Genomic DNA, 144,179 nt, shown 5'->3' on the forward strand with positions numbered 1-144,179 from the left:
TGTGATAGAGATATGTGATAAGCAAAAACTATCTAAAGAATTTCAGAGTGAAGAGGAAACTGCCCAGATGCTTTGTTCAGCTAAACTATTTTAAGGTGGAATTTTTATCCTGTCATGCTTTATTCAGTTGACTGCTTTTCTCTAAAAAATTTCAGTCCTTACCTGTCTACTTTGAAGTGGAATTACTCTTAAAATTTATCACAACCCAAGTAACACAGAGCTTTTCTTAAAACTTATCAATCAATACATTATATTGCAGTAGAAACTGTTAGGTGACTTCAGATACCACGGTGGTTAATACTGATTTCCGTGAAAGATGTTTATTCCCAAATTTGTATCTTTGAAGTTCCACAAAAAGTAGTAGAGGCTCCTAAAACACATAAATAAAATACTATTATTACACATATTTCCAATAAGGAAAAGCTTTGGACAGAAAAGTTTAAAGGATCTCAAAATAAATGACACAACAGATCCAGTGTAACATAGACTATTTTCAGAGTTGCTGAGCGTTTATAAAGCTGGTTTAATTCCTGGACATGCTGATACTCAGCAGCTCTGAAAAAGTCAGATCCATGTTTCTTGAACTAAAGAACTGAAAACAGTGATTCTAACAGACAGCCAAACTTTATCTAACAAATATATGTTATGAATGGAATGCTCACATTTAACTTCATACAATTCTCTGAAGCACGCTTACCTTCCTTTCCTGCAGCTTTTTTGTTCCCAAGTTTTCTATCTAAGTTTTTATTCCAAGATTTCTATCCTCAATCCTCTTTACTCCCACCCTTGGTACACTTGCTTTTTACCTTCCCTGTGCTCTCCTTCCTCTTTTATTTACTCAGCATTCATTTCAGAGAGGAGGGGGTGGGGTGAGGGTGGGGTGGAGAGGGGAAGAGACTTAATGGATTATACGGTACATGCAGGCTAGGATGTTTAATTTTACTTAGGAATAAGAAAGAAAAATGCTACAAAGAATTTTAAAATATCACATTCCATGCAAGGAGTTACATGTATTTTCACATTTCATACGTAATTTGATGTCTATTTGAGCATATTTGCTTTCAACCACAGAATTTATATATGGACTTGCATCACTAGGGTTTAACTTGGCATGTCCTTTCTTGCTTACCAAATAGGTCTATAATATCAACATTAACATTAGTTTCTGCCAATTACATTGCTATCAAATGAGATATGGTCATAGACAAACCAGCAAGATTTTTGATAAAGCAACAGGCAAATCAAACCTATGTTTTAGTTTAAAAATATTAGAAAGAGATTAAACAACTATCAATGCTTCTCTGATGCCAAAAATGCCAAAAGTCCCTCCTCACACAGGCTTACTGGGGTGTGCTGAACTCCCCATGTGGGACACAGACCTATCAGGAAGACACAAAGAGAATGCTCTCAAGAAATTACAAAAGTAAAGCAGGTGTTATTGATCACTCTGCACTTTTCTATTCTACTCTTTCAGACACATCTCAGATCACTGACCTTTCTGATATGAAGGCAATCCAGTCTATGCTTTCCAAAATATGGGTAAGGCCTTGGTGAATACTGTGGTCCTCCAAGCAAGGGTTCCATAGAACTGGATGTCTCATCAGTTACTAAGAGCAATATTTTACGTCAGTCTCACTTTTTACAGAGACAAATAATCAAAGTATGTTTAGCAAATATCTCAAATATTCTTCTTTGGTAGTTATATTTTTTTTTCCATTTCATAAGGTGGGAAATGAGTAACCATTTCTCAAAATCCGTAAAAAAGCAGGTAGTGGAATCAAAAGCAAGATAAATTAATCCAACTCTTTTTTATTCCAGGATGTTTTTCCCTTGTTTAAACATATTTCACTTTACTACAACCATTTCACTCAGCTCCAATAAGATTATCAGCATGCATCACCTAGTTCTGAACTATATTGCTTATTCATACAAAACCAAAAAAGCTCAAAGCAAACATCATCTTTAAGTACAATTAAGAAAAAGGAACAAAAGAATATATACAGTTTCATTGTCTCAAAAGTGAAAAGATATAGTATAATGTTATGGCTCCCTCTTTTGGATAGATCATATCTAGTATTCAATAATAATAAGAAAACATCATGTCCTTAACACCAAAAACATAACACAAGCCTCTGTTACTGCCCCAGATCCTGCTTAACAGTGATAATTACAGCTGATAAGCCAAGCTTTTTATAAGTTTCTTGTAAAATATACATATTGCAGATCTCTACATTCTATAAAAATAGACAGGCATTTCCCAGCTAGGACTGTAGCTAAGATATTTTTGAAATATGTTAAATATTAGTCTATCAAGTACCTATAAAAACTGGAACATAAAATTATCTCATGGATTGCTCTTTATCTTAGCAGTGCTGTGAATATATAATGAAGAAGAACAATAAACAGAAGATTGATGGAAAGCACTTAATCTAACTTACTGTCTGGACAAGTGATCAGAAAGGAAGAAATTTTCTTCCTACACTATTATTACTTCATTAGGGACTGTGAATGAAAAGTAAAAGAAACAGTCATTTGGGTTTCAGTTTTAAAATCTTCAGCATAGCTGTGACATAATTGAAAGCCCACAGACTTATTGGCTTCAGGAAAATTTTGAAAATACCCTTGAATAATTAAAAAACCATAACATTTTCAGAAAAAAAAAATCCTGTAAAATAAAAGCTGTTTTATTAGATGGGAAAGGTGAGGAAAAAGTAAAACTGTTAAAAGATATCAATCAACACAAAGAAGTGAATCTTGACAGATCCTAAACCCTTGCTGTTTAGGATTTTTTCCTCATGTAAGAGTAGTAATCAAACAATGTTGGCTTTATAGATATAGTTATATACTTCTGAGTTTGGATTTTTGCTTTCCCAAGTATTGGATGCATACCACCATCCTTCTACGTAAATATCTAGACACAATTTCACTTGACAAAAAAGGCTCAATTTTCTCCATGTCTCCATGTATGCTATTGTGAGACAACTAGAAATAAACTTTTTGGCAAAAAATGTTCATGAAAAATTTAATACCACTATTCGATAACTTCAGATGTGTCAGCTAGGAGACAGACTTCATTTCACTCAAAAAAATCCTTCTCATTGTTTTCTTATTACCATTATATGAAATATGTTAGGCAGGTATATATAAATCAATTGTTCTATGGGCTTTGTTTTGTACTTCCTAGGACTAGAAATAGCCACTCCTCAACATTCATGAAGATACTGGATTATACAATGAAAAGATTAATTGATTTATATCAACTAGCTTAAAATTTTTGTATCATGATGCCTTTCCTAATTATACCATTGCAGCACGTTTTCCTTTCACAGCATCTGAATTCCAATAGGACAATTGTACTTGACTATGCTGGGCCAATATTATTCACTTTATTTATGAGTAGCTGTTAATATAAAACGTTTATTTTAAAACCATAGCTGTAGTAATGACATTTAGATGAAGGTACATTCTTTTCCATTAAGATCTGCCTGTAGATAGTGTGCCTTATGACAGTTCTTCAGTCAGAGAAAAAAAGGCAATTTAGCATGCTTTATTGACAGTAGTAATGAAACTGTTTCACTAACTGATACTGTGTACACCCAGCTATACTACAAAAAGTGACATAAAAATTTCTGTAATAATGATTGCAGACTCATAAAGATAAAAAGAGGGAGGAAATTCACATGTATGAAGTGTATGTTTCATGTAAAATTCCTATTCTTACATATAAACCAATGGAAAATCAAAAAATAGTGACTGACATACACATCCCTATGTACGGATTAAGTATGCACTGTCTTTTTTCCTCCTATATGATCGAGTTAACTTGTTTTCTGTGAAACTGGATGTTTTATGCCTTGTTTTAGCAGTATCTCGCCCAAAAATAGCTATGGTCCCTCATATACTGTTTTCCCTCGTCCTTTAGGAATGCTAGAAGGAAGGTAGACAGTCACAGGCACTTGAGTTTATGCAAAAAAGTTTTAAAACTTAAGTATTCCCTGCCTTGCCCCAGGCAAAGCTAGATTGAAAAATACTGCAGCAGACAACACAAAGCAAATCTTTGTTACATCAACTTGTTTTCAGGTATGTTTCTACTCTTTTTTCACTCTGAAACTGGAACCATATACATGGTTTCATGCAGTTGTATCTTTTGCTTCTTACTGAGTTGTAATGGAAAGGGCAAGAAAATATAAGCAGTAGTTCTGGAATGCTATCTGACAGGTACTATGTGTGTTTTGAATTAATCCAAATAAATCACAGGAAAATCTGCATGCTCTAGGAATTCAGGAGATACAGATTATTAAACTCTCAAGTCTGTTTCCGATTTTACTAAAAGAAACATTATCACGTCATTTGAAAGCTAAGAGAAATAGTTATTTTTACCTCTGGTTGCTAGAAACAAAGGAACCAAATAGTAAAACAGTTGGTATCAGCAATAACAACTACAGTCTCACCAGAGCACAATTAAATGGTTAAAAGCATATGCAGGTGATATATTTCCTCATCTTTAGACTCAGTTTCATATGGGTCTGAAGTCTTCTGAAGTTGTGTTTCATGGTAGCAATAATAAACCACATATAAAGTCTGCACTAATGCCAAATTCAGGAAATACTATAGGAAATCTCAAAACCTCAGTGAGGGTGAAGGGAATATTTTTTAGAGGTTTTCTTTCCCCGTAGGGCTTTAAAACTCGAAGTAATCAACATTTCAATATGAAATTGAGCATGGAAGCCATACTCTGAGCTATTGATCAGAGTTCTTGGTGGGCTTCTCTGCAGGGCTGCCAAGCACTAGCTGGAGTTTGACCACATGTAGGCTACTAGCTCTTGGGAGAGAGCATAAACCCTTAGAAAACAAATAGCAGAAATGGGGTCCACTAGAACAGCCCATACAGCCAACATCCAGTGCCATGTATCTGTGCGATACTCTTTCATCAATTTCATCATTTCATCAAATGCTGGGGTAACATTTTGGTTTTAACATATTGTTATAATTAAACCCCAAAAACTTGTTTGGGAAGTTCCATGAAAAACTTTACCATCAGTACTATGCTTAGGCTTACCCAGTGTTCTGTGGTTCATGTCACAGTTTTCAGGAGAAAAAAGGAATTATAAACCCTTAAGGATAAAATGCTGGATTGTTTAGTTTTATTTTTGGTTGGTTGGTTGGTTGTGTGTTTGTTTGTTTTTCTCAATTTATTTAACCAAGGACTCCTCAGATTTAATTTCAGTACAGTGGGATTTCAAGTTACAGTAAATGTCAGTGACTTCAGGAATCTTAAAAATCTCAGTGATGAAACTGCTGAAATAATCATTTTCTTTAACTCTTCCCTTCAACTTCCTTGGTACTTGAAGGTTTCAAGGTATCAAATGTGATGCCAACTTTTTTCAAGGTATCACATGTGATGCCCCCACCAGTTCTACCATGGACAAGTTGCAGTAACAAAGTCTGAGGCCGAAACCAGTGAAACTGTTAGCAACTCTTGTAAAGAATACAATTGCTGGACACATGACATACTGGGAAAAAGTCAGCATAGTTTTTGGAAAGAGAAGTCCTGCCTCATACACCTATCCGAGTCCTCTGAAAGAGTTCTCAGTCATATGGATAGCTTTGACCTCTTTGATGTGATCTAGTTGTGCTTCTAGAAGGCTTTTGACAGGGTCACTCATCAAAGACTTTTAAGCAGCTATGAGCTAGAAGTGAAGGTCCCTGCATATATCAGTAATTGATTAAATGACAGGATCCAGCAGGAAGAAGTAAATAACAAGTTTTCACTTTGAAATAAGGTCTGTTGTAGTGTTCCACAGGGATCTGTACTAGGGCCAGCACTGTTCAACATGCTCATAAATAAACTGAAAACAGGTTTGATCATCAAGGTGAAAATCTTCGCAAGTGACATTCAGCATGTACTGGTTTTGGCTGGGGTAGAGTTAATTTTCTTCACAGTAGCTACTATGGGGCTACGATTTGGATTTGTTCTGAAAAGTGTTTTTGATTTTAATGAGAAATTACTCTGTGCTTTCATGCATATGGTATTCGGAGAATACGGTGTACTGATTTTGGCTGGGACAGAGTTCATTTTCTTCATAGGAACTCGTATGGGGCTATGTTTTGGATTTCTGCCGGAAACAGTGTTGCTAACACAGGGGTGTTTTAGTTATTGCTGAGCAGTGCTTACACAGAGTTAAGGCCTTTTGTGCTTCTCATCCCACCCAACCAGCCAGTAGACTGGGGGTGCACATGAATATGGAAGGGGGCACAGCTGGGACAGCTGACCCCAACTGACCAAAGAGATAGTCTATACCATAGAACATCATACTTTGCATATAAAGCTGGGGGAAGAAGAAGGAAAGGGGGATAATTTGTGGTGATGGCATTTGTCTTCTCAAGTAACCATGAATGTGTGATAGAGCCCTGCTTTCCTGGAGATGGCTGAACACCTGCCTGGCCCATGGGAAGTGGTGAATGAATTCCTTGTTTTGCTTTGTTTGCATGCGCAGCTTTTGCTTTACCTGTTAAACTGTCTTTATCTCAGCCCACAATTTTACTCACTATTACTCTTACGATTCTCTCTCTCATCCCACCAGGAGGGAGTGAGTGAGTGGCTGCGTGGTGCTTGGTTTCCAGCTGAGATTAAACCACAACACAGCATAATAAAGCCAAGAGGCCTTTGCAAAAGCTTGCAAAAGGATCTTATGGCTATGATTATACCAATATACTTCACCTGGCAAGGGAAATAGATTTTGCTATGTTGCTGACCATACTATTTTGCTGTTAATTCAGTCCCTAACATTAGTTTAACCTGTACCAACCAGCACTGTCCCTGAAAATTCCTGTCAGTGTTTGGGGACCAAGCCCAGGGTGATTTGATATAAATGATCTGGACATGGTAACCCTGCTTTGGAGTGAGGCAGGGGAGAGAAGAGGAGAGTTTAGCCATATGGATTTGAGCCTTGCCATGCCAACCACTGTCTACCTTACAAAGGTTTAATAACTATAGCAGTTTGCTATATATACTTTTGTAGCCTATGCAATACAGTGATTGGACATAAAAGTGATGGATGGTGAAATTGTTATGAAATTATGCAAAGCCACACACAGTAAACCCCATATTTTATGTTTAAAAGAATAAAGTCTGCCTATTGCCATTGGGGAATAACACCATTATGTAACGATTCATAATAACAGGAAAACATTAGCCCAGGGGTCTTCAGTGGTCAAAAAAAGCAAACAATGCCTTGTATCACAAGAAAATTAAGTAAAGAATATCATTAAGCTGCTGTTTATACATGCATGAAGCTCCTGAAGCTTGAATACTGCAACAAATTACGATTGCCAATCTCAAAATACACCAGAAGAGATTCAGAAGAGGGCTACAGGTCTGACCAAAAGTATGGCACAGCTTCCAGACAAGGAATGATTAAGCAGACTGTCCCAGAGCTTTTCATCTTGGAAAAGAGACAACTGAAGAAGTTTATTTAAGTCTATACTTTCAAGAGTGGTAAAGAAAAGGAAGACAGCATGACTATTTACTATGGCTTCTAATGACAGTACTAGTTGTCTAATGAAGCTGTCAGTTATAATGTTCAAAAACGAATGAAAAGAGTTGGTTCTTTTTACAGGACTGTTAAACTGTGAGTGTCCTTGCAGACTGTTACAGCTTCTAGAAACTTACACTTTTCAAAGTAAAAGTGGGAAAAGTCATGACAAAGAGAATCTATTGGGGATTACTAAATACCTAATATTTGGAGACTGATAAAACGTGCAGGAGAAAAATCAATATATGCTTCTCCATGCTTATACACTATAATGGATATCTGCTTGTTGAAGACATCCTCATCTTGGTCTATCAGGTTACTAAGAGAATAAACAATACTTTGTTACACTTCTTTTGAATTTGTTCATGTTTTGCACTTGTCTTTCACTAACAAAAACAAACGAGATGCTAGTGAAATGCTTTTGGGGGGGGGCGGGGATGATGGTGGTGGTGTTTTTTTGTTTTTAAGGAAGAGATTCAGACCTAGAAATAACAAAAAGGAAAGTCATTGTACTTTATATTTCTGAGTTCTATATTATTCCTGTAAGTGGTAGGTTTACCACTTATAGGTATTTCAGGGTGCTTATTATGGAAAAAAAGGATAAAGCCTCAGCTGTACCAGACTTCTTTGAGATTAACTGAGATAATAAATAGCCAAAAATTATGTTAAACCTAGGCACTATTTCTGTGCACAAATTGCTATGTTTGCAAGGGGCCTCCTCAGCTATGAGGATGAGGCTTTTATTGATTTTGGACCCCGTTGGAGACAGCAGAAGGGCCTAAAGGGTGTTGAGCGATGATAAATGACAACATGCAGCAGCTGCTCAGCTCCTTCAGGAAGGAAGCTGCAACAATGGTCTGCACTTACCAGTCCAAATCTGCTGGTAGATGCCTTTAATTGGTCAGCAACAGTTTTTCTAGTCCAGATAAGTGGATGTATATTCCTTTGCAAGTAGTAATTAAGTCTGATTTTCACAATCCTTCTCTACAGGAACAAGATTTCTAATGACTCAGATTTATATGAACAAATAAAGGAGTATGGGAGAGATTAATGGCTTTTAAAAATCTGGAAAATACTAGATTGAAGATGTCTTTATTCTGAGAAATTCTGGCTTGTAACAACCTCTTAGGCCATTATACCAGCTGTAGACTCAGAAAGTTTAGTAAGCTCTCATCATGGTACATACTACTATGCCCAGGAGATATGGAGATGTAGGAGGCACTTGATATAGAGTTTCAAACTGCTTTATTAGGATCTAGTTGTGTGACCAGAGCAGACTGCTGCATAATGAAGTGGTAAGAAAGAGGCATTTGGTGAAAGCACATAGTTCCATTTATACGGAGAACTTACAAGTATGTCCTCTGTCACACGTGAATCTTGTCTGCTTCATGCAGAAAACCTGGTGAGAATCAGTGCATCTGGAAAATAAAAGCATACACCTCCAGATACTCATTGGTTTTGTACCATGCAGATAGAGGGTTATGCTGTTTATTAAAGAAAGCAAACAAAAAAAAAAAACCCAAAAAAACCCCAAACAAAAATAAACCCACCAAAATACCCCACCACAAAACAAAACCAAAACCCAAACCTCACAAGAAAACCCAAACAAAAAATGTTTTAAGTATTGCAGGGTATCAATATCAAAGTACAGCCAACCAATTTATGAGTTGAACTTGAGACAATCTTAAAGGGGAAGCAAAGACAAGAATTCTGCTTGATGGCAACATTTATTCTTTCTCCTGTTTCCGAAGGCTATTTTTAAAAAAACACAAATGTGATGAGCGTGTTGCATTTGTAAATAAGGTGTGGTATAAAAAATTATAATGCAGCTTCATTATATGATAAGAGTGAAATGTATTCCCTGTGGAGAAATATGATACTAAAGATCAAAGGAGTATCTTCAAAAGGCCTTGTTTTAAGGGTTTACAAGTGCTGTATTTCCTAGCTCTCCTTGTGCTGATGAAAAGCAGATCCTGTAAAAAAGTTCATTATTGGGGAAAAAGGGTGTTCTTTCTTTTTCAAAAAAAATGTGAAAATAGACTTTTCATTTTTCTATTCTAGTGACCTGCTGCCATATCATTGCTAACAAGTGAGAGACCCTTATAGGGAATGGGTTGGAAGCACTGCAGGCTTCTTCACTAGTTGGCAGAAGGATGGTTAGGGGAGAAAGAGTTGAGAAATAGTTTCATCTGCACCTCAGAAGAGACTTGCTCCAGAGGAGGGCAGATGATATTTTCACTGCCCAGGGACAGTTGCTTTAAATCACAGCTGTGTCTGTGGCAAGTCTTTGCCAGCAAGGATTGTCCAAATATGAATCAACACATGCTTTTGCCAGATCCACCCACTTAGGGAACTGGCATTAGTCACTGTGAGTGCTGTAAAGAAGATGAATCAAGCCATGTTGAGTTGAATTTGGACTAGCATCTCCAATGTATGTGCCCAAGATACTCTCTTGTCACGGCAAGATAAAAATTTCTTATAATGTGCCTGCAAACCATAGATTTGTTTGCCTAAAGGTATTAATTCAACAGATTTTTTAATACAAATTGCTATTAGTTCACATTCCTTAAAATTTTGTTTATATTAGTGTCACTTCTTGACTTATGCAGCTAAGGGAACCTGCACTGGTGTTCCAGACATAAAGAACTGCATTCAGCTGCTTCCTGACAAAATGTTCAACTCAGCTTATCTCCACTGTATATATTGCTGAACAGATCAGTAACCCAAGGGGCAAAAGCAGTTCTGAAAATCTGTTCTGGAAGGTTTGCAGCTGGAACTGCTGAGTAGGGAAATGTTTCTTTTTCAGTATGGCCCGTATTTCTGTGCCTGAATGGGATCTGAGTACTTGTACTAAAAGAACGCGTGTTCATCAGTCAAAAACCTGTCCCTTAAGTTTTGAGGATGCCTCAAAAACTACTTCAGCTCTCATAGAAATAAATGAAAGCACTTTTCTCGATTCTCTCAGGTTCAGTATGGGAGGTCAATGAAGATGCACATCGACTGTTTTGTTTTCACCCTTTCAATATTACCACCAAACCCATCTTTGCCTATGAAGGGTAGGAAGGGAAGGAAAAAAAACTTTAGGAAGGTGAAAACAAAAGGAGCTTGCTTTTTGAAAGTCAGCCATTACTGATACATCCACAGTCTATATTCATGTTTGTAGGATATCTGCTCTCAGAGAATATTTGGGTGCTGTAGTCAGAGGGAAGCACGTGTATGCATACTTGGGCTATCTTTAAGTAGTTAGGGCAGTAATAAAAGTGAACCTATGGTGGCACAGATTTAGCCTCTACCTAAGTCTTGATATTATTGGTAGAAGTGTGCTGTTTACAGCACCGGTGTCTAGTTGTTACAGCTTTACTGTTCTTAGTATTCAGGCTAGGTAGATTAAAGCTACATTCAGATATTATTTTGTCAAAAGAAACACAGCCAAATGAGACCACTTCCATGCATACAGGCTACACAAGATCTATACTTGCTATATCTTGTTAAAATACATATTTTAGTTTTACAGTTTGTTTGGGTCATCCTGAACATCAGTTGCGTCTTTCCTATTTAAAGATCGGTGAGCGCAATATGAAGCACTGCTGCTGCAGTTAACTCTGCTATATTTAGCTATACAAGAGCACTACAGCCTTTTTCTTTTAGAACACAATTTTACCTCACTATTAAAAAATGAAATAAACTAATATGGAATACATTATCGAGTTGCCAAAGGTTAGCCTTTCTTCATGTCACACCTGTGAGTGACTGTGCTGCACTAATTAAAAACATTACCAAGGCAATTGCTATAGAAACATTTAAATTGGCATTATTGCTAACAAATCCCTACTATTGATCCCAGCAGGGCTTATTTCACACTACACATGAACAATCTAAATAGAATATTTAAAATTCAAAAGGAGTTTGAAAGATAATATTTTTTCCACTTGATAATGTCCTCAGGAGAATAATGTCTTTCAAACAGAGATAATTCATTTACCTGGAACTGTGTAGGATTCTGATATCATAGTCCTTACTGCGATGAGAGATGTTAATGGTCCTAGGCTACTATTGCATATCCCTCAAACTGTAAAAAATTAAAAACATGTATTGCTTCAAATCAGATCCTCTGATCTGCAAAGTAGGGAAAGAATGTAGGTTCTCCACAGTTTGGGACATTAAAGTGTTTAATATTAAAATATTAATATTAAAATTAAGTCCATCCCATCCAGACCAAGCACACATGAATACCATATCAATGCAACTAGGAAGAAAACCATTTCCATTGTTTGACAAAAACAATAAGATGGCCATTGTACTTATTAAATGGTGGAAGCAGAAGTGAAGCAAGATGATTTCATATATACTGTTGATCAGTTACTTAGAAAAAAAAACATTAAAATTATTCTCTCTGTTTTCATACCTAAGATCTTTGCTCCTCTTAGAAGAAATATCTCTTTATACCTAATAGGTGACAGTTACCTCCCTCACTTTTTTTTTTTTTTTTGGGGGGGGGGGGGAGGGGGGTGTCTGTGTCCAAAAACTGAGTTTTACTCTTGACATGAAGGATATTACTTTTCTGCTCAGCAGTAGTAAAGCCTTTCTGTTAATTAGTAACAAAATCAGTAGAGGGCAGCACTACACAGAAAACCACACATTTTAAGCAATCTCAGAAGTTCTGCCCTGGCTGGACAAAATAAGGGAACCTAGATTCCTCCTAGAAAAATAAAAAAAACCCAAAACAACAAAAACAAAAACAAAAAAACCAAACCACTCTTGAAAAAATGGTGTTTGTCCAGAAATAACTTCTTATAGCAGACTCAGAGCATCTGTGCATAGTGTATTGTGGTCCTTTGAACAGCTGGCTCTTCTTGCTTTTCAAGACTACACCAGAACCGTTTGTTTCAGTATTAAAGTACACCTTCTGTCTACTGAACATGACTTTTATTTGCAGACTGCAAAGTAAGATGGTCCTAGAGAGTCTTTCTCACTGTTTGTCAGCCAGTGGCATATCTCTTGGACTGGCATGGTTATGCTCTTTGTTATACTGCCAGGAGCAGATTCAGCTGTGGATTTATCTCAGTCTAATGTCTGCCACAAAGCTACTTTGGTCACCATTGTCCTTCTCTGATTATGAGTAGGTTAAACTCCTGACCCATTCAAACAGCTGACTATCAGACAAAATGCATAAGCCAATGACTACCTTGAAGTATATCTTTGAGTACCAAGAAAACAGTAGTATAAACAGCTTACCCATTTGAATTAGTGTAGCAAATAGTGTTAAGACAGAAAGGAATGAAGGCAATGTCAGAAAATTTAAATTGTGTAGTTTTGAAAAAGCAGAAGGGAAACATTTAAAATTTGAAAATTTATTTCCATTTGAAATTATCGCAAGACTGAACATGTAATCACACATTTTCAAATGGCGAAATGAAAATATATTGATGTCCCCTATCTGTCCCCTTGTTTCAAAACAAGGTAAAACTGAACCAGAATAAATCAACCGTTAGATTTGTCTAAGTTTTAAAATAATGTCATTTTAAGAGAAAATTTAAACTCTTTGACATTTTTGGATAACTTACTTTTCACAGCAGTCTTCCAAGTCTTAGAGAATTTGTACAATATATTTTTAGGATTTTCAAGTTTCATAAATCCATTATTTGTTATTTTTTTTCCAAATACATGTGTAGTTTTCAGGGATTTGTGGTTTGTTTTATTTTAATGTAGAAGAGCTGATGTGTTCCAAGAAATTAGATAAATAAGTCATAACCTTAAATATATGAAACCATAACATTTATCAGAATAGTTGAGTAGCAAAACATCACTCATATACAAAGCAAAAGCAACCAAATCCAAAATTTGATCAATATGAATATCTGAATATGTTATTATTCAGAATGTATATAAGATGAATTCTTGAATACAGTCCAACAAAAAGTGCTGTAATGCAGCTATGAAAGAGGACTGTTTGAAGACACATCAAGTAAGAGTATCTCAAGAAAAGAGACTTCAGAGCTACTGAACAAACTTGATAAGCTGCCTTTTGAGTAGAGTATTTTAAAAAGTACTTCCTGTTGCTGTTTACTTTCATTTTACAATATCTTAACCAGGTTCTAATTATAAATGTCTGAAAAGGTCCTGCAATCTGCCTCAGAGGGTACAGTAGGCTGGATTTGAGGATCTGGAATGATCATGTTTTATACACTACATTGATAAATAGTTTTATTTAGTGGTAAAAACTACTTCCATCTATATTGTACAGGGAACTAGAGTCATTAAATTTAAAGATGGATAAAAGGTTAGCTGAGATTTTTTTTTTTTCGTTTGATCTATATCCAGTAAATTTCAATCACAAGGCAAAATCATCATGTATGTGATGTATTTTCCAGTCGACATCAAAATTTACTGATATTAAATTAGACACAGGAGAGCTCCCCTTTGCCCCTCTGCACTTAGCTGGAACATACTGAGCATTACAAGGGAGAAAGCAAGAATTCAAAGTAAATATATCCATTAATTTATGTCAGGATCTATGTACATTTATTATTTGATGCAAATAGAATTAATTTACTTTGTGCTTTGATTCTTCAATTAAAATAAACTATAAGAAAACAAGAGTTTTCCAGCATTATATACATGATCTTCTGCATAAATTTGACACCTATGAAATTGTTTTCTTTTTGGTTTTGAACATGATGTTAGAAAGTGATAAATATTCCAAGCCTTCACGTCTTGCTCAGCTAAAACTCTGTTTGAAGTTGCTAAGATACTAAGACTTTGATCCTCCTTCAGGATTGCTAGCTAATATCCTGAGACCATACAGAATATCGTAATTTTAAGGAAAACTTCACACAAGAGCAATATTCTATTAGTTTAATCATTAAAGCTTTTAGAGTAGAATTCACACAATGTTTTCCGTTAAACAGTTTTGTTTCTCAAGTGACTAATAATTTTCACAAAAAACATCTTATTTAAAAAAAATATATCTTTCCATACAGAAAAAAGACTCCTTTCCCTTCCCCTAAAAAAACCCAAAGTGCAAGTAACTGCTAGTAATGATGGGTTGTGGCAGAAATGAGGATAGGTATGTATGTTTTTTTTTAAATTTCAATATTTCAGTACTCTAAAATGTCTGGGTGTTGTGACTTCATGCTACTGTCACTGCTCATAGGCTAGGATTCCTAAAATAAATAATACTTTTGATGATGAATTATTTTCCTATACTTTCTGTAATATACAAGGACAGCTCAGCTAAAGATAACCTAAAGTAAAAACAGGCTTGACAAGAAACCCAGGTCATGGCAAAGACTGGGACATAAGGCACCTCAGCTGTACTGCTAAATAGAGTATGAGGGGTTTTTTTTTAAAAAAAATATGATTAAATACTCTTTACAAACTTCTACACAAAACATCAGTACCAATATAAGAAAAATAATAGTAAGAATAAGAATCCATATCATGAAAATTTCCATTCATTCAGGAGGGGAAAAAATAAAAGACATTCCAAAGGCACAAGTCTGTCATAAATGCAGGATTTTGTTAACCCTAACAGGATTCCTATGAACCAAAACTTATTAGATAAGTACTTTCTCTTTCTTAAGGAATCTGTTGAAAGCATCTTTAAATTTCATCTTATATTATGATTTCCTTTGTGCAGAAACAGAAGCAGATCCTCTGGATAATTAGGGGCTAGCAAAGGGGAAAAAGAGGTTCCATTAATTATGAAGGAACAGAAAATTCAGGTTTGCAGGCAATTCCAAACAGATAGCAAGAGAGGCTGAGCTAGGAGTGATTAGGCTGAAGGTTTTTTACTATTTGGGTTGCTTCATTGTGTCAGGATGCTGCTGGTAGCTAAAGTTTTCAGATGAAAAAGTGTTTTACTTAGATTGTGTTTTAAATTAATGTCTATATAGAGTGTAAGAGAGTAAAATAGAAGAAGATAAGCAAGACAATAAAGAACTTGACTTAAAACTCTCTGAAATATTCTTATAGTTATGTGTAATTTCCGTGGGTCATTGTCATGATCACTAGGCTATTGGTATTCCTGTTTCCCTCAGACCGAGGCCTTAGGGAAACAAAATTATTGCAACTTAACTCAAATACTTTTCTCTATCCCCTAGGTCCTACTTACAAGAGGAATATAACATTTGACAAAATTGTTCTGGTGAATTTTAGAGGAGTGGAGACTAACAGCTTTTCTGTAAATGATGAGGACTTACTCCTTCTTGACAGTTTTGCTTTGGAGCTGTATGTTTCATGTGATTCATATGATGCCACCCCCAAAAAGGACTAACAAGCACTCATACAATGAAAGGATAACAGGATTGTCAAAGAATGATGGAAAAACACTGCACCGCACCAAGCGTGGTTGGATGTGGAATCAATTTTTCTTGCTGGAGGAGTACACAGGTCCAGACACTCAATATGTGGGTAAGGTAAGTCTTGTGTTTAGAGGTGATGTATCTGACACCCTCAGTATTTTCCCTCCTTCTATATAGTTGTTTTGCCTTTTATACAACAATTGTCCCAATTTCTCATTTAAGTCAAAAAAAGAATACCAGGGACCACCTGAGGCTTCCTTCCATGATTGTCCAAAGTTATGAGAGAAATGAAGTACTTTAGTGACAATAAATAGAAAAATGTTTAGACTAAAATGTTCAAATTTCCTATTACATATGCCCCTGCAAGTTTTATCACTAAATAATTTCCAATTTTCAACTGTTAAACACAAATATTAGATAAGGGAATAGAGAAGTTATGCTTTCATTCATGTACCTCATGGCATTTACCAGTATACTGGGATGTGTACCTCCTCAAGTGAAATACAGAATTCTATTTATTAATAAGAAAATTGCTCTCTATGCAAAATATACGTGTATAGATAGTGTTTGAAGAGGAAAAAACAAACCCTGGTTTTCATAATTTCTGCAATAAGCTGAGATCTTTACTTAATGGCTTGAAAGATTCCATTCTTTGAGACCTATCTGTATCAGTTATTGCTGACAACAGCATCTCTGAATTCCACCTGTCTGCAGTCCTATTTTTTTTCTGATAAGACACAACTCAAAGATTTCCAGATTTTTAGCCCTTTTTGGTGTCTCACCGTCCATAGCTCTGCCTTCTGCTCTGGTATAAATAAACAATCTTGATAGAGAACTAGGGTACACACAGCAACCACCCAGAATGACCTACAAACTAAGGAAAATTTTATCTTACTATCTTAAGTTAATAAATGTCCATTCCATATTCTGTCACTCACTACAATGCTGTCACTAGCTTGGATTGACAGATAGTTCTCTCACTTTCTGGCGCCTAACCACCAAATGGATTGAGACATTTTAAATTCAAAGACCTCAAAATGTTTTCAACATTTGGTAATATCTCTGGTCATTGGAGGCATAATCATCTAGCAAATATGGAAATCATCTTTGTCTATTAAGAAACAAACGTCAAAGAAGCCAACCATGGTAACTATGAACTTGATTTATTCTGACCTTGTTTATACCAATACTACACCCATAAAATTCTGTTTTCAGTGAAATTAATTCTGACTTGCAGTACTGGAAATAACATGAGAGGAAACAATCCTATTGCTAGATCTGTTTATCAGTGTGTAAATTAGGAAGGTTTGTTTCAGGCAAAGGGATCTTTAGAAAAGAGTGAACAAACTGCATAGACAGATTTCTAAAAAAAATTTGGTTAGAAGTATCTTTTAGGATTGATCAAGCTTGCAAGGAAAACATTTGATAAGGTACACAATACTATCTATCTCCATAGCGGTAAGTTCTACCTAGATGCACAGACTTTTTTTTTTTTTTTTGTAGTAATAGAAAGCTGTCATAAAAGGCAAGTGTCAAACATAAGAGTTGATTCCAGTTTCAATTCCACTATATATCCACTGCTAGAGATGAATGGACTCCAACCTACCTATGTCATTCTCAACCTCAAATAAATTAAGCTTACATCAAAACTGTCATCACCGTCTCTGTTTCACACAAGGAATGCCTATGCAGTACGTTGCAACAGATGCAAACTTACTCTGTACTTACTCCAAACTAACCAAAAGCCAATGAACCTTACTACCATAGAGCTAAGTCCAGGAAGGAAAACAAATTGCTGCACAGCAGCTGGATTTGAGATGATTCATTTCTCACAACTCAGATAACATGTTGAGATTTTTCACATTTGACTGCAAAATATCATACATCGGCCCTGAGGGAGAGGTTGGTGCTACTGATTCTCTAAACAGATGGAAATCACCCCAAATATACCCCATGTTCCAAAGACATGGAGTTGGATTGAGGTGATAAACTCCATGTGGTTGCGCTAACTTTAGAACAGTTTATAACATGTCAAAACGATCATAGTTCTTTCCTCAGTGGTATAAAAACACAGTAAATGTATTTGAGTTAGTTCAAATTATCCTGGGTACATGTGATACACCAAGAGGGAGCTGCTATAAGGATTTTTTTTCTTTTTTTTTTTTTTAATAATAATAAAAAAAACCCCATGCACAACTTTTTTGAACAATATTATTCTGAGAAATGCTTGCATCTCAGGTTTAGTATTCTCCTGCTCAAAGTGATGATAATTAGCAAACTGGTAGTGTGGAGAGAACATTTTTATTCCAACCCATGGGGACTAGTTCATAGCAAGTATTCTTATCCAATCCCTTTTTAATATGGATATGCACAGGCAGATGGATTACTGGGGTAGAATAATAAATGTTATACTAAAAACTAAATGAACCGAAATGAGAAACTTTATCAGTTAATCAGCTTCTGAAGGATCATAGCCATAATACTAAAAAGTAGATTTCCCAGTCTAGTTCAATTTGCAAACAACTTTAATCTGTTAGGTCATTCTTCATGTTTTGTTAGTGATGCTACTTTGTTGATGCTTTATTTTGTTATGATTGCATTCTGCTACTGGCAGTGGGCTAGGGCGACTCAGTATGACATAATGGGATAAAATTTATTTATTAAGAAGCATGGGCACATGGGATGGAGAACTATTCTGTGACATCCACACAGCTCTCACTCCCAGCGCTCAGTCCCCCAGCACAGTTCAGACCAGCAGCAGGGACCCGAGCCGGACGCTTGCTTTGACTGCTGGACTGCCCAAGTCCTGGCGGCAGTCTGGCCCCTGAGAGGGCATTTCTGCCTTGTGCTTAGGCACCACTTGTGTCACAGGTCCCTGGAGGGAGGAGTTTCTTCCTCATATCTGAGGTGTTCTCATCTCAAGTAGTGCTTTTCAAAATCAGATTGTCAGCAGTCAATGGCCTTACTAATTCCTTGATGATATCTTTCCCCATATCTAAAGCCAAGTAGCAGTTGTTACCCTTGCTACCAGCCTTACTCTTGCCCTCTGGTCTCCTTCCCAAATGTCTTCAAAGAAAGTGGTTAACAGCTCCATCATTCCTGCTTTTTTTGTTTCTTGCATGCACATACCAGACTAATCTAAACAGTTAGAGCTGGCAGATGCAATCACGGTCTCATTTATCTGTGAGGTGCTTGTGGGTAGGCTTCACCCTGCGACAAGAAGTAACTGAAAAAGAAAATTTGTGTACTGGTAAGGTAGATGAAAAACCCAGCTCCACACAAACCTGGTGCATGGCTCCCAAACTCCTTTACAGGGATAACGTGGTGTTAATCAACTCTGAACAGCTAGAACAGAGCTTATGTTCCTAATTGTAGATAGTTTTTAGACAAAGATAGTGGCAGTGATGATAGGCGACATAAAATGGAGACCAGTAAGTGCATCTAATGCACTTAGCAGAAATAGACAGTATTGTTTGATGAACAAAGGAATTTATATTAAAACAGTATCACAGAGCCTTGTTTGAAAATCTGGCCAAGAAAAAAAAAATATCTAAAACAAATGACCACATTCTTTCAAGATATTTGTTGCTTTGTATGAATGTTGAATATCTCAGTGAGATCGTTGATGTGAGGAACTTTCAGACTGGAGGAATTTTCAGAGGATGTAGGGAGGGGAACTGTAAAACTCATTCTGCCCACTAAAAATTCACAGGGAGGGGCAGGGAATAGATTACAATACAACATCCCAAGTCAAATGTATGAGAGAAGATTCTTTTTAAAGGAAAAGAAACAACTGGCAATTTTTTGTGGAACATAAAGTGTTTGAGAAAATACATGTAATACCTGACTGTATATGTCACTGTGGCATTCCTTGGTTTCTGGGATCTCCTTTTCTTTTGCTAGGGAGGGGCCATAGATCCAGCTTCTCAGCTGCGACTAACTGTAAGTCCCATGCAGAACCTAAGAAATAAAATCTAAACCACTGATCTTCTATGAGAAATTTCTAACAAATTTACTCATGTTCTAAACCAGCAATCCAAAGACATCAATATCAGCAACCGTTTTGGAAAATGCAGTCTTTTATGCTTTGCAACAATATACTTAAGTCATAAAAGACTGCATTTTCCAAAACGGTTGCTGATTTTGATCCCTCCTAGGGATATTTTGTAAGGACTGGAGTTAGGGGTGGGATATTTGGCATTTTGCACAAGTGATGCCCCTTCAGTGGGTATTGGATAAGTTATTTAGAAATGGGGACACACAAAAAAAAGAGGTTTTTCCCTCCTTTAAGTCACCCAATTAGATTTTTTACATAAAAGCTAGTCTCTCCCTATATCAAACAGGCACTTCGCTAACCAAAGGCTAATCTTGAATGGCAGATAATGTGTGAAGTTCCATGCAATGTATGTTAGATCCAATGCTAAACGGTGCAATCAAACACCTGTCATATCCCGGAATCCAAAAACAATAAACAAACAACAACAATTTTGTATGCTACCTGCAAACTTTTTTTATATTAAGGGGGGAAATACAAAATCAAATTAAAAAGAACTGGCACTGCTTAGAATTAGCTGCTCCATGAATAACTTTCTGTTTAATAACTTCCATAAAAATAAATGAACTAGGCTTTGCATGTCATAAGTATCATTTAAATTGGATGCAAACTGAAGAAAAATCTCGGTTCTACCTCCAGTTAAGCAGTGAGTTTGATTCATGACATTTGCCTCAGTGCCTTATTAAGATACATAAAGTGAAAATAAAAATATTCAGAGGGTGGGTTGTTTTGTTTGGGGGTTGGGGGGGGGGGGGGAATGTGTGCGTTTTGTTTTCTTTTTCAGGGGAGTGGGATACAACATATATTTAAATGTAACCATTATTTCTTGTAGTTTTCACTTACAAATATTCAGACATCTACAAGTGAGGTTGCCTTATAAGTGCAGTCTGGCTTAAAAGAAAAGAGAGATTCAAGACCAAAGAACTTCATGTAACGAGTCAAGAAGTCTCACTGAACTGCCAGCCTCACCAGACTTGCTGTCATTTAATACAAAACTTCACTCAACTGCCCCATTATACTGTCTGTGGTTTTTGGTTTGTTGTTGTTTTTCCTTGCTTAATGGACTTGGATAGTATTTCCTTGTAAATAGAGACTGAAAATGTATTAATGCCTGAAAATATTATTTCACATTACTTCATTTGCTGCCCTAGATACACCACAGAAGCCCAGAGTAGGCTTCCTTTCAATATGCAAAGCAGCAGGGAACTCAGAAAACGGGATCAGTGAAGCCCTTACTCTTACTTACTTAGTCTTATTCCGGTTCATCCATGTCCTCTCAATATGTTGCCAAGGCCTTGGCCATTCTCAGCCTCCACTCCGACCAGTTTGGGAGGCAGAAATTTAAGGCCAAAATGGGTGACCCACTGATGGGCCACACTCTGTAGTAACCTGAGTTTCTGCATCCTGAAGCATAATGTTTCACACCGCCAAAATATTTTTTTATTAATTACCTAGTATTTTTTTCTTTAGGTACTGAATTTTATCTTAATCCTGCCTTTAAAGTATGTGACAGAACTTACTTTTTCACTCATGCCTTAATCAAGCTATGCAATTAATCCATAAAGATACCTTTCCAGCATTTGTTATTTTCCCTCCAAAGAGTCAGTTTAAGAGCTGCCTGTTCTTAGAATGAGAGAACATACAGGTGCACTATTCTTTTGTGTTTCAAGTATGCTAACCACTTTGTTACAGATGCATCCCACTTGTCTTATTGGAAAAACTGTTGCATTCAGTACAACATCTAAATGCTGCTAAACCCAGCATGTTTCTATGACATTTTTTGACTTAGCAGTATGATACGTTTTGAAAAAAACAACAAAATCATAAACAATCATACGTTGTTGACATACAATCATTTAAAAGTGTGATTCAGCTGGGGGAAGATGTCATCACATTCTTAACGTATTCCATCTAGCATGCACTATACCCCAAAGCTATCTTTTAAAACACAGCTTTTGAAGAAGACTTAATAATATATTTTCTTTAGACTCTGTGCTCTTAAAGTAAAATAAGTATTTCACATTAAATAAAAGAAGAAAAATCAGTGGGGTCTCCTGAGTCTCCTCCTTTTGTCTTTCCTTTCTCAGACTCCAAGTTTTTGCTTGTCTTTGAATGAATACTGCAGAAATAATGATGTATCAAAACAAAAGGGAAAAAAGCTGTAAGGACAGAAAAGATCAAAGAAATAAGAAAAAAGAGTCTGACTAATATTTAAAAAAATCAGAAATGGAAAACCTATTTGATTCCAAAATTAATAAATTAACACATTCTCTCCATTTACATTGCATTTGTCAGCTAGCACATTTTTTTCAACAAACATTTCAAGCAGCCATATCTCTAGGCAGATGAATCCCCCAAAATAAAACTAAAATGGAAACAGGCAAACCTAGAAATAAAAGGTTAAAAAAAAGCTACAAGGCCCTGTCTCCAGTTATATTCATAACAACTACAAATACTAATGAAGATCCATAGCCTTACTTGTTCAAAAATAATTCATTTTATGAAGGTTTCAAAAATAAAACATATTGAAAAATTGTTGGAAGTACACCTTATTTTTGTCAAAAAATAGCAACCCCCAAAGTTTTCAATAAAATTTGATTGCTACTTTTAAAAGAAACCTGGAGAGCCAGGGAAGAAAACAGTGAAAGAAAAATCCTACATCTTCCAAAAATAATGGGACTGTTTTCCTTTGAAGAAAGGACAGAAGCTCATTTCTGACAACCTAAATACATTTTTAATTGCAGTTTCAAAAATAGTGAAGAGATCTAATCACATCATGCATAACCCAAGTATAAACAGTTTAAACACAAACTGTCCTGAATGTTACATTGCAATGATAGGCCTGAGTTAGAATTTTGCAAGCAAATTTGGATATCATATTTCACAGAGTAAGAATAATTTCTGAAAAAAACCTGCAATGATCAGAGACTTCAAATGCATGAATAACAAGAGTGAGTTGGCATTGTTTGGTACAGAAAGAGCAGCTGTCATGAGATCTGACAGCTTCTGTTTCTTCAACTACATAAAAAGACTGCTAAAGAAATATTTTCAAGTTCTTATGTTCAGGGCAAGAAGTTGGGTTCATACTGTCATAAGGCTGATTTGCATCCAATATTAGAAAAAAAACCTGATTTTAAATATAATCAACACACTGAAGTACTAGGTAAAGATCACTCAGAGAGACAGGATTATCTCAATACTGGAGGTTTTCATGGCAAACTAAAAAATCACGTGCCAGAAAGTCCACACTGATCCTACCTGGAGCCAGGATGATGGCAAAGATTATCCCTTTTAGTCTTTTTCTGTTCTGTTTTCAAGGATTCTGTGTGTGTTTTTCAAGTTCAAGTGCTAAATCAGCCAAATTGCTTGTGTAAAACAAAACTAAACCAAGAATAAACCCAAAGACATAAGAAACGAGGAAATCCTAACTGTTTATTCTAAACTCTTTCCTTTCCCTTTTTCCTTCCCCTCTCATCCAGTCCTCTCCCAGGACAGAACATCTAGTATGTAATGATTTTCAAGTTAAAAGAAAAAAGCAAAAGGCTGCCAACTATGTGCCTTTAGAAAGCCTTTGAGCATAATGTAAAAAGGAGAATTTGCAAGATAATTTTTGAGAATTTAGCAAAGCTAAGCAAAAACTTCATCCATAGCATAAATATAGGCATCTGAAAAATTACTAGCTACCTTTGATGCCAAAGCCAACATAAGACAATTCAATCATAATACCAAACAATAATAATTCCCCAATTCTTTCACCTCTCTCCCTCCATGCTTCGCCTGTCAGGTGTGGAAAAAGTATGTTCACCCGATACCCAACATAGCAGCAAAGGCTACTATGTGGAGTCTAGCTGACTGTTCACTACAACGTTTGCTCTTTGCTTACTAATAGGTCCACTTCTCCGGGCATCTCCCAAATGTGCTCAGGCCAGGACAACAGTAATGGGTGCCTGTGCCTGCACGGGAGAGGTCTCCACGGGAAGTCTGCTAGGATTGAGGGTGTTGACAAACTAATGAAAACCAAGGCTCAAAGTAAAACCACATAATTTAAAGACATGGTAGGCATGGAGAATGGAGTTCTCTTCTGTCTCCAGTTTTAATTTTCAGTCTCCATCTGAAATACCATTTTCATTTTAATAAAAACTGGCTTTTCTGAGTTTAAAAGCCTCTTGGTCTCAGTAAGTTTCTTATGCAAAAACATCTAAGTAGGTCTACCTCAAAGACCTGGCTGGCTCAAGAACCTGCCACAATAGGTAATTATTATTCATAGGATAGCCCAATCTTCTTATTACAACTTCATAAGGTGGTATTTGTCTGCCTTGCAGCTTTAAGCCTGTGAGAAGAGAAGATTAGAGTAGTGGCAATCTACAGACCTATCTTCATCTGTTATCAGGCAATTATTTATTGTGCATGAAAAGGTGGGAAGGTGAAGAAAATGTGTTTCACAAGATACTTTTCATGATGTTGTGTATTTACTGCATTGATTACATTATGGGAGTGATTCTGAAGAGGCGAAGTGTTTTGAGTCTATTGTGTTTTACTGGTACTTGCCAGCCTGGTGATAAAAAGAGTGCAAACCCCATCAGAGCAAATCAATATGCGACTGCTTAGAAAGGGCAATTTGACTGCATCAGAGGCTGGTATTGTGCAACATCTTGACTGTTGGAGAAAGGCTTATGAGTACTCACCTTGAAGACAAAGAGAGAAGCTGTCAACAAGCAACTGTCAAGAACAGCAAGTCTTTTCTTCCTGTATGTGTCTGATACATCAAATCCTGTCCATTGCAGGAATCATCACACATTTCAGCCTTCGAGAAACTGAGAAATATATTGGTCTAGACAATGCAGTCAATTTAACATTATGCTGAGTATCAATCAAAAGAGTAATCTGTGATCTCACATCAGTAATAGAAATACATAATTATGGTTAAATCCTTGCCGTAGCAACACAATCACACTGGCTAACTTCTGCTCTCTCTTATATCAATCTATGGTCAAGAAACTCTGCTGAAATCTTTCTTTTCTGTTTTTACACAGAAGTGTGTAATAAAAAAAGTTAGGTAGCATTCCAGCCTCCGTGAACATTTCAGAAGTTACAAATTCCCCCTATCTTGCATCACATTTCAGGAACAGGTATGCCTATTTCAGATGGAAGCCATTATACCAGTTTTGTCAAATTGTGAATGTGAGGAAACTACAAACAGGCTGATGATATTAAATTTGGTTTAGCCTTAATTGAAAATAAATTGCTTTTATGTATTCTCCATTTCCATAGAGGGAACCTAGGGATAAATGACATCAATTTATCTGTATTTAAGTTTATAACTCTTAACAAAATATCAGAGGTCTTTGGAATGGTTGATTCGTCTACAAGAACAAAATTTTGACCCAAACCCTGCCATAAATTGATGATGCTGGACATAATTATTAATAAAATTTGATTGGATGTTTGCTTTATGTGAATTTTGCTTTATTTTTTCCATCTGTAAAATGCAATTGCCAACACTTAACTAATTAAGCTTTTCCTCAGAAAATGTCTATGTGTCAGTTGTTCTCACATCGTATTACAAAAAAGCTCTGGAATATCATGAAATCATAGCCATGATTCAGCCATTAGACTGAAAGCATGGTTTGGAAGTATTTGGTTTAGTAAGTTACCAGGGCACACTATGAAAAGAAGGAAAAAAAACCCAAAACCTAAATATTTAATAGCTACCTCCCTGGTGAACAGTGCCTGAATTTGTGATATAAATGACTACTTTGACTTTTCCTAAGGCATAGAAATTACAAACACAGAAGTAATAAGCGGGATAATGTTATACTTCTAGTCAAGCATACATAAAATACATTCATGTAATTTAAAACTTGTGAATCTAGTTATCACCTGTAACCATTTCTGTCCCTGGAACTTTTAGCTGCTGCTAACTTATTTCTACTTAAAAGCTGAAATAGATTTAGTTTCTAAATACTGAGAACAAATTTGGCTTTTACAAAAAAGTTCTGTTTTACAACGTGTTATGCAACTTGCTATGCAGCTTATGTGGACTTAACACTACTATATTACACTGCTGCAACTACTGATGCAAGCTTTAAAAATGGTGTATTTCTGATAGTTCAGTCTTACAGGAATTGTAGAAGTAAGCACATTTTTCTTTTTAATAAGCATTTGTGATGAATAAATACTGTCAAATACCATGAGGTATCAGAGCATTAATTTTTCAAATATAACTGGGTCAGGTAGTTGACTAATAGGACTGAATTAAAAATTGAAAAATAAAATACAGAAAGTATTTGCTTACCTTGTCTCTCTACCACTGCAGCATCTACATTCAATTGTTGAGACTAAAGAACCTTTAGATCAATAATCTGAAAAAAAAAAAAGGCAAAGTTACTGAACGTTCTATGTAACACAAGTGACTAAAAGAAATAATAATGATAATTTTGAAACTATATTAATTAGATATAAACAAAAGGTGTGAACAATAAAATTAATGTAAAGAGCAGTTTGGCATGGAAGCAGGTATTTCTGTATATATTGTTGCTGAGGTAAATAGAAGAGACATTGTTGCAAGAAATCAAAATAAATCATTACAGTTTTTTTAACTGTCCCTCTGAGTTTCACAAAACATGGAAATACATTAATCTTTGTACAGGCTAGTAATTGCAAAGTGGAAAAGGTCACAGTCTGATTCTCACCCATTCCATATGAAATATTTAGAATCACATTCAGAAAGGCATGAAGCAAAGTGCAAAATGTGAACCTACCCCAGAAGAAAATCTTTAGTCCTTCAAAAATACTGCTAATGGAGGGAAACAGGAATGACCCATTCTGTTTTCATTCTATTAGCGGTACTGCAATTAATTGCCTTTGTACCTCAGGTGGCTAAATCTGGTCTAACTTCAAAGCGTGTATGAGAAAAAGAAACAACAAAAAACCCTCACAGTTTAAAATAATGTTGTGCTTCTAAAAAGCTGAGAATATGTATGTGTGTATTTATGTATATGTATAAAACTCATTGTTTTCTCTTCAGGATAAAGAAAAGATTTAAGTTGATCTTTTTGATGAGGATAAAAGAGAAAAGGATAAATAAACCTTATAATGATGATGCTATGATTAATAATAATAATCTCCACTTATGTAAGTACCATTCAATGAAATATATCAAAGTATTTTATATAAAGTTGACAGTACCTAATGTGAGGCAGGCAATGTCATAATATGTATTCTTCCGAGGAGAAAACTGCAGCAAAGTTGCTGAAACAGTGATTTGAGGTCACAGAGCCAGTCAATGACAACAGTTAGATGCAGCACTGCATAGCTATTGCACAGGGACAAATTCAGCGTAATGGTAAACCTTATCTATTTGAAAAGATCAGCGCAGAAAGGACAGCACACATCAAGAGTGAAAACCATTTGGAAAAAGAGCGGTCCTGATCCTTTATTTTTAAAATTAGCAAAATCTCAAGTTCTGTCATAAAACTTATCTCCAAATGGTCAACAAGACTGTGTTCAACATTGACTTCAGATGAAGTTATAGGATAATTAGCAAGATAATAAATTTTACTTTGTGTGCTTCTCCAAAGTACAGAGTAATTCTTTAGGCAAAAATGGATTTCAGCAAAGAATGAAGACTCCATTTTCTTCTAAAAAATTTTTATTTTTTTCATAAAATTAATACAAAATTAACATTGCTGCATTCAGATTTTTATCTGCTTTAACCAGACGCAAATGCTCTGACTATCCATGCTGTAAAACTAACATTAGTTTAACTCATCCTTTATGCACCTCCTGCTGTACTTCCCTTTTGTTAATATTTGCTCTGAGAATAAATAAATAAATAAAAAATCCCTCTTAAATTACTCCTGCATTGTCTGACATCTCCAGATTAATCTCACTCCATCTGATCAGCTTGCAGATTCAGCTATTAAATTAAACATACCTCAACGAAGCAACACTGTTGGTCTGCAGGGCTTTGTGCTTCTTTTGGGCCTTATGCTGTGGCTTCTCTAGGCACTACTTCTCTTTCATGGAGTTTTCATTTGAAGCCTCAGGCAGCCTTATCCTGGCTCTCCTCCAAGCCACAGTGTGCTTAATCAGACAGGTGCAATCGGCCTGTGGTTTATGCAGAACCTGAAGCCCATCTCAGGTCCCTTCCAAATGGCATTACACTTATCAAGTTCTGTTGTGCCAGGAAAGTAATGAAGTTGTTTTGATAACTCTTCCAGCCACCATCTTGTCTTTGCTATCATTACAGTGATTGCCTTTCACAGGTGGTATTTTGAAACAAGATTTAGAAAAAACATACAAGTAGGTAATGCAAATTTCAATAAATATAAAATCAGTGACAACTAAGAAGAAGCAAAACAATGACCCTAAATACTTCTTTCCTAACTGCTGGTTTTCAGCATACTCTTCTTGAAACAACAGCTTCACTCAGGAAGCTACATTATCGCAAGAAAGATTCAAGGCTTGGTGCTTATTATACCCCGATCTGATTTCAGACCTTATGCTTTGATATACCTACCTTTGAGAATCTCCTTCTCAGATTTTATCAAGTGTTGGGCATGCACCTATGTGTCTGGGAACAGGCACAGGACAGGGGGATTTCATTCAGACTGAAGAAAGTATGAGATAGATAATGCTACAGTATACTTCCACTGAGCACCCTTCAGTTATTAGGAGTTTACATTTCCAATACAGTCTGCAAAGTAGAGAAACAGCAATAATACTGTGTTTTTCCTTTTTGCTTGGGGAACTTTGCCAATAAATAAGCAGTAGCAAAAGACCTTGGTGATGCTTTAAGTCAAGCAATGATTTTACCTACTGTTCATTTGAAAGTTTTGTTTTAGATAAACAGGTAAGGTATTTAAAAAGTCACCATTTAATAACCATATACCAAAATGACTATTGGGGAATGGACAGATTATTTCTTGTGAGGAGTGTACAGTGTCCACAAAATATTTAGCTTATCATTTTGCAAACCAGGATCTTACGAAAAATATGCCTTTTAAAATTGTGATTTGAAGCTTTGTGGTAGGCATTATTGTGGATAAATAAGTATGGAACTCAGAATCATCATTTTGGGGTTTGAAATATATTCATGCACAAGTAAATATGATTTAGGATAATAAAAATATTTTTAATATTTCTAGAAACAACATATAGTTGAACGGTAAAGGAAAAATGCACATTTTGGGATCTGCTTCGAGTCAGCAAGCATACAGTCTGTTTTTGTTTGTTTGGTGCTACAAACCTGGAAGCCTGTTTACATATCTTAGGCCAAAAAAGACTCTTTGATCATATTGCCACACATCTTGACGTTTTATTCTATTACTCTTGAATTGTGCTGTATGACTTGCTGAAAAAATATTATCTTGATTTGTAGACACCTGTCTACAAGTACACATATATGTATACATATATACATATGTATATAGAGACAAAAAATTGTAATTAAAAGTAGTAAATTCTCCTGTTATTGATGTGTTCTTCAGATCATTGTGAGAGACTCAGAAATGGAAACAGTATAACATTGGTCAGTTCAGTATAACTTCAGTCAACGCAGTACTTATCTACAGTTGGTCAAGGGGTAACTAAATAAGTTCAGACATCAGATTCATAAACAGAACCAAATAAAAACAAAAAGACCCCCCTCCGTAGGTCCCTCTAGCATCCCTATTCTAATCTGACAGTTGCAGATGTTGGGGCTGGCAGGGAGGTGAGTGTAAAAGAAGCAAAAATCACAGTGGTCAGACCTGCACGCTCTCTCAAAACAGCATCTCCTATTGCCTCCGAGATAAAGTACTTGGGTAGACAAACTGTTGGTCTCCCCTGCTAGAATATTTCTTATATGCTTACTAGCCTAGAGCTGAGCCCAGATCAATTAGTTCTGTGGAGGGTAAGGGACAATTCATCCATATGACAAACTCATGTTTCCAGGGCCAGAGCTTTTATTCCTGCCTATCTCTGTGCAGATCTTTTGGAACTGCAGCACAGTTTGAGTGCCTCTGAAACAGCAAAAGATATCACACACAGAGACAGATTTCACTCAGAAGTTTCTGGTGAGAGAAAAACCAATTCTTATCGTGAGGCCTTTAAAATAATGATGGATTTACCAGTTGTTCCAGGGATTGATTAAAATGACAGTGCTTGAAGTTATGATGTGATAATTTCTGACCTGTGGATATAACTGATGACTTATAGTAACTTCCTGTAAACCTCTATCTCATTTTATGGAACAGCCAAATGACAGGGTATGGCAAACCATAAAAGAAGCGTTTGTTTCTTTTCATCGGGCTGAAAACCTGCAACTCAGCTGTTGATCTGGAGAACAGAGAGAGAAGAGCAAACAAAGAAATTCTATGTGCTCTGAAATCCAATTCTTTGTGCAGAAGAAAGATTGCAACCAGTTCTCCAGATTTGTCTACAACCTAGCATATAGGGCACAGGAAATGTAGAAAGTATGCATAGGAAGGAGGCACTTGAGCAAACAGCTCTGGTTTCCAGGACAACCTCCTAGGTATGGGGAGATGTAGGTGGAGGGAATTATTTTCCCTGTATTGTGTTTGTCTCAACAGAACCAAAAGACTAAGAATTCTGCTGAACCTTGCCTGAATTAAAACCAGATTTACCCTTACCTACTAAGTCAAAATCAGCACCTGCAGCTGATGTCAGCAGTGTTTTTCACAATGTCATTCTCTAGAGAATTTGTAACAATAGGCAGCTGAACACAAGAACCAGATGCTGGAAAACAGGAGATAAGAAAAGTAAATGTCATTTGCCTTGTTTAATATACAGTCACTTAGGTTACCATCACACACTGAGTTTGGTTGTTTAATTAAGTTTGTGCTGATGTCACAAATTCAAGTCAGGTAAACACATTGCCATTTAGCACATACATAAAACTTTTGATTAAACACACATAAATAGAAAATTAAAGCAATGCAGATAGTGCTACTGCAATCCACATTGAAGAACTACTGCAGTTATTAAGATATCTTTAGCGTTTTTAATTAGTTCAAATGCAAATCAAGGAGAATACTGGCGGAGCTGCTGGTGGTGCTCTATCCTAGCTGCTGTAAATCTCACAAAGGTCTGAAATCATACAGTGGGGACACCGGTTGATGTCTTACCTGCCACTAGCACTCAATGTGTTTTCTGTGAGATTTTAGGGATGGCTAGGATGCCACAAGCTCTTATTTCAAGCTCATTTCTTTCAATTTTTATATTAATTAATTTTGTTCTAGGTAATACTCATCCATCCTCCTTTGCAAATACTATCTTCTTTCCCATCTCTATATGCATAACCTTATTTACTTGGAGTAAGCTTAGAGTGATAATTACAGTCAAGTTTCCTGGGGTCAAATCAATTTATGATTTAATACATATTGGGCAGACTTGGAAAACTCAATCCTTTTCTATGCTACAGCTTCAGAATAAATAGCATAGTACAATCACCATATATGAAAAGAAATTTGATGTAAATAGGCACATGGATTTGTAAATGTGACATACACATGAACTTGTGTTTTCCTGTATTATGCATGTAAAGTTCCTAGGCTTTAGCTAGAAACTGTGATGAAAAGAAATTTGAGGAATCCTAAAAGTACAGAAATCACGTTCTCTCCTCTTACTTGGGAATAGCTCATGCTTTCCTGTTCCTTCCCAGTCCTTACTATTTATGCTTATTGCTTTTATATTTAGGAAGATATAAGCACATTTGAAAGAATCATACTAAATCTGACAGTTAATGACACTGTCAATGATCGTTTATGCCATGTACAGTCTATCACGGTTTCCTTGTACATTTCCCAGAGTCAGTAGGTTGGGATATATTACAGGTAAACCCCAACATTTTATAGCTGTCAAACTACTATTATAATGCTTCATTATGTTAAATTTATGAAAAGTTTTTTCAATCTGAAGTTATACATGGTTTGAGACTTTTGCCTTAAGCAATAAAGAAAGCAATGTTATGGAAGGTAAACTCAAGGAAAAGACTTCGTAGTGAAGGCAAAGTTGTGACTAGCATGTGGAAAACACCTTAACTGTACCACGACCTAAGAGGCTGAACATACAGCATTTGAGGGGGGTGGGGGGTGGGGGTGGGTGACAAAGTTTTCCATCTGAAGCATAAATTGCACATGAAACATAAAAAGAACATAGATGTGTTCGAATAGCTGCATTATGCTTCAGCAAAACCTTAAATAGAAATATATTTAGTGTAAAAAGACAGTCCCAATGTAACTCTTGGTTCAGCTTTCATTTTCACAGGGGATAAAAAATAATCTGTGTCTTTTGTAGCTTCCAGTTTCTCCTGCTGACTTATAATGCCTCAAACCAAAATAACTAGCACCATTTACACTTTATGTTTTAAAGTTATGCCCTCAGCAACTGGCAGAAAAAAATCCCAGCAAGCAAACCCTAATGTCCTCCTTCAAGAAAGACCTTTGAATTGCACATACTAAAACAAAACCCTATTCCAGCCAAAATTAGCAGAGATTTTGTAACAGGGTACTGCTCTAAACATCTAAAATACGTATACAGGCATCAACAAATGTAAGATTTACCATTAGCATTTTCAGTGTTTTCTGTAAATATAAACGCAATCTAACTTTAGTGGTGAAGATGGAAAGGAATAACAGAGAAGATTGCAGTAGCCACCTTAGAAATTGATTTATGCAACTATAATATGAAAGAGGAATTAAGATTAGCATAGCGAATTTACAGACACTATGAAAATACCTTCACAATACTACAGGATGAATTTTAAAAATACTGTAAGGACATTAAAATTCTCTAATGTAATTTGTAGGACTTTTGCTCAAAGAACTTCCTTTCTTCTACTTATACACAACAGTAACTAGCAAGTAAGGATGAACACCCAAGTGCAAGTACTGCACAATATAAAGGGCAATGTTTTTGACAGTGAACACAGGAAGAAAGGTATCACACCATAGCTATACCTGACCTGTGGGACCCAGAACCACTTCTCCATGCCAAGAAAAAACTCAGTTTTGCATCTTGCTCCCATTCTTCCCTGTCAAGGTTTGAGGAGAGCAAATAAAAATAGTTGAGACAGATTAAAACCTTTGTTCTTTATAATGTGTGACCAGGATTTTAGTGAGTTTAGAGTTTCAGGTGTTTGAGCCTGGGCCTGGGTATGCCCATGAATTCACTTGTTCTCCAGGTCATATATTAATAATGCCTATCTGATAAGTTTATGACACAACTTAAAAAAAAAATAAAAATATCTGACTATAGAAGTCTGTATTTGTGGCCTTTGTCCCCACCATGTGCATCTGCATTCTAACGGTGATTGCAGCTCCATACAATCCAGCACCCTGGACATACTCTTGAAGAGGCTTGCTTGTGTTCTGGCAGCAGTTTCACCACAACAATATGGAAATCAGCATCGTCTTCCTCTCCCACTAACATAAGTACCAATTTAGTGACACTGAAAAGAGATAATTTGACCCCACCCCAACATATCTTCACTTAAAAAGGAAGGAAAGAGCATTGTTCACACTTTATACAGGGTATTTACAGACAAATAGGGGCTAAGATAGGATGGCCATGGGATATCAGGATTCCTCCCTGGAAACAACTGTGTGGGTGGAGGCAGTGGAGGTAAGAAATCTCTAATAGCTCTTTTTCTATACTGTGATACAGAGGTATATTTTAAACCAAGTTGTAAGCATTAGTACAGTACCTACTACAAAGTAAACATCAATCTACCTTCTCCTTGACGTGTCTTCATCCTTCCTTCTCCCTTATCCCCCTCCACAAGAGACATCATACCTCTTTTCTGGATTTAGGTAACTAAATAAATGTTTTCACTGTATTTATTCCTAACAATCTTGCTAGTCTTAAGTAGCTCATCTTGCTCTTTTTCCCCCCTTTCTTCTGCAACAATAGTTGTATAGAAAGGAATTGCAAATAAAAGGAACTCTAAATGAAATCTGGCAATTTCTTGCTTCTAAATGGAGAAAATTCATTCATATGTCTATATAATTTTTTAACTGTGTCCATTGATTTTCCCTGCTTCTATTGATTATATGTCTGCTTAACCTGAAAAGAGTTACTCTTAATTACAAAGCGTGGAGAACCAGATCACCTGCACAGTTTTCAGGAAATTTAGTTAATTAAAGCTGAACTCAGAAGAAAAAGTCGAATACTTTTAAACATGGGCCTTAGAGGAACTGTTTTCTAAGGTAATTTTTTTCCAATTTTTCCTTCATATTTTGCATTCTATACCAATCCCTGAACTTGATAATTTATGAGATATATTTTCCCTCCAAAGAATGCTGATACCGTCTCCACTGTGTATAATAATAGCACTTTTGAGAGAAGTTATGGATTAGACTTGGACATACTAAGAATGCATATTCAAATAATACGATATATATTGAGTGCCACATGAGGGTGAAGCATAAGGTAAAGGAGCAGGGTACTTAATTTAGAGGAAATAGAATTATGCTGGAGAACTTTGAGATAATCTGTTGTTTGCCTACTCACTTACTTATTGGAAATTGCAGTAACAGGGACCCATGTAAATTTATGTCAAGATTTCTTTTCAGAACATCAAGGTCTCAATTATCACATCACATAAAAATTCAGTTTCACAGAACTGGATATAAAGGCTGATTAGAGATGCACACTTTTCCTATGTAAATACAGAAAAAAGATTGAGAGAGCATTTTATGAGTATGTCCATATTTATAAGGCATACATTGTTACAGAAATAGCTAATTATCACTCCCATAACCATTACCAATGTCTTCTCTGATGATCCTCAGGAAAAGTTGCGTTGTGAATGTGTATAGAAGACTATAGAAAAAGAAATGTGTTCAAAAGAATATTAAGAAATCAAGATACCAAGCAGTGCATCTTCTAAGTTATGTCTTCATTCCAACATGTTTCAGATGAATTGATACTAGGTATTGAATGGAATAAGGATGACATTCGTTATCAGTGTGGCCACTATATACTGAGTAACTTATTATCTGATATGGGAGGGAGGTTGGTTTGTTTGTTTGCTTACTTTTATCAAAGTATTTCATGACTGTCCTCTGACCTGCCAGCTCTTCACAGAAATTACAGAACAATTTTTGATATGAGAAAGGATACATTTGACAGGTTCATTTTCCACCCATATAGAGGTTTTGCTTGCTAACCTACCCCACCACAAATAGAGACAAAGGATCACGTAGAGTAAAACAAACCAAATATTTCAATAGGAATGACTTTCTGCTGACAGTAAATGGTGGCCCTCCCTGTACCTGTTGAATCTGTAAAATGTAGAGGGAAATCACAGCAGTCAAAGATTACCTTGGATCAAATGTATGAATACTATTTTTCCAGTTTGAATATCTGAGCCTCCTTCACACACGTGAAGTTTCCTAATTTAAACCAAAACAAAACAGTTTACTAATTAAAATTTCTAGGATGTAGAAAAAAATTGTACTCCTGTTCCTTGGTGTTTGTGAATAAAGGCCATGATATTTTGTAAACTCATAACACACCACATGTTTGGACGTGATTTTCTTTAGGTAATTTTCTGTAGGCTCTTTGTAGAACAATTAAAATTTCAAAAGATGAAATCATCGTTTACATTATAAATTCAAAATATCTAAGCAGTTTATGGAAGATTACCAGTCATAGAGAAACACAATATAGATTGATCAAAATTAAATTGCAGTTTCTTTATACAAATGTGTATGTTCCTATCTTCATCTGTTTTGCATAAACATCTACAATCTCATGGGGAGTTACTGTGTCTCATAAATTAAAAGCATTTTTCCTAATCATGTAACTCCAATATAGTGAGAGAATGGTTTGATTGTTCTTTTTTACACAACTAGTATGCTGTTTCTGTAAGATGCTGGATAATGTTTCGCTTTATTTATTTATTCTTGAATACGAAAAGGTCCCATTTTTTCACAAACTGTTGTTGCAAAATTACTTCCCAGATTAATGAAGATTCCTTGAATACAAAGTGCAAACCAAAACATACATAGGAATTAGAAATTGTTACAGTTCAAATAAGTGGTAGTTTGCAACTGTACTTCAAGTGATCTTCTTATAGTAAGTTGGCAATAGGAGGTGAAACTCTTCATATTTAGGAAATCACATTCTATTCCCATATTTATCATGCTTTAAAACTCTGTTTATCATTTGACAGAAACATGAGATAAGTAGGAAGCTTAAAATACCTGTAACAGTTTGAGTTACCTTACATCTTTGGAGATGGTTTGACCAAACAGATAGAATGAATTAACCTGTTGTTCAAGGATCTATGTATAGTTGAGGAGCAGGGTAAGGGAATGGCAACAGACAGATGTGATTTTTTTTCCAGAACCACCCATTAGCACAAAAAAGATCATTGCTCCTACTACTTGTTCGTCATCACCCCATTTCAAGACCCCATTATCAACCCTGGATTACCAGCAGAGCTGCTCTTATGAGCAATCAAAATAAGGTTGGCAAGCTAACATTTACATTCACAGCCCAGATCTCTGCTACACTTCTGCATCTGCCTTCTTTTAGTATATAGGACCTCTTTTCAGCAGATGACCAGCTCTCCAAATTTAGAAAGAGTTTGCAGGAATAAAAAATTTCAAATAGCAAAATTTGCAACCTTTGCAAGTAAAGGGCAAACTTTAATTCAGTTTAGTGTCTGACAGATTCTATAGGTAGCAGAACTGCCTGGGAAAAGAATTTAGCAGGTCTTCAAATATGAACTACATTACCACCGCACTTTCAACTAAAATTATATTAAAATAACATTCCAGATATAACTTCCAATAAATGCAAATTATCTACTTATTATTTCCGATAAAATTTCATGTATACAATATTTTCCTACTTAAACTAAGATATTTTTTTCTGTTCTAAATCAAGACAAACAATATAAAAATTTAATTCTACCCCTACCCCCTTCTTTTTATTATTTTCCATTTCAGAACTGTGTAGTATTTTGTTTCAGTAATGTCTACTTTTTTTTAAAGTGGGAAACTTCCAGTGTCTCTGGACATGTCCCATTCTTCCCATGCATAGCAGTCCTGATGATTAAAAACCAGGGCTCCTGTAAGTCTCTTCCTTTGCAGTCTGCCAGGCAGGTGGATGGAGATAATACCTTTAGGCCAGAGTCCAGTTTAATTCATATAATAATAAGTAAGTTAAATAAGTGTTGGAGTATATACACATGCAGGAAAAATACAAAAGCCCTAGGGAAACTGATGGAAATTACTTCAAAAATACAAGAACTTCATAAATACAGGCAGAATGTGCAGCTACTCAACATCTGAGAATTTACATTTCTAATGTAAGCAGTTACATGACTAATGTTGGTACTATAAACAGTTTAACAAATTACTGATTATTCAGTGACAACTTATTATGTGAGAATCGAGTACTTCCTTGTATTGTGTTGAGAATATTAGCTTCACGGAGCCTCCAACCTCCCTAATGCCTTATGTTAAGTGATTTCACTTCTCCTGACCCATGGGATTAATCCCTCACTGAGTTTCCAGACATGGCTCTTGCCCTGGCTACTCCCCCGGCTGGATGGCTGAGGATGTTAAGGGGGCAAGTAACAACACAGGACATTGTAACATGTATTTGACGTTTTAAAGACTCAAAAAGAAGCTGGCCTGTCTTCATGAGAAAACTGGGCTCAGGTGCTAGTCATTAGTCCTGAGATCTGATTCTTATTAAGCATATTTCAAAAACCTACTACCTCAAATGAAAAGGACAAAGCTATATTTATTTCACAAGATGAGGAATATTCTCCACAAGAATGAACGTGTGCTGATTTGTAGGGATAGGAAATTGTCCTGTGTGGCACAAGCCAGGATCATCTGACTAAAAGAAATACACTGTATTTTGTACTCAACATACAAAATAAGTCTGGTTTTTTTTTTCCTGAAACGAAGAATCAAATATGTAAACAAGATTCAAATATTTTGAATGAACTTTGTATACTGATTACACATTTCTCCGTATTCTGTGTCAAAATACCCATACAATATTTAAATTTATTTTCTCTGTATTACCTGTAGAGTTGGCAAGTTACAAGGATTTTTTTTGGGGTGCTGTGTGCATGTTGCATATAATTCTTTCAAACCATTGTATAGAATCCTTAAGAATTTTCACAGATATTACAGATATGCACTGAATATATTAGGTGCTAAAACTCTTTGGACAATTATCTAATCCAGTTAATCCTCTTCTAGAGTCAGAAGACTGTAACAATAATCAGATTGCATTGGGTGACTAGTGTTAGGCTACAGTGTTAAACTAGAGAAAAAATCAAAGTGAAGGAATTTAAGAAAATCCACCCCAACCCGGCTTCATACAAATGGAGTAATAAAAAGATGCAATGGCTCAGCTATGAAATATGGACATAAATACTGGAATACAGAAACAAGGAAACAAGGAAAGTGGCAGCATATAATAACTTGTCCGGCCATAGTGTCCATCTAGAGTAATACCTTTACTGATACTGAATAATATTTTCTCAGGTGGATGTCATACTATATTTTTCTACTCTGAGAAATAAAAAAAAAAAAAATGCTGGGATAAGATTATTTCTGTCCCCATTTAAAAACCACTCAGGTCACTGATCTGTGGCCAGATGTGACTGTAAGCATATATCTGAAGAATATATACTACAGATGCTCATAAAAAAGGTACTGTGGGTCCCTGTAAATGAAATTAGAGGAATAAACTTCTAAAAAAGAGTGCTATGTGAGAATTCCTAGTGGCTGGGTTAGCTTCAATGGCTTGCTTCGACTTTGGTATTAGGTTCTTTTTCATAATGGTGCTATAAGGCAAATTAATCAGTGCCTAAGTTCACAGGGACAGAGTTTTGAACACTCATGAAGAGATGTAGTAGGAAAAGGACTGTTAAACACCACGCAATGCTTTGAAAATTTACCTCCTGGTGTTCTTGAAAATTATTTCTCCTGTGTAAAGAGGACTAGAAGGAAGTAAGTAATTAACTGACTTAAGATGTTCCTGAAGAAATAAAATAAAAAGAGGGGAAAAAAAGAATATAACTAGAAACACAAATTGGTTAAATCAGAACATTTGTAGGTGAGTTTGGGAAGTTCAGAAGCTATAATCCTTAAAACCCATTTCTTCTACGTTTTTACAAGGTAACTTGTTACCTTACCATCAATCAATAAATGGGAAGACAAGTATTTTTTTGCAAATAGAAACTTGGGGATTCTAGACCCATCATCTTCAAAAAGGAGACTTCTGGTGATTTCTGGACAGGTTATTCAAAGAGATGTCTTTTCTTGGTTTAAGTTAGTCATTTTAAGCACTACTCCAATATTTTCTACCTTGCCCTGTGTCCTTATGAGTTTTATTAAAGCTATTTTTTGTATATCACTAAGTCTCAAACTTGCAATTTATTTTACCAACAGTGAAACAGAAGATAACCACAACTGACCTCAATGATAGTCAAGATTGTACAGACTTACTCATATATGCTGAATGATTTGGTCTGTAATTACAATGCATGTATTTATAAAATTCTTCTTTTCTACCTCCCTGAAGCTACACACTGACCAAGATAAAGGAGATGGAAATTTAAAATACATATTAACAGGAGATGGGGCTGGCAGTCTGTTCATTATAGATGAAAATACAGGAGATATTCATGCTGCAAAGAAATTGGACAGAGAAGAAAAGTCCCTGTATGTGCTACGTGCCAAGGCTATAGACAGAAAAACAGGAAGACAAGTGGAGCCAGAGTCTGAATTTATCATTAAAATCCACGATATCAATGACAATGAGCCAAAATTCACCAAGGACATGTACATCGCCAGTATTCCGGAGATGTCTGGAGTTGGTAGGTAAAAACTTATCCTTACATAAAATATAAAAGGGTTTGAGTTGATTTGAACATATTTTATTACTAGAGGCACTTAATACTAGCTTCTGTGAATATCCATGGAACAATTTTTCTTGCAAGTAATGTATCATAAATGATTGGTTTCTGCTTTTATTTATTTCTTTCATCTTCATCCACTTTTTAATCCTTTTTCCACACTATAAGCTACTCATTACTCTTTTAAGCCCACTGGAACCATCAAGGAATGTTGCATATATGCTTGTCTTACCAGTTACTACATAGTTTTGCCACAGCTAAGATTATCACTTGCATAAAATGTATCCTCTTTGTATGTGTAAAGTCTAATTTACCAAACATTTCTGTACCTTTAGAAACAAATTTAAGCACATAAGTATGTAAAACAATTAATGTATCAAAATGATGCAAAATATGTTCTTATAAATACCTAAATATTTACTTGATGTGGTGTTTGTTTTGATTTATTTTGGGTTTTTTAATTATGTTTTCTCTTTGGTATCAATATTAGTAGTTTTTGCTGTTGAGGTTTTTTTTTTTTTTTAAATATGGACTTGTGTGATTGTTTGGGTTTTTTTTTTTTTTTAAGATACCAAACATGTGAATTCCTTCTCCAAAGAAATAACTCCTTCTGTTTAAAAAATATTTTTCTTCATGGACAAAAACTTACAGCTAGTCACAAGTGCTGCACTGAAAAGTAAAAATGTCAAATGACAGTAGAAGACAGGTGAGAAATATAGCATCAAAGGAAATTAATTCTCTGACTTTTGTTCAAATAATATAATAAGATAGACAATATTCACCAGCACACATTCATCAGAAGTTGTCATGATTACCTAAGTGCTCCATTCTTTTACAGCAGAGACAGTCTCTCTAATGAGTAAGCATACAATACATAGGCTATGGGAAACAACTGACAGCTAAATTCTCAGAAGTTATTTACATTAGGAATTACTGTAATGGTTTGCAAAATCAGCTTTGGATGATGGAGAGACAATAAGACACCAATCAACATTTGTGATTAATCTGTATCTTTGCAAAATAATTTCCAGAAGCTAATAATTATCTCTGAGAGCACTGGCAGAGATACAGCAAAGGAAGACTATTTTATAACTCTCTTTTATAATCACAACAAGGGAATACCTACATGACTAGGTATAATGCAAAGAGTTCAAGAATTGTTCTTTTAAAGATACCTGGAAAATAGAGAAATCCTTTCCATTCCAAATTTACTTTGCTGGTAATCTGTGAAGGAGAAACGCTGGCAGTGCACATGTCGTATTTAATTTGAAATATATATTTTAAGGAAGGAACTCTGTAGGAATAGATAGGATAAAAAGTGTGATGTCCCTGTTTAACCTTATCACTTAGTCCAACTTCATTAGAGTCAATGGAGAAGTATGAACAGAAGAGAACAGAATAACATCCAGTCGTTTGGCACTGCTTGTGAAATTTTAAGTCTCTGAAATGTCTATATTTGATGAGGATAGTGTAAATACCTCTTTAAGCTGAAAAAGTGTCAATAAAAGACCCAAGTAAAGGGGAGGTTTACTGTGAAGAAAGAATTAGAGGAAAAGGATTTAAATAGTAAAAAAAGCCCCTTAACTACCAATATGAAGACAAAAAAAAAGGGATCTGAATTACTCTTTTCTCTGTTTAGTTGACATTTCTATGTGGGGATATAAAAACTATGCTGGAATGGCAATTCTTAGCATTGAATTTGAGTAAAAGTAGTTTCGTAATTACTTGAGGTAGCAGAGCATAAGAACCCAAATCCAAATCAGCCCATTCAAGAAGCAGAAATTCTGTATTTCTGAAGTGAGTAATAAGAATGTTAATTCAACACTCAGGATGTACAGATAGGCAAATAAGGGATAAACAAATATATTTTTTCTTGGAGTTCCTTTGTCCCATTCCTCAGATAAGGAAGCAGATGGCATAACTGGAGGAAGTAACTTAGGAGTGAAAAGGTGAGATACTTGCCATAAGTGGAATACAACTTACAGGTGAGCAAGTGGTACTTTTTTAAACATTCCCATACAGCACACAAGAGAACACATAAAACAAAAAATGAAGATAATATAGTTCTAGAAATATCTAGACAAAAGAAAGCTATACAAGCATAAGGCAGCAAATATGCACTAGGCAGCACGTATAAAAAAACGCAGAGAAAAGAGGAAAAGAGAGAGACTGACAAAACTTAAGCTCAAACAATGGGCTGTGGAAGTAGCTCCCGGTTCATACTTTCTACGGTGGCTAGGATATCCATTAAAAAAAATCTCCAATGCATTATAAAAATGGCATTTAAGCAGTTGTAATTATTATTCATTCAAGAGGTAAGATTTAATGAACAATTAGCTTTTCTTTTGTCTGGATATGCGGTCCAAATAATTCTTTCCTGAACATACTGTTTATTGCAGAACATCACAAATTTACAGAATTGTCAATTATGCAAGTAGGTTCATTACACCTCAACACTTAATCTCTTCAGTGGTTTTAGTATATATTGCTGTTTACAGATTAGAAAGGTGTCAAATAGAAGTTTAAAAGTTGAACTTGGTAAGGAAGTAGGACCAAACCTTTTAGTTGCTTCCAGACTGTAGAATTTAAGATGGAATTTGAAATCGGAGGTTTGTGTAAAGTAAGTCATGAAAGAATAAGAAATAGAAGTTACTGAGTGCATATTAGGATTATTGCTGCTGTGAAAGTAAGTGAATCTAAAAGAATAGTATAAAAAATATACTGAAAATGAAAAGAAAGAAAAAAGACAGATCACAAAAGTGCATTTCAGAAAACCAGAAGACTTCAGAATAAAAACTCAAGTGGCTCTTAATTCTATGTTTCTCTAAAACAAATGAAAGAAAATAAGAATAATAAAATAAAACCAAGAATCTCTGGAACAAAGTGATCATCTTTGGTAAGACCAAATCAAATGAAAAGATCAGTGTAGCTCTTGATTACCTGCATAAATACTTAGGATGATGAAGGTTATTTGTTACAACTATATATACACAGATTCTTGCATACCTAACCAAGTAAGTTTTCTGACTGCAAACAACTACATAATTATATTATACATATTTTAAGAAATATATTCATGAGAGGCAAGTAAAAAATTTGTGGGAAAATCTCTTTCATCCTATTCTTTTCTTCCTCCCAATTTTGTGTCTTAAAATATATTTTTTTTTACCTGTTATGTTTATTGTTTGCGAAGTTCAACAAATATGGCAATGGATATTTATGAAAGCTCAGGAAAATGTCACTAAGTTTGAGAAACTGAAGAGGAATAATCACTAGCAATGTTTCTAGCTCTGTGTGTATCTGTTAGTCAAATGACATGTCATACTACATATTTCTCACTATGTTACTATTGGAAGAACTAGATCTAAAGCACACAAGGGAAGATGATAAGTCAACACCTCTGACAGAATGTGTGATTTTCAATACCAATCAGCAAAACTTACTCATGTTTAACTAGTTTGATAGTTAAAACAGTGAAAGTGTAACATGGATTTTCAGCACAACCTATCCAAGCCCAGAGGGAAATATAAATGCTTATTTGTGCACTAGTTTGTGGTAATCCTGTTGTCATATCTACATTGTAGTCATCCAGCTATACATAAATTAGCCTTGCTATGCCTAAATGGGATCCAGTCATATCTAACAGCATTATGGGTATACCTAAAATGCTGTGTAGCAAAGTTAGTACTGGAAGCAATCAAAACCACTGAAGTGAGCTGACTGCAGTGTCATTTCAGATAGCTTTTATGGAAATGATCATGCTAAATGTTCACAGCGATATTAACTTCAAAAATAAAAGGAGAAAGTTAGTCTAAGAGATATCAAAACTCAATAACAGAATTTCTCATTAAAATCAACTGAAGAACTGGAGGATAATAACTGCTGTAGATATATTTTTAGAGTGCTAAAATTAACTGGAAGAATCCTGAGATTTATGTCAGACTAGGTAAGTAGATTCAATAAAAAATAATTCAAAAAAATGTGAAAAAGATGCTAGACAGACCATAAAGGTTAATCAAAGCATAATACAGAAAATATAGGAACAAAAATGTTCAACATCTTTAACAGAATGTCAAAGCTATAAGATACAGTCTTGGTCACAATGAAGAACATATGGATTTGAAGCATGACCTGTTCTGATTTGGCTGTATTTTAGAAATATTTTAAGAGGAAACTTCAGAGAAGCTAAATATGCATCTTGAGCATAATCTTTTAATTTCCTCTTCATGTAGAAGGGAAAGTACAGCCCTGATCATACTTAAAATCTACTTTCATCTTCAAGGCTTAAATGAGTCAAAACTATGATCAAAGTATTTTTCCAAGTGAAAAATGATTGCTAAAAAGCAAAAATAAAACAAAATCAAACCTAACCCTACACCTCATTGTGAAAAACACTTTTGTCAGTATATAAATAAATTTATTAAGAAATCTTTAAAAAGGGAAGTTAGCAATGAGATCTCCAGTGGAGTTCAATCCCTTTTGACACCTGGGTCAATATTGCATCCTTCTGTACCTTCCTTGCTAATTTTAATGAGTAAGGCTTACCATCTTTTCTTATTAAACATCTTAAGCGTGCAGCTGATGAGTATTTCACAACTTCTTTTTAATCTTTGAATTGATCCTATTAAGAGAAGGGATAATGCCTAATTTAACTTAGCACTCGTTTCTTCCTACTTAACTGCTACTTTCTAGATTTTATGGATCTAACCAAAGGCATCCCCTAGTTCAGAATTTCTGCATGACAAGATTTGTATGAGTATAGAGTGCCATATTTTAAATGGCTAAATTTAAAATTTATAATTTTTCCATTAAATTACTTTTATTGCACATACACTCAGAATAAAAGAGTTTTCCTTATGGCTGAACAGTGAAGCTTGATAGGACATTATATATGAAACATAAATATAGCCATTTTCAACTCAGGCATACAGGATTAGAATGTGCCTAAACGTGCCTAGTATTTAACAGATACTCTAAGATATATATATATAAAATAAATATGCACAGATTAAAAGAAAGAAGAAGAGATGAAATTGCAGTAAAACACACAGGGTAATATGCACTAATACTTCCATTTTTATTACCATGCTATTGTCTATGAGTGCAGTAGTATATACTGCAACATCAATTACATAATGATTGTGAAGGAAGTTCCATTATTGTTGCTCACTCTTGCTACAGTATTGCTTGGGAATCTGTAAGAATCACAACTACTACTGGGTTTAAAGTAAGAGTGCTTTGTGATATTTAGTTTTAGTTACATCACATTTTCAGCATCACATAATCATAAATGTATTTCTCAAGAACAGTTTGTTAGCTTGTATAGGAAGCTCTTACAAGACTAAGTAGGCCTTACAATTAAAAAAAAGAAAGAAAAAACCAAACCAAAACAAAACAAAAAAACCTGAACCAAATACAGGAACCATCACATTTTCTATTTTTGAATTTGCTTATGTCAGTAAGCATTAACGTACAGATGTGTGTAAACGACTAAATGGAAGCAGCTCTCATCTTTCATATTTCAGCAGGAAATAATTATATTTTCCTCTCTGCATATTTTCCCTCATTTCAGCTGCTTATTAAAAAAAGCTGTGAATGACTGTCTTGACTTTGCCACAAGCTTGTGAAAACTGCTTTGCTAACTTGCAAAATTCCAGAATGATAATTATTAACTTATACTCTATTTTTAAATGAATTGAGTTATCTTTATATATAGAGGAAGATATATTTCAAATAAATATTTCACCTGCAAGTTCATGTTTTACTGCACTTAAAATACAGCATTAGAATTCCTTTTAGTCAAACTAAGCACAGTGGCAGAAATCCTGTAGATAGAATACTTCCTATATTTCTGTCTGCATTTGCCAGTAGAACTAAAGAATTTCAAAACCTCTGTAGAACCTGCATAGGATTCTCTTCTTTAAATCCAGTATTTTTATCCTTCTTAGATTTACCTTCTTTATTATTTTTATGCAAGTCTTTATAGTGAAAACAAAGCCACCCTTCAATAAAATACAGATGAAAACATAAAATATGAGTTCAATGCCTCATAATATTTTCTTAAAATAAACCATCTAGGTGAAAAGGGAAAAACCTCATTTTGTTGAACAGTTAAAAATATAAATCTACTTTTCCAGTAAAATTGGTGTATTTCGTGGTTTTGTCAGTTCTGCACATGCATTCTGTTAGATACATGCATAGCATTTTTATTTCAATAGGCTTGCATTACATTTTTATTAGGATAGCATATAGAATTCTTTACAAATATTTTGTATTTGACATGAGGTAGAACTTTTGCAGAAGTGTATGAGTTGGTGTTTTAAAAATTTGTATTTCCAGTTAAAAAAGAAAAGAAACATTAGAACACCAAAGGAATCTTACTTTGATCATGAGGGTTTTTTTCCTTAAATTATTTTATCATTTGTATAAGTATGTATATAAAATATGGACAGCATTTTCCTAGCAAAAAAGAGGTCTATTGTGCAAGGAACTTACTTACTACAGCTCTGATACTATGAACAGGTTATTTTGAATTTCTGCAGGTCCAGTGATTTCAAGCTGGATGTTATGTAAGTGTTAGGATCTCACTGCACCAACTTTATTTCATGATTAATGTACACAATTACTGTAAAATTTAAATAACAATTTACAATTACTGCTTTTTTCCTGAGGATAGATAAACAAAATCATAGTTAATGTAGACATTTTGGCTCTTCAAGAGAAAGAAGGAAACCATTCTCAGAGGAAAGATCTATGAGTTTACAACACTCCCAACTAATTATTTGAGCTCGAGAAACAAATAAACATACTCGCTGATCCAAAAGAAATACAAGTTTCCTTTTAGAATCCAGAAAGCAATTTAACTATTTTTTAACAATAACATTTTGGGACAATATTGTTGTACAGCTCTATTCAACATCCAAATACAACATATGAAATGTAAAGTAACTATTGAATTCATCTTTTTGTTTTTCTCTTTCAGAGCTTTGTTGATTTTATATTTAGTCATTTTATCCATTACTGATGCTGCATTATTCTGTTACTGACTGAAAAACAGATAAACACTTAAAAAACTAACATAAGAAATCACATAAAACCTAATATGTATATATTATGTATATATATATATATGTATATGAAGGTAAAGAGGAAACTTAAATAAATCATGTTTATAAAATTTGGGAAATTCCTCATAAGTCATTAGAAATACTACAGTTCCTTTAAAGTTTATGCAGAATGTGTTAATGTCACACCTGAAAAAATCGAGGGACTGCACATTCAGAAAAATGAGGGACAAAAATCAGCCTTAACAAGATTCAAAGCAGTACTTCTGAAGAATTTAAATAATCCACAAATTTAAGATTTACAGAACATTTTAACACTACAGAGAAGCAGATCTCAAGCTACAGCCAAAAGTAGTGGTGCTCTTTTTCTTCTTTTGGTGTCTCTGCTCCTATTTGTGCTGTCTTATGCCTTACCCAGTTTCCTTCTAAACATAAAAGAAGAAAGTTTAAGGAGCTAATTCATCAGAAAAATGGATTGTTCAAGGTCAATATTCTTTTTCCACTACTGTTTTTCCCTTGGAGGGATCACATGAAGTCAGATGCCAGAGCTGGTACTACGGAAGCGACAGGACCATGCAAAGCATAGCAGATAAAAGCAGGAGAGACTCTTTCATCCAGCAGTATCTAACCTCAGCTAAAAATCACTTGACATTCAGTTTTCTTCAGCTACAAAATCCTCATATCTTCTAGACAAGACTCCCGCTTCCTTTCTCATCTTTTTTTTTTTTTTTTTTTTTTTTTGGGGGGGGGGGGAAGGGGAGGGGGCAGGTTTTGTTTCTTATTAAGACACCACAAGTCTGAGGCAGCACAACGGGAACATCAGAATCATCTATTCACCCCCTGTGAGTAACTGCTCACTCTTGGTGGTAGAAGAAATAAAGGTTTTGCAGAAGTGCTGTCAACAAATAAAGTTAGCACTTGCTGTAAACACAGGAAGGTATAAATAATTTCCATATTTCAGTCCTACAGGAACTGAGCTGCTGTCAATTCATTTTTAGAAGTTTTTGACCTCCTCTGAGCTCCCATAAACCTCCACCTGCTGACCTTTCACAGCATGCTGGTCTAAACTATTTCTCATAGGAAGAACTAAGATGACAGCAGTTCAAATGCAGCGATTAGTAAGCAGGATGGGTGACTTTTAAAGCACTATAGGCTACTATAGCTTTGTAAACTGGTTAGCCTAAACTTTGGAGATGCAGTTTGTAGGTGAACACAAGCTCATTTAATCTCTCTATGTATCAATTCCCCACCCACTAGTGGAAGACTAGAACAGCTCTGCTCCATAGATATGTCGAAGTGTGTTCAGCTACTGCAGCAACAGACATTACAGCACCCGTGGAGTAGCAGTCTTCTTGCCAAATGGAATTTTCAGGCCTGGGCTATTTTAAACGTGGCTCCCCATTATATTCCTCTGAAATGACTCAGTAAAATACTGTTTGCCTGGCTACTTTATTGCAACAATTTTATTATTTCCCATTATCTGTGTACATTGAAAACAAAACAAAAAAAACCATAGGTCTGGACCTCTGTAGATTAGAGCTTGAAATCAGCATTAAAAGTTCCTGTATCATACTTCCACTAAACATTTTTTAATCTATCCATTTTCCTTCTTTTTATTTCAGTAGATTTTCAGCTATAACACTATAATCTCTGAACAAAAGCATAATGAGCCCAAACTCTTTACATCAGCACTTTTGCTCACACTGCAGTGCAGTACAATGGGATAAGTTCTGCATTGTTAGAGATGTCTTTCTGATAGGATGTTAAACCAAGGTCTTTTCATCTTTCACGGCTTCACATCTAAAAAACAAAAATCTCATTGACATTCTGAAAGTATAAAGGAACAGCCACATTACTTCAGCCAGTATATATACCTCCTGATATGAACATGCAACCTTTATACATCCTTTGATATAAACATGTTACAATTCACAGCCATGTGCAACTTGTTTTCAGAGCCACAGTAAATACTGAGTTTCTATCTATGATGCCAGTTTACAGGCACCTAATTTATTCCCTTATGAGCTCTTGCAGCTACCAGCTGCCAAATAATTTTGCTTCTTTTAAGACAGCATACAATATAACAGGTGCGGTGAGCTCCTTCTCACATTTATGTGACAATATTGGAGCCTGAGGCAATTGAACTGCTAGTACCAAGGACTGGAATAGCTGGGACTAATTGACATTACTTCTTTATCAGAAGGAAGATGTCAAATAGAGGCATGCCCATTTTATATCCTTTATTACAATTATAACATGACATTAAAGTAAGCAAGTTAGTAGTGGGGAGAAGGTAATCTGTTGTCTAAGGTCAGATCTTGGTCTTAAAGTGCTAACATTAATGTCTCTGTTTATATCATGCTAATGTACAGGATTTTTTTCCGACACTGTGTAGTTAAGTTACTTGTGTAGGTTTAGGTGTCTAATTTTTTTTTTTTTTTCTTAATTTAAATGAGTTTTGAAAATGGGATTTCTCAAACTTTGGATCTGTTGTAGGCTGGGAAGACTGGACACACAGATCTAAGTAAGGAATTGTAATTAACTAGGTATAAGTTAAACCTGTTTCAGAATTGGTTATATGTAGCCATAAAATAAATTTACAAATTATATTGAGAAATATGATTTCTCTTTTTTATTCTGTTAAATCAAAGCACATCTGGGATGCTTACTTAGCCTAATCTTCTGAATGCAGAAGCTTTTCAGTAATTTATAAAAGTAAAGGCAGCTTTCTGAATGCTTGAATATACATTTTAGTTGCTAATGTTATGCAGCTGCGTGTAGAATGTCAGGTTTATTTTTTAAAAACATGCTAACGCATGCATGCATCTATTTTGAAAATCAAACACAAAGGCAGGGTGGTTTGGATTTTTTTTCCCTGCCAGATTTATCTGTAACTTCTAAGGGTTTCCAAAATGTGTAAGTAATATACAATGGATCATACTTGTGCATAAGATAAACCACAATTTTTTACAATTTATTTTTCTAATATATGATAACTTAAAGTAACTGTCACACAGAGTAAAATGTACATAAAGATGTGTTTACATAATTTTCAGTCTCCCAAAGCACTAAGTCTCATCAAACAGACCAATCTGTCATGAAACAAAGGTCCATGCTCCTACTTCTTTATTTATGTGTATCTCATTTAATGAGCTATCCCACTCCACCCCTAACTCTCAGTTTTAGTAGAGCTACTGAGAAATGAAAACTGTATCTCATATGAATCTGAATGATTAGTACTACTTCTATTACAAATGATCTATCTTCAGTGTACCACCAGCCTAAGAGTAGGAAGGTCAGGAGAGGAACATTACCCTTCCAAAAGAGTTCTCCCTAAAAGAGACCACTGAATGGCTCTCTACTGAGATGGAAGGACTATGAAAGTCTGCCCATAATGGATACAAGATTGTTAAATAAGTAAATTTCTCACTGAAAATGTGCCCATACATATATATATATATATATGTATATATAATAGATAAATATGTTTATATATATTACAGAAATGGTAAATGACATTTCTTTCAGTTAAATGATGAAAATAGGTATAAGAATTGGTAACAAGTTTCTAGCAGCATACAAGATGAATAATTGAAATGGCAATTACTGTGTGCGTGGTTTTCTTCAATTAACAATTCAGCTTGAATTCTATTACATGTCATCATTTTTCTTTCTTGCCAATCATATAGTCATTTTGGAAATTTTCTGTGTCATACACAGCCTTCACAGAGTCAAGAAAATGAAGGTAAGAAGTCTTATCTTGGACTATCTTGTCTAACTCCTGCTTATTTGGAAGCTACTCTACATTATTCCCACTGATACTCATCTTTTACTAAGTACGTGGAACAAGATAGGCTACAGCACTTGTCATGGCAAACACTGTATTTTTCTTAATATCGAGAAAAATATCCATCTGCAAGTTTTCACAGGGAAATCCTGAAACTCACAGTTACTTTATTGTTTACTATGTAACCAGATGCCTCAAAAGACTCTCCAGAAGAGCTTTTTCTTACAACCTCATAGATATGTGACATTGTGAAATTAAGATCAGGTATAATTAAGATCTGTGCAAGTATCAATTTTATTCCTTATGAAAGTTGTTCATATCTTCATATTTAAAATACATATTTCTCACACCTAATTGATAATTTAAAAAACAAAGCAAAACAACCTAATTTGCTGTCCACCAAAGTATATATATTCGTTTAAATACCCTGCTTTTAAGAGTTGCTGCGAATAAATAGCAAATTCTCATCAAAGCTTTCTGTCAGAAAGCCAACTCAATAACAGTTACTCCTCTCTGCTCCAAGGCAAATGATTAATAGCCTGTGATAAATAAGGTGATGTGCACAGTATACTGGAGATGTAAACAAAAGATCAAAAGGTTTATTTCATCATAAATTCAAAATATATGACAGCTGTGTAAAAAAAAACCCACCTGAATAATAGCCAACTCTTTATTGCACTGAGGTGGTTAAAAGAGAGGACAGAAAAAAAAAAAAGTATCTTATATTTCATGGTCTAGAAGACTAATACTGACTTTTCATGAACAAGATATTAAAAGATACCTTAGTTATCAGGAAAGCGTGTCTACCTAAGTAAGAGAAACAAACTATTTAAAAGCATATGTCCAACTAATTTTCACTGAGACCTAGACACTCCAGCCTCTAAACCTTTGGAAATTAGGTCAGGCGTTTCCCAGACAAGAAATTTGGAATCAATACCTTAAATTTTTTCAACCAGAAGATTTAAAATCTATGAGATTTGTCCATATAAGATAACCCTTATTATGTGCGTCATTTACTGTGACCATAACCCTGCAATCAATAGCCAATGCACTTGTGATCAATTTGCAGACATTGGAAACTCAGTCTTCAGTAAAGCACTTCTGCATGGGTATCATTTGAAGATTATACTCAAGATATTTGAACACTTTTGAAGATAAATGGAATGTCTAGAAATAATAACATAAAAGTCCCTAGTGAACCTATTTAATATTTCAGGAGGTTTATCTACATGTATATACATACACACGTATATACTTACATCTATATTTACTTATATATATAGCCATGCAAGCTCTAGAAGTCTTGCTTTTGTCTAAAAATAGTATTCTAACTAATGTAATTTTAAAAAAGCCCATGACTGAGACAGCCCTGAATTTGTTTCATTTTCTCTGCTTTAGACTCCATTTCTCTTCCAAATTACAGGTCTTTATTGTCATTTCCACAGACAATATCCACAGTATCTAACGTGACAGAAGCCAGAGGCTTTCATGAATCACATATCAGATACTAATGTAGATTTTTTACCGATAACTTCTTTTACTGCACTTTCATAGAAAATTATTATTTTCCACAGCTGTATTAATGTTTAAAGAGTCAGACTTTATCACCACCCAAACAGGAGTTCCCACAGATGATAAAAATGCCCCAAAATAAAATAAATATGAAACCAGCCTGTTGTCTTAATAGTCATGTACTACATTTTCATGGTCATAATAGAAATTCACATATGGTTTCAAATTGCACCTGTTTGCAGAGCTGGCAAAAGATAGAAACTCTGTAAAGATTTCTATTTACTTGTATTACAGACAAATTTTTAATATGCAAAAGAGAGTGAGGTTCTAGCTTCCAGTCATAAACAGAAATCCATAGCAGAATCTCTCCGAAATCTAATAGAGAGATACAAAAGCAGAGCTCAAAAGAAGAGAGCAAATTTTAAATAGGTACAGAAAACTAACTTTTCCTTCCAAAAACCCCATAAACTGGTCTGTGTTGCATTTTAAAATACAGAGCTGTACAGAGAACTCAGAAACTCAAAGTTTAGTCCTAAAAGGTGGCGATTATTGAAAACACTTTCTTTTAAGCTTGCTTTTTTGCTCATAAGTGAAATCTGTAGAGATTGTATGGAGGACCCCAGGTAACTCCTTCTGAGAAAAGGGCAAAGCAGATAGCTTCTTAAAACTGTACTGCATGAACAAAGGGCACTCAAAGTAGTGGAGAAATAACATCCCTATGATTTCTTCATTATTTTATAAATTAAAAATTATAATAGGACTGAAAACTTAGTTGGAACTGTTGGCTAGGAATTAGGATTTTTAACCAATAGATAACTATGTTTGAGTCTTTATGAACTACTACTCCTAGCAGGGTCAAGGAGGACAAGTTCTTCCTAAGTGTATCATAAAAACAGCTGAAAGCTGGGGGTTTTTTTTTTTTTGTTTGTTTGTTTCTTTGGTTTTAAGTCTTCCAGAAATTAAGATGGGAAAAAGGGCCAAGGTCTCCAGCTCTCATGTTTAACAAGGAAAGAAGTGGTGGAGTTCCTGTGGCTGATCTGCCACAGATGGCAGCTGGTAGTCCATAAAGCTGGATTGTTTCCATATACTCCATTAAAGCATTGTGGTCAGTGAAAGAGCAACCAACATAATTAACTGCCAAATTATGGTATTACTTGTTGCTCCTTCAACATATTGGTTTCATTAGCAACTAGTTCTATCTACTTGGAACAACCTTTCAATATGCATAGCAGCTCCAGGCCCAGAAACATGCTGCGGGGGAGTTTCACTATTTTGAATAGATATTTTGAAGATAATGTTGTGTTTTATTATTTTCATTTTTGGTTTCAATTTCTTTTTGAACATAGGCTGCAGATACTTGCTTTGCCTAAGTGTGATTTCTAATTGCAAGTACATACAGTGTATTGAACAACATGAAGATTCCTAAGCTGCATTTAATTTATTATAATTACTTTATACTGTACCTCTTTAGTCACTAGGGAATGCAATGTAAAAGCCAGTCAACATTAGCACTTGAAAACTCTGACTACTCTTTTCTCTGTCTTATCACTGCCATTTGATGGTACCAGTATTGTTATTTCAGCAGTGACTTTCTTTATGGTAAGAAGGGGAAAATGAAGCTTTCCAAAAGAATAAACAGTGTTCTCCCACCGATACATCAAACTGCTTCTTGTTCTTTTTACTGTTTCCCACTTGTTATTGCATCTATAACACTTTCCAAATTCTCATGCAGGGCATCTGATGCAGTTCACAGTTACAATTGCTGCCAAAGGAAAACTAAAGTTATTGTATCAAGGTATTGAACAGTGGGAGGGCTGGGGCTGGAGGCTTTGTTCAGCTTTAGCCATTCTTTTCTAGTCCAATTTAAGGTACTAAGTTAGAATGGCATTTGTATTGTATTCACTGGCAAAAGCCTCTACCTCATGCAGTATTTCAGGCAGATTAAAGACAGAGTAGTTAAGTCACATTGCATTTTTTTATGTGGTGAGACAATCATTAGCACATACTTCTTTAATGCAAGTTCTGGTAACACAATCTAAAATTTTACTTCATTTTATCATAGAATAGGAAGCACTAAACAAAACACCAAAACGCAACACTGACAAGAAGTGACAAAAATTATTTCCCCATTATATTTATAAAATCCAAGGGACTGCTTCCAGAGTAAAGCTGCATAAAAAACAGCATCTTGTGTTTCCAGAATGGATGGTAAGGTCCATCTGTTTTTACTGGTATGCAGTGAAATGGAGAGGAAAAGGTATCTCTGACAGAAGTAAGGCTGTGCCATGCAGCATAACTTCGTTTTCTTGCATCTCTCATAAATTAGTTTCAGTCACCTTGGCAGAGGTTACAGTCACTGTTTATGTATATCACAGCAGTGCAAAGCTTGTGACTCCTGGATGGAAGATCAGTGGGTAGCCACAACAAAAGCACAGTACTCACCTACAGGAGGTAGCATATCAGCTGACTTCTCGAACAGCCATGTGAGACTGTATACACAAAAATAACACACATGTTTTCAAGTGAAATTAAGTTTTCACCTCATGCCTATAAGGCAGATTATTAAAAATCATAGATTTGATAAAGTGTAATTTATAAACGATTGTATCTCCAGTTTTATGCCACCTTTTTCCTCCTTTTTCTTTTTTATACATTTCTATTGAATATACATAGCTGAATCACCTTTTAAGTTTCTTCTTAATTTTCCAATATCATGTTATTGCTCCATTAAGTCTGCTTCCTCAGGTTCCTTATATGTTCTAAGTTGGCTTTATTTATTAATTTATTATATTTTTTTTTAGTCATGGCCTTTTATTCCTCTTCTAGCCTGGATCATTTATCTATTTACCTCTTGATACTTGCTCTTTTCTGCTTTGACTCTTCCTTTTCCTTTGCTCTGACAAATATTTCATACTACCAACCTTCTGGCCTTTTCCACATCAAAGAAAAAAACAGTTCAGTAAAATCTCCATTAAATTGTGGTCATGTACAAAAGAGCAAAGTTTACTTTGCAGTTCCCTATTCGTTCAGCTTTCTACATAGAATTGTCTTCCAGTCAAAACGTAAGAGTTATCTCTCAACCATATTTAGTCCTGCCTTTTGTATAGAAAGCAGTCTGAAGTGTTGTAGTCCAACTGATATGGTAATGAGATATTTGATGGTGAATTCTATGTGTTCCTAAACTTTTTAGGCTTGGGTAGTGCCATCTGACTGCTCCTAGTTCATAATTTCTCCAGCTCATTGCCTAAGCACAGACTCATATCCAGAGAGAACAAAGTGCTCTCAAAAACAAAAGTGGTTTAATATCTGTCAATACTTTTGTAGATCACCTAAAATTTCACTCATGTCTTCAGCTGGGGCATCTCCGTAGTATATCCACATGAAAATAATACTTGGAGCCATGCTGTGTGAGCAAACTGTCTGTTCGCTTATCTTCCTTAGGCTTTTAGCCAAACAAAATTCTTAATTTTGCCTCCAGCGGTTTTCCAGAGCTCTCCCAAATCTTTTCAGCTTGTGAAAGTAATCCACTTCTAAAATCTTTCCTCCATAAATAAATTTGATGAACAGCAAGCTGTCATTGTGTGTGAAAACAGGAAGCAAGCACAAGACCTTCTCCTTTAGGGAGATAAAGTCCTTCCTGCCTCTCTGCTTGCCCCAGCTGCTCTTCTATTTCTGAAAATGAAACAGCCTTTCTGCTTGGAGTGGAGCGCTCTCTTAAACAGGACTAGGTACACATACACACACACACATTGTCTGTAAAAGTCAGAACTTTTCAATAATTTCCAATTTTGACAGAAGTTGAGAAAAAATAGAAAGGAAGCTGTCTGATAATGTAATAAACATCCTGGTTTAGCAATTTCAGATTCTTTTATTCCCAAATTACTTTTTGAAAACTTTACATTAGAAGGCTAAAGCCTAAAGCAAACATCTTATTTTTTCTTAAAATCAAAAGTTTGAATTGATCTAAAATCTTACTTTTATAAAAAATGTCGGAGTCAAACTCAACATGCATTTTGAAGTTACAGAATTCCCTTTGGAAAATAAATGTCATAGCTCTGAATGATATTTAAATCCCTATCTGACACTTCTTGATCCAACGTTCATGGCGGAATCTTGAAACATACTACGTTAACAAAATAATCTGCTCATTTTTTTCACTCAAGCTGGAGATTACTGTTCAAAATGAAGGTTACAGAAAAAGTTATCAGTAAAAATAGCATTTTCAAATAGATGCAGATATATTCTTCTGACTGGCAGCTGTTTTAACTCATGTCAACCAAAGAAGCCAAGTAGGAATAAGAGTTACATGCTGAAGAGTATGACTTTACATGAAAAGATAGCAAAATATGTGCCTATATCATCAGTGGAAGACCTTTTTTGCACTATAGCAGTCTTCTGCAGGTTATTTATTGCAGTTTTGCAATGCACTCTGGTATGGTGTTAGAAGACTTAATTATACCAGAAAGACTCTTTCAAAGACTGAAAAGCACAAAAAATTTGAAAATACTTTAAACATAATTCAGAAAAACATTCTCATTTCAAATGTTTTTTTTCAATTTTGTCTTAAACCTCCTGAGTTCTGGATATCTGTGTTAGTGGCACTTAGTCCTAACACTGAGTTATACTGTCCTAGATGTGGAGTGATGCTCTCCCTAATTCAGTTTTCCTTTTGTGGACTGTACATTCTTACACGCATATACCTGCATACATACACACACACAAACACATGCACACAAAGACACTACTTAAACAAATTTAATCTAAATTTATTTTCTCTCAGGTTATCTTCACAATTATCCTTCTTCATTTTTCTACCCTTAAATTAGTACCCCATCCATCACAGCTGTGTTTTCAAAGTGCCTTAGCTTCCAGACTCAAATGTACGTCTAAGCAGAGAAAAAAATGAAGAAAAAAAACCCCAAAACACGCTGATGCTTGGCAAATTCAACACATTCAGCAAACTGCTATTCCTTACTCATTGTATGAAGACATAGAGAGAATCTTTGAGAGTTAAACGCAACAAAACAATCTGCAAGTTGCATGAAGGAAAAGAAAAAGAAAAAAAGAGAGGAAAAGAAAATAAGACATTCCTCTTAACTCCGAGATTTAGTTCCCATCCTGAAATGGGATAGGCTTGCTGGGTAGGTTTGGGTTCACTTTGTTTTGCAGAAAAGTGATATTATCACTCAGACTGCTATTGTAGTTATTCTCACATTTTTTCTGTCAGCTTTCACACCAGTTTGATCTTGGTTGGCTGCAAGAGGGCCATCTAGTTGCTCTCTCACTCCTCCTCAACAGAACAGGGTAAGAAAATTATATGGAAAAGCTCATGGGTTGCAATAAAGACAGGTAGATCACTTCCCATTACCATCAGGGGCAAAACTGACTCAACTTGGGAAAATCAATTTGATTTATTGCCCATTAAAAATAGAGCCGGATGGCGAGAAACAAACAAAAACCCTAAAATACCCCCAGTTCTTCCCAGGCTCTACTTCACTTCTTCATTACTGCTCTTGTTGGCAGATGTTTAAGTATCTCAGAAAACTTCTAATTTCTAATCTAGCAGCCTGATTCGTATTTTAAATAATGCAGACTTCACTGACAAATGTGGGGGAAAGGCTGCTTGTGAGTTAATCGAGAATATAAATAAACAAATTAATAAATACATTCACATTCTGTGGGTACCATTCAGCTGGAGGTGAGGACAGGGCACAATTATCTTTAATTAGAAAGATCCAGACTGGTTTAATTTTGGATCCCAAAACCTGAGAAGTTTCTTTCCTCATACAAAAAGCTGCACAAGCATTTCCTTTTGTCTGTGAGGATTCTCCTTTATGACACAGCAGACTGTTGGCAGAGAAAAGTGTGAACTGCATGCCGACAACAAATTTTCTGAGGACATACTTTTCTTAATCATTTCTCACAATTGTATTATTAGTTTACTAGGAAGAAACAGCTGTTATAACCCTATTTTTTCACCACTTTACAAAAATTAAAAAATAAAAAAACCCTGATATTTTGCAAACTATAGTGAAATCTAATTCTATCTAAGATCCAGTTGAATATCTGGTGATGACCCACAAAGTTTCTGTAGGGTTACAGCTTCTGTGCTGTCCTCAGCAACCATAATTATACGGCACTTGAGCCTCAGGAAACAAAGATATACATTCCAATGAGACAAAGATAGAAATTTCCCCAAAGACTGCCCTGAGCTCTGTAATGACTTTTAAAAAAAAAACAAAACCACAAATATATATACAAAAAGTCATTCTCAAAACAGGCATCAGCATTCTTTTTTTCACCATAACAGTACAATAGGAAAAGAAAGTTAATGTGCATTCAGTTGTTACAACCAACATCTGTGTCTGTACCAAAAGAGTGCCTGGGTCAGGAGGGCACAGCAAAAGTTTCCCTGATGAAGATATTTTGGGGTTTTTTTGGGAAAGTGTGGGATGAACACACACCTCTCCCTTGAGCATTAACTTCGAGATGTTACAGTGGCACACAGTATTAAGCATATGATTCTACTGACAAATTTTACTTTTTTTTTTTTTTTAAATAGGCTGGGAAGTGATATTAAGTCTCTTTTCCTTGTTAGTCTTGAGGAGGCATGGGATTTAACTTACTTGCTTTTTTGAAAGCAGATAAGAGTCATAGAACTTTACATTTCTCAAAAATCTATTTTTTGTCCAGACGAGCAGTTCTGCTGGACGCTGTTAGTGATAAAATTGTCCTTAAATATTCACCTCTTCAGGATTACCTTTACAGCTCATCTTGGCACTGTTTAACCAAGCAAAAGTAATCTAGTTTGCAGATGGTAAAAATCCTCTTCAGAGTTCGATGAATTGTGATAAAACATTTTTACAACTTCATTCTGCTGGTTTGTTGCACAGAAGGAAGTATTCCTCCCCTCTTGTCATGCTGTTCAGATAACCTGAAATAGTTGGAATTGTTACTATTACGTAGGAAAAACTATTATGTGTAAAAAAGTATTACATACTATAAGAAAACAGATCCAGCTAACAGGATCAAACAATATGTGCCTTCATAAATCTGTTTTGATTAGTCTGGATTTCTACTTTCCCCGATCCCTCATATACAGTGAAGAGCGACAGTAGAGATGATTCATTTCAATTGCATTAGTCACAGGTAAATAAGCATCTTCTAAATTTATAGTCAAGACAGATACTTCAAGTTATCTGGGTGAACTTCAATCTAGAGAGGGTGCAGGTGAAGAAAAAAAGGAAACACTTCAGTGGACAGTGTTCACTAGACTTTTTTTCTTATAAGGAATGTGAGATACTTAAAAAATACCCAGCCACAAATAGGGTGAAGAGCTACTTCTCAGTCACCCTTCTGCCCTTGGCAAGGATTTAATGGCCTTTACACTTCTAGCTATTGGACTGCCTGCATTTATCCAGACATCTGTCATATCTAGATCATGTTAGCAAAATGTATCCTGACATCTTGAAAACTGCTTAGACACAAAAACTTCTGAATAACTGTTTTTTCCATTTATATATCTTATAAGAAAGGCTTTATGGAAGCTTTCGCTTGCTTCTAATCCATAAACTACACCAAATTTAAAGGTTCACAGTGCTCTTAATCCCATATAACCTATATTCTCCTCATTGTGATTACAGGACACGGGTAAGCCACTTCCATGCAAAACAAGTGAATGCTGAAAAAATGTAGTTGCTGTTTAATGGCAATTATTTGCCAAACAGGTGGATAACTTTGATCCAGGGAGAAAAAAACCCCAGAATTTCTTATTGCAAAACCAAGCTAATATTTTTAAAAGCATCTTAAAAATTAGTTAGGATGAGTGTCATGGTTTGATCCCAGCTGGTAACTAATTACCACACAGCAGCTCACTCACTCTGCCCCTCCCCCCAGTGGGATGGGGAGGAGAATCAGAAAAAATTAAAACCTGTGGGTTGAGATAAGAACAGTTTAATAATTAAAATAAAGTAAATATAATACTGCTACTAATACAAGTAATAATAATTGTAATGAAAATTGAGACCACAAAGAGAAAGAGAGGGGAATAGAACTGAAGAAAAGCAAGTCATGCACAATGCAATTGCTCACCACCCACAGACTGATGCCCAGCCAGTCCCTGAGCAGCAATTGGCTCCTCCTAGCCAACTCCCACCTGTTTATATACTGAGCATGACATTCTATAGTATGGAATGTTCCTTTGGCTTGTTCAGGTTGGCTGTGCTTCCTTCCAGCTTCTTGTGGTAGAGCATGAGAAAATGAATAGTCCTTGAATTAGGGTAAGCTCTACTTATCGACAACTAAAACATCAGTAAATTAACATTATTCTCATATTATATCTAAGACACAGCACCGTACCAGCTACTAGGAAGAACATTAATTCAATCCATTTGAAATCAGGACAATGAGACAAATTTTTTTATTCTTTCTGACTTCAGATATTTGGAGGTTGTCATGTAAGCAGAAAATTAATATGGGGAAATTTGTTTTAGGTTAATTTACTGAGTAATCCAATCTTAAGAATCATAAAGGTACTTTCACACTTTTTACCTACCTTTCAAGTGAACAGTTTCAACTGAGGTCATGTTATAAGAAAATAAAAATCTTCAAGTCTGATCACCCAAAACCTAATGTTGCGTTGGGCTTCAAAGACGCATCAATCCCTATGCATTTACTCATGTTTAACTGAAGCGTGAATCTTAAGTAATAAAAATTTTAGTTTTAGTCATGAGGAAGATGAGACTTTATTTTACTGTTTGCTTGGGTAGGGTAACATTGGGTTTGTTCACTGGGTGCTGTTTGATGTTTTGCTGAATTTAATACTGAAACAACTCTATGTGGTTTACAAGAAGTAGATGTCTTAAAATCTGCTGATTCCTTGCTTGGTACCCATTTAGGTACATCTGTTATTCAAGTGACAGCCACAGACGCTGATGATGCCAACTATGGAAACAGTGCCAAAGTGGTGTACAGCATCCTCCAGGGACAGCCATATTTCTCAGTGGATCCAGAAACAGGTTAGTAATTCATTTAGTCTTACTTTTTGCAAATACAGAGACAGGATGCAGGGATCAAGAGGTTTTTCACTTGCATTTAAATATTGGAACAAGCTTATGGTATCATATGACTTGTCATGAAGCTGATACACTTTTTCTAAATGGCAACTGGAATCACAGTGAAAGTATGCCTTTTTCTGTTAAAATAAAATTATTTCAGAAGAACTTCTTTACTTGGTACCAGAAGATGAGTGTTAACTGTAAAGGTCAACAGTCCAGCAAGGATGTAGCTTACTGTAAAGGGTCCAAAGAATCATGAAAATATTAAAATTTATTTTACACCAGTTTCTGGGAATTTCATCTGCTTGTCTTTAAGAAAAGAAAAAAGGAGCTGGAAAGTGTCAGAATATAAGGTTTAAAAAAAAAAATATCCCCAAAGGTAAATTAAATATTTCTAAAGGTTTGTGATTGATTCTTGATTTTTGACAATTTTTAACTCTTTAAGTTGAAGTTTTTAACAACTGTACTCTGATTCCAACAGCTATTAGAATTGAAGCAAGAAGCATTAATGATTCTAAGTTGTAAAGTATGAATGGACACCCTTTTCACTGTTACACCAGAAATTACATAAGAGACAGACACAAAGAAGAAAAACTTGTTTGAACTTTGGATATCTATAATCCAAAATCAGGATTCACAAAAGAAACAAAGAACACCACTCTCCTCTCCTCCAGATATTTAATCCTAATGCACATAAGATTTAGCAGGAATTGCATTATCTTGTTCCTGCACATTATCTACATTTTTCTAGTTTGAGAATCCAGAGTTTAAGTGCAATTGTGCCCAGAATCCCTGAAGTTAATAATCCATTAAGCACAATCAGATGATGCCTAATTTCCTTTTGAAACAAATTCTTTTTTAAATACAGCAAGGGCATTGTATAAAAAAGATTGTATGTCACATGGCTATAGTTTTAAAGGGAAGCATAATAATTTTGCCTAGGATTAAAGTGTTTGGGTTTTTTCCACCTTTTCCCTGTCTCTCTTCTTTTTCTTTTTTCTCCAGTGTCCTACTCAAAACATATGTACTAGGCATAAGCAGGGAAACAGGCTCAGTACCACATGGTCATTAACTGATAGCAGCAGGAGATCAGGCAGGCAAACGGTTTTGGGGAGACCTGGGCTCTCATCTTTGTTTCTAGGATTATCTTTCATTTTTATCCAATTTGCTTTTTAATGTTACATATATTAACAAGCCTAGGTAAAGTAATCAGAACCTGGTAATCCTGGATCAGACATAAATGCTATAACCACTAGACTACAAAGGTGTTTCTTTTTTTCCTTTGTTTCACTCTCTTTCTATGAATAGGAGTCTTCCAATGTAGCTGCTTTTTGCAGAATAAACCAGTTTCCATATCAAGATAAGCTTGTAATGAGAGCCACCTTCTGAGAAAGGAAAGGCAAAGGTGTAAATACCCCAGGCAAGAAGGATGCTGTATTTAAATTCTCCCACTTCACAAGAGAAAACCCTCATCACTTCAGCCTTGCAAAGCCACCACCTTCAAAATACAAAAAAAAAAAAAAAAAAAAAAAAATAAAAAATAAAAAAAGCTCTGCTTGATTTTCTGAAAGAAAACTTGTGTGTGTCCACTTCAATGAAATGGTCTTTTGGGCTCTGGACCCCAAGAGAATTGAGGTGACTTCTGTGTTCAGGCTATGGGATTTTTGGTTTTGTCTCCTGAGCTCCCTACTTTTGTGTCTGCAGAACACTCTGAGACATTTAAATTACATTTATGAAATTAGTGAGACTGGACACCCAGAAAAGATTTTATAGTCTTGTCTATTTTTTTTTTTATTACTTATAACCCTAGCTATCTTACAGCGGCCATCACTGGACATTAAAATCTATGCTCTATTACAGTCCAAAGAATGAATCCAAGGCATGTTAGAGTTCAGTCTTGCGCTATAACATCAAAACCTCACCAGGTTTGGAGGTTAAAAATGCATTAAAATAATAGCTGGGGACAGTAGCTGAAAAGTATCATTAATTCAACAAATTTATATTTTTGTCATTGAAAGAATGATTAGATTCATTTAGCACATCACAAACAATGAATAATAACCCTGTTACATTTATTTCTCCTTTATTTTTCTTAAAATCACATTAAATCAGCCTTAGATTGAAAGGCTTATTGCCGTATTTCTTGTTTTGATTACTATGGATTAACATCTGCACAGTTACCTTATGTGAATCCATGTAAAAACTCTGAGATTAAAGTGGGTGGTACTTCACTTCTCTGTTTCTTCTTTTCCTCTCTTTTCCAAGGCATAATCAAGACTGCTTTACCGGACATGAGCAGAGAAAACAGGGAACAGTACCAAGTGGTCATCCAGGCAAAGGACATGGGAGGCCAGATGGGAGGACTATCAGGGACCACCACTGTGAACATCACTCTGACGGATGTCAACGACAATCCACCTCGCTTCCCCCAGAGTATGGAGCATCTCATAGTTCTGTTGTTTTCCAAAAAACTTCTCTAAAATCAGCTGTTATACTGTCACAATCTGGGATTTTTTTTCTCCCTTTTTATTTAGTATAAATACTAGCCCACTGCTGCATCTATGTTGCAGCATTATTAAGACAAATGGGAATCACTGCTTCCATTTCTTTAAGAGCAAAATACTTCTTGGAATGATAAACTTACTTCCCACTCTTAGTGTGCTTACAGGAATGTGAGCTGTAACAATAACCTAGGCTAACTGCAGTGACTTGAAAGCCTTTAGAGGAATTCAATTACAAAATCTAGAAGTTTTTGGAGGCACTTATAGTTCCACATGTTTAGCTTCCTTTTTGTTATAAATTTATATAAATATAAGGTATTTGCAGTGACACTTTTGTAGTTTGTACAATTGGGGTTGAAAACCCATTCAGCACTCGGATGTTTGGTATATTAGTTGTATTTAAAAGGAACATTCAGGACCCCTTAAGTGTCTTAGAAGAAAGCAAAGGGCTTGTAAATACGGGAAAAGAGGGTAGTTGTAAGAAAGATACTCGACTGTACTTCATTACAAGTCAATATTTAACATACAGGTCCTTATTGGACCCTTCAAATAAGGATTGTGCATTTTATCAGGTGCAGGTGTGCATTCTGTCAGATATTTAAGGTATTTTTCCAGTGCTACAACTTCACTCAGTAAATTAATATTAATTTACATAAGAAAACAGATAAAAAAATAACATCAGATTCGGGAATGTCACATGCAAATGCTGACTATATCAGATTTTTTTTTTTCATATTATTGGTAATAAATAACTGAAAACATTGATTTAGAAACATTTGTGTATTGCCTAGTGATGAGAGATCTTCATTGTCTAGTTCTGACTGGACAGAATAACCAGAAGAAAAACACTGGATTTATACTTTTTCTGCAACAGCTTATCTTTATAGTTAGACTTTTATGGCAAATGTTGTCAGAAAATATATATACATTCACTTTTCAAACACATGGGCAAGAATAAAATGTATAATCAGATTTCTTTCTAGCAAACCTTGATTATAAAAACATTAAATGAAACCAACCATTGAAAGAGCACAAGTATATTCACAGTAAATTAAAGAAAATCTGAATGTATCTGCATTTAAATTAACTATAGCAATTAACATGAACATGTATCAAATGTTCTTTACCATGACACTTTAGTATGTATTACCAATAACAGATGAATGAATGACTTTCACACAGAACACCTACAAATCCTGAGTGTATTTTTCAAAAGAATTTTTTAAAAGTGCCTATTTTGTTTTAAACTCTTTTCAAAATCCACACTGATTTCTAAAACTCTTGTGCCTTGAGAAAACAAAACAAAGTCCCCTACTACTTCTAAATATATCTGGGAATATTTCTAGAAAACTGAGAAAATAGATCTATATCTACTGTTAAATAATCAAGGTTAGAACTGTTTCTTATTGTTGAGGCTCTCTGTTCCTTAAAGCTGAAGAAAAAAAAAAAAAAAAACACCACACATTAAAAGCACAGCACTAAATGGCTTTGAAGAATCATTTGGAATTTTTGTGACAGTTTGTCAATCAACTCCAAATCTTGTTTTAAAGTTTAGTATGATGACTAACTGCATTTTTCTTACAGTGTTTCAAACTTCAGGTTACTTAAAAAATCCAGGTGAAATTGAAGATGTTTATTATTCAGAAGAACAAAGCTTCTCAAAACAAAAAATGCTTGATTTTGCTGTTCCAGGCACCTACCAGTTCAGCTCTCCTGAGTCTGCGCCACCTGGGACTCCTCTTGGCAGAATTAAAGCCAATGACCCTGATGTGGGTGAAAATGCAGAGATTGAGTATAACATCTCCAATGGGGATGGATCAGACATGTTTGATATCATCACTGACAAGGACACACAGGAAGGGATTATAACTGTCAAAAAGGTTTATTTTTTCTCCCTCTTTTATATGTACTTAGCTCTCCAGGTGTTATCGTTATTTTTCTTTTTTCAGGGAAAGGGAGGCTAGATCTCATGAGGGGTCAGGCTGCCAAGGAGTTGTTGTATTAGTTTTGTTCTTCTCTTTCTTCAGCAGGTATCTGTTATTTTCAAGTCTCAAGGGAAATTTACTGGCATGTCACTTCACATAAAGCAATATTTCAGTGGCTGCTGTCTGTTCAATATATACGTACTATCACACACAGTACTTTCAGATTAGGGCTGTGAAAACCTGGATGGGTTCAGTTCACAGGGGGATTTGTCAGCTGAATACTGCAGTAAGGCTCACAAGGGTTGGAGGCTCACCTGAAGTCTGATGAACTTACACCTCCCAGGCTAAATTGTCCCTCTCTAATCTGTCCAACAGTCAGGTATTCCCAGTACCTAAAATCTGTTTTGGTTTAAGTCCAACCTTAGTGAAACTCAAGTTGTTATATATTATGTCAATGGAAGTCCAAAGAGCAAAGACATGGGCAGAAATTTAATTCAAATTACTATATCTCTGACAGATTTGTTTGCAGCTTTTTAGTGTTCAGACTGTTGCACTCTGAATGCTCCTTTCAGTTCTATTGTTACTGAACACATCAGTAACAATTAATTGAGATATACATATATATAAAATATAGATCTATACACATATATTTGGAAACAGGCAGGTTTATGTATGTGCATGCATGTATATGTTTGCACATATAAATGTATGTATACATGTGTGTGTATGGATATATGTAATACAGATGTCATGTACATTGGAAATCAGACTCCATAGTTTTTCTTTTCACTTTGGAACATGGAGGCCAGAGACAGGCCTGGGTCGCTCCTAATGCAGAAATTGAAAGGGTAGATGGTATTGGGGGAGGAGTAAGGAAAAAGGAAATAGGACAGAGAGCATTTAGGAGCTGGGATAGTTGTTCTTGTTCCTACCAATGAGATGAGACAAATAAGACCTTTAGCAACTCCTAGTGATGGATTGAGTCCAATTTCCCTGTTTCTTTCTTCTATAGATTGAAACCTCCTGGTTTTCCAGCAATCTGAACGAGTAGTAGGCAAAGGGATTATAATTGCCTTGCTGGACTATAATATTCACTATTTTGCTTATACTTAGAACAAGCCCTAATATATTCCATCTTCTTCAAGAGGCATTAAATATTAAAGTTTTTGCTGTAAAAGTGCCTGTATTTCTAATTCAGCATTAAAAAACTGACTCACTTTTCTTGTAAAGTGACACAATTTTCTCTATTATTATTGTTATTTGCTCCCCAGCATCTGGATTTTGAAAACAAGAAGTTATATAACTTAAGAGTGGAAGCAACCAACACTCATCCTGATCCTCGTTTTCTCCAACTGGGGCCATTCAAAGACACAGCTATGGTCAAAATTTCTGTGGAAGACATAGATGAACCTCCAGTGTTCAGCAGACCCTGGTATTTAATAGAAGTAGATGAAGATGCCAAGGAAGGAAACATTATTGGGCAGGTTGTAGCCCAAGACCCAGATATAACAAAGAATGCAATAAAGTAAGCCATTACACAATATAAAATGTTTTAGATGTGGGTTGAGTCTTATGCAAAAGAGTGGTGAGAGTGCAATGTAATAGGGGGCCACCTGCATAATTAAGCACATAGGGGCTACTGAAAAGTGTCAAGCAGATAAATATCAGTGGGAGCTTGTGAAGGCAAATACAGTTAACAGAGCAGACTATGCTCCTGAAGGACAGCTAATAGGATCCAGGTAAAAGGAAATGAGAGGTCAGCATTTAATGACATCTTGTTCTAGTACTTTCACCAAACTGTTCATAAGATTATCCTTTTGAAACATGTTTTCAGCAGCAAATTTATGTAAAATACTCAAAATGGTGTATTTCTACACTCATCGCTGGTTGATAGCTGTTGGCCTTCTGTACCTTCATAATCCCTTAGATATAACATCGTCCACCATGTTCTATAGCTTAACTGTTTAATGATCACGTTATAATAAAAAAAAACTATTAGAGGTAAGAGTTCAGTGCTGTGAAATTGCTGTAATTGTCAGCCATCTGCTACTATTATCTGCAGTGACAAACACAGCACTGACATTTGTGTATTTACCATGCAACTGATTATGAAACTTGATTTCTGCATTTCTGAACAAGCCTGTTATGTTCTGCATCAGTACAGTTTGAGGTAGGAGATATGAGGGAATGAAGAAAATAAAATATTTTAAAGTAATCTATGTATAAAATCTTGACTCAACCTGCTATAACTGGTAACTACTAGACTAACTTAAAAAAAAATCCCAACAACTGTAAGATGATTTTTTCCTTGCTGAGAAAGAACAAAGCAAAAAAAAACAACTGTCATAAAACGTGATTTTAGGAATTTTCATCTTAAACAACAACAAATGCAAAGATTTTTATGGTGATTTTGATGGTCCTTCTAACATCTCAAAAATATCTTGCTATAAATTGATAGTTAATTATATTTGAAATGCATGTCCTTTAATAACTGAGTTCTTCAAGAAACAATTAATTGGCAAAAACATTACCTAGAGAATGTTCATTTTTTAGTTGTTATCCCAGCATTCACTTTATAAGCTAAAATGTAATTTCAAATATCAGTCTAACAAACTGCCCACATAAATAGTTTGCTTTTCATCCCACCCACTGGTCTTAAAAATCTGTTCAGTATTTGTAACATGTTGCACTTCTCAGGTAGCTACAGGAAAGCTTAAGCTAATTGTAAAGAAAATGTTCTTGATTAACCACAGTAAAAATTAGAAATGTTTTAGAGGTGGCTGTAGACACTGTCACAGGAGATAGTGATGCTCAGTTGTACTGTATCTTGACAGATATTCTGTGGATCGACACACTGACCTTGACAGAATATTTAACATCTATTCAGGAAATGGATCCTTATTCATCTCAAAGGCACTTGACCGGGAAGAAACTCCCTGGCACAACATCACTGTCATAGCAACTGAAATCAGTAAGCTGGAAATCATCTACCTCGGAACATTAGAACCAAGAAAAGATTGAAATTCTATGATTTATCTTGTTTCATTAGTTTTGCCCTTATTCAGTTATTAACAAGATGCAGAGTGTCTTTAAATGCACATCTCAAAGTTCAGTTTGGTACTTTAGGTTTGTCTTTGCCCATTTATGAAAAGATAATTTTGAAATCTCAACAAAACTATATACAGTATATCTTATACAAGTTAACTGGTTCTCTGAGAATTCCCAGCAAATAATCTGGTGCAGGTGTGATGTACTGGCTTTATCCTAAGCTAAGTCTTTGGGAAAATCCTTGGAAAATAAAGATATCTATGACAAATAATACACTGTCAGAATGACCATTGTAAACAGGGGAAGTATATATGATTTACTTCAACCGTTTTAACTTAGATCAGGAAATAGCTTCATTTGAAGCCAAAACTAGAGGAAATTCTTTGCCTTCCATGTCTGAAGCAAAGCCTGGCCCTAAGTCTTTCACCTGGATTCTTTACTATTCTGTTGGATCCTTTTAGATCTGGATGTCTTTTGCCTGTCTTTTTTTCCAGCAAACTGCTAATAGAAGGGAAAGAGAGATACTGATTTTAAGGAACAACTTTTATCCCGTCCTTCATTCTCCCTATAAATTCCCCAGGAGTCTATGTGCTTAACAGTCTGGGAGTCGGGTAATATGGAGAGATTAATTATATCCCCATTTTCAGAAAGATTTTCCTCATAGATGCTTTTTCATTGTTTGGTCAAATATGGCCTTGACCTTGAGTTGTGTTTGGTCTATTTTTTTTTTTTTTTTTTTTTTTTTTTTTGTGGTGGTTGTGTTGACTGACACTGTTTAACTGCTTTACCAATGTTCTTGACAGCTCAGCCTCAGGAAGCAGCTTCTTCAATGAATCATTTACTGCACTGATGTATGGAATACAAGTCCATAATAACTCAGTGACCTCTTTTAATGCAAATCAATTTAAGATTACTTTATATTATTTCTAAAGATATATATACTATTATAGAACAAATTGTTTTAAATATATGCTTTATGCATATGGGATGCATGTCAGTAAAAAATGAAATGCAATTTTTTTGGTATAATCAAGAAAAATGAACATTTCTATTGTCTATTGAAAAAATAAATTTTATAATTTCAGGTCTTTTCATAGACATAGACTGTAAATCTTTGCATTGTAATATAAATAATTTTCTTGTTTCAGATAACCCTAAACAAAGTAGCCAGATACCTGTCTTCATCCGGATTTTAGACATAAATGATCATGCACCAGAATTTGCCAAATACTATGAAACATTTGTTTGTGAAAATGCAAAAGCAGGACAGGTAAACAAATACTTATTTTAATGAAGTACTTGTAATTAAACTATCCTGGAATATCCTCATGACGACTTCAAGGTATCTTAATTTGAACAACTGCAAACCAACCCAGCCTCTTTATTCCCTATCTTCTACAGAATCTACCAGTTGATTCAAAAACTGAGGAGATAAAAGATGCAGGATTGTACCCTAGTATAATAACATAACGTGTAATACAAAATTGTACTCTAATGTGTTTTTTCATTCCTAATATCAGAATGTATTTTTCAGAAATACTTATCATAATGCTACAAAACCCTTTATACCGTCCGATAATTCAAATTCTTTCTGGATTTTTTTCAAAGCTATAGTTAAAGTAGCCACATCTTCAAGTGCAAAAGGGAGGAAAATCTTCTATTATGCTTTAGTAAAGGAGATGTGAAAAATAGACTTTTACAAAAATAACAGATAATGCAACTGTTTCCATTTTAAATTAAACTTCATTTTGGAATTAAGTAGAATTTGATCAAAGCTCATGTAGATCTCATTCTAAACTATTTCAGCAATTCTGTAATAAATTAAAAAGACAATAACAAGGTTTGTAGTGAAAATAAAGTGAATAACTGGGAACTGGGAAAGAAGGCAGACCAACGGAATTCAGAGCCAAGATATTACAGAAATCTTTTGGTATTACTGCCATTAGAACCAACATCTATTTATGATAATGCCAGTCAGACTTTCAGTTTTAAATCCTGTGAAGAAAGGTCTATGTTTTGCTGAATGTTAATTCTGACAGTATTTAGCAAAGAACTGGATTTAATAGCAGATTGGGTATCTCAAGATGGTCTTTCAAGTATGGGCCTAAGTCCATGCATAAGCCTATTCTCTAGACTGATGCATTTTTGAGTGGAAGAAAAAGCTTGAGATCATTTTCACCAGCACAAATCTGGCTGGGCTCCTGCTCAAGCGTAGACACCAGGATGGCGTCCTAAACTCAGTTTAGGTCTGTCCTTGTGTCTCGTTAGTTTTATGCAGACACATCCAACCAAAGCTGACTGACTTCACAGAAATTATGTTGGAAGGATCAGAATGTAGGATATTTTGCTTGTCCTTAGATCACAGTGACAATACAACAGTCAGAGGCTTTACAGGGCTGTGGAATATGGGTACACGTCAGGAAGCATGCTTATGTTTTACCTTGGTCACTGTCCAGTGCTGTATTTAACACAGCCACGAGGGCTGCACTGAAAGTAGCATAAGTGGTACCTGAGATGAGTCTAGAATTTCAGATCCTGCAAAACTCTAGACAGAGCCAGTACATGCAATTTACCAGTTGCAATTCAAATGGTGTTTTATGAGTGGTTTAACAGATGTGGGAGAGGGGAAAGAAAAAAAAGAAAAAAAAAAAAAAAAAGAGACCAAAAAGGGAGAAAAAGAGGATACAGTGGATTGCTGGAGCTTGCTTTCAATTCTACTATTCTACTTATTTTTTATTCATTGCACCTAATACTGGAATTTACGTAAGTGTGTTAGAAAGACAGAAGATACTTTGAATGAAATCACTTGGCTTTGAAGAGGTACTTGACCATGATTTTAATTCTTATGCAAGAAAGTCTTTTTTAAGAAAGTAATTTTGATGTAAAAGACATAAATAGAGGGATATGCATATCAAAGGCTGTGCTGAATTAAATTAAAACAGTGGAAGAAATTACAATATCAGAAAAATTAACAAGGAGCACCTTTCACAACTGGGGTTTATGATCAGAACATTGTGCCTTAACCAGAGACATAAATTGTCATGAGAATACAGTTCAAGCATTACATAATGAGCAAAAAAATCCCTAAACTTCTGGTTCTTGTACCCTCATAGTTGTTTGTTGATTTTTTTGTGTGTGTGTGTGTGATTTATAAGCTGTTTTTCCAGGTGGAATACATGCAGATAATTCTAGCCATTCATTTCGAACAGCTGGCACATGACCTAAATTCTGTCTGTGCAAAAAATTCTCTTTGCACAAGATGAAACAGACAAATAAATCTTAAAATCTCAGTATAATGACTGATAGCAAAATGAGTTATGTACTTTTATTGCTTAACACAAAGAAAAGTTCCAAAGTTTACAAAGGAAGATTTCATTGAAATAAATCATTTGTAATTTTATCAACTAGCAAGACAGGTTTTGTCATATATTTGAATCAAGTTCAATCTAGGCATACTGCTTGTCACTTTCCTTAGCCCTATTTCCATCTAGTCTGGCATACCTAATTAAATATCCATTAATGGATAAAAATTAATTTATCTTTCTGGTAAATTCTGTGCTTTTCTAGCAGACATGACAGAGGTCTATTAGATAGGCATATTGTTATTCAGATCTCCCTTACATGTAGCATACCAATGTAATTCCAGGAATTATTTTCCCTAATTGGAAAGATAGTGTGCATCATGTGTAGCTGCAGAAGAATGAGAAATCCAGACTGTTTGTTCATGTTCTGTTTGTTAACAATTAGGTTCCTCAACACAGGCATGAGTTCGTATCTGGACATTTATGTGTAGTCGACTTAGCATTTCAGAAAACATATTACCTTCAGTACATGAGATAGATTACTTCTATTTTGGCGCCTAAAAATATCAATGAATATAGAGATATAAACTTCAATACTTTGGCCTAGGCTGCTAAGTTCCATATAGCCTGTTTGGTTCGTGTTTAGCAGTCCCCCCACAATACAATGAAGATATAGAATCATGTTGTGTTCATTTGGTACTACTCCACCTTATTTTAGAGATCACCTAAAGTAATTGTCTTATTAGAATCATTATTGCTTCTTTACACATCACAGCAGTGCTTCTACATCTGGTACCCATAGCAGGAGAGCCAGACTGAGAAGATAAATACATTTAGTTAATTTTTAATATTTTTTTTTAATCGGGCCCAGCTATTAATCACACTGCTCTCTAAATCTCAGGTGCCTCAGTAAGCAGTCAAAATGATCAAATATTGCTCTCTGTAACCAAGTGACATTACTCATTCTCACATCAGCAGATTTTAGAGGCTGCATTCATTGGGTTTTTCAGATAGCCTTTGGAGGGTCAGAAAAATGAAAATCCTAGAGTCTCTCCTCCTCCCCTGCCACTCTTTTGTCTCCAAACAACAATGGTAAGACTGAGGAGAAGCATCACTAGAGGTACATAAATAACTATGTTCATTAGGCTGGAATAGATTTGTCACCATGCGAGTCCCGTTCCACTGACTAATACACAGGCTAAAGAAAAATATGAGGCAGCCTTCCTCTTGCACAATTTACAAATCCCTAATCCTTTGCTGGCATGTTAGAGCCCCAGGGACTGTTGTGGGGAAGGCTCTGGTACAAGTTCTCTCATGCCCTTGTCACAGGAATTAATTGGGTCTTTTTAGCTGGATTAGAGGATGAGTCCTCTCCATGGAAACCAGGAAGATTTACTTGAAAAGAGTCTGATTTAACTGAACAATTTGCTAGTAACAATTTAGCTACTTTCAGCACACATCAGTAATAATATTTAATAAAATAGCCTGGGTTGCTTCTTTTGCACTGATGCTATATTCTTTCCTGCCATTCAGGGGCTCTCAGACATCAGAACAGAGAGAGTTTGTTTCCTCCTTCAGAAAGCTGGCAGATTTTTCTTTTCATTAGTCTCCACACCCCATCTCCCTTTTTCAGATGGAGCAGAGATCAGATTTTTCATGTGGCCATTGCTAATTATCAGTCATGAGTTGTTTATATATTGTAGCTGCTTTCTCTGGCTAGACAGCTATTGGTGTGATTTAGCGAGAGACCCATGCTGACAGTCTGTCTCTCTTTTGAAGTAAGAATTGGAGTTCAAGAAAGAATTTTCCAACTTCTGATAAGCATTCAGTCCTGCTTTAAAACTGCCAACAGATTTGTGGAACAGAGCCAAGACTTGAAAACCAAACTGTTTCGCATTACCAAACATGAAGCTTTGTTAAGTGGCAGGCATTTTAGAACATTTTTGAAGACGTGAAGCATCAAAAGTCTATTCAAGTTTGCACACATGTGATGGAGGCAGCTTTCTGCAGCTAGCACCATACAGGTGTATAGACTAAAACTGTGCCTGTACATGTCTGATCACTCAAGCTGCAAAATGACAAGAAGAGCATCCACTGACAGCTGCATTGATTTTGAAACACTTCTATGTGAGGACACTTGAACTATATTATTATTTCACTCCTAGAGAAATGCAGTGACTTCAAAATCTACAAAATCTTTATTCAATCCACTGTGCTGTGTTATTAATACATTCAAGAACTGTATCAAGGAAAAAAGGTCAAGAGAGGACAGGAGAAACACAGTTGCTCTTCCACCATTCCCCCATAGCATTTGCACACTACAACACTCTGATGATTGTCAAAAGCAACATCCCCCTTACATGTTTTTCATAGTATATTGCAAAGTGGTGATATCTTTCCAGATTCCTTGACAAATATATTCAGCACAAAGCAAGTGTAATAAATTTCAAGAATTACAAAGTCAGTGCTCCAAGATCCAGGATTTGTTCTGACCTCTCCTATACCACTTCCGAAAAAAGTGTCAGACAAAATCAAACAGCAAAATGTCCCAAACATTCCTTTCTCAAGTGCCTAGTGATACTTTTTAAGTTTTATCTCAGAAACAGCTGGAAGTAGATAAAGTGGACATTTGAGAAATTTTTCTGTTGTGCAGAGGTTTACTCTGTTGTACAGGTTTAACTAAGAGCATAGTAAAAAAGAACAAAAGCCCAAATGATTCAAGCGGATTGAAGGCCTACTCTTCTGCATATCTATAATCACATACAAGAAACAGCAAAATTCAGCAGCTGTTAGTGTATCTCTAGCTTAACAATGTCTGTCTCTAGTGGTCTTACATCTCTGAGCCTGAAAGTACAATTTTCATGCTATATGATATTTACATTCTTTTAAAACTTCAGAATGGCACCGTCTACAACAGCAGACCATTTTTAAATTCCTTTGAAAGTGACATTTTTTTCACTGTCTTATTTAAAGTGAATTTTAAAAGAAGGAATTTTGAAAAAAAGGTTTAAAAATACAATAGCAATCACCAATATGCTGCTGTTTTGAAAGAAGAAGCAGCAGATTACATTACACTCTTTGTCTCAAATTCTGTTTTATTAGTAAAAATTTGTAACCTGAAAATATATTGCATCTGTCCATTTATAGACCTCATCTTGTTCAGCTTTCTTAAAATGAGCCTTTCAAGAATCTGTCTGAAGCACGTTGCTGCATTTTTAAAGTGTGTTCTGTGGAGCCAATGTGCTATGGGTGTTTATTCTCCTGACATGCCAAGCCAGCACAGACTGAAAAGCCAGTCTAAAAAGTGGCTAGCTGGTGCTGACCTCTATACTGTTCAAGATGCACTGCTAGCTTAACTTTTACTTTAATGGTTCCTATATTCCTTTTGGAGACAGTCCCAAGACTGAGCCCAAACCCAAGTCCCCCCCTTGTGCAGCTCTCCATGTCCACAAATGCAGCCTCGGGAACAGTAAGGGCAAGCTCTGAAGTGCACAGGGACCCTTGATATCTCAGAATCTTTCCCCCGTGTCCATGTGTGTCGTGTCCCCCATCTGTCCGTCCGTCCGTCCGTCCATCCCCCCCCCAGCTTTTACTCAATTTCTGTCTTTAAAAAGCTTAAAGAGAACTAGAGTGTGGGCTATGTCTATGGATGTGCCAGATACATGTAAGGGATCTGTTACTAGGCAGTTTATTCATCCCCGATCACTTTTTCAGAGATGAGTAGCTATAAAATAGCTTGAACATAAACTATGGTCACAATTATGACTGTGGTGTAAGTCATGGCCTTAAAAACACAGTATCTAGGAGAAAAAAACCACCACAAAACAGTATTATAATCACACCATTTTCACTTTTGAAAAAATAATGCCAATGGGAAATAGGTCTAAACCCTTTAAAAGAATCTCTGGCCTTCATCATGAAATAGAATTTTCAATATTTTTTTTCCAGTGTGAATAATTCCTCCTTTACAACTCACTCATCTTACATTGTCAAACTGCTACAAACACTTTGTCCTGAGTGTAAAAGAGAAAACTTTATGTCAATGCCTAAGTTCAAATTTTCCATACCCTCAAAGACAAGTTGACCTCTAAAAAACTGAATTTATCCAAGAAGATCCACTCAAGAGTATGAGACTGTTTCTTTAAATACACAGAAGTGCAGTGCACACACAACCTTCAAAATAATTACAATAATGCTGTATTTTATAAATCGTGCTCATTTTCATGGGAAACTATGGAAGAAAGAAAAAGAATTTGAATGCTTTTTAGCTTCTCTAAGCCTAATACGCTTGAAATATATTTGAATAATTTTCTTGAAATAACTTTTGCCTCATAAATCTTAGGCTATTAGAGATCTTTCTCTGAACTTCTGGTGGAGTGATCATAACTCAATGTACATAACTGCTTCAGACTGGAAGAACACATTTCCAACATGAAATTACAATGTGTACAGGGAAAAGTAACAATTTTTTTCCTGTAACTCTGATACCTACATTAAAAATGGCTACATCTTTTTCATTTCTGCAGTGATTATCTTTGACATCATTCTCTTTTATTTAAAGCTGTATAACAGAAAAAAAAAAAAACCCAAACATTAATTAGATAATTGTAATTTCATTTTACCTATTCATAATTTGGAAAAATTAACCTGCAATCATTCTCTCTTATTGTTCTTTTATTCCCCTGTCTACCTGGTGGAAAAGCAGTCAGTTTTCAATTTTGTAGCCAGTAGTTAGAGCAGGTAATACATTTTGGTTGTCTTTTTTTTTCCTTCTTCAGCCTTACCATCAACAATAAATTTTCAATGTAATTAGGTTCACTTATGCCTGATACAATTGTCCTTCTCCATGTGGCTTGCACATGAAGGGAATCAAATCCATATCCTATAAACATTCCACTGATTACCACCTGAAAAAGCCCCAAAATACTCAACCACAATTTCTGGTAGCTATTTATCAGGGTATTTTCTCCAGAAGTTTTTCAGCAAGTAATTGCATAAATACTATCACATATTCTAATTCTCTATTCTCTCTGGTACTTTTGCACTTTTTCTGTCTTTTCAAACTTGTGAAAATATAAGACAAAAATTTTCTCATTTCAATTTGGTATTTTAGTCGTATCAGAAGGAAATTTTTTTGGTAGCAATATTACATTTTTGCATTAAACAGCACAAAACTAAAATCAAGCACTATCCTGGTCTTGCTTTCTGTATTGCCACTCTCCAAGGCAAATTACAGCATGAGAAAAGCAACGGAACACTGGAAAAATGTCAACATAATCAGACACTCAGCAACATACTGAACAGGTTGCTTTGCCATAAACAGAGATCTGGCTAATCCTGGGAAACTGCTACAACTTTAAAAAAAAAAAAAATCTAATACTTTAAAAGTGAGGAGACCTTTAATATGAAGTTATTATTCTAATCACACTTAGAAATCCTACCTTCATTATAGTCACATCCTCATGTACAGGCTGATATTCACAAATAACCTTTCAAATTCCTCAACATGACTCAAAAATAAAAAGAACATGATAAAAACAAATCTTTTGGTTGTTTTCAAAGGAGCTGCTAGGAAGTGAATGAGGCAAACTCTGATGTCTCTACTGGGTTATTTATAACAATATTATTAGCTATAATAAAAGTATCCCAAAATTAACTAACAAAATGGGCCAAATGCTCATTGTGCAGTACAGCACTTGCAGCAGCAGGTTTCTGAAAGATACAGTAAGAAAAACCCTTTAGTATTTTTGGTAGCCCTATAATTATATATATCTAATACAGTGTTCCATCCTGAGAGATGCTAAATACCCTCCAAAATTTAACAGTAGCCTCGAGTAGCATCAAGCTGATGTTCAAAGAAAGAACATAAGGAAAAGGCATTCCTCACTTGCTTGCTGCAAAACTTAAAAATCATGTCATTGTTACTTGTCAATTACTGTATTTCTTGAAGAAGTCATGCTGTACTTTCCCTGGAAATATCAGAAAAACAAGCTGTGAAGTAAGTCTTTGATAACAAGGGGCTTTGATGTCTGTGGGATTTCAAGAAACCCTCCACACTGGAAACACTTGAAAACCTCAAGACAGACATTGGCTCCCTCATGACTTTCAAAGAAACAAGTCTGACTGCTGAGCTCTTTCTGCCTTTTAAGTTTAGGGGCCATAGGAACTTGCTTGTACTGAGTTGCAGCATCCTTAGTTGAATCTTACTCCCATTCTCATGCCACGAAGTTTTGTCATCTTGTGATTGAACTCAAACATGTCCTTGCAAGCCAAGGTGGAGTATGGGTCTCTTGGTGCAATACCTGCTTGGAAGTGCAACAGACAGAGCAGTTCACTCAAACTGCTCCTGGAGTTACTGTGACTCATGCAACCTGGCATGGTGTTAACTGTTGCAAGTCATTTCACAAACCACAGCTATTCCCAGCTATCTTTTCCTTCCTCAGTTCTGCAGTTGTTTTCCTCAGCCTCTATCTGTCAGTCTAGTAGCAGTTAGATAGCAAAAGAGTCAAATGCTAGCATATATATGTGTCTCTATATATGTAAGTATACACATCTGCATGTTTTGATGCAACAGGACAGCCTGTGTAATCCAGAGGCCTCTCTGTTTTAGTCCACTCTGCTCTGACCCTGTGCTGGCACTATCGTGGCTTCTTCCCAGCTGGGCCTGAGTGGCCTTGTTAAAGCAGCTATAAAGTTCCATAGCCAGAAGATTCAATTTAGGAGGGAGTAAAGCATCTCTTTTTATTATCTCAGGAGAACTGAGCATCCTGCCAGTGCAGTACTCCAAATTTATCGCCAGAAGCAGATGAGATGGACTGGGAATTAGACCCACTTAGCAACTGGTTTACGCACTACTCTCTTATTGCTACATGAGGCCAAAGGAGGTTTATAGCTTATTCAGACAGTCAACTGTTTCTGTATCACTGCAAGATACTGAGTACAAATCAAAGCACATGGCTGTCCTGCAGTGAGGACTGGCCCTTTTTTCATCCTTTGTTATGTATTTAAACAATAAAACAACAATTTGCTTACTGTAACCTCTCCTGTGTTTATGTGTGGCTTAGGACATCAATTTGTGTCTTTACATAGAGATTCATTGGATTTTTTACTGCACATGAAAAGCAGAGACCTTATTTCAGACACAAGATTTCTAAAATATCATGATATACTGTTTCTTTATAGCTCATACAGACTGTGAGTGCAGTTGACAAAGATGAGCCTCCCCGAGGACACAAATTTTTCTTTGAGTTGGTGCCAGAATTTGCTGTTCATCCAAACTTCTCCATTGTAGACAACAAAGGTAACTGCTGACCAGTACCACCACCCCATCACCCCCCCTCCAATACCACTTAAAACTTCATCCAGCAACATCTATTTATTCTCCTTTTTTGTTCTAGATAACACAGCAGGAATTATGACTAGAAGAAATGGATACAGCCGTAATAAGATGAGTACCTATCTCCTGCCAGTCATAATATTTGACAACGACTACCCGATCCAGAGCAGCACGGGCACGCTGACCATCCGGGTGTGCGCCTGCGACAGCCGGGGGAACATGCAGTCCTGCAGTGCTGAGGCCTTGCTCCTCCCGGCTGGCCTCAGCACGGGGGCACTGGTTGCCATTCTCCTCTGCATCATTATCCTGCTAGGCAAGTACATGTAACGAGCTGTTTAATTGACTAGGTAAAGGTCTGGTCACTTGTCCACCCCTGATATTCTTTAACCCCTTATTCTCATGACCCTGCAGAACAATATTTCATTTCTGATGTTTCGGTTTAGGTTGTTGGGGTTTTTTTAACTGTTTTATAGGATGGAAAAGGAGCTGAGAGAGCAGGAGGTGGAGCTACTATGGGCTGTTTGTCATCATTACTCTTCAGAACAAAAGAATGAGACAATCAGTGTTATTTAGATGAAATAAATTAGAAAATCTAGGGTCAGGATTAGATACCATGCTCATTTGAGTAATGTTTTATTTTATAAATAGATCTTAATTTATATCCAGGACTTTAAAATCATATTCCTGAAGCTGCATAATAAGTTTCTCAGGGATTAAAAATTTATCAATTATACTGGTTATTTAATAATGAATTATTTGTAATTTTTATATTTGGGAAATATTTAGCTCAAAAACATAGAAGAGAAATGTTCAATTATTTGCAAGTTGCAGCGAGAGCAGCTGGTTAAATAAAATGTGAACGCAGAAGTTAAATGGATGATTGGAAAGCAAAAGCATTAGAAAGATTATGTGATATATGAAGAGATTAGAATAAATGTTAGATCCTAACCTGCTGCTAAGAACATAAAAATTGCGTCTTCAATATTTTTCTTACCAGAGAAGTGACTCCTTGAAAGTGTCATCATCATCTTTATTTTCCAGTCAAACTCTGTGGAAAACCTCTTTCCCTTTGCACCTGTCCTAGCAAACACAGCTTGCCAAGGGAGCAGTGACATGTTTACAAGTGTCACTTTATATCATTCTAAGGACATCACTTTATTTTCAGTTTTTAGGTTGGATTCAAGTTACCTCCAGTAAATATTCAGTGGACCACAGAGGTTGTTAGGAAAGGGGCAATATGTAGGAACTGTATCAGTACTTTTGGGCATAGGGAAGTGAGGGTATTTGAGCTCTGACAAACTGATTTGCCGTACTGCTTAGCTTCAAGCATCACTGCTGGCCTGGGTTTAGTGTGAGTCAGCTTGGATTCCCCAACATGTTGCCCAGGCATAGTCTGAGCCGCAGAACTTGCAGGGCACCACTTCCAGCAGGCAATTACGGTTCAAACTCTGCCACATCTAGCACTCTACCTTGCATAGTTCTTAACACAATGTCAACAGGCTCTGCATCTTCAAAGCCACCCTTCATGCACGTTCCCAGCATCGTACCATGATATGTGAAAGATATTAGTTCCCCTCTCCCTACCCACAGCACATTCAATCTTCCCTCTTACTCACCAGTACTAAAGTGGTTTGGAGTAAAAACTTTGCTACTAAGACTCAACAAAATTGCTCAGCATTGCTGTAATGTGTGGTTTGGCAACCACTCTGATGCTTCATTGACAAATGATCTCCCTGGCCCCTCTAATTTACTCCAGCTACTGGAGCTAGGGTCATATTTTTAAATGCATTAAAGCTTTGAATTCCTACTGAAACCAATAGCATTTAGACACTAGAACGTATTTACAAATTTTTCCTCAGTTTTTCATCTCCCTCTGTAGAGGTTAATTGTTGTGTCAATCCTTACCTCTCCAAAAGGAAGAGTTATTCAACTAAAATTTCTTAAACTAGGGGGATCGTGTTTTTAAAAAGAAACACTTAATCATTGCTCCTGTAGGTTTAAAATAGCTTAACTTTTTGACTGCCATGAAATCATTAATATTTTTCCTTATTAACTTCAACTTGGAGATAGCTTATATCATTATTTTCCTGCTAAAATCCCACCCCAGCCTTAAAACTTTTCCAGTTCAACAGATAATGTAAATTTTTTGTTCATTTATTTAATTTCTAACTGCCCATTTCTTCATTCATGTTTTGTTTCTTTTCAGTATTAGTTGTCTTGTTTACGGCTCTTAAGAGACAGAGGAAGAAAGAACCCTTGATCATCTCAAAGGATGATGTTCGGGACAACATCGTGACCTACAACGATGAAGGAGGTGGGGAAGAAGACACGCAGGCTTTTGACATTGGCACACTGAGAAATCCAGAAGCGAGAGAGGAAAGTAAGATGAGAAGAGATGTTATCCCAGAAACTATATTTCAGATAAGACGGACTGCACCTCTTTGGGAAAATATTGATGTCCAAGATTTTATTCATAGAAGGTTAAAGGAAAATGATTTAGACCCAGCTGCCCCTCCTTATGATTCACTAGCAACATACGCCTACGAAGGAAATGATTCCATAGCAAATTCCCTGAGCTCCCTGGAATCACTTACCACAGAGGGCAACCAAGACTACGATTACCTCAGTGACTGGGGACCTCGGTTTAAAAAATTAGCAGATATGTATGGTGGAGAAGACAGTGATCGAGACTAAGCAAGTAATCTGTGACCTGGTCAGTATTAGTGGAATTCATGTCTATGTTACTAGATACAGTGGCCTACCCTCTCTTACTTGGGAATAAAAAACTTACAAAAAATAGGTGTTGTCTTAGTAAGGGTTTGCTTAATCAATAAGTCAACGTGAATGAATATAAATGATTTAGATTTTAAAAAAATCTATTGATCACCCTCTCTGCCTAGAAACCTCTGATGAAAGGTTTTTATTAACAACGAAAAGACAATAAAAGGCTTTTTGTGCCTTTAATAATGAGATGGAACCTTAATTTTTTTTAATTGCTTTGCATTACCTTTCCTACTAGCTGGGACAGTGTGCACCTGCATTGTAACATATTCTCAAAAATATACTTTAAAAAAGTTTAATATTACTGCCATATTTATTGAGTTAAAGAATGTCTGTGTGTTGATTCATCATGATATTTTTATATATGTATATTTATATTTTTGTATTTTTATTAAATAAATTAGTATTTATAAAAACACTACTTATTCACGCACTTTGTTAATCATAAGGAACTGTCCAATCTTTCTGAACAAAGGAAACTGCGTATTGTGCAATACTTCAATTTTGAATGCATCTTCTTATATTGGATTAGTGCTTGAAATGTACTGTGCAAGAACAATACAGAGAGAGTTCTCTGTGATGGGAATGCAGTGTAGAAAAAAGAAAAATTATTTTGAAAAAGTGATTATAAATAAATGCAGTCTGACTTGCAATGTGTATTACTATATGGCATAATAGTATAGTTTCATTGTGAAACTTGCCCCCACATACCTTCTTATATAGGTGACCAGTGATAAGATTTAACAGATATAAGCCTGGGCATTTAAGGAACCATGAAGGTTTATCCTGCTAGATATGAAAATGATTTTATAATATGCCTTTTAAAAAATTGAATAATTAAGAAAATATCAATAATGAAAGGAAGGTTTTTGTATTCTAATCTTATTTTTAGGTTTTGAGGCAAATCAGACATGTTACTAATAGCTTCTTTTAAAATCAAAGTGAGCCAAGCAATAAAAACAAAGTCAAACTACTAGTTCATTAAAGATGCTACTGTTTTCTTGCTTCAAAGAAGTGCATACACTTGCATATTTTCTAAAACATGAAAAACTTCAAGTATATATTTGTGTTTAAAATCTGTTTGCTGGATCAGCGTTTATGCAATGCACATTTTCTTTCAGAACACAGGACAGGAGGAATTTACCTGGATCACATGTGACATAATTGAGACTTGCAAGGTTCATCCACATTTGTTTAAAGAATAGAAAAATTTTTAAAAGTCAATTTTTTCAAACGAAAAATCAATGTCATCAACAGTATAGGATGTACACTATCCATAATGTTTCCATTTTTAATATTGATTTTAGGGAAAACCAAGTGCATATTGATGTCCAAAATAATAATATTTTAAGGTTTTATCTAGGTTACTTAATTATTTTTCAGAAGGAAGCTTAAGATACACATTTGCAATGTTATGTGGACTACTGAGGCACTCACCTCTTACCACAAAGATACAAAAGACGCTACACACAAGGTCACTTCACCTAGATATAGGAACACACTCCTGCTTAACATTTTCTTCTCTACTATGTTGACTTTCAGATGTTTTCTCAAAAATATCACTTTACTATTATTTATTTTATCCTTCTATCATATTCTTCTGACAGCCCCAAGGATGCTTCTCATTTTCTGATACTGTACTTCTCTTTTTTTGGGGTGGTGGTGGTGTGTGTCAGGGGATTGTTGTTCCTTCCAGACAAGTGCCTGAACAGCTCACTGAGCTGCGTGTCAGGTCCACAACACTATGTTGCAAGCAAAAAACTTGAGCGGCACAAGTCAAAATAACCTGTATCCATGTGGGAGCCAGGTACATGGATGTGATGTAGTTACAAGACATCAGTGTATAGCATAAGAATGCATATTTCTTATTTTGGGGTTTTTTTGAGGTGAAAACAAAAGACTTATGCAATGTATGTTCTCAACAGTGTTGCAGGCAAAGTGAAAGTACACCGGAATGCCTTGGTCTTTCAATGCAATCTTCATAGTTTTAAGGCACTTCCTTAAGATGTGATAGAAGGAAAAAAATGGACAATAAAACAGCTATGTCCCTGAAGAGATATGAGTGTGGAAAAAAGTTAAAAGAAAAAACAAACCAAAACAAAACAAAACAAGAATATAGGAAGAACTTCCTTGACTTATAGAAACTGTACACCTAAACTTCATCTTCAGTGACAAACACAGTAGATTGGACTAAGAGGAGTTGTAAGTTGTCATTAGAAATCTGCATATCACACAGTGATGTAGAATGGCAGGAGAGAGGAAAAAGAAAATACATCTGACCTCAAGCACAGACAGATACAGACAAGGTATACGCCAGTGGAGCTGAATAACTTGTTAAGATGTGAAGAGTTGGTGCAGGACACATCAAAGGGCATCAGTTTGATTTAGAGAGGCTCCTGGTGGAAGGCAGGATGAAGGAAACAGGGTGTGAGGAAATCTTTCTTGAAGACATATAAATTTAATTTATAAATTAAATTTTCCACACAGAAATAATCTTATTTGTGTATTGTTATTTATCTACACCCCTACCCCACTCCCCCCCCCTCCAACCCCCTTTTTTTTTTCTCTCTCCTCAGAAAGGAGTGACAGAAAATAAGAAGTAATGTAGAAGTCACCTCACAGAATGCTCTGGTAAAGACATGTCCTCAGAATCATGATGTCATAGTACTACAGTGGTACTGGGAAGAGCATAAAAAAAAGGCACCCTTCTCCTCTCAGTCTAGGTTTTCTCATCACATGAGTCATTGACATGAAAACAAAGGGAACTTTAGCCTTTGTTTTCAGCAGAGAATGAGACTCTCCCATGCTTTCCTGTTATAGTAGTGAGCCCAAGAGCCCTGTATCACTTACAGTGCTGTATGTTTAATAGAGGACTAACATGGATTTACAGCTCAAAGAAATTCACATAGTTGATATAGCAAAAGAAGTAATTTCTCAAAATTGCTAAAAATTTTAAGAGTTCTTAAAATGGCTAAAACTAGCTGGCAAGTTACCACCCGACATGCCTAACTGTAAGATGTGTGGGCTTGTTCATTCAAATGGGCTGCAGAAACTAGTTCTTCTATTCAAAATGTGTTTTTAAAAATGTGTCTTCTATTCCTCTTACATCTGAAACAACACAGTAAATAGCACATCACAGATGAAGAATTTGTATTCATGGTGGAAAGTACTGTGATATGTCCGTCTTGCACTGTACCATTTTCTTCTGTTTACATCCACTGAGACTGTGAGGGAGTGGTGGGTGGGTGGCGGGTGGTGGGGTATTTACATATCATAGAACCAATGAATGACAACCATGTGCGACAGGATGAACTGCTGCTTCTGGTGTCATAAGCCAGACTGATTCCCAGGGTATTTCCCATGGAGGAGTCTTCTTGCACAGCCATAGTTGTATCCCTCAGGAGTACCACAGCCACCCTTGCCCGTGACAGAGGCATGCACCTTTGCTGCTATGGGTACTCAGCAGAGCAGCTGTGCTGCCTCTGAGTTTGCCCATCCATAATGCTAGAGGGTGTGCCTGCAAAACTCACGGTGTATCACCTTATGGTGCTGGGGACATTCTGAGATGAACAGGGGCAGCTTCTGGCCCGTGACTTACTGAGGCTGCTACACGGCCAGCTGCTCTGGATGCCTCAGTGAATATTGTGACTAATTAAATCTCAGGTTTTCTATGCCTCTGAACAGGCAGAGGGATAGATATAGTCAATAGGAACTTGCATAGCAGTGGCAGATATAGAAAGCTACCTTGTTGGGTTACAAAGGTGGCAGAAAAACTTCAGCTCACCCTTTGATTAACTTCTATTTTCCAGTAATAGGTTCCAACTGATGGTGTTATGTACAGCAATTTTTTAATCATTTAAACAATATTTTTGTGAAATAAATATTAACAAAATTCATCATTCAATGAATAAATAGGTATTCCGAGGAAGAAGGAAAGAATATTGGATAATAAGCATATATATGAACAACCACATTGAAGTTGTTACTGGTAAGTCGTCTCCTTTTAAACATCGGTGAAACAATGGCTGTATGTTTTCTCTAAGTCCCAAAAGAAGCATCACACCTAGATCCCACTATTACATTGTATCCGGATTCCTAAAGATACACAGAAGGAAAAGAAGGTCCTGAGAGGCCTGTTAGAGTTTGATGCCTGTTGTCAGTTTCATGGGTCCACATTTAGAGGAACTGGGTGAGGTCAAGCATGGATACCACTATCCTAGCATAAAACTAGTTGAAGGATCATATTTTTATATGCTGGTCCTTTTTATCCACATAAAAAATGTCTTTGAGATGTCCAATACCAATTGGTACTGATTAAGTTATTAGCTTACTTTGGCATTATAAGATCAGTGATGTTGATGAGTATAATTGACAAAAGGTCCAAAGGAAAGACCAGGCTTCAGCTGGATAGGCAACAATATTGGTCCAATACTGGGAAGAAGTGCTGGTTGATGCAGTGGGATATGCAATACTGGTTAAGCAGCAAGAAACAAAGAGAGGGATGAGAGGTAGGAACTTCTTTCAGTGATGTTTCTAGAGATGTTTCTTTCTCTGTGAGAGAACTGAGGCACAGAATTGCTGGATATTTCATGTTTTTGCACTCTTCATCCTCTGTGAAATCAGCTGTGATTAGCAAAATTCCAGATCTGTGGGATTGTCTCAAACCTTAGACATATCTTGCTGGAAAGTTCAAGGACTTGGGACCTTAGGAGATGGTCAATACAAAGGAGAAATATAATTTTTTATGATGTTAATCATAATTTTTTATGATGTTAATCTCACCAAAGATCTGCTTCTCTGCCACTCAGATCTGTTGTGGTTCGCTCCAGAGGAGAAGAAGTAGCTGGAAACACTTAGGATGTACAAGACTAATTTCTGATGTCTTGCAGTAAAACTACTTGTGACTGCTAAGGGCCAAGATAAATTTAGTAACTCCTAAGGAAATACCATAGGATTTAGTTATCATCCCCAACAGTCTTAAATCCATTTTGAATGGGGGGGGGGCAGGTTTAAGAGCAAGTAAAATGAGAAAAAGAAGTGAAAAGGAATAAATATGATTATAGAAAAATTCCATTCAAATGTTTCAAGAAAAATCCGGAAAAGTATATCCATTTTATCATGAAAACTGGGGGGGGGGAGGGGGGTGGTGGTGCAGAGAGGAACATTTTATGAAGGTCTTGTGTTGTCATGTTTATATTTTTTCTATTTATTTTCACTTCAACTGATTTTTTTAACATCCTCAAGCTTATCCTGATGAACAGCTTTATCAGTAAAAAATAATGCTGGAGACAATCTCCCACAGAAGGTTGCATCTTTCAGCAAAATGCCAAAACAGACTTATTATGCCAGGTTAAGCAATTTAACTGCAACCAGCACTGTACATAAACTTCTATGTAGTAGCATAGGGATGTGGCGATGCGGAATATCACGTGTTGTGACGGAAACGTAGGAACTAAGTAGAAAACTGCCCATGAAGGGGCTGGCTCTGCTACTAGTATATAAGTACCTGTGTCTTTCAATAAACTGCCGTTTTGCCTTCCTCTCCATGAGAGTCTGAGTGCTGATGGTCCCCCAGGTGCTGTGCTCAGGTTTGGACACGTCATGAGCTACAACAAGTGGTGACCCCGACCCCATGGGTGCCAATGGGTGACCACCCCCACCCCTCCCCCCCCCACCCCCACCCCCCAAGGTCAAGGTCGGGGTGTGTGTGTCCCCATGTCGCCCCTCCTCCCTTTTGTAATTTCAATCAATTCGTGGCTTTTTTTAAAATCGATAAATATTGACGGGGGGGGGGGGGGGGGGGGGGGGGGGGAATAATAAAAATGGAATGAAGGGAATGACCCCAGAGGCACAATTAAAGAAAGCATGTTCTGTTTTGAACTTTCTGAAAAACTCTGCTGACCATGCGGTGCCTCCCATTGTGTGACATTTTGTGTCAATTGGTGACAAGCAGCAAAAGCACGAAGGCATCTTAGTACGTCTGAAAGACCCTCGTACCGGGCATTGGTCAGGACCCCATGAATTGTTAACTTGGGGGAGAGGTTATGCTTGTGTTTCTACAGATGAAGGTCTGCTATGGATACCTGCTCGCTGTGTGCGGCCTGACCTTAGGGTGCCGGATCGTGCCACCAGTCAACCCAACAGTTAATGTGTGGCCTCTTTTTGAACCAGTCCTTGTTTGGTGTGCCCTTCCTTGAAACTGACTTGCAAACATTGTTGCAAAAAAAGTGAATGTATGCGGGGAATGAAGAATGAAGAATCTTACTGAAAGTCTTGATATTTTCGATAACTGATTACCTCTGTATAATGTTAACCCAAAAGAAGTCAATATTGTTTGCACTTTGAACGTCGATACCTTGTTTGTTAGGCAGTTAAGAATGTGAGTCAAATTTGCCACCATTATATACAAAACAGAGCAACTATTGTTTTTTGCTGTTGGCTCAAGAACATGGCTGTGAGGATTTTGATGGTATGTGCTGCACGGATTTTAGGCGCCCCATTGCAGCAACATGTTACCAAAATCTGAGAAAATGTCAGCCTTTTTGGCATCAATTCACTCAATTGGCAGTATTGTTTGTTTGCTATTCAAAAGCTCGAGAAATTGTGGCAATGTGTCTACACTGTCAAACATCACCGCTCTGGTAAATGGGAGTCAGCCCACGGGGATTGGCTCCATCAGCGGTTTGGCAAACAGATGTTACAGTCTATGAACCTTTTAAACCTAATTCTAATCTGTTTGTACCTATTGATACCTATAGCGGTGTCTTAGTTGTTACAGCTAAAAGGAGAGCCTGTGTGAAAGAAACAATAACACATTGGCAGACAGCTATGATGTGGCTAGGAAAAGCAGATAACATCAAAACGGACAATGGACCGAATTTTGTGGCCCAATCTGTAAAAGAATGGGCAAATCGTTGGAATATCACTATCACACATGGTATCCCCTATAACACAACAGGTCAGGCGATTGTAGAGCATGCTCACCGTACATTGAAAGAATCTTTAAATCGCATCATAGAAAAGAAAACACATGTCCCTTTAGATCAACAAGATACTGTCTTAATGAAGGCGCTGTATCTCTGGAATCAATTTGATAGGCATGGCACAGACTGTACACCCATGAGAAAACACTATAAACTTCCCATGACTGATGTAAAAGCAAAAGTTTTTAGTATGTTTTCCGGGAACAGATACATGGTTGCCTGGGTGGTCAGTTGTAGTTTTTGGTCGGGGATACGCAGCTGTATCTCATCCTGATGAACCAGAAGTTAGGTGGGTCCCTCCGAAATGTATCAAACCTGACCTTAACTGTGATAATAATGCATGACTTTAGATTCGTTACAGGGAAAAGGACGGATCCGAAGTTTTTAGCACTGCTACTGGTTTTGGTGTCCTTGGTCAACGGTGATCGCCCGTACAACTGGACACTGATACAACTTCAAGAATCGCGAATACCACAATCTATAGTGACTCCGGGTGCTCCCTCCTTCAATGTCATGGTCCGTCAGCTGATGGGCCCAGATCTACTGGATGGTTGGTGAGCCCCGAATTGTGCTAGTAACAGTAGCAGGTGGGACACCGGGTAGGAATACATAGTGGTGCCCAAGTTCAAATCCCGGTAGAAGTTATTGTAATTCCCCTGGTTATTTTTATTGTACCTACTGGGGCTGCGAAACTATTGCCACAGCATGGACCCCGAGTCAACCTGATAGATTTCTTATGGTAACGTGGGGTCGCTTTGGCTGTAATACCCCTTCTAAAACTGATGGTGGGACGGTATGGCACCGTGGAAGTACCTCTGGATAAATGTCACTAACTCGTCCAATCCAGCTTGGTTTACTGGCAAAACTTGGGGAGTAATGCTTTGGACATCAGACACTGATAGGGGCACCCTTATTAAAATCATAAAAGAACCCCCACGGTACACCCCTCAACCTCAACCCCTAGGCCCCAACATAGTAATCTCAGGGCTTCTACCCCCACAGACCCGTGCCCCTGACACAGCTCCTGAAGTGACTAAAGGTATAATTCCTGTCCCTCAGAGGACTCATACCGAAAGCCCTGACCCTTATCCCCTTTGGTCCATGATGCAGATGATGTATTTCACCTTGAATGAATCTAATCCAAACCTCACTAACCCCTGTTGGCTCTGCTATGACAGCAAACCCCCGTTTTATGAAGGTATTGCTTGGAATGGCACCTATAATTTCTCTACAGCGGATAACCCCGGGTGTTCATGTAAGTGGGAGAAGTCTAATATCGGCCTCACGATGACTGCGATCAGGGGGAGGGAACCTGTCTGGGCCGGGTGAAAAGGAGCTGGGTCTCGTTGTGTGCTTATAACATCTCTCAACAGTCCTTTAGTGGAAACGTCAAATGGGTTATTCCTGGAGAAGGAGGGTGGTGGATATGTTCCAGGAAGGGCCTCGTACCGTGTGTATCACTTGAACCTTTTAATAACATCACTGATTTTTGTATCCAAGTTTTAGTTATGCCAAGGTTTCTATATCATCCCTCGGAGGACACATATGCACACTGGGAAAAACAACCATCACCTATCTGGGTCAAGAGGGAGCCAATAACGGCCATAACGGTCGCAACCTTCACGGCACTTGGAATCACCGGAACGGTGACTGGCGTCACTTCCCTAGTTCAACAATGGCTGGACCTCCTTGCGCGCAGCAGTTGATGTGGATTTAGAAAGACTTAAGCGATCTATCTCAGACCTAGAGAAATCCCTGTCCTCGTTATCGGGGGTGGTCCTACAGAATAGGCAGGGCCTAGACCTTCTTTTCTTACAAAAAGGAGGCCTCTGTGCAGCCCTGCAGGAAGAGTGCTGTTTTTATGCGGACCACACAGGCATGGTTAGAGATTCACTAGCAAAATTGTGTGAGGGTTTGTTACAGCATAAACAAGAACGTGAGGCACAGCAAGCATGGTATGAATCCTGGTTTAACCAATCACCCTAGCTAACCACTTTATTATCTAGTCTTGCTGGTCCTCTTCTTATTCTGATGTTGCTTTTAACTTTTGGACCTTGCATTTTTAATAGACTAGTAGCATTTATTAAGTCTCACTTAGACAGTAGAGGCACAGTATGTTTTGTCGGCTCACATGGCTGACCATCATCACCAATGTACTTAATGTTGTATCTTTGTTAGCGTGGAAGGGGGGAATTGTAGTAGCATAGGGATGTGGCAATGTGGAATATCACCATTCCACGTGTTGTGGTGGAATCGTAGGAACTAAGTAGAAAACTGCCCATGAAGGGGCTGGCTCTGCTACTAGTATACTACCTGTGTCTTTCAATAAACTGCCATTTTGCCTTCCTCTCCATGAGAGTCTGAGTGCTGATGGTCCCTCAGGTGCTGCGCTCAGATTTGGACACGTCATGAGCTACAACACTTCTAAAATTTTTAGTCACTTCATGAAATGACTGTTTTCAGAGAAGAATAGTCACACACACACACACACAAAATATATATAAAACTTTCCCTTAGTACTTTTCTTATGCATTGATGACAACAGGCATTAACACCTTCTGCTCTAGGGAAGGCATTTCAACTAGTAATGGTCTAATTTACACTGAAAGTTGTATTTTAAAGTCACATTTACACTTCACTCCTCACTTGTACTAAGCAGACAGATAGAACACATAAGTCTTTGGGTCATTGCATATTGGAGTATTATTATATTTTATGTTTTACAATTGAACTTGTAGATGAACTTGAGCAGTTCTGGAAAAGGAAAAAAAACCTAACAAGAAAAAAAAGCAGAATGGGGAAAACATTTTTACCTCTGCTATGGAAAGATGAATGGGGGAGAGATGAATTCTAGAAGAACTTTTCAGTAACATAATGTGGATATTACTTTGTATGAATATGATTGTCTGTCTATATGTATGAGTGAGCTTATATATACACATATATAAAAAAAAACCCCACCACTTTATTATCTATAAGGTTTACCAACAGAAACCCTTAGGTACCAGTATCTATTCAAATAGATATGCCCATCTAAGAGAAAAAAAACCAAGTCAGACTACAAGACACATTCAGCTATATGCAAACATATTCAGTATGATCTTGCAAATTGTTTTATGTTACTCTAGCATCCTGCTGTTAAAGGATATATTTGCATTTTGGTTCAGTTTCAGTTCATGAATCATAATTCAAACTAAGAGGGATCCGGCCTGAACTTTGTGTAAAAATCACTTCCAAATTTGGGATTTTACATCTTTGTTAAAATTCCACAGGAATGGAAATGCAGAAAAGAGTGTTGTGAATATCACTGTTCTTGTGTTCCAAAGAAATCATGTTGACAATATTTCTGCAGGGGAAGCGAGTGCCTCTGCCTGGAGTCAGCCCACTGCCTGTCACAGGGCACCATGCAGCAGAGGAAATCCAGGAACATTAACTGCTTTCCTTTCACTCCCTGCCCCCCACCATCCCCATTCAGACCAAAGCACTCTACAACACCCTTTGCCCACTCTAGCAAAAATCATTAGAATACTTTTTAGCAAATTTTAGATCACCAGTAAGATCACACTGAAGAAGTGACAGTGTCTTGTCACAAATTCATTATCTTTTTCTTCTTGCTAGTGTGCAGTGTTTTAGCAGGCAGTACATTTTCATAGCAGTCCTGTGACTTAAAGTATGAGCTTATTCCTGATATTGTTCATTTTACCATGGAATTTGACACAGCTCCTGTCATAACACATACTAATATACCTTCATCAAGCTTGGAATGAACTCCATCATTTTAAAAGCATTTGCTTTTAGAGTCAGTGTGCTGAGCATTTCTCCCATCACTTCTCACAGGGGAATGACAGGCTGTACAAAGTAAGCCTGCACAAACACAGATTTTGATATTTGTGGGAGTAAAATGATTATAACATTGTTCACTGCTTATAGTTCTGTCCTTCAGTTTACCTTTTGAGTTACTGGTAGACATTTTGACCACATTAGAAACAGTTTATGATCTTTTAGAGTAGTTCAAGAATATCTCTGGAGCAGCACAGTGTTCCAAAAGCAGTCCAGGATCCTGACAGCCTTCCTTTCCTTCCAGCAACAGGAGGCAGGATGACCCTCCCAGACACTGCATCACATAAGTACATATCTGGCACTTGCTACTGGAGAGGTGAAAGCTAGTTTCATGAGTAAAAATGGAGAGAAGGAAATTAGGGCTGGGATTTTTGTCACTTGAGAATTGCTCCTGCAGCTGTCAGGAAGCAGGCTGCTAGTTGCTAGGGGCAACGATAATAATACTTACTTCTTATATAATGCTTTTCATCCCTAGTTTTTAAAGCTTTTTACAAAGAGGGTCAGTGTCATTATCACCATTTTACCAGTAGGAAAAGCACTTATTTGAGCATCAGTTTCCCCAAGGATGCCCAGCAGGACAGTAGTGAAGACAGGAGCAGAAACTTGTTCTCTTCACAGGCTGCACTTCCTTAAGGACAGTTAACCGTTTAGGAGCCATTAATTTCTATACCTTCACTGTTTAAATTGATCAGAAATTTTCCTTTTAATTAGCTTTTACTGTCCCACACTTTTCAGACATATTAAAGGAAGATGCCCTTCCATGGGACACCATGAGTAAAAGACCCTTTCCAAATTAAGGTTGTGCTTTGGACAAGTATGTGTTTCCGAGACAGGTTCAAGGTAGTTGCGAGGAGAAGTTAAGGTGCTTTCTCAGGCTTGCTTCCTTCTGGAAAGCATAAGAAAGAAGCTTTTAATTCCAGCTACAAAGTGAAAAAGACAAAGAAATGTGGAGTAAGCCCTAAAACCTGCAGGAATATGCCCCGATTTGGCAAATTAGCTTTAACCTAGAAGTTAATCTTTCATTTAAAGCAGAAGACAGTGGTACAGAACGGGCAAACAGTGGAAGAATAGGAAATTGTGGTACCGAACACCAGCTGGTCTCCACTCCTTCAGAATTTTTTTTTTTTTTTAAATTTCTAAGAACTCTGCTCCTTGCCTTTCCATTTGATGTCTTGATAAGAAATTATTTTTTGATTGATAAAAAAATTGCTTTTCCCTTAGTAGTTCCAGATTGGCAACTTAATGACAAATCTTTAGAAACAAGCCTGACCAGCACTCAGCAGAGATGCGGAGAGAAAACAAGATACAAAGAGCCCCATCCTCTATGTAAATGAAGGGCTTTGTTCCAACTAAAGCTCAAATTAGGATATAGAATGGACAGCAGGTAGCATGGCATCATCCATTGGGATCTAGAGTGAGACCAAAGGGTGTAAACAGCTTCTCCACCTGCTAACACATACGCTGCCATCTGCAATTTGTTGACCAAGGGAAAAGTTTGAACTTTCCCAAAGCAATGGCAGTGTGCTTTCCTCTGTGCCATAGCCGTGTGCCTTCAGAGGTCCTGTGCACCAGTGCCAGAATAGTTGTTGTCACTGATGTTCAGCCAGCCCTGTACTGTTTTACAGCCAGCATTTGCACAGCACTACCAGTAAGGGCCAGATTACACCCACTGCACTTTTCTTCCAAAGTCAGTGACATGCTGCTGTACTTCACATCACCAAACTCACTGCAAAATACTATGAGAAATCACACACTGTAATTTTTTAGAGGAAACACAAACCTCATGTGAATAGTCTTTCTCTTGATTTTATGAAAAGCCCTTAAAAATTAAATGAAAATTGGTTTTGCATTACATCATTAATCCAAACATATGCCTGTACAAGTGATGTAATCTGACATAATTTTTACCTGTATTTGAGTGATATAAAGGAAATCTCTTTCGATGTTTTATACCAGATAGTTGCATATAAATTAAAATCTTGATCCTAACAATCCTATAAAGCAGGTTTAAATAAATGTCAAAGGGTTAGATAGTATTGTATACTGTGAATATAATTTGCAGAAAGATTCTTTGTACACATTTTAAAATTATCTTACAAAAACTATGACTTTATACTGTCTTACATAAAGTAGAGGGGGGAAAAAGGTGATACATTTCTACTTAGCAAATAGAGACTTTTCCATAAAGAAGATTTATACACTTGTAATAGAAGGAAAGCCTGAGGAGAGAAGTAGCATCTATTATCCAACTATATTAGCTGCTTTAATAAAACCAGGCATTTTTTAGGCTTATGAATCCCTACTCATCAGGACTGTCAAAGACTAGAAAAATCTCTAATGCCACTCTGCAGTGTAAGCTTTTAAAGTCCAAATGCCAAATTAATTTTTAAATTGTTTATTAACAGTAGTTCTCGTTTATAAATTACAGATCTGGGGTATTTTGGTAAGGTAACATTTGCAAGGTAGATGTGCTGATATAAACTATAGCTAAATTTAGGGACATTTGCCAATTAATGCTTTTCTTAATTCACTTTTGTCATATATGCATAAACATGGCAAATCAGTCAATAAGAAAACATTCTTCTAATCTTGCTTTTCAGCCAGTAGGGCAACACACTGCCTGAACTTCGTAGTTTAGGACTGTTAGCATACCCAGAGAGGCAGAAGAGCAGAATTTCAAAGCAGCTAGTTCAAAATAAACCAGTTTGCAACAAAGTAGTTCATAATTCATATGCATAACACATACATAAGCTGAATAAATTCTGCTATGTAACTAAATAAAAAATTATTCTGTGGCTCTTGCAATATACGGAGTTCTTTAAAGTATTGCACAGAACTTCTGTGAAGCCAGTGGGTCACAGCAACCAGGTTTTGGATTTTAAGAAAATTCCTGCCATGCCATGGTTGTCCTGCCAAAGATGGGAGCTGTGAACTGCCACATTGCAGCCCTGGATGGCTAAAATCAAGAGCAAAGGCATAACATTTGACTCCCAGCCTTCATTGTTCCAAAGTCAGTTACACTGCTGATTCAATAAAAGTCTCACCTAAATCCAGGTTTTGCTTCCCAGTAATGCTCGGATGTGGAGTACTGTTACAGGCAACTCTCTCAAGTTGAAACATCGTCATGAAATCAAGCCTGAATGATTTTGTGGATGCCTGCAGTTACATTTAGTGACAGAATTGTTCTAAATATCCTGGTGAATCAGGACACTACATACATAGGAGAATTCATCTATGAAAATGGACGTTCATTGATAGAGCTTCAGTGTTTTCCAGCTTTGAGAAGAATATGATAAATGGGTTATCGCATTATCCTGAGCAGCTCCAGATTTCATTTTCTGTTCCCTCAAGACAAATTATTTTGGATGTGGATAGCCATCTGTCCCATAGCATCATATCCTTCCCTGAAGAGAGTGACTAAGTGAATGATGTCATGATGAACCTATACAAAGTTCCTTTAATATACACTGCTTAAAAATATAAATATAGGAAGCATAAATCTACATAATACATAAATCATTGAATCGATGTAGTGCCTATCAGCAGATCTGAACAAAACTGTCGTGTTCTACCAGGTTCAAGAACAAATCCATTTTTCCTTGAGTTTCATTTTCTCCATTGTCCTCTCGCCATCTTTTGCAATTAACCCCAGGGCTTGCACTGTCAGTCTGAATATATAGGACATTGTTTACTGTTCTATAATACCTTGTGCACCCATATACATGAGTGTAGTGCTAATTCGGTAGTATTGATTTTCTCATTGTGTAAAAATGCAGAAGAAACATTGGATGTAGTTCTGCTTTCCAGAATATTGTTACTGATGATGATTTGATACTAATCTTTTCACACAAACAGCCAAACCTGCAGACTGTAAATAGAACAGACTGAGAAAACTAATGTTCTTTCCCTCTTCCTCCTGACACACAAAGAGATTTCTGCAGCAGTTCAGCTCTTTCAGGTTGGTTTAGATATTGGGATACTATTATTTTTTCGAAGAGATGCTTTATAGGACAATAATTGGATTATCTTAAATGTTTCCACTTCTCTACATTCATGTATAAAACTTTTGATTCATTCTCATTTCAGGAATATAAAAGACCTATTTTATTGGTTTTGTTTTAACTAAAGAACATGCTTTCTTTTCTTTATATAACAGTAATACCAGTAAGCTTCTTACAAGCAGCCTCTAGAAATGAAAGAGGAGAGCTTAGTTCAGTACTAATCCTGCTCTGTTCTGGACTATCATTTTAATAGCCACTAATAGATCTATCTTCCATGAAGCTTTTAAATTCTCTTTTGTTTCCATTTGTGTTTTGAATAGCTTCTATTTAATTATGATATGAGCTTGCACTTGCTTTAAGCCTGCTAACAAATTTTCTTAAAAAACTATAAGATCAAGTTTTAAAGTTTTTAAAATTTATTTTTTAATGTTATCAGTATAACTTTTCATGCATAAATAGATTTTAAATAGTTAATTTTTTTGGGGGGGGAACCAAACAAACAAGACACCAAAACCAACAACCTGAAGCTTAAATGGCATTGACAACTTATTGAAGTTTAGAAGGATATAATGTCATTCACAGCTGATTAATGTAATGTTGTTCTAGTTTCCTGAAAAACCAAGGACAGTCATTAAAGGCTGTAGGCATTCTTGTAGCACCTAATTGCTTCAGGATGGAAAAATAATAGAAAATAGATTTATGGTTTTTTACACTCATACAATAAACCAACATTTGGAGAAAGAGCAGGACAAAAGGAGAATACTTATACACAAGTACTTTACTGATTACTGCGGATCACAGATCTCAGATTACAGTTTGGGAAACCAAAATATATCATAAAATAAAGATACACAGATATCAGAATGACAATACTAAAAAGAATAGATGCGTGAGAGGATGAAAGACAATGGAAATTTGTGAGTAAAAATAAAAATAAATAATTTTGATCACCTTTTAAAGATGACAAGGGTCACAGAATGCAGCTGGACTGATCAAGGCACAGACAGTGGACTGTCAGAGATGTGGCCAGTGAACAGGAACAGAAACTGGATAACTAGAAGTCTGGTTATGCATCTGCATTATGCTATTGGTTTCAGTAGTAGGAAGAATCACAAAACTAGAACACGTTAAATTTGTAAATTAGTTTTGTTGATCATCGGATCAATAGTGATTGCTTTCAAAACTTTTTCAGCCACGTCCTATAAGTATTTTATTATTTGCATTAAAAAGGTGAGTAATTCCCAAACCAGGCTTTTAGTTTTTTAAACTAGCTTGTTCTTAAGAACTCTGTGTAGCAAATTCAAAAGAATTTGAAGTATGTTTTCTCCTAAAAAGTGAAATTACATACATGTTGTGATGGCTAACAGACAATAGAATCCTACCCCAACAAATAGCTCAACAAAAATGGGGATTCCAAATTTATTAAGTGCTAATGACTTCAGGATCATATTTGTTTAGTCCTCTAGTAGAAATATTGTTTTCATTCTTAGTTGTGCCTCTAGCGCTGCATGGAAGCAGGAAGTCAAGCTGTGTCCCTTTTCTGCCCATGCATCACCCACAGTTCTGCAATTAGAACTTATGGAGTGAAAAGGGAAACGGAATGAAAGAGAAGATTTTGTAGTATAAAAATACAGCAAAAAGGTAAAGCTTCTTCTGATATCATATAGGTTAAGAAATAATCCAGTCAATCCAGGCCTCTTTGTGAACTACAGAATGTCTAAAAACATTAAAATAAATAAAACCAAGAAGTGTCCTTTAAAAACAAGCAGCTTTCCACAGTAGGAAAGCACCATTCAAATTTAAGACCAATGTAAAAAAGTCTAAATACCAAGTGTGGTCTACAAGACATTTATCTTAAAAAACGTAGGGTATTCCATTTAAAAATTAGGAATAGGGATGTGTTAAATAAACACGAGAAAATTCAGTATCAAAGCACTAATATTTATTAAACTGGAGAGTTATCTCCCCAGGAAAAAATGTAGAAGTTCGTTTACTTGTTACAATTTAACTAATAGAAGAACAAACAATAATGCAGTAGATAGCTATTCTACTAAAACATAAGGGATACAAACAGAATGAAGGAAAGACAATATTACACTTTTACAGCAGTAGCATCTGCAATATTAAATAAGTGTACATAGATTCCTTTTTTTTATTACACAGTATTGAGATGCAGAACCTGGTCCTGCAGAGCTTTTCCACGGGCAAACCTTTGTATACCTGTAAAACAACCCTATCAAATTGCCTTTATAGGGCAAAATTGTGGTTTTTGGAAGAAAGGTCTCATTTTGTAGCCCTGCTACATACGCATAAACTCTCTGGGGCATGGTAATACCAAATTTACAATCCTGCTGTCCTTTTTTATGTGTGTGTTTTCAAAAAGAAATGTTTATGCTAATACAGCAAAATGCTTGAATCAGCCCAGTATGTGTCATTTATGTTTTGTTGCATTCATAAGGAACTTTAAAAAAATATGGTGTTTCATTGACCTTAATTTCAGCATTATACAGAAGAAGCCCCTAGAAAATATTAAATAGCTTGATTACACGTGAAAAATATTAAACATGACATTCGATGTATCAGTTGTTAATAGCATAAATTTCTTGTGCTGCTTCTCGGGATGTAATCAAAGAAAAACAAGTCACCAATATGTCAGTTATGGAAATTTAAATCTCAGTAGCATATACACATTTTGTACGCTACATTCATATATAAATATTATCATTCCCATGTGGACTTTTTCTTCATTCTTTACAATATTTTTATATAATACAGTGCTGAAGTATATTTGATATACTGCCATCATCATACTGGGATAAAGAGAGAATAAAAAATGTTCTTAAAAAAAAAAGAGAGAGAGAGAGAGAGAACTTCATTAGGGTAGGGTTCTCTGACTGGGCTCTGCTGTTTCTGTCCCACTTCCTTTGCCACCCAGAAGGCTACCAAACATATCACCCACAGGGAAAACCGCTGACATAGTTATTTTGTCATCTGCATATACTTTCCAAAGATGTCTAACTTCTTGTGAAGTCATGTCTTAGTAATAATTTTCATGCCAGCAATTAAATTTGCAACCTGGTATTCCTCTCCTTAAAACATGTAACAAACCACTTAGAATTTATTACTGTAAAACAATATTGGGAATCTACTAAATGTAGACAAGGGAACAGAGGAAGACTGTACAGGTGAACACAGAAAATGGGATCGTGAATCTCAGCTTGTTACGTTATAAGCAGAAACTTTAGCAAGACGTAGCCCAAATTTGAAAGACAGAAATGGATTAGATTGGTAGGGTAACTAGGATTGCTATGGAGATATTTCAGGAAGATGGGATTATCAACAATGTCAAGTATTGAAATGAGGACTCTTCGTTAACAGAGAATAAGAGGACACTAACTACTTTAGTGAGAGCAGTTTCTATGGAAGCTGCAGCAGAACCCTTGCTGTATTTGGACAAATAAGTTGCTTCAGGGTAAGAAAACACGTGTAAGAGATGTGATAAGCAACAATAGATTTCACATCCCTGCAAAAAAAAAAAATGAAAATCAAGAGTTCAACATTAGAGAAATTGATGATACTGTAACACACAAATCACCCAGAGCACCATGATGCAAGATTGAAAGAGGATAACAGGGAGCTTACTTCCGTGTTATATTGTTTTCTTTTTGACGTTTCTTGTCTTGTCCAGATTCAGAAGTATATGCAAGATATTGTTAAGTTAAAAAATAAATTAAGAAAAAAAGAAAGCAAGACAAAAAGAGGTAAGGATAAGCAGTAGGGAGTAAAAAGGTGCAGGCTTTTTGTATCTTGCTGGAAGATGTAGCTATGGAGGAAAGGTGGGGAAGAAATCTGTCACAGGAAGACAGGCTATTGCATTTCTTTGTCTTTCCCAAAGATGTGCAAACTAGATTTTGTAGTTCATAGGATTTACCTGTGGGAGATTCTAATAAAAAAATTCCAACACTACTCTCTAAAGCCAGTCATTTCATGGCAGTATCAAAAACTAAAGGTCACAAAAGCCATAAACATTTAATACATTAAATGTTTATTACCCATTTGTGGAGCACAGTATTGAACATAAGGAAAATAATTGCTACCTCAGTGCATAATTACAGTGAGGTTACACAATCTTTATATACAGTTTAATAATTACTTCTTAAAGGGATGGGAAAGTTTATAATATGTCAAAAAATGTCTGGGTTCATGCTTAAGCATGTTCTTTTGTGCACTAAGCAAGAGAGTAGCATATAGAAAATGTTGGTTTATTGGTAAAGCATCATGGGAGTATTCTCAGATATTGTGAAAACTTAAATTACTTTTTACAGTTGAAGGGCACAATCTGCATTTACTGAGATCAATCACAATGCAAAGTTTTGTTTCATTATCATTAATATTATTGCTGGCTAGAAGGAAAAAAAAAAACCCAGTAAAAAGATGAAAGAAAATCTGCTATACTTCTGAAACCATGGATGAAAGTCTTACTATGTTGTTGCTTTCTCTGTTAAGTAACACATTAAAAAGGACTAACATAAATGTACGCTGCAAAACAGGATGTAATTTTCTAGGCTGCTTAGTTAAGTGGCAGCAACTTTACTGATATTTTGATTAAACTATCACCAGTATCGCTGACTACTGTATAACTAGATAAAGACATTAATGTTAAACTTTACTTTTAGGTGCTTTTTAATGAATTAAGTGGTTCTGCTTTTACAATAAAGGGGAAAAATCAAGAGCAGCACAGTTCTGTTTTATTTTCATATTTGTTAAGATGTACTCTGTCATTATACTGAACAGAGTCAGTAGATTCAGATTTCATACAATTTTAAATCTAACGAGTTTTAGAAACCTATAATATCTGGGAACAATTTTGTCATAATCAATATACGGTTCTGATTGTCTCTGGGAATATTAAGCTCTCCCAGGTTTTTAATATGGCAGAAATTTGTTACTGCAGTTTAACCAAATTAATGATTTTGCTAAACAGCAGTCATCAGTAACATGTTTCTGAGAAAGTCATGCCTTCTTTTCCATTACATACATATTCTAAAACTAGCAGATGAGATTTTTTTATTTTTTTTTACTTTTAGCAAAAGGCATTTTAAGGTGATTTTCAAGCTATTTAAAAAGAATATGAATATACAAATATCTGTACTAGCCTTATACATTGCATGCTAAAAGTGAAAAAAACCCCAAACAACCAGAAACCAACTCTCTTCACTTCAGAGGCAACTGCTGCTAATATAAAGACATCACAGATCACTATTGTTTAATAGGAAAGAGTTTAGTCTACCTTCTTTAATAAAATGTAGGTAAACTTATTAATGTGAAAACTATTTGAGATTGCTCTATAACATATATAATATTCCATACTCATACAGTGACAGACAGCTTTGCAAGCTCATAAATACCATGTAGGCAGTAATACCTGTAATCTTAGTAAATAAATAATAACAGCAATAGTCAACAACCTACATATTGACGTAGATTTTGTTTTTGGTATCATCACCTACAGTTTATTCATTCTGTAATTCATTCCACATGTCTTAAAGTTTAGATGTTTTTAGCTTTGTGGGCCTCAGTTTCTTAAGGAATTTCTGCAGCATTTTATTGCCTCTGACTCTTTAGGTATGGAACAAAAACATTTTCCTTGTTTCCTAGATAGCAAACTGTGGAACAGAAAAGCAAAATGAGTACCTAAGTAATTTGTTGCAATTGTGAAGAGGTTTAACATGCTGTACTTCAGGACTTTCTTCCAACCTCAGTTTTATCACAATTTCAATATTCAGCTATCTTAAGCTAGATTGAGTATTAGTTATATGGGATTTTCAATGTCTTACTTCCATTAATTATTCAATGCAGATGTAAGTTTTAAAAGTTGCTCACCAATCCTTCTACAATTGCATAGCTAACCAAATGCTTTGCAACATTTAACTCTAGTGAACACTCTGAACAAATCCTGATTTCTGAAAGTATTTACAGTATTTGTAAGCATTCAGGAAGGGTGAGGTTTATCCCTTTGCAGCACAAAGACTCTGAATATTAGTGGATCTCATAACCAGCAGCTTAAATAAACACCTTCTTCCTGCAGGTCATCATTATACACTTACTTTGGTTTTTCATCAGTTATATTATGTGTTTTGTTTCCAAATTTACATTTCATTTTCCCTCTTTTGATGAATAAAAGAGAAGAGAGCACTGGAAGAGAGTGTGGGAGCTATTAACTATGCCCAACCTGCAATCACAACCAATTTACGTCTGACTCAAAGGGCCCATAAAAATCAGGAAAAGCTGATTTCCAGATCTTTGTGACAAATCAAAGTCAGGATAGTAATCATCACTACTACAGCATGCTGTAAGAAGAGACAAGACATCAAGGACACAGTCAAAGTCTTGTGTTAATGCAATAACAACAAAATTAAGTGATTTTGTACTGGTTTTGGTCTTTGAATACAGCTTTCTGAAACAAAAAAATAATAAACAACTGCAAATTATGTTTTAAGCATTATGTAAGACTTATTGAAGTACAGGTGATCAAATGGGTATTCTCAATAACATTTAGATAAAAAACCTGCTTGTGCAGGTAAAAACAGGAAGAAAGGTCCATGAACGTGCCTGAACTGGGAACCACCCAAAATTCAGCTAATTATTGCAGCATTTGGTTAGCTCTAGTTAACAGATTATAATGGGATCATGGAAAGCACAAAACCACACATACTTGTATTTATTTCATCTTGTTTAAAAACAGTTAAAGTTTAATATTAACAGAGATATGCATAAGAACCCTTTCTTTATATGCAACTGAAATAAAAATGACATTGGAAGATTACAGAAATTGCTAACTAGTCTGAAAGGAAGTCAGGCTCATGGAGAGCTAGGAGATGCTACAAAGAACTATGCCAGCAGAACCTATTTTTTGTCCCCTAGTGTATAGGTATTACAATGCAGCATTTAATTGCTATTTACATACTGTCTCCCCAGAGGACCCTCTCTACCCTCCCATTTCATATACAACATAGCTGGCTTTGTAAAGGAGGAGTCACCTCACATCTCCTATACTGTCATTGTTTAATGTTTGTCACATAAATTATTTACTGCGCACACTGCAGATAAAGCACTGAACAGTTATCCATGTTCTCCCTATAGGTCTATTCACTGTATGAGATAGATCTGGCATATCCATCAGATACCTTTATTCAAGAATTCTTCCAGAGTATTCCAGAGTAGGAAACAATTCTTTAGGTTGCAGCAGACAATGATATATTGTGCATATTACATACTTCTTCATCTATAGCATACTAATTGCAGTCTATCTCAGGCATAGAAATCTTCTCAAGAAGCTTTGCATAAGCATTGGAAAACACAGGAAACATGACGCATTACTGTCGGATGTTGCTGTGAATTGGTGTGATGTGTCAGGTAGTTACTAGATATTCTTTTAGCCATTTCATTTAGTGGTATAAAATCAATAATCTTGCAAAAGAAAAAAAAAAAAAAGAAGATAAGCAGATATTAGGCATTGCCATCTAATTTGTGAGGCATCCTGACTATGAAAGTATTAAAACCTATGATCATAAAGTGTGTTTCGAAATCCAAGGAATTATTTGTGACTTATTTGAAACAGTATTTGAAAAAAAAAAAAATATAATATATATATAGAGAGAGAAAGAAATGGTTCTGAGACCAGGGATAGGAATCTGTGCTTGCCTTTTTTCAAATAAGTGCACCAAAAAAACAGGTTGTTCAACTACAATCACTTCAAAGTTCTCTCTCCATCACATGAAACGGTTTTGTTTCAGTTTTTTTGACTGGTACTGATACAGTTTCAAAGATAAGAATGAAATGTTCCTATTAAACATTACTGTCTGCACCTCCTCACATTTCCCTTTCCCACCCCTGCAATAGCTAGAGCAGGAGGTAAAAGATACAAATATGGTTCACTACAGGCAATTCTCGGAAGTGGAGACATGACTTGAGGCCGAAGCCTGGAAAATTCTTTATTTTTATACACACACACATACACACACACGCATACAAAGTGCACCATTAGCTATCTTTTAAGAGAGAAATAGGATCTCTGATCAGTTTCTGTAAAATAACATTTAACAGGTGCTTAACTGCCCAGCAGAGGTGGAGGAAGCTGGGACCTCGTGAATACGTATTTCCTTGAGCTGTGCATTTCAGTGATGTGACAGTGACGTGAACCTGGTTCAGGGTTGTCATGGCTTAACCCCAGCCAGCAACTAAGCACCACACAGCCACTCATTCACGTCTCTCCCAGGGATGGGGGAGAGGATCAGAAAAGTAAAAGCGAGAAAAGTCATGGGCTGAGATAAAGGCAGTTTAATAGATAGGGCAAAAGCCATGCACAAAGCAAACAAGTAAAGCACTACTTTGCATCGTCAGGCAGAGGTTCAGCCATCTCCAGGAAGGCAGGGTCCATCACACATAATAGCTGCTTGGGAAGACGAATGGCATCACTCCAAACGTGTGTCCCCCTTCCTTCTTCTTCCCCCAGTATATATATAGACTGAGCATAATGTCATAGAGTATGGAATATCCCTTTGGCCATTCTGGGTCAGCTGTCCTGGCTGTGTCCCCTCCCAACTTTTTGTGCCCTTCCAGCCTTCTTCCTGGCAGGGCCTGAGAAGCTGAAAAGTTCCTGAATTAGTATATAACATTACTTAGTAACAACTAAAAGCATCAGTGTGTTATCAATATTATTCTCATACTAAATAGAAAACACAGAATTGTACCATCTACTAAGAAAATTAACTCTATCCAAGCCAAAACCAGGACAAGAATGAGTGAAAGTTTCTACATATGCACTGCACAGCTAATAAATGCACACCGAGCCCCATACTTCCAATCCACACCAAATTCTCTTTGTCTCTGCAGTCAGAGGCATGTAAATAGTAAGCAACGTGGACTTCACAGTTATCTTTCAGAATGCTCAACATGGCTGCTACAATGCAATATTATTTAGCAAGAACTACTCATTTTTCTTCTCCCTTTTACCTCTAGAAAAACCTTCTGAACAGAAAATGGGACATACCCAAAACAAAATAAAGAAGGTGACAGTGTCTCTGTTGAGGTCTGGGATAATAAAATGAATGTCAGACCCCTAAAATTTACAACATTTAACTGGAAGGTGTCCAAATTTTTTCCCAGATGTTGTTCCAGGGTACTTACTGTTAAAATCCAATAAAAAAGGTTTCAAACACCACAGGCTTAGGGCAGCAGTCCCAGTTATTAAGAAGTTCCTTACATTCTGGTCAGTTGGTATGAAGTCAGAAGGACAAAAGCGTAAAATGTGTAAACATAAGTGGAGGCTACAGCCAAACTGTATAATTAAAATAGAATTTTAATTTGGAACGATCAAAATCATCAACACAGGATTTTATCTGTGAAACTACAGTGGGTTTCTTGCATTTGTATGGGTTGACACCACATTAAAGAAGTATTTAAGCCTTCTTACATGCTTGTTGGGCAGGAAAAGTTTAGGACACAACTGAAAAGCTTATAGGAATAGAAAATTAGAATAGAAAACAGATTTTCCCTATTTCCTAACTCATTTAGTAAGACTGCCAAGGTACATCCTCCATGATACTTCAGTGATGGGTTTTGTCAACAGCATTCAACATGTTTAACATAGTGAACATTTAAGGTTTTGTTACCTTTTCTTTAAAAACAGAAAGAAAGCTATGTGATAGCAAAACATTCCCTTACAAGTTTTCTGAGATTATGTACTGGGTTTTTTTTGTTTTGGTTTTGTATTTTGTTTTGTGTTTTTTGTTTTTGGGTTGGTTTTTTTTTTGTTTTTGGTTTTTTTGGGGGGGTGTGTGTGTGAGGGAGAACAGAGACATAAAGAAGCTCTTTAAAAAAAACTGATTAGCATCAGTTGATGACATATTAACACTAGCCAGCATTGCATAACTCTGCAAAATTAATGCAATTTATTGTGCTAATAGAGTTGAGACACTGTCCATTATCTTTCACTCTGCATAAGCAGTTAAAAGCTGTTACAGGAATTTGGCTTGATAAATGTTTCATGAGCAAAAGCCAAGGTCTCCTTACCTTTCCTAACCAGCAAACTACCTTTCACTGAACTTTGTGTATAACAGTTTGTTATTCTGGCTGATACTGGTGTGAAGGCTGCTAATCTGCTGTCCCTCAGAGTGAGCTGGGAGACAAAAAAACCCCAAACAAACAAACAACAAAAAAGCTATTCGAGTTATCTTCTTACTACAGTGAAGTTATGAACATTTTGATTTGCCATATGCCAAGAAGAAAAGCTTTGAGCAGCAATTCAATATTTACGAATCATTGTAATGTTTCATTCTCACCTGCATGATGTTGTTACTATGGCAACTAACCTTTCTGATCTGGTGAAGCCAAAATTGTTTTCAAATTTCAAAATATTTCAATAGTTTTTGTTTCAGTAATGCACTTTGACTTCACAAGTTTCAAAATTCATGAATGTTTAGGTCAGAACACTATGCGGACACAGTAAACAGGCAAATGGTAACATGGGACAGAAAGATCTTGAGAAACTGTGATAGGAGTCTTTGTTGGTAATTAGGGCATTCAGCAAGGAAAATCATTTGTGTAAACCAAACATGAATGAGCACATTTAGCGTGTCAGCTTCATAAGTAAGAGTGGTCAAACTAAAGAGCTGAAGGCACACCTTGACAGAGGGAGTACGCTGTTTAGCTTCCTTTGTTCTGCCTATTTGTTTACAGAAAGCATGTCTTTTTTGTGCCAGAAATCATCCTCTCATACTGTTTTTGAGGATTTTTATGAGAAGTTAATTAGCTTGCTTATGTAGAGAAATGCAACTTTTTTGCTCATTGCACACCCTTACTCTTCCGTTAACACTATTGCTTAGAGACTCAAGCCTTTACTGTAACTATTAAAGGCAACACTAAGTATTCCCTCAGCATCCCCTGGCTTGGTCTGTAACAAGAGATACTCACTCCGTGTAGGAGTCTGGATTCCTTGTAAAAGTAACTTGCTTGATGGCTCCAGTGGGAGTCAGTTGCAGAAAGAATTCAAGTTAGAGCTTATAAATATGATGTGCAGCAGTTCTGTGTGCTTCACAGGGCAGACACAAATACAGAAATCTATATGCACATACCTATTTTCAGAGGCTACCTAATAGGTTTATACTGAGTTTAAATAAATTTAAAGTATTCAATTTGTAAAATACGTTGGGATCATTCTTAGGGGAAAATACTGTAGTTTTATATAAGATAACATTAAACAAAGAGAGAGGAAATATAAAAGAGAGGAAATAAATGGCTTATTATCATAAGGCAATGAACCTCTCCTGGAAAAGTTCAGTAGATCATGGAAAACCTCAGACATGTTAAAAATATAAAGGCAAATAAACACTTTTAGGAAGCACAGTTACTCATTTCTATGCTCTGATAATGTTAATATCTCAAAATACGACTCTTAAAGGTAAACTAATTTTGATACATAGGAGTTTCAAACAGACTGGAAGCAACTGGATTCTGTTCCTTATGTGTTTACTTACAGTTTCATATAAATATAAAAAATTAGTCGAGCAGGGCTTTAGTTCAGGCAGTTATTGTCTCTAAAAAAAACTCTAAAAGCTTTTTTAGACTGTTTCTTGCTCCTCATTGCAGCCGCCAAAGGAGCTTGGCTCAAAAGCAGCTACCACAGCCAAATTAGAAAATCTGTCATCCTCATAGTGCAGTACATGGTAACAGCTATTATGTGACTTCAGGTGCAAAAGGCAGTGGGAGAACAGGAACCCACTGATGGCCCCTGTATGTTTTGTAGGAAGACTCCAGACCTGACAAGACAAAAATCAGTAAGCAGGAACAGAAGAGTTTAGAGTGGCAATGCAGAAAACACCAAGAAGCAGGAATTGTAATAGTTTGAGGGGACAATTATTTTAGTAGAATAGAGTAACAGCAGTTGGCACATTGTGAGTGTTTGAGATAAACTCAATTCTGAATGAACAAAATTCATTCTCTCTCTGGAGAAGATAATCTGGAGACAAAGTAATCGTGACCTATCTGAGCACAAACCATCAATGGATATGGAAAAATCCATGAAGAGCAACAAAATGGAACAGCACAAGTGAGTTACAGTGAGAAATTGATTGTGATTTTTGGGGAGGATTACTTAAATTACCCGCTTGGAGAGTAAATGTGGATTGCTTATTTCTTTTTTTTAATTACTGTTAGTTTAAATTTCTTTCCAACACCAATGGCATACTATCTCAACTGCAAACACACAAGAACTTCAACTGTAATTGTAAGGTTATTTTTTTGTTTCACATGAATTGGGGTGGGGGTTGTGTGGGGGTTTTTTGGTTGGGTTTTTTTTTTTTTTTTTTTTTTTTGTGGGGGTTTGGTGTTGTTTTTTGTTTGGTTGTTTTTTTAAAGTAAAGCTTCACAAACTTAAAACTTGAACTAAATTTAACCTGGCATTACTTTTTAAAGAAGGGAGGGAAAAAAAACAAACAACCAAAAACAGAAATGAGAAAAAGGGTAATCTTAATTAATAGCTCCTTGAATATCCCGAAAAACATTGTAATTGCTTAGGAGGAAGGGTACTGGGATCTCAGGTTTGGAAGTACTCTCACCATATTAAAACCAAAGGAACTCTTTGAACTATCAAGTGCCACTGTGTATGCCTCTTCCAGCATACTGCATGCAAAATTTATAAAACGGCCTTTAGAAAAGACCTACATTTCACATATCGTTTTAGCCTAAAGGCAACGGGTGTTCTGTTGTTGCTTTCAGTTTTACACTATATCATGCGAAAGTTATAGGTACATATCAACATCTTGCATTGTATAATCCCACCATACTTCACTGAAATGTTAAGCTTTCAGCACTCTCGCCCACTATATGATAATTACAGCCATTCAGGCACTAAAACTGGCACATTTCTTTTGCATGGAACATCACAGGGTATTCAGACATTTCACACACCACCTCCTTCTGCAATTTTCTAAGTAGCACTAAGATAGATATAACAAGTGAAGTTGGCAAACTGTGTGCCATATAAAACCGAAAAGTAGACCTTTGTCCCCAGTTCTATTTCTCACCTGCAACACCAAACTCCAGACACTTGTTCTCTCTCCTCCCTCCCTTCTTCTTCTCCGATCATACGATAATGTAAGATATTCCTCTTTGATCTTTCGAAACATATTTCAAGCTCTTTTGAAGATTGTGTATATGTAGTTTTTATAAACCCTTTTAAATTTTTTATAGTTTTAAAGGCTTCCTGAAGTATAAGAGGCTTTTAAAATTTAATATTCTCACAGCCCATCCTCTCATGTCTATCTTCGAGAATGCTGTGAAAATCATGCTGAGTGCCCTTGTTCTTTGTGTTACCCTCCTGGAATTTCATGGCTCCCTGCATGAACAGTCATACAAATTTAGTTAGTAAGGAACACCTTGAATATTTCCTGCTAGGAACTATGCCTCTGTAATGGACTGTCATCCTGATTTTAGGAAGCATCAAGAAATGGGTGTGTTGTGTCTATTTTTATGATAGCAATTACATAGCTTTACAAGAATATTTTTTCCTCTTCCTTAAAAAAAAAACCAGTATCACTTTTATGAAGATGTTAATGAGTAACTGGAATTGAGAAGATTTTCCTGGAAGTACTAAAAGCTTAAAGAAAATGTTGCAAAGAGTAATTACGCTAGTCCTGCTCTTAGTTTAGCTATCCATTTGAGTTTGAATTATATGTAAGTGCTTTTAGTTACACAAAATAATATATTCACAGAGATTCATAGAATCATTTATGGTGGAAAAGACCTTTAAGATCATCAAGTCCAACTGATATGCTACTAAAAAGAAGATTTTTTTTTTTTTTTAAATATCTGTGCTGGCTTTTTGATGTAATATGCAAGGCAGAGGAACTGGAGTTAGGGAACTAGTGAATTGAAATTATATCTTTCAGAATTCATGTAGTTTCACCAACTAAAATCTTGTCATAATACTTAAAAAACATACATCAGATATCAGACAGACATCTGATGAGAGCAATTGTTCGCAGCCTGACGTCCACAGCCAGCACAAGAGGATAACAATGTTACTCCTCCACTCTGTGGCTAAGTGGACAGATGTAAATGAAAGTTGCAATGATCAGAATGGAGGCAATTTCTTTTCCTTTTTTTTTTTTTTTTTTCAGCAATATCTTCTGCAACTTCCTTCCAGTAGATTGATTTAGATATTACTAGTCACATAGATACAACGGAATGCAATACAGTGGACTTGTATAGCTGTATATGACTGAACCAGTGGGGGCTTTCATGAATCATTTATGTTTTTCAATTTCATTGATCAATAAGGTGATTTGACTATGATACTTAACATAAAATGAATTTAAAAGTTAGAAAAATCCAGCATGTAATGAAGAAATTAAAAGGTATTACAACACTACAGCATGTTGATTTCCTGTTTCTCTTAAAAATATCCTATTAGGATCATTTAGTTATTTAGTAGAAGCACATAAAACGCATACAAAGATTCAACATGAAGGAAATTTGTTCTTGAACAGCATCTCTTCTGTGCATAAACTGAAGTGTCATAGGTGTAAAGGGATTTGAACAGTCTTATGTACTTGCACTCAAAATAATGCATTTAAAAAAAAAAAAAAAAAAGATTTCCTGATATAAATGTAATTCAATATTCAAAAGCAGCACAGGACAAAGTGCTTGGATATTCCTTTCTAGTTGTAAATGGAACATAAGCTTTCACGGGTGAACATGAGGTGAGATAGCACTCCATCATTTGAAGTCACCATTATCAGGGAATGCTCCCTCCTCCAAACTGCACTTTAGGTCACCTACAGATTATTGGGTTCAATAGCATTGCATTACACGTTAAGAATAAAGCCAGATTAAGTATAGGCCAACACTTTTTTTCCATTATACAACATGTGACACTAGAGCTACACAGCAGCCTATTTTAGCTATTAAAAAGAATAAATAGCCCCACCCCAAACAAAAGCCATGAAAGGTTTGCAAGACTGTGCTAGTATTAATTTTTTAACTCTCAGCACATTTTCTATCAAAGTCAGGAGTGCCCACTTGTTCTCCTAATCATCTGCTCTGATACTGCTTATGACTTTATTCCATCTCCTCTCTGCGTGCAACAGAGGATACCAAGTGGCCCTTTACCAGCAGCTTCTTCCTACTTAGCCTACCAGTGGCTTTTGAGAGGCTACATGCAAATACCGTGCTGCAAGATTACAGTCCCAATAGCAACCAGGGTAGACATCTGTGCTTTGTCCTGCTGCCTGATTCTGCAATGTGGTTTATTAGCACACTGCCCATGCTGGTTTAATGTGTAACAGACCAAGTAAATCACCACTATGCCTCAATCCAACATCTCCTATGATAACTTGTTTCACTTTCTACTACTTACAAGAAATCCCCATATTACTCATTTGTTTGAGAAACTTCTCCATGCTGAACTAGAAAATTTTGAGGAGTCTTGATGCTGTTACCATAGGGGAAATGCTAGGTAACCATTTCTTATTTCCATGGGATTTATCTGAAATGTTTTATACCATAATGACTCTTTTTACTTTGCTCTTATGAATTGTTGTCTGCCTTTGTAAGCTGAGTCTTGATTTTTTCACTTCTGTACACAAAGACAGCAATATATCCATTCCTTCATTACCTACAAGCCAAACTGACACCAGCAATAAGGAAAGTGAAGGTGGTAGGATTTTCCTTGTCAAGCTTGGCAGCATCAGAATTGCAGGTATGAGCACTGTCTATTAAAAGAGCCCTTTTCTTTTGTGCTGAGAAGCCAGCCAGCATTTGTTCACTAGAGTAACACAGAGATAGGAGCTGCTGCTTTGTTGTTGAACATTCAAAGGTATCTATTTTCCCTTTGATAGGTCCAGCAACTCTTTCTAAAAATCAGTGAGGCTTAAGCAGAGCTCCAGGATTTCATTCTAAGACCAGTACCATTTCTTAGCTGGCCCACAGAAGTGGTTTCCTTTGTGTTGATTTCTTACAACAATTTTTAATAAAACATTTGGGTTGACCTTGATACAAAATGGTGAAGTTACCTATTAATTTGTGTGGACTAATATACTAAAAAGTATAGGTAGTAGCTATTTACAGCATTACCTACTGCTTTTCATTTCAGTGCTGCCTCTACTAAATAGTCCTAGGATGACTAGCATGTATTTAAAAAAAAAAAAAACAACAAACAAAAACAAAAACCCAAACAAATAATAATTTTTGGTTTTAAAAGTAAAAAAAAAAAATCCAAAACCATGATATGCAGGGGAAAAAAAAAAAAAAGCTTGAACCTTTTTGAACCTTGGAAGACTTACCTTACCCCATTTATATTAGGAACATTCTTCCTCAAAGAACCCTCACAAAGTTAAATGAGACTGGACAACATACCACAAGGACCTACGCAGCATGGGAAATGAAATGGAATCAGTAACATAACAGGTCATTTCTTCCTTGATACTAGTGCTCCATATTTTACCTAGTATTTTCCCTGTTATTAATCCACATTAACTTTTTAGGTCTAATGATTAAAACAGAGGTGACAGAAATTTGTGTTAATGTTTATTAATTTAGAAGGGGGGGTTATATTACTTTAATTTTGTTTATTATTTCTCTAACCAACTCCTGCAATAATTTATATTTCCTTGTGGCCATTTGTGATGAGAATTGAATATACTTGGGACTGTTTATATCTCTCTGCCTGAGCAGAGGTGGAATATAGTAAGGAAGAAGAGAAGAGTTCTGTGCAGAGGGGAAAAAAAACCCACAAAAAAACCCAGAAAAAAAAAAAAAAGACATGAGAGAAAAGGATTAAGAGAAACAAATGAAAATGTATTCTGAGCCTACTGTGAGAGAAAATAAGAAGAATTTCAATCAAAGTTTCTTAGAAAAGAGTGAAACACAGGAAATACTCTTATGGCAAGCAAATTATTTTCTTCATGTGTATATTCCTTAAAGGCAACATTTGCATACTTTGAGAATCATGCAGAATAGTCTTCTGATCTGTTTTCAAAGTCCATGCATGTACTTTGCAAGCCTGGCAGAAATTGTTAGCGAGTCTTCATCTGACTCAATTATTGGTTACAAAAAAAAAATCAGGCTTGTTCAAACTTATGGAATTCAAGATTTCCAGCAATGGAAAAAAATAAAATAAAATAATCCAGTAAAGCCTGTACACCATCATGAGCTTTTTTGCCTACAAGTGGTAGGTGCATTTTAGGAATAGTTAGGGACATGATAAATTTACACAAGATTGTTGGTCAGACTGTGCAAACAATACAATTCGATTTTCACAAAATGACAGAAAAATATTACCAGATACTGGATGGAAGCAGATTTGTGGAAACTGATGCAAAACTGGCAAAGATTGGGGGTGGGAACAGAGGGCTTTTGGAGCTAAATACTATTACAAAAATAAAGATGTAAAGTAGGGAAAGGATCTAGAATCTATAGCAAAGAAAGATACAGAGTGGAAATGTTTGACAGAAAAAAGCCATTCAACTGACAATGCTGGTTTACCCATAGGTATCTTATTCCTTAGTCTTCCTTCCCATTGCTTTAGCTTTAATTCTTCATCCCCAGAGACAAGGAACAGCATCGCTACCAGAGGGCTTGTGGGAAGCATGGAGTTGTCACTCAGCATGTCAAAGCAGCTGAGCGTTTGGAAATGACTAACTCCCAAAATTAATAGCTGCTCTCTACTGCTGCTTGCCTTTTCCTCAGAAGCAGAGCTAACTGATGAAGGGAGGGGAAGCCCTGTCTTCTCATCATATTTAAAGTTCAGGTACAATTAAAGAAGAGTTAAATAATTACGGACAGATGAACTGTGAGCAAATTACCTTAGTGCCTTAGGAAACCAAAATGAAAACCTTGGAGATAAAAACAAAAACCGTTATCATGCACAGAGACCTTAAATTGTACACTGCAGCTGAATTGATCAATCTGGCATACGTAGAGTATGAACAAGTGAAATTCTCAAGAGTTTATAATCAGTGCTGTCTATTTTTGTACAAAAGGTACCTGGAGAAAAAAAAAAGAAAAAAAAAAAAGAAAGAAAGAAAAAAAAATCCATGAGAAGGTAGTGGAATATAAACCAGATTACTTTGGGGAAGACAAGGAGTATGTAAGGTTGTATGGCAGTTATTTTTACAAATTGCTCTTTCTATTCCTGTCTTCCTCAAAACTTTTATCATGTACCCACACTGGATACTCATCTTCAAATCATTATAAGGTCATTACGATATTTCTTCCCAATACATCTTATTTCCATTTGGCAGACAGAGAAATGGAGGCAGTGTGATTGGAATCTATATAATGCTGTTTTGAAGACCATAAAGAGAACCAAATTTAAATCCCAGTTTTGTGCTATGCTGTGTTACAGGCTACCTTAACCAAAAGACCCACCCTATATGCACTAAAGCTTTTAATAAAATAAATAAATAATAAATTTAAACAAGACAAAAGTTAAAAGAAAAATGTGAGTCAGAAGGAATCAACAAAGGAGAACAGAGACACAGGGTCTTCTACGCCAGGATCTTCCAACATGGTATTATCCCCTTAGAAAGCAAGGGAGCTGTTTTACCTTCAGCTCTCAGTCTCCTCACCTCGCCTCCCATAATAACTGGAATAATTAATTAGCCTGTTTCTCGCCAGAAAAAAACGCAACAAACCAGCACTTAAAAACTCCTGTCCCTTTTGCTCCGGTTCCCAAAAGACAATAGTTCCAAACAAGCAAACCCAAAAGGCTTTAAAAATAAAACTACTTTTCATATTCCTTTCAATATCATGCTCCCCTGTACCATTAGTGTACTTCCTTTTGCAGCCAGCAGATCATCTGTTACATATTTAAATAGCAGATACTATCTACAAAACAGTTTTCTGGGCAAAGCTTGAGCTTCACTTTGGTGCTCTTTCAGGTACAGATGTCCAAGTAGGTCTTGCCCTGGCAGAAGACAGCGCTGCCCTCTATCAGTTGCCTCTTCAATGAGACAGAAAATATCTCTTACTGAAGCCAAACACAGAAGTACATGGATACCAAGTTCCCTTGTGAAAGAGGCTGTATTAACCAAACTCAGCAAGCAAACACACAAGCTTTCCTCAAACTCCCTTTTAAAGTATGGAACAGTACTTCTATCAGGGATGTATCTGTCACAAACTAAACTAATGCCACTGCTTATTAAAGCTGCTCTGACAAATTAATTTTTCATCTCTGAGAAAGACTAGAATTAAAGTACTTTTGATGTTCTTTTACTTTCCTGGAATGATAACTAAGCATTACTGCTAAAGAATTTCTCATGGAATAAAAATTACGAAGCATTTAATTGAGGGCTATCAAAACATACTGATTCAGCAGTGTCGGAGTGGGATCATAATGGAGCATAAATAAAATTAATTACTTAAAATAAAGCATTACCATTGGAAGCATTTCCAGAAAAAAACAGCACATATGCAACCAATCAAAATTCTGATCACCTCAAAATCTGAGTTGCAGTACCGATTGACTAAATCTACATGGCATTGTATAAGTGACCTTGAGGTCAAGGTTTATGTTAAGTTCCATGTTATTTACCCTCAGAAAGACAAGGGTAAGACCCAGTGTGAATCAATTTGTATGCACAAATGGAAAACCCAGTGCACACCCTGCATTTTAAAGTGCCTTCTGTTACCTGCCATCTAGGTAGGCTTCCAGAATGCATGATCATGTACTCCTATCCATCTTTTCCGATACCTTAATGTGATTAATATCAAACCAAAAATACAGTCTGACACCCTTCATGTAAAGACATAAACATCATTCGCTGCAAGGGCAAGTGGGATTTCGATCTTCTTGCAAGAGTAATACCAATAGTTGGAGCTGTGTCTGGGGAGTACAGTGGGACTCTTCAGCCCAGAGACATTACAGATATAGTCAATTTGTAAGCAAAATCTCACTCATGTACCACTACAATATTTTTTTTTTTTTTTTTTTCAAAAACTACCAACTAAAATGTATATAGCCTCTCTTCTGGAATGGTGATACTTGAAACAAGGAGGATAAGGGCAGAACAGAAACATACACTGCATTGCAATGACCTTTCCAAGCAATGTTTCACTGTGTAAACAGAACTCATGGTATAACTCACCTGCAGCTAATGACTTTACTGTAAAATTAATGCTACATCTAATCCTAACTTACAAACTAGCTGCTCTCCTATGTCATTGACTGCACACACTCACAAAAACGTGCAGGAATTGCATGGCCTTGCTGAAGGGAAGGAAGAAAAAACATCATGGTTCTGCACAGTTGACATAAAAGTTTTGATAGCGATGCAGAAAAAGAATTGAACCTTTCACAATTAGCCTATGGACAACCACAATAACTGCTGCCATTGACACTGGGAGAAATATTCAGCTTTCATCTTAGTTTTAGAAGCGAATCTTCAAGCACATTATTACACTTCAAATCAATACTGCACAGCTGGTAATCCTTTGTATGACATAGCTTGAACTAGAGTAAAAAGAGAGCAGCTTTACAAGACTGAAAAGGAATTGCAGTTGTGTTTAACGCTATCCTTTGAACTGAACACTTCTGCAGTTGCTCCTTAACGATGAACCATCATCCTTCAGCTTGTTTCACAAGGTCCAAGTATGAATTCAGTGTACAGCAAGAGGAGTAATAGATGTGTTGCAGGCTGACACACTGCACCCACCGAAAGCCACGAGCAACCCAACCATAGGAGCACATTCAGAGGGAAAACTGGAGGGCCATCAAGTGTGACCTCAAATTATACAAATCAGTGGCCACAAACCCATAGCAATTGTCAATGGTGCATAAACTGTGGTTTAGTTAAAGAATGGCTGCATATATATCTGACCAAAGTGCGTGAACAGGACTGTAAATAAATAAATAAAATGGTTCAATTCTCCGTGTTAAATGAGGAGCGTCTTGTGAGAACTATTCATTCCTGTAGGTTATATGAAGGACAAAGGAATATGACTAACTGGAAAACGGAAATTTTATTCTGAAAAAAATTTCCACAACTTGGTATCGTTTTTCCTCCCCCACCCCAGCCCCGCCCCTTGCAAAATACACTGGGGAAAAAACACCAAAAAGCCACAGCAACCCCACTTTCAGGACTGTTCTTTAGTTGGGGGTTTGGGTGGTGGTTGTGTTTTGGTGGTTTTTTTATGTTTAGTTGTTGTTTTTGTTCTTGGGGTGTGGGGGGGTGGGGGCATGGAGATCAGAGGAAATGAAGGATGAAAAAGGGAAAAAAAAAAAAAAGAAGAGAGAAAAAATTTGATTTTCACACCAAAAATCCTGAAAGGCGTTATGGATGTGGCAATCCAAGATTAAAATTTTGAATCCTGCAGAACTGTTTTCTTCCACCCTGGTGCATGACTTAGCCCCCATACCATTGGATTATTACAAGAGAGTGAGTAAATATTTCCACATCCTTTCTGACGATATCTTTATCATGAATGACACTGCCGCAGATGGTGATATTTCTGTTTATGATCATATGCAACTAGAAAACTGATAGTATTAGAGTTAAAAGGCAAATGTTTGGCAAGGAGCCAAGTTGTTAACTAAACCAGAAGTTTCAGGACATTTAAAGTGTGCTAAATTTAACTAAAACAAGAAAGAGGAAAGTGGTTTCTCCTGCTACCGTAAGACAATGACTTTCAATCTGTCATAGGTCTCAAGTAGGGAGAGCGAAGGGCTAGGGAGAAAAATTCTATGAAGTAAAACAAGTAGCTTTTCAAATAACATTACTTTCATTTGTAGAAAAACTCTCATTCTTCAACACTGAAGTGCATTGTGAAATTGGCATCACTGATTTAGTGTATGTTCTATACTTGCTGCATATTTGATAGCAGCTGAGAGCTACATTTGGACCCAATCTCAACAATTCTGATAATTATACTGTAAGTCTCAAAATATTTGGTGTTCTTCTCAAAAGCTTACCTCACTGAAACAAAGTGTTTACATGAGTCAGTTAAAACAAAAAAAAGTTTTTAGCCCTTATGTTTGCAGAGAAAATCTTTAAAACATGATCTGAATTTATTATAAAACTTCAAAATAAGTAAAAACACTCTCAAAATCGAGAATTAAAAATGTTTTCTAAATCTATCTTGACATTGTATCACATGCTGCTTACTTTCAAGTCACTAGATATGCAGCCTTCAAATTTAGTGCAACAGAAGTAGTCATTAAAAATAACTAATAGAGATATTTTGTCTTACCTGTTTTGATTTTTTTACAGGGACTTTTCATAGAATCATTTAGGTTTGAAAATACCTTTGAGATCATCAAGTCTAACCATTAACCCAGGACTGCCAAGCCCATCACTAAACCATGTCCCTAAGTACCACATCTGCACTTTTTTTTAATTAAACACCTCCAGGGATGGTGATTCTACCACCGCCCTGGGCAGCCCATTCCAATATTTCACCACCCTCTCAGTGAATTTTTTTTTCCCTAATATCCAATCTAAATCTTCCCTGGGGTGACCTGAGGCTGTTTCCTCTTGTCCTGTCACTAGTTATCTGGGAGAAGAGACTAACACCTATCTGCCTACAACCTCCTTTTAGCTGTACAGAGCATCAAGATCCCCCGAGTTGCCTCCTCTCCAGGTTAAATAACCCCAGTTCCCTCAGCTGCTCCTCATAGGACTTGTGCTCTTCACCAGCTTCATTGCCCTTCTCTGGACACACTCCAGCACCTCAACATCCCTCTTGGAGTGAGAGGCCCAAAACTGAACACAGTATTCAAGGTGCAGCCATTTTCCATTCGTCAGATTTGTTTTCTCCCAAGTATGCAGAAGTAATGTCAAAGATGTTTGTGGTGTTTTCATTGAAGAAGCAAGGGGCCAGGAGATGGAAAGACCTCGAAAGATGTAATATATTATCACTCATCCGACATTTAGAATTTAGGAGGGAGGTAGGGTGGTAAAATCACAAGCACTGTTATTTCACAGATTCACATCTTATTTACGATGGAGGAGAATCACCAATACTGTGGCCACTCTCTGGTAATGGAACTCTGACATACCAAAAGATGGAGGAAAAGGTGCCATATTCTTCAGTTAGCAAAAGGCACTGATTTTTTTTAACAGCATGCAAGATGCATTCTGTAAAACTGGACATACAGCGAACAGTACAGCAATTTGATCCATCACCTTTTTATGGGGAGACACTACTGTAAAGCTGGAACTCTGTAGAAATCAAGGGGAATTAAGATATTTGAAATTGTGCAGAATCATTACAGATGCTTTTACAGAAGGATTTAATCAGCAGAGGACTGTTGGGACCTCTAAACACAGAGGATGTCAGAGATTCATTGCTGGGTCAGCTTTCTCGACTACTCATCTTAATCAAGACAAAGTGCCTGATGCCATTTTGAATGACAAGACTCTTGGTAGTATCTTTGCTAATAGGAATTTGTGAAAGCAGCATAAAGAACTGAACAATTCCAAAATCTGTTGTAATCACAAAGGCCAGTAATTAGACCTTCCAACTTCTGACTCTGAAGCAATTTACATAACTGTTGTGCTGGCATTCAAGCTTTCATGACTAAATTAAACATTTACAATGAGATTGTTTTACATATAAGTAAAAAATTATAGTTTCTTACAAAATCTATTTACTTGTAAAATGAAAAAGACCACAACACAATTTGTTATAGACTATCACTTTGGAGTTTTCATCAGTCGTATACAATTGGCTGCTCCCCCTATGATAAAGGCCTTCCACAGTTACAAGCTGCCAGAAAAATACAGTAATAGCTGAACATCCCTAGTGAAACCAGTTTGTAAAAGCTAGTGTACTAGTTTATTTAAAAAAATAAGATTTTTAGATCATGTAAACATCTTTTTCCCATTATAACATGTTTCATATTGTCTTAATAAGCATGATCTTCAACACACTTCTTGATACCATCTCTGTGCCAGCAGAAATTTAGACCAAAATGTCAATGTTAGTCTGTCATGGTATCAAATAAATGAGTAAAAAAAAAATAATAAATCACTAGGTCACAAGCTAGTGAACTATATTGCTTTGTGTAAAACTTCAGATTAATTATTATTTTCAGAGGTCTTATTTGTAAGCGCTATGCATTAAGATTTTCTATAGAACCAAGAACAAAACTGGCCTTGGGACAACAGTGCTGGAAAAACAATATTTAACAGGTTTTTACAAAATGCAGAATCATAGAAGCAGCATCAACCTGGTAGAAGTAACTAAAGAGCAGAACTGATAATTCTCTCTGGTTTTCAGTACGGTTCTCAGACAGAACAGTTCAAGCATTACAGCCTTTGGTAACAGCAACAGAGAAGGCAACAGCCATCTCAGAGATGGATATCAGAACAAGAGGAGAGGAACTGATCATTTCATGACAGGCATGCTCCTCCTTTAGCTTCTCACCTCTATCCTACTACAGCAAAACAAACGAAAAAAAAATCCAAAAGGGTTCTTCAAAAGGGACTTTTAAATCTTTTTTTATATGTGGAAAGCTGTCAGCAACAAGACAGCTAAGGTTTTCACCCAACTCCAAGAGCAGCCAACTGCTTATGAAAACTCTCCAAGTACTCACCAGGATGCTTGCGACATCTGCCATTAACATGAAACTGTCAGCTATTTCAGAGTTACAGTCTAGAAGTATTTGCCTCACTGGAGAGTTTATCAAGTTCTTGCTACTCAGCAAAATACATTACTTCTCCATTTTCTAGGGACACTACGAACCTCAAAGGAGTTGGTTAAGCACACTTCAATTAAAAAAGTATCAAGATCTACTGAAGAAAGAAGCTTCACGTAGGAATGCATAAAACCTATTTCATTAACTTTGTCATGTCAGAGTGATTGGAACTAGATGATCTTTAAGGTCCCTTCCAACCCAAACCATTCTATGATTCTATGATCTGGATTTCCTTGACTGAACGTCATTGATTTCTTCCCGATGAAAACTATTTTTGAATCTCAACAGTGTGGTCGCATGTTAAAGCAATTTCTCGTAAACATTCATAGAAGTTGCACAAGTATCTTTAAGTACTTTTCTGAAATTTAAATAGTAACAAAAATTACATCATATATTTAAAAGGCTTCCTTTGCAAATAAAACAACAAATTCAAGGGAGGCACATATGAGTACCCTGTAAGGTATGTAGCAAAAACTCTAGAAGACTTTTTAGGAAAAAGCATGCAGAATTAAATTTTATCAAGTAAAACAGGCAAGGTGAAGATTCAATTTCCAAAGTGATAGGCTATAACACAGTCAAATTGCTTCTTTCACAAATTAATTTGACATTTTGAAGCATAGCGTACCACTTTTTGCTGACTACTTGTGTCTTCATAAAGACAGAAGGATGACATATTTTCTCACATAATGCGATCCTGAACAAATCCTATATAGATAATACAAATCACATGAACTTGCTAACATCTCATAAAGAGACTTTCTATATTAATTTGCATATATTGTATTATTAAAAATATTCTTTAGATTAGAGAACTGCAAAATATAAATTTGACGACATGTCTACTTCAATAAATGTATCTCTCTAACACCTGGAATACCATTTTACTTAAAACAGCTCAGTATATCAAAAAACCTGATGCATAGATTTACGTTCTAGTAGCATTGACAAGAATCAAGAAACAACACACAAATAAAGAGTACTACCTTACATCAAAGCAAATGATTCAGAAATCAGATGCAAGATCAAAATGAGCGTTCTCAATATCTGGCACTTTCCCCTCGTGGCACTCAAGATTAATGAGTGAATAATAATAATAATAATAATTAAAAAAACCTTAATGGTGCAATTTTACACACACAAACCACCACAACTACCCCACCCCTGACCAAACCACACCAACGCATCCTGTGCATCTGGTTTTCCCCTGTACTTGCCTTGGCTCTCATCCCTTTTGCTCTGCAGTAAATGGCCAGGCAGGGTAGGCCATTACAGTGCCATGATTCAACCCTAGCCAGCAACCAAGCACCACAATGCCATATACTTCCCCTGCATCAGGACAGAGGAGAGAACTGGAAGAGGAAATGTGAGAAAAATTGTGGGCTGAGATAAAGGCAGTTTAATAGGTAAAGCCAAAGCCTCACACACAAGCAAAGCAAACCAAGGCATTCATTCACCACTTCCTATCAGCAGGCAGGTGCTCAGCCATCCCCAGGAAAGCAGGGCTCCATCGTGTGTAATGGTTACTTGGGAGGAAGAGCACCATCATGCTGAATGTCCTCACCCCCCTTCCTTTTTCTCCACCCTAACTGTATATGCTGATCATGACATCATATGGAATGGAGTATCCCTTTAGTTATTTGGGGTCAGCTGTCCCAGCTATGTCTCCTCCTAACTTTTTGTGCACCCCCAGCCTACTCACTGGTGGGGTGGTGTGAGGAGCAGAAAAGGCTTTGACTCTGTGTAAGCACTGCTCGGCAGTAATGAAAACACCTCTGTATTATCAACACTGTTTCCAGCACAAATCCAAAACATAGCCCCATACCAGCAACTACAAAGAAAACTGACTTTGCCCAATCCAAAACCATCACACCACCTACAGAGATAGTGCAGGGAATGCTGGAAGCTTGCTGTGACCCTCCTGAAAACATCACAGCACATTTTCTCTGCAAAGTGAGGTGAATCAAGCCAGTGCAAACAGAGAGAGGTAACCACAGGGCAGATGAAACTGGGTGATCTAGTAGTGAATACGTGTCCCCTTAGGGGAATCAAGGGCTTGTTCTGTCTCAACATGCAGAAAGAATTCAATCTGAGGGAACAATTGCCAATGACAGAGATTCTAAAAATGATTTTGCTTCATCCCAAGGCAATTTCCCATGCACATTGGGAAGTTCTGAATTGTTCCCAATACCTCTAATAATTGCGTTGGATCAAAAGATTCAGTGAAAAAAATTCTCCCTTTACTGTTCAAAATATACATCCTAACGGAAAGAATGTAACATATATTAATTTCAACTGTAACTGTGAATATCTGTCATTGTGGAAAAGCAGTCTTCTCAAAGATTCTACAGAACACAATTCTGTTCATTCAGTCTTCAGCCACTTCACCATCATGGAATAATTAGGCATCAATTATATCTCATGCTTCTAAGTCAAATATGTTAAGCCATGATGAGCACGATGCATTTAGATTTAGGTCACCTAAATTAATGCAAGAAAACCTACATACCCATCTGAAGACCTCCAGAAAAAAAGCCTTTTTTTTAAACCAGTCTTCCAGACACCTGAATTATCAATAAATTCTATTCCTTGATCTCATAATAAAACAAACTTCCCTTCACTGATATTCCTGCATGATCCTAATATTCCTCATTGAAGAGATAATACAGACTGTGGGGTATGACCTAGATCATACTTGAACAGAAGACTTCACAAAACTGGTACAACACAGAAAAAGTCAAGCAAGATTGGTGTTGTGTTTCATCTCCACATTGTTACTTTTGAGGGGTAACCATCTTTTTTTTACAACACAAATTAACTGATTTTTTTTTTCCTACCTAAATAGAAGCTGTTAAGGCCAAACTTACTCCAAATTATTTCTCTCCGTTCTAGAGGCACATTTTCAATCTCATCATATTGCTGGGTTAGGTTTGGCAAAGGTAATAAAAAGCAAAATCAAAATCATATTTGCCAGTCCTCTTTCTCCACCTGCCAGACTTTCCTACATTAGTGCCCTTGAGCTCCTCTTGCATTTCTTTCTCTTCATTCTTCCACATGTAAGGTAAGATGGTTTATTTTTTATTTTGCAATCACCAGAGCATAATTTCCTATAACTGTATGACAATGTACGAACGTATACTTTATCTAAGGCAAAGCAGTTATGTGCTTTATATTACATCATTAACTCTTTATCACATAAGTAAGACAGACTAAGCACCTCCTGAAGATAAGTAACTTGTAAAGCATGTTATGCTACACCTGTCTTGTTATATTAGGAAGACATTAACTGAAGCATATTACATATCTTTGCAACCAAGAATAAGTGATATAAAACAAACTATGCTCAATAGGATGGACTCTAATGAAGTAAGCTTGGACTGTTATTTAGATAGTTCCTTAAGAAATCACTGAAGTTTAAAATTGCTTCTCCTTATATAAAAGGTCTTGTAATGCTGTCATGGGGTTAATGGCTTTACTGGCATGTAACATTGTGTCACTATAATATCTCTCTATATGTCTCACAGGTCATATGGTATTGCTTCATTTGAGGTTCATATAACCTAACCTTAATCTTTGGTGATGCTCCATTATTATCTGCCTGTACGTATGCTTAAACAACTGTCTGTGAATACTGCTAACTTTTTCAGACAAAAAGAATAATCATATATTTTCATCTCAATTTTTCAATTTTTTTTAAAAAAAAACAACCAAAACCAAACCAACAACACACACAAAAATAAATGCCATTGAAAGGAGAAAAACCTATTTGTCCAAGTTTTTCATATGTTTCTGAACCCTCATTATTATAATAACTAAATACCTCTGGTGTTATCTTCACATCACTACTCTAAAGTAAAGTAAATCGGTGATATTATTTCTGCAGTACAGCTGGGGAACTAGGTCACAGAAATGCTACACAACTTTGCCATACCACTTGATGAGCTAGAGAAGATTCAAGCGTTCATCACCACTGCTAAGCACCCGCCTGGATATCTAGCAAACTAGCTATCTGCCTTGCCAAATAGCAAGACAAGTAAGTAGGTGGAATCTTAAAAGCAAAGCCCACAGAATGACAAAGGAGAAGAGAAGCTTCACACAGACACTGATCAGCTTTACAACAAAAGCCTTCCTGAAGAGGTGTTTATCCACATGGCTCCACAACTCTTACAAAAGAGTGCATAAACATATTACTAAGGCCAAAGAACAAACTTCTACTTTACAACACATCCAGTTTCTCTCACACATCTGCCTTCTTTTCCTTAGTCTTCAGTGTGTAAAGGGAACATATGGGGAAAACCGAGAAGTCTGAAGTTTTTAAAGATATCAAGAGCAGACCAAAGGCAGCCAATTTTGTATCTGGGTATCAACCACCAGCACCCACCATTGCCACATGAATTGCTCTGTATACACAGTGCCCTAAAAGCCTCCTAAATGGTGCTGAAAAGAGATGGTAAAAACTTCTTTCTAGAATAACAAAAAGAACTAGAAAGTGGTATCAGTTAAGGAAGGTTGCCTTTTGTTAATCAGAGCTCACCATCCTAGATTTTTTTCTTTGTTTTTTTGAGATTCTGCATTGCATTACTGTGTGCAATCAACAACAACATCTGCACCTGGTCAGGATACACAATATGGCTGTTGCAACACTGCTTTCAAGAACAGCAACAGGATTGAAAAAGCTACAGGTGGTTCAAAATTCAGCACCCCGCTTACCTTCCTATGCAATTTAGGATGATTTCAGCATCCATCCACATTATTCTGAATGCTAACTTGTCTCTTCACTGAATGCCAAAAAAAATTACTTTTACCCATGATTTGCAGCCATGTAACTGTTAAAACTTTCACCAATAATCCTTCTGTATTAAGAACCATACTCAGAGAAATTACTTTGTTTAGCTCTTCCCTAAGCAATGTGACAGGGAGTAGATAAATAATCTTTTCCTCACTTAAAAAATCCTTTTTGCAAACACTGCAAGACCTTTCTAACAAAGTAAGGGCTTCCTACCAAAGCTGATTTAGTAGGAAATCCAAATTTCTTCTGAAAGAAAAAGCTTGGTTGAAAATTTTGGTATTTTCCAAATACATATTTGGTATTTATATGAATATTTTAATGTGCCAAGGATTTAATCCTTAAAGATTAAGAATACTTTTAGATTTCAAAAATGGTATCAGTGACACCTACCCTGGAAACAGCTAAGAATTTGATATATCTTTCTGGCTGGCATAACTGATTTTAAGTAACATATAGCATAACAAGGCACATAAAATCTGCACTCTGAATTTGATGCGCTTTGTTCTAGAAAAGGACAAACTAAAGGGTAGAGTGAAGGAGAATTCTGAAAGAGATCTGAGGAAAGCCCCAAAAATTTAGTGAGAATTTATGCTAACACCTGAGCTCCTAGAGAAGAGCCCTTCTCTACGGGTTGCTGTTTCACCCAGCTGGGCCTGTACATAAGCAGCAAAGGCCACAGCTTCTGCCTCCTTTAAGCTAACACACACCTGAAATTGAACTTGAGTGAACAGTCCTTGAAAAGGTTAGCATATCCAAGGTTAGCACTTCTGCAGGACACCTGAAAACGAAGTGAATATCTTGTTCTGCCTTTCTTTCTTATGTCTCATGAACCCATAGAGAACAGTACTACAATATGCTGCTCCTCTGGGAGGAAGCCTCAAAATCAACTTCAGACTTCAATGGTAAGCACCTGCTGTGTGTTTGCTCTGAAATACTTATCACATGAAACCAGTTTCAGTGGATTGAGGTTTAAGGTGTAAGCACACTGAGTAGAAAGAGGTTGCTCACAGCTATGTTTGTTTCTGTTAAAATGTCTTTTGATTACTTTTGCTTAATACAAATTTAGAGATAGCATTGCTCTTTGCTACTGCACCCTGAGAATCTGCTCTTTTATTCTTACTGTATTAGTCCAATATTTTCTTTCAACCAATTAAAAGCTTAACCTTTCAATTTGCACCCAATTAATAGCAAGATGCATCTTCTTTTAGCCAACATTGGGAAACATTTCCTTTGTTCATGATTCTAAAAAAGTCCTGAACTCCAAAACAGATGCTACATGATATGACACCTATACAATTGTTCCCATGTTGCAACAGGAAAAGCTTCTTAGATCTTTGAAATAATTAGGACTCAAGCAATGAGTGTTTCTTACCATAAGGTCTTACTGAATATATCTCAAACAATTTGAATTATGACATAATAATAATTTGCATGAGCTTAGGGCTGCCAGATTTCTTATTTGTTGAAGTGATAACCAATTCAGTATCATACAACAGACAATTATGACAGTCTTTTGTGCAAAAGTATGGGAAGAAAAGACAGCGTTGAGGGAGCAAGTTGGCTCACTTTGTAATACAGAAAAGATCATGATAAGTTTAATTTGTATATTTACTGTTTTTAAGATTACACAATTAAAATAAAAGAGTACTATAAAAGCGTAGAATCAAAGGAGGATGCTGAAAGAATAAATCAGTGGCTATGATTTTTTCAAAAGGTCCACACGGCAGTCCATTCCAAAGTAATGGCAAATGACAAAGGTAAGTCAGGGGAACACGTATCTAGCTTCTTGTGGTGGGTTGACCTTGGCCAGATGCCAGGTGCCCAACAAAGCCACTCTATCACTCCTCTTCAACTGGACAGTGGAGAGAAAATATCATTAAAAGCTCATGGGTCAATATAAGGACAGGGAAATCACTTAGCAGTTACCACTATGGGCAAAACAGACTCGACTTGGGGAAATTAGTTTAATGTATTACCATTCAAATCAGAGTAGGATAATGAGACAAATAAAACCAAAACTTAAAAACACCCTCCTCCCCATCCCTCGCTTCTTCCTAGGCTGAACTTCATTCCTGAATTCTCTACCTCCTCCCCCCCATGAGTGGCACAGGGGGACAGGGAATGGGGGTTCCAGTCAGTTCATCACGCGTTGTCTCTACTGCTCCTTCCTCCTCAAGGGGAGGGTTCCTCACACTCCTCCCTTGCTCCAGCCTGGGGTGCCTCCCACAGGAGACAGTTCTCCATGAACTTCTCCAATGTGAGTCCTTCTCATGGGCTGCAGATATTTACAAAATGCTTCAGCATGTGTCCCTTCCATGGGGTGCCGTCCTTCAGGAACAGACTGCTCCAGCACAGGTCCCCACAGGGTCACAAGTCCTGCCAGCAAACTTGTTTCAGTGTGGGCTCCTCTCTCCATGGATTCATAGTCTTGCCAGAAGCCTGCTCAAGCACAGCCTTCCCACAAGGTCTCAGCCTCCTCTGGACATCCACCTGCTCTAGCATGTGCTCCTCCATGGGCTGCAGGTTTGTTCTGTTGTTGCAGGTGATATGTTTCACTGTTAACCTCCACAGACTGTGGGGAACAGCCTGCCTCACCAAGGTCTTCACCATGTGCTGCAGGGAAATCTCTGTTCTGGTGTCTTAAGCACCTCCTCACCCTCCTTCACTGACCTTGGTGTCAACATAGTTGTTTCTCTTTCATAGTCTCACTCCTCTCTTTGGCTGCAATTTGTTGCTCAGGCTTTTTTTTTTCCACCTTCTTAAATATGTTATCCCAGACATGCTAACACCATCACTGATGGGCTCAGCCTTGGCTAGCGGCAGGTCCATCTTGGAGCCAGCTGGCATTGGGTCCATCAAATGTAGAGGAAGCTTCTAGCAGCTTCTCACAGAAGCCACCCCTGTAGCCCCTCGGCTACCAAAACCGTGCCACACAAACCAAATACACATCTTTACTTTGTCTTTGAAAATACCACCTGTACATCAACCACAAAATCAAGAGTTTCATTGCCATGCAGTCATAAATTTGACCAGTGGGCATTGCTGTGATTTGTCTCCTCTCCCTAGGATCTCTGAACATCCTCTTATAAAAACATAAAGTCTTGAATACACTTTCTTTAGATTTTTGGTTTTTCATTGGTGAAGATTTGCTTCAGTAATCATTAATGGACTTTGATCAACATCCATTATTATTTTTTGCCACTAATTCTATGAAGGTTTGGTTGTATGAACTGCACTGTGCATCAATGCAGCAAGCTACTTCTCCATAACTTAACCCATCACTGGCAGTGTAGGAACAATATGCACTCAGCTGCCTAAATAATGCCTCAGGATACCAGGAAGATTTGTTTACCTGGCTCAATCCCAATAGGATTCCAAGCAACAGAGAGGTTCAATCCCTGGTTTTCCACAGATTTATTTTATGAAACAAAGGAAGAAATTTAATTTTGTCTGTTGAACAGTTCTTCATGAGCTAATGGGAGGGATAATATCCTCCTCTTACCAGTTGACTGCTGCTTATTAAAGTTATACTAGAACTAGAGCAATTGAACACATAAACTTGTTGATGCACGGCTAAACTTACAATAGTATTAATGACATTACTGCCATGATTAGCGTAACTGCATTGGAGGGCTTCATTCTTTGGAACTGTCAATTGAGAACTTTTCAACAGCATTGAAGTATATGTTGAAAAACCCTAATTATAGCAAGAATGCAGACTTTTCCTGAAGGAAACATGAATCTAGGCTTTTTTTCTTTCACTAGAACTACTGAAAGTAGCACAGACATTTATCATTGGCCCTGACAATATCTCATAAAATCAATGTATCTGTAGTCTTGTTTTTGAACAACTGAGGTTGCCTTTTACCAAAAGCAAATCATGCACGTGCTTCAAATCTTAGAAGATATCCAGAGATGACAATACTACCTTATTTACTACTCAACTAACTGATTTGCTGTAAGGGTTCTAAATAGATTTAAAACTAATGATAAAGTCCAATATAGATAAAAAAACTTGACTGGAGGAAAAAGAGGTAGACTAAAGCATAAAAATCTGTGTGGGAATATAAAGGTTTGGGAAGGCTTATGCAATCAATATCACAGGAGACAAAACTCCAAAGACCCCCCCACCCTAATATTAAAGAAATATCTAAGGGACCCTTTCGAGACCAAATTTTTTAGCCAGTTGTGTGGGTTGACAGCTGTCTGAAAGGAACATTGAATACCTATTGTATGTAATAAAGCAATGAAATAAAGCAGTAATAAAATAATATCAAGGAACAAGAATACAGTCTGGTAGTTCACCCTTCTTCCACTTGATCAGTAGAGAAAATGACATGTCTTCCTCATATTGACTTTAAAAGTTGGGTAGGCTGTGCAAATAGTTGTTCCTCACATACCAGACTGCATCAAAAGAAATTATGTTCAAAGTCATATTTTTGCTCTAGGTCTAGTAGAACCTTAATCCTGGATGTTACACTGCTTGGTTTTGTGGTTTAAACATTTCCATTGACATTTACTGATACAAAGTAAAAGGAGAAAAATTACTCAGACTTCACAATTATTCCTAAGATTTCATATGTAATATTCATTTGCATATAAATATTATTTTACCAATTACCAGCAGTTTAGAAATCTTAAAGCTTTCTTAAAGAAAAGAAAAGAAAAACTCACAAAAAGGTGAATAAAGACTGAAAATATGAGTTGATAGTTGAGCATCAAGACAAATTGGAGAGCTAAAAGGATAAAGGAGCATTCTGTCTCAATGTAATTTGTATGTGCTTGCACTGAACCATTCAGGACATAGATTTTAAGTGTTGTAGACTAACTTCTAATCTGAATCATAAGTTTATTTAATGATTTTTTTAAATTATTATTGTTAGGTGTGCATTGTAGTTTTTACATTTGTCTGGGAATTTTCATGGTTTTTTCATTTTAGCTTTGTTCAGTGGGTAGTAAGTGCTTCCTGGATAAATGAAGTTAATAATTTGATCATTTCATTGTACTTAAATAAATAACAGACAAAACTGTGGAGTAAAAGATTATTTATTTTATCTTCTTTACTAACATGTCTAATATGTATCCAATTACACCACTTCAACTTGTTTTTCCCTGAAGAACATAAACAGAAAAATGTAGTTTGCTTAGAAAATATGGAAAAAAAAAGGAAGAATTACAGAATAATGAGAAATAAAGTTTATCACCTTGAAAAATGGCTTATGCTAAAAATAACAGAGAAAATAAAAAGCACTGTACCAGTTATACCAAGTACAGTAGGCCTATTCTGAGTGGGAAAATTAAAATGAAATCCTCTAATCTAAGTCAGTGTTAATAATGTCTGAACAGTTTTGCCTGATTGTGATCATCCTTTTCATTCCTGCTTTGCTTTCAGTCTTTTTCACATAAATGTATGTCTGGGTAATGCTGCTGGTTAATTTTTTTGCATTTAAAGCATCTTTCTGCTTTCTGAAATAAAATCCTTCATGATATTAGTTTATAATTGCATACTTTTTCCAAAAAAATAATTTTGTTCTTTCATTCGTGGTTGGAGTGTGTTTTTCTAGTGTGGCTAATGTCTGTTTATCTGTTGCTTTTATGCTGGCTCATTTTGATGAGATTCTGGGTTTTCTTTTCTTGTGGTATTCTTCCAATGTAGAATGCTCTCTTCTTAAAAATATATATATATTTAGAAATTCTTACCGTGAATAACTACTTATGGGTCAAAACCTCAAAAATGTGGCAGGCTTAGAGAAGAAACTCATGAAGGAGAGCTTTTTGACAATATCCTCAATTTTCAGAGCAACTAATGCCAGGTAAGTGAAGAAACCATGGGAGCTCTTCAGGCACTGTATTACCTGAAACTAGGAAGGCTCGAAACACTGAGTATGCCAAAGCTACCATTGCAATACTTAACTGGAAAATGTATGGTTTCAATATTAAGATTTACCCACTTAATATTTCCAATATATTCCAATAAAAGTTTCCAATATTAAAAAATCCCAAGATTTCTTACTTGAACATTTTTACTTTTTTGTGAAAAAGAATACCATCGTGAAATAATGAAATTTGGAAATACTAAGTAGAAGTACCTTGTGGTCCCTTGCAGGAAGTGAAACTAGGGTCTCTCCTGACTTCATACTTCATAGAACTCCATTCTTAATCATATTTTTTCCCCATAATGTATTCTGATCTTGTCTTTGAAAAGAAAGACAAAACAGCAGCTATTTTTCACAGACTTTTTCCTTATATATTAAAAAAAGAGAGGCTCAAACAACACATTTAGTTCTCTCAAAAAAATCATGCAAAGGTGTATTTTTTAAAAGTCAGCAATATTTCCTGTAGTTCAAGCCTTAAGAAGATTGAACTCCAAAGTGACACCACTTTTTCAGAACTAGTTGGAGGTACAGATTACAGTCTAGGTGAGAGAAATGCAAATTCTTTTCAGGAAATAAACTATTTTCCAAAATAAACAGTTCTGGACATTATACAGCTAGTTCACTAAATTATTGGAGATTTTTGAGATATGAATCCAAATTGCACCTTCCCAAAGTAATGTCATATTTTTGAATTGAGGTTTGGAGAATGGGACACTACCATTCCCTTTTCTTGGATGCAGTTGCACCTTTCATGGAATACTCCAATATTTTCATCAGACTCTACAATCTAATGAATAAGCCATTTACCTAACTGGACATCTGCATCGCATGCCCTGATTTAAAATGATAGTAAAGTGTTCCCTTAGACACACAATTTCAACAAAATAAAAGGAGAGTATCCCTGTTCCAAAATATCCTGAAGCATTCTAATGTAAGTCTTTGTGGGATTCAGACAGATAACAGATTTGAAAGACGTCTTCCACAACCTAGGTGAGTTACCAAACTACAAGACTAATAGACAAAAGCCAAAATCAAGTCTAGCACAGTCTATACTTTTCATTTCCATTGTCTTTCCTTTTACTGGAAGTGTCTGAAATAAAATCCACAAGCCTCGTTTCATGTTAAATAAAACTTATTTTCAGTATGAAGCTAATGTATTTATGTATTCATTTCAGTAGGGGCACTCCCTTACTGCTCAGATTTTCCCCTTCAGCTCACAAGCTCATAGAAAACCGATATCCATCCCATAATCCTAGTTAGAGGCACCAGAAATGGGAGTGGGTTTATAGCTGTTCAGAAACTGTCAAAGTGAAATTGTTTTACAGCTTGCTGCTGCTTTGCCTCCAAGCTCACTTGATTTTGTTCTTTGCTAGCTTATAGCATGTCAAACAACACAGCTTAACATGTTATACTCAACATTTCATCTGTTTCTCCTGTTCATTTTCACTCCCTTACTGCCCTCCCATGCTTCAGTGTCACATTTCTCATACAGTTCAATCTACATGGCCATAGAAACAATATAGTTTAATGTGCAGTAGTACACACCAATGCTGTGTCTGCTCTAACATCATACAAATAAGCATTAGAATATTATTTTACCTTCACAGGTTTCTGACAATTATCTCACAAGAAGAACATACAATGAAAATAGCATACTCAGCTCAGGAGGGATTCCAGACAAAATGGATATGCAACAGTCTATGCCAAAAATTGAGTACTGAGTTGAAACAAAATGTTGTGTTTTTTGGTTTTTTTTTAATTATTATTATTATTTAAGAAGTAAAGGATAGGTGGGTAGAGAACCAAAAAGCTCATACCATCTCTGGTGTTCTTTTTTCTTCTGTGTTCCTAGTGAAGGGAATTGGATGTCCCAGTACTGTCAGAGGTTCTTAGGGTTCAGGGCTTCTGTTTTTCCTTCCATCTTCATCATTGTAGATGTTAATTCTGTACAACTTTTTAATAAAAACTTTTATTCTACCTAGAAAATTTAATTGTTTAATACTGAATGTGCAAATTCAAAGAAATGAGTTAAATACTTTCACTTTTCTTCTTCTCTCCAGAGGAGATGCCTATTAAATTGGCAGTGATAGAATGATGGCACATTACACACACACATTTATTCAGTGAAAAGATCTGGCATAGCATTTGGTGAGAAAGTAATTACACTCTGTGTTAACACAATATGCATGGTATGGCACTGATTGAACATTGAGTTATGTTTGATGTCAGTCATTTCTGGTCGGTTTTTTTCCCCTTTACTGACTGCATATATTACTAAAGTACTGGAAAAGGGGAAGAAAGGAAAAAAAAAAAGAGAGAAAGTAACATGGTAGTGGTGTTTTTGTTTTTTTTTTACAGATTTTAAGAGTGGTAATAAATAATATTTAATTATTTTCTCTGGAAGATTTAAACAACAAATGCAATCCCAAGACATTATCCCAATGGAGGAGGCACTAATACCTTGTTGTTTCCCAGCACAAGTGGCAGGGGTTTGTAGCTGGAACACTTTGCAGTAATTCCTTGCCTCCTGAACCAAGGTGGTGGTGGTGGGGGGGTGTACCATTTCCAGCACTTCAGAATGCAATATGAGATTTTTTCAGAATTGTTACATTCATACTTCTTAAAAATTTTCATTATTAACAAATTTCAAATAATGTCTCTTTATAATAGGCAGACTTTTAGCAGTGCCTGTTTATTTTATCAAGATTTTTTTATCTGGTTATTTCATGATGAGAAAAACATCATACACACCCACTGATTTTGACACTGATTAAGTTTCAAAGTAACAGTTTCAAATGATGGGGAGAAAAAATCACCAAAACCTAAAGCATCTGTCATTTTATTTTAACTGAGACCTGGTTCATACTTATTCATAACAGATGGGAACATTTAATACTATGTACCTTTTCAAGTTTCATATTGTTTAGACCAACCAAGTCTCTTCAGAGATTTCAAGGTTAAAGTTGCTTCCTTAACTATTATTAATACCTTTGTAGCCAGCTGATTCTCTAAGGGTATGTGATGAGCTGAGAGTGGATGTACTGAAATCTAATGCCTTTTTTATCACTGAGATAGTGACATTATGGTAACATTCATAAAGTATCTCTGAAATCTGATAATAGTGGATTTTTTGTCCCTACAAAAAGACGTGGGAATCTTCTCCTATAAACCAGATTTTATTAGAAAATCATCCTTTGGAAGCTAAGAAAGTGTCTGGAATCCAGTACAAAATCCTTAATTCTTTAGGTACTCCAAACAACGGGGCTTTTAAACAAGCAGCTTCAACCCCTTACTACTTGAAAAGACCTTCAAGACTCCTTGGCCAGTTACCACTGCTAGTTTTCCCATATAATGAGATTTCTTGTGTATCATTAAACTCCATATCCCTTAAGACAGTCTTATGGGATCCAAGGGTTTTGCTGCATTTTTTTTTTGCTGTAACCGGGCATTTTTCCAAATATCTAGCTGAGCAGATTTTCAGACTTCCAGGAACACAATTACTGACCATATTTTCATAACAGTCCTGAGCATGTACAGAACATGCAGTGAAACTGAATGCTTTCTCACTTTTCATATGACATATAGTACATCCATCCTGTGCAGGCAGCTTTTCCTGGCATAATGCATTAACATTCCTGTGTCTGGACAGTTTATTTCCTTCCATCTCCTACATTTTCTGTTCATACACTGCTACTGTGGTGTAGCCTGCTACTGTCTTCTGTCTTTCAGAACAGAACGTATTTCAGAAAGGTGTATTAGAAGACCACAAATCCCAAGAGCTAGACAATTTTGTTTTTCTTGGACCAAATATTGTATTTATATCTCTATTACAATTGTACATGCCTCCCTCACTACTCTGGGACCAGTATGACATGGCTGTTTTTTTCAGAGTTACTTTTTCCTTCAAAATATTTTTCTTGCTATTTATTCATCATTTGGCCATGACTTTAAACAGATGGAGCCTCAGTTGGTGTCCAAGGCCTTATTTAGATTGAGTCCTTGAAGATGCTTGATTTTAAACTCTGCATATTCCATTTCTGGTTGTGATAAACTTTAACGGATAATTACAAGACATCTAGCAAGAAACGATGTACTTTATCTGAATGATCACTGACTGGAGCTTCACAGATCTTTTCTCTACCATAGATACCGTAGTTCTTTACTATTGCTTCAAAACACTACTGAATGATATTTTTTTTTCTGTTTCCTGGGAGATTAATGCATATCTTTACTGATCAGAAGCTCATGAGATTTGGATATCTTGGCACAGTATGCTAACAAATTGGCACAATGTTTAAAAAAGGGATATATTTATCTATCTTACTATCAAGTTGTATACTAACAGCAGTGGAACAGTCCATAACTCAAAGAGGGGCTGTAGTGCTATTATTGACTTGTGTTTTAGGTAAACTTAAGAACTTTCATACTTTCATTGACAAATAACAAGAGCTGCAGAATAAAGAATGGCAAATAGACGTTTGAAAGTCTTAGCAATAATCATGTCGATAGTCTTCCTCTATTTTTAGAGCAAAGATTTAGCTTACACACCTTTAGATACTTTTCTATAGTTTAGTGTTTTACATTTTTAATTTATTATGTGGTTTTCATACCCTTGTCTCAATTTCTTAGAAAACCATACATACATTATCCTCAGCAAGGATATTCTGAAACATCACTCTTCATGTAGTTGCGGCTGCTATAGAGTTCATGAACTCACATCAACAAGGATTACTTGATCAATTAGGGTCAGAGGATTCAGATTCAAGACAGAGGTCCCAAAAAGCCAAAGGTGATGACTGTGACAATTTATGGACTTGAATCTTAACCTGTTTAAACACAACAAAAAGTAGAGTTCACACAGAAGCTAAGACACTACATTTTGTATCAAGCCTCCATGAAAGTCTCAGCTTCTTCAGCAATGCCAGGTCATTGTTCATGAATGATGCTGAGCCATTTCTACTTGCAGTAAAACCCAAGCTGTTAACAGAGAGAATAAACAGATATTCATCTTTCCATGTTTTCCAGATATCTAAAATGTCTATAGGAAGGACAAGATGTGGAAAGGAGGTAGGATCATAAGGAAAAGGGATGCTGAATTCATAACTGAGTAGAAACAAATGTTAAAAAAGAGAGCTTTTGGGACATCAAGACTTATTGAGAGTATAGGCGAGAGAAAGATTACATGGAAAGAAAAAGTTTATAAGAGACAGGGATGCTTTGTTGAAATTTAATTTTGATTCAATTTGACTTCAGAGAGTCAAGTCCAATGGTACCTTATCACTCTCTCTTTTCTTACATCCGTGAATATAAAATATTTCAAAACACCCAGCTAAATACTTGTGATGGCTGGGTTCATTACTATGAATACTATGAAAACGCTCTATCCTACCCCCTATCTATGCACATATTTGGGTTTGTATTCTGTACTGTTAGATTAAAATTAGTAAGTTTTATGTACATAAGAAACATATGCAAAAAAACCCTCCATACTGAAAATAGAAAACATCAGAAATAAGGAGCCAATTTGCCTAGACAGGAGATGAACTTTATACTTGTATGCTGTGCAGAGGAGCTAACAAATAACTCTCCTCATCTTCAGGATGCTGATTATAGTTTGTATTGTGTAGGGACTTGCAGGTGCACATGCATGTACCTAAGAAACACATGTACATAATTAGGTATACGTACAGAAGACAGGAAGCAAGTGTGGTTGTGTAAATACCCAGAAGTGCTAATTGCATTATTGTGTTATGTTTATCATCTACTTTAAAAGATTCATCTAGGCCTCCCTATGTCACTTCAATGCATGTGCAAGAATGTACACACATATAAACAACATTAAACACAAAAGCGCTGAGACAAGCACCTCCAGTGCTGGCACAATCAGCAATGGAGTGCTCTAGTGCAGTGCACATGGGGGCTTCCCAAACCGGGGGAACCTCAGGGGAGCCCCCAGCTCATGCCACAGTGGCTAACAGTGCCTGGGTGGGGCCAGGAGCAATGGCAGCCAACCCCCCCCCCCCCCCCCCCCCCCCTATAAAAGAAGCCCCTAGAGAGCACTAGTGGTCAAGAGCACCACAAAAGGGTGGGTAAACGGCATGGTGCGTTAGCAAGGGCATGGCGCGGCCATCTGTGTGGCAGTTCGAGCAGAAGGGTGTGCAGCAAAGGTGCTGAAGCTCTACCAGTTCAACCAGGGAGCAATGATACCCACCCAGCAGAAAGCCATGTCCACTCTAAGCTCTGCACCCACCACTACCGACGCAGCTGCCCGGACAGAGCTCCGGTGGGAAGAAGCTGCCACCCAGGAGCCGGGCTGCAGGCTGTGCCCTGCTCTTGTGCCAGTACCAGACGGCAGCAGTGAGCACAGCCCTGGGAGGTGCGCCCAGGTACAGGAACTCCTCCACTCAGTGACACAGCTCCAGGAGGAGGTCAGTAGGTTGGGGAGTGTCAGGGAAAGTAAGAGAGAGGGAGATTACTGGAATCGCATCTTGCCTTCTCTGGGGCAAGCCCAACAGGAAGATAGGACACATAATACAGAAGAACCCCTATCCTCTCTCTGCCAGCCTGAACACAGTGCTTTAAAAGATAGGCAGCAATGGCAACAAGTTCCTGCCTGGCCAACAGGTGTGTCTCCTCTGTGACTGCCCCACCTTCCCAGGTGTCTGTGCATAACAAGTACAAGGCTGTGCAAATGGAACCAACCAATAACGAGGATGACGTTTCATCTATCTTGGAGGTGTTGCCAAGGTTAAGCTGGACTATGCCCTGCATCAAAACTACTTCCATTAAAGAAAAGAAGACAGGACATTGTCATAGAAGACTCTCTCCCGAGGGAAACAGAAGGTCCAATATGCAGACCATATCCACTTCTTATGGAAGTTTGCTGGCTCCTTGGGGCCTGGGCTAAAGATGTGAAAAGAGGTTCCTGCCCTGGTATAGCCCTCAGGTTATCATCCATTACTGATTTTCCAGGTAGGCAGCAATGAAGTTGCAACAAGAAGTTTGAGGGCAATCAAGACAGGCTTTAGGGTCTTGGCATGACTGGGTAAGGGATCAAGAGCACAGGGAGTGTTCTCATCTAACCATTCAGTTGCAGGCAATGGCGAAGGAAGAGACAGAAAGAGCCAGCAGATCAATACCTGGCTCCAGGCATGAAGTCACTGGCAGAATTTTGGATTTTTTCATCATGGGTCAGTTTACATGACACCAGGACTGCTTGCAAAAGATGGGGTACATCTGTCTCAAAGGGTGAAAAAGATCTTTGTGCAGCAGTTAGCAGGGCTCATTGAAAGATCTTTAAACTAGATTTGAAGAGGGAAAGGGATAAACCCAGGCTCACCAGACCTAAGCCTGAGGTCAGCAGACGAAGGTTTGAAGGATGGCGTGCTAACAAGGTCCTTTGGTCTGCCATCTACAGTGGAGGCAGGGCATGAAAACCCAAGTGGTAACAAAGATGCAGGGGTTATTAATGTGTTAGAAACCATGGAAGTGCATAGAAATTCACACAGAAATTTTCACACAGAAATTAGCATTTCTCTCCCCAAAAGGGTGGCGGGATCAATAGCCCAACTGAGGTGCATCTACACTAACGCATGCAGCACGGACAAGAAACAGGAGGAGGTGGAAGGCATTGTGTAGCAGGAAAACTATGACATAGTTGCCATCATGGAAACATGGTGGGATGATTCGCATGAGTGGACTGCTGCAATGGATGGGTATAAACTCTTCAGAAGGGACAGGCAAGGAAGGAGAGGTGGTGGGGTAGTCCTGTATGTTACAACCTTTTGATTGTCTAGAGCTTAATGATGGTGATGATAGGGTTGACTTTTTATGGATAAGAATAAGGAGGGAGACCAACAAGGCAGATATCTTGGTGGGAGTATGTTATAGACCACCCAACCAGGATGAAGAGGCAGATGAAATATTCTCTAAGCATCTGGGAGAAGTCTCACCATCACTAGCCCTGGTTCTCTTTAGGGGACTTCAACTTATTAGATGTCTGCTGGAAATGCGATACAGCAGAGAGGAAACAGCCTAGGGGGTTCCTGGCATGTGTAGAAGGGAAATCCTTGACAGCTGGTGAGTGATCCGGCTAGGGAAGGCGCTCCACTGAACCTGTTGCTCACAAACAGAAAAGGACTTGTGGGTGATGTGATGTCTGGAGGCCATCTTGGGCATAGTCATCATGTTATGATAGAGTTGTTGATTCCTGGAGAAGGAGGGGGCTCAGCAGAACTGCCACCTTGGACTTACGGAGGGCACACTTTGGTCTGTTCAACAGCCTGGTTAACATAGTCCCTTAGGAGACAGTCCTGAAGACAAAGGAGTCCAGGAAGGGTGAACATTCTTCAAGAAGGAAATATTAAAGATGCAGGAGCAGGTTGTCCCTATGTGCTGAAAGACATGTCAGGGAAGAAAACCAGCCTGGCTGAACAGAGCTTTGGCTGGAAGTCAGGAAAAAAAGCAGAGTTTATGACCTTTTGAACAAGAGGCAGGCAACTCAGGAGGACTACAAGGATTTTGTGAGTCTATGCAGGGAGAAAATTAGAGGGGACAAAGCCCAGCTAGAACTTAATCTGGGTACTGCTGTAAAAGGTAATAAAAATTGTTCTATAAATACATTAACAACAAAAGGAGGGCTCAGGAGAACCTCTATCCTTTATTGGACATGGGAGTAAACATAGTGGCAAAGGCTGAGGAAAAGGCTGGTTACTCAATGCCTTCTTTGCCTCAGTCTTTAATGGTAAGACCAGCTGTCGTCCAGGTACCCAGGTACTGAGCTGGAAGACAGGGATGGGGAACAGAATGAAAGAATTTGATCTGTCTGTTACTGATTCAGATTACTTTACACATTCAGAAGAAAATAGCTAAAATAAAGAACAAAATCAAAACCAGCTGAAATCAAAAACTTTGTCTTATACCTCATGAAATACCTGTATTTGTGCAAAGCGATTATAAAAATTTGTAGTCTTAGATAGTTCACAAGCTACAAGACAACTGAATGGTTCTCTGATGTTTTCTTTGTCTTTCAAAAATAAAGATGGAGCAGGAGTGACATGAGTATTATAGCTGAATTTTTTGTGGTTCAACCCCAGTCAGCAACTAAGTACCACACAGCCACTTGCTTACTCCCCCTGACGCTGGTGGAATGGGGAGGAGAACCAGAAAAAGTTGAAAGCTGTAGGCTGTCGGAAGAACAGTTTAATAATTGAAATAAAGTAAAAATAATAATAATATTAATAACACTAACAACAACAGTATTAATTGTAATGAAGAGAGGGAGAGAGGGAAATAAAATCCAAGGGTAAAAAACAAAAAGAACAAAAAAACCCCACCAAACCAAAACACACAAAAAACCCTTAAGTGATGCAGAATACAATTGCTGACTACTCCACTGACCAATGCCCAGCCAGTCCCTGAGCAGTGATCGGCTCCTCCCAGCCAACTCCCACAGTTTATATACTGAGTATGATGTCTTATGATATGGAATATCACTTTGGTCAGTTTGGGTCAGCTGTTCTGGCTCTGATCCCTCCAGGATTCTTGGGTACCTGCTCACTGGCACTGCATGGGAAACTTGAAAAGTCCTTGACAGGGTAAGCACTACTTAGCAACAACTGAAACATCAGTGTGTTACCAACATTATTCTCATTCTAAATCCAAAACACAGCACTGTACCAGCCATTAAGAAGAAAATTAACTCTATCCCAGACAAAACCAGGACAGAATTTTTTGGTGATATATATATTATCCAGCCATTCCTGTCAAAATTTGATTGTCTCAGTTAGTCCTCGGCTAATTTAACTACAGTGTTAAACCTGTCAGTGGTACCCTTTGTGCAGTAATTGAACGGTGCTAAGGAGCTTCATGACCTTTGAAAATGCCAGCTCCCAACCAGGACCTGACGTAAAGTCTTTGCAAGCACACACATCCTTCTACAAAACGTAACTGCTGCAGCTGTCACACTCAATTTTTTCTAATGTCAAACTCAGTTTTTCTTGAGTTTGGCATATTGAATTCTGTGCGTACTGGTAGATGAGAAGACCTTTTATTTATTTCATTTAATGTTTTTTAGATGCATAATTGACTCCATAGTGTTGAAATGCTTTTTTCTAAAGAGTGAAGGATAATGTCTTCTTTCTGGCTACCTCCTAAGGCTTATATATTAGTGGTTGCCACCTGAAATTGGAGAGTTTCCACTTCCTGTTAGTATGTTACTTCACCTGAAGAATTTCAGCATTTATTCTCACAACAGCATTTAATAGAATAGGTTATCTGGCTCCTTAAATTGTTTATGTTCCTATTATAACAAAGTTCAAGAAAGGTTCTTATGCTGAAGAGGTGCTACACTGAAAAAGATCTGTTCATGATCCTGTTTTATTAGTCTCATATGCATATGTTTTTCTGTATTACTATATAATAAACCAGTATTTTCTCACAAAGAATACAAGGTTACAAAAGAATATGAATCATAGGTAAAAGCAGGTAGTATTTCACACTTCAGATTCTGAGTTCAGTGGGAATTGTTTCAGGTAGTTTTCGGGAACACTGAAGAAGGAGTCAATGCCCGTTCTTACACGTTTGACACCTCTGACAAATATTGTAATTAACCCTTAAGAAAGAATGAAAATAAGTATGTATAGTTAACAGCAAAATACGTTATTGAGAGAAATCTTCTGGCAGCATGGGAGAGAGACTGCAATGGAAGACAGAAAAATAACAGAAGACAGAAAAAAACAAAGGTGAACAGAGCTATAGAAAAAGAACAACTGGTTTGAAAATCATTTTAATAATAGACTTGTTGGGGTCTAGCTGCTACATCCAAAAATAACCAAAATTATATTAATCGTAAGAAAATTTAATTTCACTCTTCTAGTTACTTATTTGTTTTCCTGGCTGAAAACAATGAAATATCATCTATTAACAGTAAGAATGTTTCAAATTAATTTTCTTCCCTGGTCAGGAGGTAATATTTCCACAAGAGTATCTCTACCAGACTTTGTATATTCAGAATGGGTGCTCCATCAGCTACTTCTGCTGGAGCTATGTTATATTACCTGAAGTAATTCCATTCAGGTGAGAAAAGGATAGAGAATCGTGGCCTCAGAATTAGGACAATAGCTTGAAGATAGATTATTTTGATTCCAGCTTGTGATGCAATAACAATTAATTTCAAATAGACAATATCAACAGGCAGGAATACAATACCTCATACAGAATGCCTTGTTGCATGTGTTTAGCGCATTTTCCCTAGCAAGGTGGAGCCATGAGCTTCTATTCCCTGAAGAGAGGTAGTAAGTTTCTGAGTCTTTGAGTAGAGAGGATGGAATGGCACAGAATTATAACCTTGTTGCAAAGACCAAGCCATGGAGAAGAAATGTTTTTCTCCAGCAGTATTATTCAGCATTTTTTCCAAACCCGTGATGAACACTAGGACTGCTGAAAATTTATTTTACAGAAAAATTATTGTCTTTATAATTTCAACAAGTTAATATGTTAAGATTCATCAGCTGACTCTGAAATATTTGGTGATTTCTATTACAACAAGAATCTAAAGCAGAACAATAAAAACATTTTTACCTGAGGACTGAAGAAAAAGGTTAAAAAATAATATTATAAAATAACATAATAATGTAATCACTTTCAAGAATTCCAGTGCATTGATATCTCAAGTGGAATTCAATGGGAAATCAGACAAGTACAAGGAAAATCTTCCTTATCTTCTCTCCACATAATGCCTTCTCTAAGCAAATAGTAAAAGTACTTTACATATGAGATGTTCAGTATTCCTAAAACCAAGTAGGATCTCAGTTTTTGTTATGACCACAACCTAGAATGCCAACAGCACTCCCAAAGCCTTCAAAACTCTAACCTTGAAAACTACAGAACAGCTCT

General features: G+C 36.4%; 1 protein-coding gene across 1 annotated transcript; it reads left to right on the forward strand.

The window, feature by feature from the left end:
- The first annotated feature begins 15,643 nt into the window (after nucleotides 1-15,643).
- Nucleotides 15,644-82,753, forward strand: CDH9 (cadherin 9). Its single transcript, XM_056333591.1, has 11 exons — nucleotides 15,644-15,952; nucleotides 39,456-39,750; nucleotides 61,050-61,169; nucleotides 63,474-63,641; nucleotides 65,402-65,589; nucleotides 66,906-67,159; nucleotides 68,469-68,605; nucleotides 69,831-69,952; nucleotides 79,167-79,284; nucleotides 79,382-79,633; nucleotides 81,527-82,753. The coding sequence occupies exons 1-11, from the start codon at nucleotides 15,722-15,724 to the stop codon at nucleotides 82,012-82,014; spliced, it is 2,373 nt and encodes a 790-aa protein (XP_056189566.1). The 5' UTR covers nucleotides 15,644-15,721; the 3' UTR covers nucleotides 82,015-82,753.
- Nucleotides 82,754-144,179: the final 61,426 nt, after the last annotated feature.

Source organism: Falco biarmicus, chromosome 3, assembly GCF_023638135.1.
Source record: "Falco biarmicus isolate bFalBia1 chromosome 3, bFalBia1.pri, whole genome shotgun sequence".
NCBI classification, from domain to species: Eukaryota; Metazoa; Chordata; class Aves; order Falconiformes; family Falconidae; genus Falco; species Falco biarmicus.

Excerpts from the sequence above, each read along its gene's own strand:
- CDH9 (XM_056333591.1), top strand. The coding sequence starts at position 15,722 with ATGATGAGGACTTACTCCTTCTTGACAGTTTTGCTTTGGAGCTGTATG. Across the intron at positions 63,642-65,401 it reads TCCACCTCGCTTCCCCCAGA|GCACCTACCAGTTCAGCTCT; the intron begins GTATGGAGCATC and ends TTGCTGTTCCAG. Across the intron at positions 68,606-69,830 it reads TGTCATAGCAACTGAAATCA|ATAACCCTAAACAAAGTAGC; the intron begins GTAAGCTGGAAA and ends TTCTTGTTTCAG.